The 144,179-nt window shown below is 37.5% G+C and overlaps 2 protein-coding genes across 4 annotated transcripts; one reads left to right on the top strand and one right to left on the bottom strand.

Annotated features, from left to right (window-relative positions):
• The first annotated feature begins 3,907 nt into the window (after positions 1–3,907).
• LTN1 (listerin E3 ubiquitin protein ligase 1) lies at positions 3,908–71,801 on the top strand. Of its 2 annotated transcripts, none has more exons than XM_004757452.3 (30): positions 3,908–4,098; positions 9,156–9,359; positions 9,864–9,962; positions 10,481–10,711; positions 12,590–12,642; positions 13,344–13,524; positions 21,755–21,928; positions 22,501–22,691; positions 23,649–23,784; positions 24,856–25,665; positions 26,247–26,288; positions 28,888–29,077; positions 29,546–29,785; positions 30,589–30,742; positions 31,797–31,941; positions 32,397–32,583; positions 34,148–34,307; positions 36,043–36,147; positions 38,882–39,024; positions 52,545–52,680; positions 52,879–53,023; positions 54,351–54,564; positions 55,019–55,256; positions 55,571–55,645; positions 57,505–57,691; positions 64,619–64,790; positions 65,856–66,076; positions 67,596–67,790; positions 68,663–68,830; positions 69,421–71,801. In XM_004757452.3, exons 1-30 carry the CDS (start codon positions 4,057–4,059, stop codon positions 69,481–69,483), a joined length of 5,301 nt encoding a protein of 1,766 aa, XP_004757509.2. In that variant the 5' UTR covers positions 3,908–4,056; the 3' UTR covers positions 69,484–71,801. The 2 variants fall into 2 exon arrangements, with proteins under 2 accessions (XP_004757509.2, XP_012914277.1); XM_013058823.2 differs by having other exon boundaries at positions 3,965–4,098; positions 55,022–55,256.
• Positions 71,802–105,442: 33,641 nt separating this feature from the next.
• Positions 105,443–119,825, bottom strand: N6AMT1 (N-6 adenine-specific DNA methyltransferase 1). 2 transcript variants are annotated; one of them, XM_004757450.3, is made up of 6 exons: positions 119,651–119,824; positions 117,621–117,707; positions 116,803–116,893; positions 111,673–111,756; positions 107,410–107,551; positions 105,443–106,313 (listed from the first exon to the last, which is right to left on the bottom strand). In XM_004757450.3, the coding sequence occupies exons 1-6, from the start codon at positions 119,782–119,784 to the stop codon at positions 106,207–106,209; spliced, it is 645 nt and encodes a 214-aa protein (XP_004757507.1). In that variant the 5' UTR covers positions 119,785–119,824; the 3' UTR covers positions 105,443–106,206. The 2 variants fall into 2 exon arrangements, with proteins under 2 accessions (XP_004757507.1, XP_004757508.1); XM_004757451.3 differs by lacking the exon at positions 111,673–111,756 and having other exon boundaries at positions 119,651–119,825.
• Positions 119,826–144,179: the final 24,354 nt, after the last annotated feature.

Consider the following 144,179-nt stretch of genomic DNA (forward strand, 5'->3'; position numbering starts at 1 on the left):
GGGAAAATTGGACGACCACATGCAGAAAAAGGAAATTGGACCATTTCCTTACACCACACAAAAAAATAGACTCAAAATGGATAAAGGACCTCAATGTAAGAAAGGAATCTATCAAAATCCTTGAGGAGAACACAGGCAGCAACCTCTTCGACCTCAGCTGCAGCAACTTCTTCCTAGGAACATCACCAAAGGCAAGGGAAGCAAGGGCAAAAATGAACTTTTGGGACTTCATCAAGATCAAAAGCTTTTGCACAGCAAAGGAAACAGTTAACAAAACCAAAAGACAACTGACAGAATCGGAGAAGATATTTGCAAATGACATATCACATAAAGGGCTAGTGTCCAAAATCTATAAAGAACTTATCAAACTTAACACCCAAAGAACAAATAATCCAATCAAGAAATGGGCAGAAGACATGAACAGACATTTCTGCAAAGAAGACATCCATATGGCCAACAGACACATGAAAAAGTGCTCCACATCAGTCAGCATCAGGCAAATACAAATCAAAACCACAATGAGATATCACCTCACACCAGACAGAATGGCTAAAATCAACAAGTCAGGAAATGACTGATGCTGGTGAGGATGCAGAGAAAGGGGAACCCTCCTACATTGTTGGTGGGAATGCAAGATGGAGCAGTCACTCTGGAAAACAGCATGGAGGTTCCTCAAAATGTTGAAACTAGAACTACCCTATGACACAGCAATTGCACTACTGGGTATTTACCCTAAAGATACAAACGTAGTGATCCAAAGGGGCACGTGCACCCGAATGTTTATAGCAGCAATATCTACAATAGCCAAACTATGGAAAGAACCTAGATGTCCATCAACAGATGAATGGATCAAGAAGATGTGGTATATATACACAATGGAATACTATGCAGCCATCAAAAGAAATGAAATCTTGCCATTTGCGACAACGTGGTTGGAACTAGAGGGTATCATGCTTAGCGAAATAAGTCAAGCAGAGAAAGACAACTATCATATGATCTCCCTGATATGAGGAAGTGGAGATGCAACTTGGGGGGTTAAGGGGGCAGGAGAAGAATAAATGAAACAAGATGGGATGGGGAGGGAGACAAACCATAAGTGACTCTTAATCTCACAAAAAACCGAGGGTTGCTGGGGGGAGGGGGTTTGGGAGAAGGGAATGGGGTTATGGACATTGGGGAGGGTATGTGCTATGGTGAGTGCTGTGAAGTGTGTAAACCTGGCGATTCACAGACCTGTACCCCTGGGGATAAAAATATATTATATGTTTATAAAAAAAAAAAGAAAAGAAAGGTTGCTGTACTTTGTCAAATGCTTTTTCAACATCTACTGAGAGTATCATATGGATCTTGTTCCTTTTTTTATTAATGTATTGTATCACATTGATTGATTTGCAGATGTTGAACCAACCTTGCAGCCCAGGAATAAATCCCACTTGGTAGTGGTGAATAATCCTTTTAATGTACTGTTGGATCCTATTGGCTTATGGTTTCATTTTTAATGCTCAGTCATCAGCAATTCATTTTAGAGTGCATGAGATAGGTATTTAAATTATTTTCTCAAAAAGTAACCAGTTGTTCCAATGATATTTGTTGGACAATCCATGTTCTTCAAATGTTTGAAATGCTACTCTTGCCAGAGCCTGAAGGTGGGCTTCTGGATGTGCCTTTCTGTTTCACTATTTATTCCTGAACAATGCGTTCTGGATGGTTATGGCAATATCTCACATTTTAAAGTTTAAGATGAATCATTTTTTTCTGTTTGCTTTTCAAAATATATTTGTAGCTATTCTTCATGTGTATCCTTTCAAGTGAGCTTTTGAGATCGTTTTGTGATACTTAAAAACAAACTCTTGGGTCATGTGTGTGGCACAGCCAGTTAAGCCTCTGTCTTTGGCTCAGAGCATGATCCTGGAGTCCCCAGACGGAGCCCCACATCCAGGGTCAGCTGGCTTCTCCTTCTTCCTCTGCCCCTCCCTACTTATGCTCTCTCACTTTCTCTCAGATAAATAAATAAAATCTTTTAAAAAATCTTACTAGGATTTCGACTGGGAATACATTTAGGTTTACATGCATAGTTTTCGAGATTGACACCTTTTAAATGTTGTCATTTTCATCATCTATTCATGACTCTGATTAAAGTTTTGTAGTTTTTTATCTCTTGGCATGCACTTATATACTATTAATTTTTTAAAGTATTTTGGATTTAATAATTATCTTCAATTAGATCTTTTATTTTTTTTTAAAGGTTTTATTTATTTATTTGACAAAGAGACATCAAGAGAGGGAACACAAGTGGGGAATGGAGAGGGAGAAGCAGGTTTCCCTCAGAATGGGAAGCCAGCTGCAGGAAATGATCCCAGGACCCCAGGATCATGACCTGAGCCAAAGGCAGACACTTAACGACTGAGCCATCCAAGGGCCCCTGAAATAATCCCTTTTCATGTTGCAAAGCCATCAACTTTATAGATTACAGGCGTATTTGTTTCATTTTGCTTTTCTTTTTTGAGGAGAGTCTTAAAATTTTTGATTTATTTTTATGGGTAGAATCTTGTGAAATATTAACATGTTTCTGAATTCCAGTCTACAGAATAAACTATATTCAGAGAAGTCTAGAGCTCAAAGGAGGTGTCCCATGGAGCTAGGAATTAAACCTTTGAGGGGACTGTTCCTACCTGGGTGCTCAGTTACTGGTAACCCTGAGGTGCACAATAAGGATAGTTGATTATTGGAAAAGAGATGCAAAGTGAAACCAGCTGCCAAGTAAACGAATTGATGCTGCCTGGGCAAAGCGCCACTGCTGGGATGACGCTAAGGGAATGGAGCCAGTCGCTTCTCCTTCTTGTCTCAGTCTCCTTCTAGTCCCCACTATGGATGGAACCTAACAGGGCCAGTTGAATAAAGCAGAAATAGTTGGCAGAGTCTCAGTATCATGGAATTGAGTATAAAGGGGTGAGTATGTGGACATGAGAGGCAATAAGTAGCAATATGTGCTTATGTTTCTCTAGTGTCATTGAGAATCAAAATCACTTAGTACAAAATCACTTAGATCTTTACATTTCAAATATTATTAGACTTTTCTAAAAATCACACTTAACAATTTTGATATGAAAGGGGGGCGGGGATTTAGAGAATATCACTACTTCTCAAATTTTACCACCACCTGGGAATCTTGTTAAAAATGCCGAATCTGGGGTGCCTGGGTGGCTCAGTCCATTAAGTTTCTGATTCTTGGTGTCAGCTAAACCCCCCCCCCCAAGCTAGGAGCCCCTCCCCCATTTTTTAAGGGAACCCACTTTTTAAAAATGCAGAATCTGATTCAATAGTCCTAAGGTGGACTTGACGGTCTGCATTTTTTTTTTTTGACAGTCTGCATTTTTTTAAAAAAAGATTTGTCTTTTTGAGAGAGGGAGAGCGCGCACAAGGAGGAGGGGTTAAGGGGAAGGGTGAGAGAACATGAAGCCCACTGTTGCTGTGTGCACAGAGCACAGAGCCAGAGACGGGCTTCAATTCCAAGATGCCCAGATCAGAACCTGAGCTGAAATCAAGAGTGGTAGCTTAACCAAGTGCGCCATCTGGGGCCCCTCTGCACGTCTAATACACGCCCAGGTGATTAGAATGATTGCATTTTGCGTCAACCATTTCCCTGTTTCCACAGCCACTACCGCGTCCTTCTTCCACTACCTTTACGTGAAAATGGCCATAGTACGGATCTTCCTAATTTCCTACCGGCTAAGAGAGGAACAAATGCGGTGCCTTGAAAGCGGGAAAAGACAGGATTTGAAGCTTCAGGGCTCATGCTTGGCCTCTTATTGGGCACGGATGACGTCACTCATAAAGGCGGGGCTCTAGTTGTGACGTTTCCGGCGGCGGATGGTGAAGGACGCGGCGGGAGGCGGGAGCGGAAGTGGGGCGGTGGGAGGGCGGGGTGGGTGGCGGAAGGGGAGGGCCGGGGAAGTCGCTCTAGTCGGCCCTTTTCCGGCGATAGGGGCCGGAAGTTGTGGCCCGGCCGTGTCAACCAGGGGGCTGCGGGCTGAGAGTGCGGGTGAGACTGCGACCATGGGCGGGAAGAACAAGCAGCGGACCAAGGGAAACCTGAGGGTGAGTGCGGAGGGGTTGGGCGGACCGGGGAGTCCTCATGTCGCAGCCGCTGTCTGCACCACGCGCGCGTCCAGAGGGCGTGTGGAGCGCGGCTGTCGGGAGGCGTGTGTTTGCGTGTCGAGTGTGACCTCTCTGTTGTGTGTTCGTCCCCACGAACGGGGTGAGTTGTCTGTGAGCAGATGGGGGATTTGTGAGAGAAAAAATGTCCCATGCCAGAGCTGTCTCCACCCGAGCAACACATCCTACAATTTCCATTAAGGAATGGTTCAGAATCCGTTTCAGTGGGAAGGTTACCTGGCCAGGCTGGCGGGGGTGGGGTGGCTGGCACTGGGAACAAGGGAGTTGGGTAGAAAGCATTGAAAGTGAGCCTCGTGTGCAGGGCATTTCGGATCATGTCGCTCCGTTGCTCAGAAACCTGCTGGGGCTCCCCAGATTCCTCGGGGTAAAGGCCAGATCCCTAAACGATGGTAAACAGGGTATGTGGTCACCCTCTGGCCCCTTCCTTTCTCTGGCACCATCTTCAGCTTCCTCCTCGCTGGCTCGATCCAGCCACACTGACTTCCTCGCCGAGCCTTGACCTTGCCTGGCAGGCTCCCTAACGCTCTTTATTAGACGGCTACAAATTTTGCCTGAGACACCCCAGGGAGGTCTGTCATGATCCTCCTATTTTAAATGATAGCCCCCATCGCACTCCCTGTGCTCTTTTCCTGCTTTATTTTACTCTTTTGCACTTAGGACTTCTTACAGACTGTGTAACTTACTAAGTCTGTCTTCATTTACTGCCTTGCTTCACTGATGTATTAAGAAGGCAGGTGTTTTATGAAGGCTATTGTCCTAGGAGCCTAGAACAAGGATTAGTGTATAGTAGAAGCTCACCAAATACTCTGTTTTTTAAAAGATTTTATTTGTTTGTTTATTTGAGAGAGAGAGAGAAGCCATATGTAGGGGGAGCAGCAGAGGGAGAGGGAAATGCAGGCTCCCCACTAAGCAGGGAGCCCATCGCAGGGCGGGGTGGGGGGGCACTCTGTCCCAGGACCCTGGTATCATGACCAGAGCTGAAGGTAGAGGCTTATGACTGAGCCACCCAGGTGCCCCTAAATACTTGTTTAAAGAAGACCCAAAAGTAGATTATATTTATGATTAGGGACATTATCATAATGTATTTTTACAGTATTTAGCTTGTTTTGGCACAGTTCAATGTTATGAGAAAGCATTTTTCCTGTTTCTGATCAAATTCTAGTGATATCAGTACAACATTTTGTTAGATCTGTTACTTAATCTGTTTTTGGCCTATAGTACCAACTGTAATAATAGTAACTTGCCTTGTGCTGGTACTGCATTAAGCACTTTACTTGCATTCTCAGTTAAGTTTAATTTTCTTATTTAAACAATTAAAAAAAATTTTTAATATTCCAAATATAAGGATAAGTTGCAAAAATATTAGACTGACAAGCCATATTTTTTTTTAAAGATTTTATTTATTTATTTGACAGAGATCACAAGTAGGCAGAGAGGCAGGCAGAGAGAGAGAGAGAGGGAAGCAGGCTCCCTGCTGAGCAGAGAGCCCGATGCAGGGCTCAATCCCAGGACCCTGAGATCATGACCTGAGCCGAAGGCAGAGGCTTTAACCCACTGAGTCACCCAGGCGCCCCAGCCATATGTTTTTTTACCTAGATCCATCAATTGTTAATATTTGGTCACATTTGTTTTCTTTCTCTAAATATACGTATTTTGCTGAACCATATGAGAATTGATGCATCTATCATGACATTTAACTGTTGAGTCCTTCAACACATATATTTGAAACAAAGGCAATTCTTTTTCATAACCATGAACAATTACAACATGCATAAAATTTAACCTCAGTGTACTATTGTCTAATAATATGTAACATTGTATTCAGATTTCTGTAGTCATCTCAATAATGTTCTGTATAACTTGTTTTTAGATACAGCGTTTTTAAAAACACCTAGGATACAATGAAGGATTGAGTGATTCCATTCATTTAACCATTTAGCTGTAGGTAGTTTTCCTTTTTTTTTCCTTTTCTTCTTCTTTTGGGGGCAGTTTTTTTATGACGGACAATTTGGGAAAGTCTAGGGCACTTTTGCTTAATTTAGAATTGTCTGATTGTTCCTTATGCGGAGATTCAAGGTAAACAGTTTTTGATAGGAATGCTTCATAGATGATATATCATCATCAGTGCATCAGGGTGCACATGCTGCTTGTTTGTTCCATTTTTGGTGTTGTTTAATCAATTGGTTACCGTGATGTCCATTATAAAGGTATCTTTTTCTGTCGGCTATTAACAAATAACATGGGGAGTGGTATTTTGAGACTGGGAGCAATCTTTTTTCTCACAAACTTTCACCTAATGGTTTTAGCATCCTTTGGTGATCCTTGCTGGAATCAGTTTTAATGGTTTAAACATTTACATTTAATTTTGACAATCCAAGTAATGACTTAGTTACTATTTCCTCATTTTAAAGTTGATGGTACTGGGGCACCTGGGTGGCTCAGTTGGTAGGCATCTGCCTTCGGCTCAGATCATGATTCCAGGATTTTGGGATCCGAGCCCCACTTCGGGCTCCCTGCTCCACAGGAAACCCTTCTCCCTCTTCTGACTCCCCCTGCCTATATTCCCTCGCTGTGTCTCTCTCTGTCAAAAAATAAATAAATAAAATTAAAAAAAAAAAAAAAGATGGTGGTACTAAGGCTTAGAGAAAGGGCAAGTTGCTTAGTTGAGATTTGAATTTAAGAATGGCATTCTTGGGTGGTTCAGTGGGTTAAGCCTCTGCCTTCAGCTCAGGTCATGGTCTCAGGGTCCTGGGATCAAGGCCAACATCAGGCTCTCTGCTCAGCAGGGAGCCTGCTTCCCCCGCTCTCTCTCCCCCACTGCCTCTCTGTCTACTTGTGACCTCTCTCTCTCTCTTTGTCAAATGAATAAATAAAATCTTAAAAAAATAAAAAAAATAGCATTCTTTCATTCAGCAGAAGACTTTGAGTACTGAATGCCATGTACTCAAAGATCATAGATGTTTTTTATTTTTGAATTATTAATTTGTTGATAGACATATAAGTAAGCAAATGATTATAATGTATTAAAGAATTATGATATAGGTATGAGTAGAAAGAAGATGGGAGAACAGAAAAAGAATGGTAATTGACCTGAAGGAGGCAAGCAGTGAAAACAAGAGTGTGTTTTAAAGGATGAGTAGGAGTTTGTCAGGCAGTGAAAAGGAGGAAAAGGTTTTCAGGTGCAGAGAAAAGATTACACAAAGATCAGATTGTGAAAGGCATAGCATATTCAGAAAACTGAATTGGGACTGGAGCATAAGTGGTGATAGCAAAATTGGGAGAAGAGAGGGGGACCTGTGACAAGGGAAGAAGAGTGTCAGAAGATAGGCCTGGGGAAAGCTAAGGCCAGATGGGGAAAGACCTTGTAAGTCTTCCTGAATTTGGCCTTTGAACTGTAGACTTAGGATTGCTACCTCTACTACTTTGAGAGGACAAGCACATAAGAATGTAGGTGTAGTATTAGAAAATTAACTTCCAGAAATAGAATCAAGGTTCTTATTCTTGAACTGTGGGTATAAGCATTGAACATGCAGTAGAGGAAGTAACAAGAAACAGTAACTATATTTTATCTATCTATTTATTTATTTTTAAAAGATTTTATTTATTTATTTGACAGACAGAGATCATAAGTAGGCAGAGAAGCAGGCAGAGAGAGAGGGGGAAGCAGGCTCCCTGCTGAGCAGAGAGCCCCACGTGGGACTCAATTCCAGGACCCTGAGACCACGACCTGAGCCGGAGGCAGAGGTTTAACCCACTGAGCCACCCAGGCGCCCCCTCCCCCCCATTTTAAGGTTTTATTTTAAATCTTAGAGAGAATGCATGTGAGCAGGGGTAGGGCTAGAGAGACTCTCAAGCTGACTCCATGCTGAGCATAGAGTCCAATGCAGTGCTCAGTCTCACAACACCTGAGATCATGACCTGAGCTGAAACCAAATACTCAGAGGCTTAACCAACTGAGCGACCCAGGCGTCCCAGAGGTATTTTTCTATTAGATGACAATGAATATGCTACATTCTTTCAGCAGTTTAAATTTTTTTTGTTGTTAAAACCAGCTCCTTAACTTTTTATACAAGAAAGCTACTATATTGAGTATCCATCTAACAAAGTACTGATTGTGGTTCAAAGGATTGTGTCTTATATGCTGACCATTGAATTGATTTTATGTCCATAGTAATGTAATTTGTATCCATTATAGCTCAAAGAAGTTAGGGTAACTCTGTGTATGTGGAGCTGAGTGTACCTACCTTCAAGGAGCTCCTAATCTTAGAAACAGCCGTCATTAGACTTGTCCCATGGTGGTGGTTTAATAAATATTTGTTGAATGGATGAATGAAAAGATGTAAGTCACGTGTGAATTAATTTTATATCATTACATAGTATACATATGTGTGTGAGTATATTTAATTTGGAAATTAAAAATTTTATAAAATAGTACTTATTCTTACCAAATGTGATACATTCTGTGTTTTAAAGTTTTATTCTATTTTTTGGGAAATGCTGTCATGACCTATTAAGTTGATACCGTGAGCCACTAATGGATTGTATCTAATTTAACCAACATTGTTCTGATGTTTAGCAGACCAGGAAATAGCACTAGGGTTATTATTGATAGGTTCTTGGTAATGGGAACATTGCAGTAGATGAAATCTTAGGCTAGGAAATAAGAAGTTCTCAAGTAAGGGTGCCTATGTGGTTCAGTTGGTTAAGCATCTGCCTTTGGCTCAGGTCGTGATTGATTCCAGGGTCCTGGGATCCAGTCCCATGTCAGGCTCATTTGCTTTTCCCTCTCCCTCTCCCCCCACTTGTGTTCTCACTCTTTCACTCTCTGAAATAAATAAATAAATAAAATCTTTTTTTAAAAAAGTTATCAAATAAAAGCTTGTTCCTCTCTGAGAATTGTCAAGAACAAGAACACAAAGTTAAATTTTGAATGCTTCCTGTACTCTGATTTTTTTTTTTTTCCCCAACTTTCTTATCAGCCTTCAAACAGTGGCCGAGCTGCAGAACTGCTTGCCAAAGAACAGGGAACGGTGCCTGGATTTATTGGTTTTGGAACATCTCAGAGTGACCTAGGCTATGTTCCTGCTATTCAAGGAGCTGAAGAAATTGACAGTCTTGTAGATTCTGATTTCCGAATGGTGCTGCGGAAACTTTCTAAGAAAGATGTCACGACAAAATTAAAAGCAAGTTTTGTGTTTTTCATAAAAATGATCAAGAAAAATCCTTTTGTTAAAACAAAATGTCATTGGTATACTTTATGTAAAGAAAAATGAGCAATGATTTATCACTAAAAAGTTCTTTTACAGTTGTATTTTTTTCTGACACACAGACGTAAGCTTAGTTTTTACCTTTTATCTTCTGGGTTATAAATTAGTTTGTTGTTCTGTACGTATTTGAACCACTTTGGAATTCTGGGTGTATGGTTTTCCCATCACAGAACATAATTTTGACCATATAGTATTAAATGGAGTTTTGAATTTGTATACATTTTATTAAAAAAAAAAAAAAAGAAAAGTTAAGTTTCCGTGCTGTGAAGGAACTCTTCAGATTAGTCCCATATGGCATAAACAGAAGCAGTGTATTCTCCTCTTGTATAAAATAGACTAAGCTTCTGGAACAGAATAAATGTAATCAATAGCCAATATTGTGGCTGTTGGTCCTTAGTAATGTTGCTAATTTATTTTTAGGCTATGCAGGAATTTGGAACCATGTGTACAGAGAGAGACACAGAAATTGTGAAAGGAGTCCTTCCATACTGGCCAAGAATTTTCTGTAAAATTTCACTCGTAAGTATTCAAAAATGTATGCTAGGTTTGTTTGTTTGTTTTGTTATAGTTTTTGATTGAAGTCATGGGGACTGTTAAATTTATATGATTCATTTTTGGTGAAAATTATAAAATGTTATGCCAGTATTATGCAGATTAGATCATGTTAGTTGTATAAAGTATATTGGGAGTCTGATTTCAGAAATTAGGTAATTAACTAGAGAATTACCTAGATACTTTCTAGTCATAGTAAAATTTGACAGTTTAATTTCTTTGCATCTTTGCTGCAAAAGAGTGAGTGTGACTTGCTCAGTATTCAGTGCCTAATCTTGAGTCTATCTTGAATAGTTTTTATCTCATGCAAGAAGGGGAAAAGGAAAAATTAATTAAATTCTTATAATTTTTAAACTTAATAATTTTAGTTTAGCACTGCCCATAGGTGAATTCTTATTAATGGGTCATCATAACATATCCAGAAATGTCTGTATTTGTATTTTTATGGACTAGAGCTATTTTAAACTATGTTGTATTTTCAATAGGACCATGATCGCCGGGTTCGAGAAGCCACACAGCAGGCTTTTGAAAAACTTATTCTTAAAGTGAAGAAACACTTGGCTCCTTACTTAAAAAGTTTAATGGGCTATTGGCTAATGGCTCAGTGTGATACTTACACACCAGCTGCATCTGCAGCAAAAGATGCCTTTGAAGCAGCTTTCCCTCCAAGCAAGCAACCTGAAGCCATAGCATTTTGTAAGGATGAAATTACTAGTGTAAGTTCTTAGAACTGTTCTCTATTTTTTTCCTCAAATATTTAAGGGATATAAGGCATATTATAATGATAACTCCTTTATGTGGCCTTGTGAAAGAATAAGTAAGTGAAATATTTCTAATGGAAGAGGACCTTTTAAAAATGGTGTTTAACAAAATTGACCATTTTTGATTTTTAACATAAGTAACATTTTGGATTGAATCTTTATAAGTTTTATTTAAATATTTCATCTTTAATTTATAAATCTTAGTCATAGTACTTAAAAGGTTTATGCTTTATGTTACAAAATCTGAAGAAAGAATACATTCTAAAAAATAAATCTAAGTATTTTTCCTCACATTTCTGTATCAGTACATGTGTATAGATCTACGTCATTCTTTTTTTTTTGGCTTTCTGATATGGATGTACAATGGTTTATTTAATTCCTTTTATATTAATAAACATTGGAGGTTTTCCCTCAGTTTTTTATTATAACAAATACTGCTTCAGTGAACAATCCTTGAATAGATCTCTTCATACCCTGTGGGAGTGATGGAATTTATAGTAACTGTATGTTGGGTCAAAGGATAATAACATGTAAAATTTTTGTAGATAGTGATAAATTGCCCTTCAGAAGACCATAAAAATAGCCTTACATATCTTTCCACCTAACACCTCTCCTACATACACATGTGTGTTCTGTTTCCGTTTTTAAGTTCTTGGTTCTTCCATTCTTTATTTTTCAGGTTTACCAAGTTTGTTTTTCTAGGGACAGGGTTTGTAGCTTTAATCATATTCTCAAAGGGAGTTCTCTAACCCAAGAATCATTGTTTTATTTAAAATATCAAAGTGATAAGTGTTGTGAGAGTGAAGTGTGATGAGTTGGAACACTAAGGGTTTTAGAAAGTGGATTTTGAGACAACTGATTTGGCTGTTCATAGTTTTTCATTTGGTTGATTTTTTGTTCTTGGTTTTATTATGGATGGATAACTGTTCACTGAATATGTGGATTGTTTCCTGCATTATTCTCCCTTTACTTGGTTATGTATACAGATACTGAGTGTGAACTTCCCCAAGTTCAAAATCAATTTTGTAGAGAAGAGTTAGGCAAATGAAGACCAAAATGTCAGATTTATAGGTATTACATTATACTGTCCATAAGAACATAGATTCTGAGTCATACCATTGGGTATGCACCATTAGTTTTGCATGTGACCTTGGGCAAGTTTCTGTGCCTTCATTTCTTCATCTATTAAAGTGGAAATTTTACCTTATTGTGTAGTTTTGAGGATTAATTTAATTAATGGATGAAATTGTTCAAAGCAATACTGAACATGTGGAAAAGCTAACTAAATGTTACCTGTTGTTATTGCTGATAAAAGGGGTACTAGAACAGTGGATTGCCTAGTCTGCACCCTGGAAGTAGGCAGACTTACCCACTTTGAATGGAGCCTTAGACTTTCCTCCATGATGAAGCAGAGCACAACATGGGTCTCCTCTGTGAGCTGGGGGGCACTACTATGGGTAGTTCTATTGAAAGAGGGGGAGAAGAAAACAACCCAATTGCTCTCCCAGACTTGCTCATCGGGAATTCAGCTGCTGTGTAGAAGAGGAATGGAGGAGCAAGAGACCAGGAATATTTAAGGGAAAATTCCTCTTGACAGGACTGGAGATGTTCAGAAGAAGTACCCTCTCCTTTTTATCCCCAAAGCAGTCAAGCTTGGGGATTGATAGGGAAAGAAAATTAGGTAAAGTTCAAATATTTTAGTTTGCTCCTTAATTTGCTACTTTTTTAGGATAGGGGTAAACACTTTAAGGTCAGATAAGGTTTATGCTTGGACTGTTCACCATTGACAGTTCAATAAAATCTCAAGGCTATGTAATTTTCACCCCACTATAGGTGCTGCAGGATCATCTTATAAAAGAAACACCTGATACACTCAGTGACCCGCAGTAAGTTACGTTCTATCTATGTAACTCATGTTAAGGATTTCTTTCGCTCATAAATAATAAGATGACCATTTCAAGGTCACATTTTTTAAAAAAGGGTTTGTAAAAGTAGAGCTGGAAATACTTAATATAATGCTATATGTCAGGTGCTGTTTTAAGTGTTTTTACTTGCAAGTTGTCCTGTTATTTAATTGGAATTATCTGGAAGTTATGTGTCTTATTCTTTTACAAAGAGATATTTTTTATTTTTTTCCCACATTTACCTTTTGATAGTTCTAGCAGGAATCATTTTAAGGTCTGGTTAAAATAGTGAAGAACTATGGGTAGTTCTATTGAAAGAGTAGTAAAATGTCCCATTTACTTTTATGTACTAATAACTATTAGAAGTTCATAATGGGAAGTAATCTTAGATGCACTGATACCCGCTTCCTAGAATCATTTTGCTACTGAGAGCAGCATATTTGCAGTTTTTTTCAAGCCACAGCTTTTAATCTACTTTGACCTCGTAATAGTTGAAAATATGTGATTAAAATTCTGTTTATGTTTGTATTTTAAGGGAGGAAGGTTGGCACAGGGAGATAGAATGTAGAAATAAAGCAACTTCAGTAGCTCTTTAATGATAAAACATTTAAAATAGAAGTGCCAAATGTGTAGTTTGGCTTATTCTCAATCCTTATGTATATTTATTTTCTTTTCACATCAAGAACGGTTCCAGAGGAAGAAAGAGAAGCTAAATTCTATCGGGTTGTAACTTGTTCCTTATTGGCATTAAAAAAACTGCTTTGCCTGTTACCTGATAATGAGCTTGATTCTCTGGAGGAGAAATTTAAGTCTCTTTTATCACAGAATAAGTTTTGGAAGTATGGAAAACACAGTATACCTCAGGTATCTTAATCTTTTATTGTAAGCATTTCTGGGATTCCTTTTTTCCACTTTGATATTGTTTATATTTTTGCTTTATACATATTATTTGCGTTTAAAACTCTGTGAACACATCTTCGTGGTTGGACGGAATTCCTCTTTTACTGCAATATTATTGTATTTTCACTTTTTTATTTAGTTATTTAGACCTCAGATTCTGAGCCATATTATCCTATTCCTCTGTTCATGGTGCTTCAAAATTGTTTTGTGTGAGGCTCTTCTAACTTAATGCATTTTTTTCTCTTTAGTTTCTCCTTCCCTCTCCATCCTCCTCTTCTACCAGCTAACCATTCTATCTGTGCATAGTGTATGTCCTTTTGTATAGAAAGTTGGTGCTTGTTATTCATGGTAATTAGGTTATATGAAGAACCCAGGAACATTGAATTAGTGAATACTGAAGCATTGCTCTTAGGGGAAATACAAGATTAGATGCCTGCGAGTCTTTGGTCTCATCGTTTTTCTCAATTGGTCAATATATAACCTTGTTTAATGTATGTTTAAAAACATCTTTATATATATTGCTTATTCATTAACATTAAACTCATGGACAATAGCACTTGAAGTCCCACCTGAATGAAGCTTATCTAACACGAATTTTATCTGTTTAGGCGCATGCAGCCTTTTTGCTTGTATTTTTAATTCACATAAATGGTATTATATTTCATTCTATTTATTTTTTATTTAGTAGTTCTTTTTTTTAAAGATTTTATTCATTTATTTGACAGAGAAGACAGCGAGAGAGGGAATACAAGCAGGGGGAGTGGGAGAGGGAGAAATAGTCAGGAACCCCAATGTGGGTCTCCATCCCAGTTCCCTGGGATCATGACCTGAGCCGAAGGCAGACACTTAACGACGGGACCACCCAGGCACCCCTTACTTAGTACTTCTTAAGTATTGGGTGGCTCAGTTGGGTAAGTGTCTTAACTGTTGATTTTGGCTCAGGTCATGGTCTTAGGGTCATGAGATTGAACCTTTTGTTGGGCTCAACTTTAAACATGGAGCCTGCTTAAGATTCTGTCTCTCCAAAAAAAAAAAAAAGAAAAATAAAGAGTACTAAAATACTTTATTTTTTTTTTTTTAAAGATTTTTATTTATTTATTTATTTGACAGACAGAGATCACAAGTAGGCAGAGAGGCAGGTAGAGAGAGAGGAGGAAGCAGGCTCCCTGCTGAACAGAGAGCCTGATGTGGGGCTTGATCCCAGGGTCCTGGCGCCCCACTAAAATACTTTAAGTCTATCATGTTCTTATATGTGTATTTGGTCCGTGCCTTCTAACTACTGGGTAGTATTCAGAAATTTGCATCCCTTCCATTTTACACGCACTGCCTTCTCTCAGTGGTGGAGACCCTGATTGCCTCCAACGCCCTGCCTTCACAAACAGTGCGGCAGTGAACATCTTCATACACCTTCAGATCTGCAAGGATTTCTTTTTCTGAAATTCTCTTAACTTCTGAATTGCTGAATCAAAGAGTATATGCATACTTTCTTTTTTAAGTGATGCCAGATTGTTCACCTGAATATTAGTCTCAACTGTCATTGCATGATGAGTCTTATATATGTCCTTATATTCCAGCCAGAACCGAGCAGCATTCAGCCCCCCCCCCCAAAATTTTTCTAACAGGAGTTCAAATGATAGTTGTAATTATAATTACTCTGCTGACTGGTGACTTTTAGCATCTCTATGTAAGCTTTTAAAATGTTTGTGTTTCTTCTGTAAACTACTTGTGTATATCTTTCTCCTCTTTCTTTTGAAGTTTTCTTATTTTATAAGAGCTCTTTGTATATCCTAAATACTTCTGTCGTTTTCAGGTGTTGCAAGTAATCTACCATTCTGTCACCTTTCCTAGGCCGTCTTTATTTATTATTTATAAATTTTAAAATATTTATTTTTTTATTAGAGAGAGAGACAACAAGCACAAGAAGGCGGAGAGGCTGAGGGAGAGGGAAAAGCAGACCCTTCACTGAACAGGGAGCCTGATACAGAGCTTGATCCCAGGGTCCTGGGATCATGATCTGAGCTGAAGGCAGCCAATTAACTGACTGAACCACCCAGGTTCCCTCCTATGTTCTCTTTAGATAGAAATTGTGATTTTCTTGTAATCAAAGTCACTGATTTTGGCATATAAAGGCCTTTTCCACTTTAAGCCATAAAAACTATTTTTAATAGTTATATCTTTTATAGATATAATTTTTACTTCTCATATGAAGTCTTTAATCCATTAATAATCTACCTTTTTATACAGCGTTAGGTAGAGATCTAGTTAGTTACCTTTCTCTTCATGTATAATGAGCCAGTTTTCCCAACATTACCTAGTAAACTGTTCACTCTTTTCCAATAAATTTATGGTCCTGCCATTGTGTTCATAGGTTTATCTCTAAACCTTATCTTCTGGTCCATTAGGTTTTTTTTTTCTTTTTTTATGCCAGTACCAGAAGTTTGCATCCATTCCCTTTTAATATGATATGTTAACATGACATTATGATATATCCTAATACTACGTGGTCAGGTGAGTCACTTTTTTTTAATCCTTGTCTTCAGGATTGACCAAGTTGTTTTAGAACTTTATTCTTCCAGGGCACCTGGCTGGCTCAATCAGTACAGCTTATGACTCTTGGTCTCAGGGTCACGAGTTCAAGTCCCATGTTGAGGTTAGAGGTTGCTTAAAAAAGACAAAACAAAACAAAACCACTTCATTCTTCTATATAAATTTCAGTAAACTTATTGAATTCCTCACTGGGATATTGAGGAAGAGTAATTTGGAACAAGTTTTACATCCCATTTAGAACAAATCACTAGTATTCCCTTAAATAACAGGTTACAATAGAAAGATACTGCCTGGAACGTATCTTTTTCACTTTGGTTCATTTTTAGTTTTTTTTGTGATGTACATAGTCTGTTCATAGTACAATCCTGCCACAAAGTATTAAAGCACAAGATACCTACTATTCCTTCAACATCTGCATTTTTCAAGTTTTATACTCAACTACATCCCTAGTATGTCAGCAGTTCTTGAATAATAGTAAAAAATAATAAATGGGTAAAATCCTTCTAAAAATGCAGATGACTGTAACTAATGAATGTAATTCATTAGTTGTAATGAATGATTTGGAGAGGCTTGCTCTCTGTTGCTCTCTTTATGATGAATCTGGTGCATCTCTCAAATTATTCATGGATTTAAAAAACATTCTAGAATATATTTATTTAGGATTTTATTTATGTATTTTAGAGAAAGAGCAAGCAAGGGGAGTTGGGGAGGAACAAAGGGAGAGGGAGACAGAGAATCTGAAGCTGAGCATGAAGCCCACACCGGGGCTCGATCTCATGACCCTTAAGTCATGACCGAAGCCGAATGCCACCCAGGCGCCTCTCCTAGAATAATTTTTAAACCAACTTTATTGTGATATAGTTTACTCATAGTAAAATGGGGCCATTTTAGGCAGAGAGTTTGGTAAGTTTTGACAAATGTATATACCCATCTACATGTACATATCCATATAAACACTATAATCAAGATATAAAACATTAAAAAAAAGATAAAATGATGTGTCATCCTCCCCGTAACTCTAGGCAACCAATGATCTGCTTTCTGTTACGACAGATTATTAGTCTTTGTGGGTTTTCATATAAATGGAGACAAACATTACTCTTTGGCTTCTTTTGCTCAGTATAATGTTTTAAGATTCATTCATTGTTGTTGCATGTATCAGTAGTCCATTCCTTTTTATTGCTTAGTTTCATGTAGTCTTTGTGTGGACATGGGTTTTCATTTTTCTTGGGCAAGGAAAGAAATCAGTGGTTAATAAGGTACATATATGTTAAATTTGTAGGAAGTTTTCAAACTGGTGACTGAAGTGATTGTATACACTTTCATCAGCAGTGTATCCTTATTGCAATATTGTCAGTTGTTTTAATTTAAGCCATCCTCATGGATGTGGGATCAGGGATTAGTAAACTATATATATAGCTCATGTGTCAAAATCCTGCACATCTATTTTTTGTAAATAGTACTCTGTATTGTCTTTGGCTGCTTTCATACAAGTAAAGCAGAGTTAAGTAGCTGGGAGAGAGACTAGATGGCTTACAAAGCCTAACCTGTTTCCTGGCTCTTTTTTTTTTTTTTTTTTTTTTTGGATTTTTTATTTATTTGACAGAGAGAGGGAACACAAGCAGGGGGAGTGGGAGAGAGAAAAGTAGGCCTCCCGCCCGGCAGGGAGCACATGTGGGCCTTGGTCCCAGGACTCTGGGATCATGACCTGAGCTGAAGGCTGACACTCAACAACTGAGCCAAAACTGATGCCCTTACTGTCTGGCTCTTTAAAGAAAATGTTTACTGAGTCTGGGATAGAGATTTTTCATTGTGATTTTAATTTGAGTTTTACTGATGGCTGATGATGTTGACCATCTTTTAATGTGTTTCTTGGCTATTTGTGTATCTTTTTTGAGGTGTTTGTTCCAACTTTTCTCTCACTTTTTAATTTTTTATTTCTAAAGTTTCTACTGACTTTTTTTTTTTTTTTTTTTTTTTTTAAGAGAGTGCACACACAAGCAAGCAGTGGGGGGAAGGGCAGAAAGAGAGGGGGAGAGAGGGAATCCCAGTCTCTATGCCCAGCATGGAGCTGACATGGGGCTCCATCTTATGACGCTGAGATCATGACCTGAGCCAAAATCAAGAGTCAGACACTTAACTGACTGAGCCTCCCAGGCACCCCATTTTTTTAAAAAAAAATTTTATTTAAAAATTTTAAAGTAAGCTTCACACCCAACATGGGGCTTGAACTCAAACCTGAGATCAAGAGTGCATGCTCTACCGACTGAGCCAGCCAGGCACCCCTCTTTTACCCGTGTTAAAACTTGAGTTTTTGGTTTTTATTTTTGAGTTGTGAATGTGCTCTATGTATTGTGGATGCAAAACATTTTTGTCAGATAAAGAATCATGAATGTTTTCTTCTAGTCTGTGGCTTAACTTCTCATTTTCTTAATGTTTTTAGAGAGTAGGTTTTTAATTTTGGTGAAGTCCACTTTATCATTTTTTTCTTTTATGATTCTTGCTTTTGATTTCTTATCTAAAATCTTTGCCTACCCCAAGGTTGCAAAGATTTCTCTATTTTATTCTAGAAATTTTATAGTTTAGGTTCATTTAGAATTAATTTTTGTGTGTCACATAGTGGGGAGAATCAAATTAATTTTTTAAAAGATTTTATTTATTTGAGCAAGAGAGAGGGAGAGGGAGAAACAGATTCCCCACTGAGTAGGGAGCCTGATGTAGGGCTCAATCCCACGGCCCTGCGATCGTGACCGGAGCTGAAGGCAGAGTCACCAACTGAACCTTCCACATCCTCATGTTAACTTTTTACATAGAATTATCCTGAAAGTTGAAAGACTTTTTTTTTTTTTTTAAAGATTTTATTTATTTATTTGACAGAGATCAAGAGTAGGCAGCGAGGCCGGCAGAGAGAAAGAGAAAGGAGGAAGCAGGCTCCCCATGGAGCAGAGAGCCTGATGTGGGGCCTGATCCCAGGACCCTGGGATCATGACCTGAGCCAAAGGCAGAGGCTTTAACCCACTGAGCCACCCAGGTGCCCCTGAAAGACTGTCTTATCCTTATTCTGGCACCTTTGTAAAAATTCAGTTGACCATATATCTTGGATCTTAATTTTAGACTCTATTCTGTTCCATTTATTTATATGTTTATCCTTACACCAATACCACACTCTCTCGATTATTGTTATTTTGTAATAAGTTTAGAAACCCTCCAACTTTATTTATTTATTTATTTATTTTCAAAAACTTTTAGGCTATGTTAGGCCCTTTTCATCCTAAAGTAATATATATATTTTTTAAGATTTTATTTATTTATTTGTCAGAGAAAGAGCGAGCGAGAGTGAGCACAGGCAGACAGAGTAGAAGGCAGAATCAGAGGGTGAAGTAGGCTCCCTGCGGAGCAAGGATCCCAATGTGGGACTCGATCCCAGGACGCTGGGATCATGACCTGAGCCGAAGGCAGCTGCTTAACCAACTGAGCCACCCAGGCGTCCCCTAAAATAATATTTTATAGTGTGTTCTATCCTGAACAAGTTTATAGTTTTTGGTGCTATTGTGAAATATGGGATGTTTTTTATTACATTTTTATTGCATTTTTGTATTTTGTTTGTACTGATGTAGGTATTTTATACTTTTGTATGTTAATTTTATATTCAGCAACTCTCTCAAACTCTTATTAGTTTTAATAGCCAGTGTTTAGATCTTTTTGAATATTTTTCATAGCCTGTTATTTTGCTGTGACTATAGTTACTTATTTGGGTTACTTTCCAATTCTTTTTTTCCCCTTGTCTCTTTGTATTAATTAGGTCCTCTAGTTGAATAGAAGTGATAGCTGGCATGCTTTTCTTGTTTCTAACTTTAAAGAAATAGTTGTAGACTCTTAATATTTTGAGTATGATGCTTTCTAGATTTTATAAGGTTTAAAATTTCCTTTTTATTCTTAATTTGCTGAGTAGTTCTGTCATAAATTAATGATCAAATTTCCTTGATTGCTTTTTCTGATATGTTTAAATGATCATATAATTTTCTAGCCTAGCATTTAAGAGAAAAACTTAGTCATGCTATATATTTATCTTTTTAAGTACATTGCTAACATTGATTTGGTAGTATTTTATATAAAATATACAGAAATAAAGTGCTTTATGGGGTTAAGTATGTATGTATGTGTATTTTTCTAATCCTGGAAAATATTATTAGTATACTTTGAATCTTCATTTAGATTTACCTACATATTTGTTGCTTTGTTTGCTCTTTATTCCTTTTTTCATCTCTTACCTTCCATCTGGGATCATCTGCCTTATATGTAGAACATGTATGTAGAACACAAGAACATGTCTTGATTTTATACGACAAAGATGAAATCATTTTCTTTCCTCTATCAGATATTTTTGTTTCATTTTCATTCTTTTTTTTTTTTTAAGGTTTTATTTTTTCAAGTAATCTCCACGAAATGTGGGGCTGAAACCTACAACCCTGAGATCAAGAGTCTCGTGCTTTACCAACTGAACCAGCTAGGCACCCCTTTACTCTCATTGACATAAATTTTTATTGGGTACAGGATTAAATACAGGCAGTTGTTTTTTGTTGACGACATTCCACTGTATTCTGACTTAATATTGTTGCTATTGAAGTTAGATGTCAGTCTTACAGTCCTTCCTTTGAAGGTAGTTTGTCTTTTTCCTCTGGCCACTTTTAAGGTTTATTCTTTGTTTTGGCTTTTGTTTTTTTGTAGTTGCACCATTATGTGTCTTGTTGTGGTTTTTTTTTCTATGTATGCTGCTTGGGATTTTTTGGATTTCTTGAGCTGTAGATTGGTGTATTTCATTGGCTCTACAGAATGCTCAGCTATTAACCTCTTCAGATCTTTCGGTTGCTTCATTCTTTCCTCTCGCTTTGGGATTCTGATTTAATATATATTAAACCTTCTTTATCCTCTGTGTCTTATGTTGTCCTTGCTGTTTTTCATCTTTTTTCTCTTTCTGTGCTACTTGGTGGATAATTTCTTTTGCTCTTTATTTCTCATTATCTGTTCTTAAACTGTGAATTGAGTTCTAATCTTTCTATCATGTATCTGTATTTCTTTCTGCCTGTTTATTTCTAGTTTAGAAATTGTGCTTCATTTTTTTCACATTTGCTGTGCTTTTTCTGAGATCCTTTTTCCTTCAGATTTCTTTAAACCTTTATTTCTTTGAATATAATAAAAATTGTTGATAAGGAATTTATAACTGATAATTCTAAGATTTAAAGTCTCAGATCTCTGTGTCATCTTTTGTTTCTGTTGATAGTGGCTCATGGTTTCTTAGTTTTTGTTTGTTTGGATGTGTTTAACTTTGTGCAGCCTCGTAGCCTTGTGCATCAATAGGAATAATATGAGGCCCCAGCTGAAGGCCTCAGCTACTGGAGAGGATCTGTGTTTGCTTCAGCCAAAGAAATAGAAGGTTGAATTCTTTCTGCCTTCCCTTTTATGTGGTAATTTCTAATGTCTTTTCAGCCCCCATACTCTATGGAAGACTTTAAAATGTTTTTTGTAGTCTTTTTAGTTTTATTAATGAGAGGGCTAGTATGAATAAACTATCAGCTATTAAGTAAAAAATTTCGTTTTAGGTCTGTTAGGCTTTGATTTAATCCAGCTTTTCGTTTTTTTGTTTTAGATCCGCTCAGCTTATTTTGAGTTAGTTTCTGCTTTGTGCCAGCGTATTCCACAGTTGATGAAAGAGGAAGCATCTAAAGTGAGCCCATCTGTTCTACTTAGCATTGATGACAGTGATCCCATTGTGTGCCCAGCTCTCTGGGAAGCTGTACTTTATACACTCACAACTATTGAGGTGTGTAACAGAGGTACATTTAATACATGGGGAGTATTTGTTGTCTTAGAAGTTTATATTTTAGAAGCCTTAGGTATGTGTGAGAGAGAGCCTATCGAATTATACTATCTAAAACTTACTGGGAAAAAAATGCTTTCTTAGAAATAAAATACTTAATCCGAAACTTGGTATAAATCTTTAAACTGATTATAAAATGGCATTGAGTTTTTATTGTACTTTTTTGTTTAGCCAGTATCAATTATTCTTTAAACCTTATGTCGTCCAGTCAAGTCAGTATATCTGAATCTTATATTTAAGATTCAATACTGCTGCCCGTTTTATAGAACGGCTTTTATAGAAGTCTTTTAAGTTAATTATTTCTGATCAGTTATGTCCTAAGCATGTGGGGTATATGATTTCTATATGTAATAAATTTATTAAAGTTTCTGAGTTTTAAATTGTTTTAGTTTTAGTGTTGAGAGATTTTAGCCTAAGTAGAATACATGATTAATACTTCTGAGAGCCTGTATGTCTCCTAATTGGGAAAAGTATTCTATGATCTCTAATTATTAATATAATCTTTCCTTTGTTAGGACTGTTGGCTTCATGTAAATGCAAAAAAAAGTGTGTTTCCGAAGCTGTCAGCTGTGGTTCGTGAGGGTGGTCGGGGTCTGGCTACTGTCATATATCCTTATCTTTTGCCATTTATCAGCAAACTTCCTCAGACCATTACAGATCCAAAGTTGGATTTCTTCAAAAATTTCCTCACCTCTGTTGTTGCAGGGTAAGAAGTTTAAATTTCTTGATTGTTAAAACAAGAGATTTTTCTTGTTTGCATACATGGATAGGATGACATACTCATTATTGTCTTACTTAAATTTTCTCCATATTGTTTTGCTCTTCATTAAACACTTTTATTAAAGTTTTCAGAGAATTACAATTGGAATGCTTTTCTTGGGTACTTTTAAGGCTTCGGTGGTAATACACAGTAGAAAGTGCAATGAATATTGTAAGACCTTAGATGGACATAGACCATTTTTAAAATGTCATTTTTTGGTATGTTGTGATACATAAAAATGCCCAAATGGAAAAAAATGAACCTCTGAAGAGTTTGTAACTTCCATAAACTTAAATATGATAGCTATTTAAAGTCATAATTAAAACAAAAATTTCACTGTACTTGTTGAACTTAATAAAAGATACTCAGTTTTATCTAGTAAAATATACTCAGTTTTTTTAAATGATTACAAAATTATTTTTTACGGGGTGCCTGGGTGGCTCAGTGGGTTAAGCCTCTGCCTTCGGCTCAGGTCATGGTCCCAGAGTCCTGGGATCGAGCCCCACATCGGGCTCTCTGCTCAGCGGGGAGCCTGCTTCCTCCTCTCTCTCTCTGCCTGCCTCTCTGCCTACTTGTGATCTCTCTCTCTCTGTCAAATAAATAAAATTTTTTAAAAAAATTATTTTTTACTACATTATTATCTTTATTTAAGTCCTGTCTTTAAAATTTGGAGGTGGATTTGTTTCTGAATAGAAAATAGTTGTGTATTCTCTTTTGTTGACATATTTGAAATTGTGCTTTTTTCACACTTCAAGTTCTTATTGTTCTTAGTTTTCATTTTAAGAATTATACTGTAAAAAATTCTCTTCTTTTGGTATGATCTATGTCTTTATTTTGGTGTTTCTGAGTTGCATATTTTCTTTTTTGTGAAAGAATAAGCTATAGTTATTTATTATTTCTTAGGCTATCAACAGAAAGAATAAAAACCAGCTTTTCAGAATGTTCAGCAGTAATATCAGCTTTTTTTGAATGCTTACGTTTCATCATGCAACAAAACTTAGGTGAAGAAGAAATTGAAGAGATGCTCGTCAATGACCAGGTACTTACAAATGTAAAAATCATCAGTGCCTTTTGCACATTGACTTATAATATTAAGCTCATTGTATCTTGTCATTATTAATTAGTCTTCATATAGATTTCATTTTTAAGTAATGTGTATTTCTGACCAGCTAAATAAAAATTCTGTGTTATTGGTTGCCAGAATAATACCATAATTTCTGAGTACTAGTTAGTCTCTGGATGTGCAAACCCTGTTTTGTAGAGTTGTAACACAAAACATAATTACAAAGTTGTTATTTGTGGCCTTTTATATTATATGTAAATTATACAATAATTTGTTACTTCTAAAATATTTAACTCCTTTTGTGAAATATTGTGCTTGGCTTTTAGAACCAGTGATGAAAGCAAGTTCTGGAATATGGTTCCTTATGTTAGGAAATTAATGAAGTTACATAAGCATAGATCCTGGTTGATATCTCACTTAATTACTCTTCATAATTTAAGAAAAAGGGTTCTGAATTCTGTTGGTCCTATATGTCTTTCATATTGATTTAGAAAAAAGTAAAAAACTTGAATAAGTTCAGGGTATGCGAAGAAAACTGTATTATTTGTTAATGACCAATAATTTTGGTTAATTATATCATAAAAAGAATAATTTAGGGGGAATGCAGTAAAATCTTTAACCTCTTTGTATATTATGAAAATGACCTTCAAGTTGACTCTTTAGAATTTTGAGGGGGAAAAATTCAACATTTTTCAGTTATTAAATACGGAATTTTATAGTGTTTTACAAATACCTTGTTTTTTTTTTCTTTTTTTTTTTTTTAATTTTGAGAGAGAGAGAGCAAGCAAGCAAGCAAGCAAACGAGAAGAGGGGCAGAGGGAGAGGTATAGAGAGAATATTAAGCAGGCTTCATGCCCAGCTCAGAGCCTGACTCAGGACTTGATCTCAAGACCCTGAGATCATGACCTGCGCCAAAATCCAGAGTTGGCAGCTTAAGGACCTCCCCGCCCTTGTTTATTTCATTTAATTTATTTTTTTATAAATACCTTGTTTAAAACTTTATTTCTCCTGAAAATGGAACTTTTCCATTTCTACCTTCTCTTTTAGTTGATTCCTTTTATTGATGCAGTTCTCAAAGACGCAAGATTGCAAGATGGGCAGTTGTTTAACCATTTAGCCGAAACTTTAAGTTCCTGGGAAGCCAAAGCAGATGTGGAAAAAGATGATAAAAAAGCTCACAGTTTGGACAAAGTGCTGCTAAATTTTTGGGAAAGACTGTCAGAGATCTGTGTGGAGAAAATCAATGAGCCAGAAGCTGATGTGAAATCCGTGTCAGGTGTATCTAACCTGCTACAGGTCCTTCAGAAGCCAAAGAGCTCGCTGAAGTCGAATAAAAAAAAAGTTGGTAAGGTTAGATTTGCCGATGAGCTGCCTGAAAGTAATAAGGAGAATGAAAAATGTGTTTCCTCAGAAGGTGAGAACAGTGAAAGCTCTGAATTAATGACTGAACCTTCTCTCACTCATAATTGTTCAGAGCTTATATCGCCGCTAAGGAAGAAACCTTTGGAAGACTTGGTCTGTAAACTAGCAATGATGAGTTTTAACTATGTCAATGAGCAAAAGTCAGAGCAACATCTGAGGTTCCTTTCTACTCTGCTCAGCTCTTTCTCTTCAACCCAAGTATTTAAAATGCTGTTAGGTGATGAAAAACAGAGTACTGTCAAAGCCAAACCTCTTGAAATAGCCAGACTTACACAAAAAAATCCTGCAGTGCAGTTTTTATACCAGAAACTGATTGGTTGGCTAAATGAAGATCCAAGGAAGGATGCTGGTTTCTTGGTGGACATTTTATACAGTGCCCTCCGTTGCTGTGACAATAATATGGAGAGAAAATATATCTTGGATGATCTCATTGAGGTATTGTTGTTGTCTATCTCTTTATTTATTTATTTAAAGATTTTATTATTTGACAGACAGATCACAAGTAGGCAGAGAGGCAGGCAGAGAGAGAGGAGGAAGTAGGCTCTCTGCTGAGCAGAGAGGCCGATGCGGGGCTGGATCCCAGGATCCTAAAACCATGACCTGAGCCAAAGGCAGAGGCTTCAACCCACTGAGCCACCCAGGTGCCTCTGTCTCTCTCTTTAAACTGTAATGGTTTATATTGCCACAATAATTATAGATAAAAGTAGAATGAGACCCACATGGAGATTATTCTTGGGTGTGAATATCTATTTAAAGAAGAGCAATATATTCTTTCCAATTTTAGTATATGTGCTGCCAAAGCAAGCACAAGCAATGTATTCTTGATTGTGATGGGGAAGTGTGTGAGACCAGTATGTGTTCAGTAAGTATGGTAAGTTGATGAATGCTTGGTAATAAAAGGCAGAGGTTTTTAGTCTACTTTTTAATGTTGAAGTTGCTAAAAAAGTTTTTAATTTTGTAGTGATTACATGGTGACTTCATTCCTTCTAGCATATTATTTCTCTCTCCTCTTTCAGGGGGATCTGAAGTGGAATTCTATTCTTCAGGTCATCGAAAAGGTATCTTAGGGATTTTTTTTCTCCTTTTTTTGTATTTGTGGGTATAGGAAAATTAAAACCAGTCATATTCACATGCTGTTAGAGAACTTCCTTCTTATTGTACCTTTCTTCCCACTATTGGGAAAGCTTTTGCTGTTTGCTTTTCTGAGGTATTATTTTTCTGGATAGGAGTATCCACAAAGAGGGACTAGACTCTGGAAAATCCAGTGTTTCTCCCCTAACAGATAACAAAGGGAGAGTTAAACATTTGATTACCTTTAAATTAAGACTATAAATTTTACCCTTAATCTAGTTACGCTTTCTTCTATAGACATGGATTGAGTGGTTTTAGGTTTGGCTAGAACACCTCAGGAAATTGAGTTTGTCCCACTTTGGAATACTGTACGGTAAATTAAGATCTTGCAGGCTTTGTCTGATTGCCACTTGACTAAATAAGAAAATTAGTGATAAAAATAATGAAAAGAAATCAAGGAACCTAAGCCATTTAGAAGTTTTAGAAATGGCTTAAGTGTTTTATCCTAATGAAGATGTAATGACACAATACTTCCAACCATAGAAATGTTTAGACTAGTTACCTAAAATTTTTTTATTTTAGCCTTTTTTTATTATTTTTAAATTTTATACAGATAACTTTTTTTTTTTTTAAGATTTTATTTATTTATCAGAGAGGGCGGGGAGAGAGCGAGCACAGGCAGACAGAATGGCAGGCAGAGGCAGAGGGAGAAGCAGGCTCCCTGCTGAGCAAGGAGCCCCATGTGGGACTCGATCCCAGGACGCTGGGATCATGACCTGAGCCGAAGGCAGCTGCTTAACCAACTGAGCCACCCAGGCGTCCCCAGATAACTTTTTAATTTACAGTTTTTTTTTCCTCTATCTTTATTTCAATTATGGTAAAAGAGCCATAATAAAACTTGCCATCTTAACTATTTCTGAGTTTACAGTTCAGTGGTGTCAACTGTCATAGTATTGTGAACCAGTCTCCAGAATTTATCTTGGAAAACTGAAACTCTATGCCCACTAAATAGTGACTTTCTATTTCCCCCAGTAGTTTTTTTTACAAAATAAATACAGAATATTAATTTACTGCTTTTCAGTCAGAGATATAACGTATCAGAGAGCAGTTGCATTAGTTTATCCAGTACCTTCTCTCTCAAAAGGCAGGGTATATGAAAAGCCAAATTATCAGAAAACTACTTGGTAAGTCTAGAATCAGAGCAAAAATGGTTGGTAATTTGATAAGAGAAGACCATTTCCAATCTAGGAATGCACTTGGCAGGTAGTTCAAATATTCATATCTGTTTGGAAGACTATCCCTTCCTGACTACCTGGTCTCTTCAACCCCTTAAAGCTGGTCAGTTTCTGTGGATTTGTTAAAACATTAGTATTGTGCTTCATGTCTTGCTAACTTGAGAGACATTTAGAAGTTTACTTCCTGGATTCTATAAAATAGATCAGTTTTATTTAGTAAACTGTATTAGCAAAGCCAATGTTAGAGCTATCCAGACTCTAGTTTTTCTTTTTTGTGCAACTTGATTAGAGTTATAAAGTCAGCTTCTTTGAACACAAACCTGAATTTTGTAACCGGAAAAGGACTTTAGAGATTTTCTAGGTTAATCTTCATTTCTAAAATGAAGAAAGAGGCCCAGGTTGGTTAAGAGATTTGTTCAAGGTGGTAAAGCTTAGGCTAAAATAAAAGTTCTGGTTACCTAAGTTTCTTAAATAAGAGGATTAACAGTTTTTTAGGCATTACCCAATCCGCACTTGGATTTTTTTTTTTCCAGATTGCTTTGAAATGAATCAAGTTGCAAATTCCTTTCTTGTCAGCCCTAAAGCAAAAGAAGCTCTGGAAACATGGATCAGCATGCTTTTGGGGGTGGATTTACAGTTTTTTTTTTTTCTCTTGCTTTCCCACTCCATGAAAATAAACCAGTTGCTGTTAGGTATCTGGCCTCAGTTACTATTGCAGAGAATAAGAGGAAATAAGAAGGCCCTTGTTCATATTGAAGTAGCTTACCACCATTAAATAATAGTTCTTTAATTTTAGTAAAATTAATGAACAAAAATTTAAAATATAGAGCATTTTAAAATCTGTCTTTTCAAGTTCATCCATTCATTATTCATTGAACATATCTGCAGTGTTGATAGCAGGTATCAAAGAAGTTTAAGACAGTCTCTACTCTCAAGGAACTTACAATCCCATTGGAAACAAGACATACACAGATGAAACATTATAAATAATAATACAACCCAGTAAGTGCTTTAGAAATTCAGAGAAAAGCAGTGCAGAGTATGGACTAGAGTGGATGGGGGAGATTTCGTAAAGCAGGTGGGCTTTGTAATAATTCCGAGAGGATGGATGGGATTTTGATAAGTAAAGAAGAGGGGAAATATTTGTGGTTGGGAAGATAGCATGAGTAAAGCATGAAAGTGTATGTAAGCAAGGCCTAGTGGGGAACAGAGACAATACCAGCTTTCTTAGAACTTGAGGAAGAGTGGGGGGCCATGATGATGAAGGGAGGTAATATAGTACAAGTAATATTTTAGGCAGATACATTTTTTGATCTTCCTTCTAATCTTTGCTTTGATTTTATGGTTTTAGGCATGTTCTAGTTCAGATAAACATGCTTTAGTAACTCCTTGGCTAAAAGGAGAAATCCTTGGAGAGAAGTTGACAGCCTTGGCAGATCACCTTTGTAGTAAGGACTTGGAATCCTCAGGATCTTCTGAATCTTACTTCTCAGAAAGATGGGCTCTTCTAAGCTTGGTATTATCCCAACATGTTAAAAATGGTAGGCAAATATATGGCTTTTGTTTTTTAGTAGGCAATACATTTTCACTTTTGGGGAGGGGTTCCATGTTTGCTTGTAATTGATTAAAAATAACAAGACTTCATTCAGATATTTTAATCTTATTAGCACCCTAAATGTTTATTAATCTTTCTAGCATGACTTGGAAGACATTGTAATACTTTCAGTTTTATATTCTAAAGGGTTTTAAATAACAAAACTGTTCAGTAATTTTGTAAAGCACTGCTTTTTTTCTTTTTACTTAATTAAAATTTTTTTTTTTTTACATGAGGGCTTTTATGTGTGAGAGATCAGATTGATTTTTTGGTATAAGTTCTTTTGTCTACTACATTTTTTAATACACAGATTTAATATTTTTTAAATTTTTAAAATATTTAAAAATATTTTTATATTAATATTATAATTTATTTTTTAAAGTTTTTTTGTCTGTGTGAACTTTTTTCCCTCTAGATTACTTGATTGAAGAAGTATATGTGGAGAGAATTATTGTTAAACTTCATGAAACTTTATCCAAAGGAAAGGAATTGTCAGAAGCTGAAAATAATGACTTGTCAGTGTCTTTTATCTGTGATGTGGCCTATAACTATTTCAGCTCAGCAAAAGGATGCTTGCTAATGCCATCATCTGAAGACTTATTATTAACTCTCTTTCAGTTATGTGCTCAGAGCAAAGAAAAAACACATTTGCCAGGTAATAGCCTACTGCTCAAATGTTTTGTTGGGAATCTCCGGCTCTGACCTTCATAGTGTAAGTGCCCAGGCTTTATTAATTGAATCATAATGTACTTGAAAGTTGAAAGCATTTTGAGTAAAGGGGTGCAAATCTTAAACACTTTCAGCTTCAGAAACCAAGTTAAAGATGGATATGACATTATGTCTAAGTTCTTTCTTGATACCAAAGATAACAGTTTAAGAAGGGGCCATGATAGATGAGTTAGAATCTTAGCCTCTTTACTGAGTGGCTGTGGTTTGGCAAGTTGCTTAATTTCTTAATGTCTCAAACTCCACACTCATTAAGGGGCAGGTATTAATATGTCTTTCTCTTCTTCACTGTTGGTAGATATCAAAAAGAAATTGAAATTGCCTTTTTAAGGACTATATTGCCTTATATATTAATTGAGACTTACTTATGAAAGGAATGTTAAAAAATACTACTATTGTTACCCCTCCTCCCACACCCTTTTATACTAACTTCTCTATTTGGAAAAGGTGTAATAAATTTTCACATCTCCAAAAAGAAGAGTGCTCTTGTAAATAAGTTCAGAGAGGAAGAAAGCTAACTTTAAAAATCTTAACTTTTATTTACATGGCATGAGCTACCTTGTATCGTTACAAATTTATGATATAATTATTTTGTTTTGGAACAATTTTCTATTTTCCTTTTTTAGCAGTATCTTAAAAATCTCAAGTCTGCACTGAGTTATTTCAGACATTTTGTACTGATGATAGTTGCTTCACAGGGATTACAAATTACTGTTGACATCTTGATTTTAGACTTTCTTGTCTGTAAACTGAAAAATACTTGGCTCTCTGGTGTGAATTTATTGATCCACCAAACTGGCAATACGTATAAACAGAGTACCTTCCTACGTTTGTCTGCTCTGTGGCTGAAGAACCAAGTTCAGTCTTCATCTTTGGATATCAAAAGGTAATTAATGTCTTTTGTGCTCATTTGCTCATTTGCTCTCTCTTTAATGCCTGATCACGGTCTTGAAATAAGATCCCATGATTAATATGAATGAATATGAAAAACAATTTGCTATATAAGAAATCTATATAGGATATAAGAAATCTATATAGGATATAAGAAATCTATAGGACTTGGGGCACCTGGATGGCTCAGTTGGTTGAGCATCTGCCTTCAACTCAGGTCATGATCCCAGGGTCCTGGGATCGAGCCCCTGCATCGGGCTCTGTACTCAGCAGGAAGCCTGCTTCTCCCTCTCACACTCCCTTTGCTTGTGTTCCCTCTCTTGCTGTGTCTCTGTCAAATAAATAAATAAAATCTTAAAAAAAAAAAATCTATAGGACTCTAAGAGAAGATCCAGACAAAAAGATTTTTCCAAAAGGAATTTGTTTTAATGATCATTCAATTAAACTCCCTTAGTTGAAGAGTGATTTGTTTTAGAATATCTGCTGGACTCCAGATTTATGCTCAGTGATGTGATGGTGGTGCCATCCTGTTTCTTGTGGGCTGGTGTGGATTATAGCAATGACCTCTCATGGCCACCACACACAGTGATTATTCTTCATTATTTTGGGGGGCCTGGTAGCCACTGTTTTAAGGTGTTGAATTGCAAATATATTTCACAACTCATGCCTAAATCCGTATGTAAAAGTGAAAAACCAAGAGAATGCTTCCAGAGGCTGTTAGGGTTAGGTCATATATTTTTCTGAACATAATGGTTTTGTTCATACAGTAAGGTATCTGTATTTCCGAAATATCTGATCTGAAATAAGTCAAGGCCCCTTCATTCTGAGGTAGAAGCAGCACTCAATTCCAAATCATAAATAATGGATTAAATCCACAATTTTGCTGTGCGTACATTGAATTTAGGGTAGAGGAGTTGCTTAGCTTCATTTTTTACTAGGCTTTCATTCAGTTAAGTTGTTAACCTGCCACAGGGTATTTAATGTGTACCAGGGTGTTCAAGTTAGTCATAGCGTAACCATAATAGCTATGTTGTTTGCATTATTTTCAGTCTTCAAGTCCTCTTGTCTGCTGTTGATGACTTGCTAAATGCACTTTTAGAAAGTGAGGATACTAATCTTTTGGGAGTATATATTGGAAGTGTAATGCCAAGTAACAGTGAATGGGAGAAGATGAGACAGTCTCTTCCTATGCAGGTATGTTTAAGATTGAACTGTGCTTGTGTTATTCTGAAGTTTGGACTTTGTGCAGCCTTGGACATTTTTATTTTGTTCTGGGGGAAAGAAAAAGTAAACAAACTGTCTTCTTTTGGGGGGAGGAGAAAAAAAGGTGAAATGAATATTTGCTTTGCCTTTACATCTCTGAATGCTCATATATTGGATGTTTGTTTGTAAGACAGTGGCAGTTGCTGTGGTGAATTGAAGGAGTCTTAAATACACATGTTGATAATTTCCTAAAGTAAAACCCAAACTTGTAGACTTCTGTGATTTTGCTAATAAACTAGTAATAACTTCACTTTTGAAGTTATTCTAATAACATTTTGAAGATACTCTAATAATTTCATTTTTGTTCCCTGTCTTAATTGTATAGGTAGTAGATAATTTAGAATATCTAATGATTTTGTATATAATTTAATGTATTCTTTTTACAGTGGTTGCATAGACCTCTTTTAGAAGGAAGATTGAGTTTGAATTATGAGTGTTTCAAAACAGATTTTAAAGAACAAGATACAAAGAAACTTCCCAGCCATTTGTGTACTTCAGCATTATTGAGCAAAATGGTATTAGTTGCACTGAAAAAGGAAATAGTCCTAGAAAATAATGAGCTTGAGAAAATAAGTAAGTATATATGAGCATTCAGATATAATAGAAATGTTTTGAAGTAATTACAATTTTGGAAGAATTTTTATTAACCTGCAATTTAGTTAAGAATCTTCCATTCCTATTAGCTGTTTTAGTGATTAAAAACCTGAGGTTACTTGAGTGATGAGTGGTAAATTGCAGATTGGGTGGAAGCATACTGAAATCTTTCTATAATCTTGTTAGCTGTAGAGCAGAATTTGGTATAATATCAGTTACTGAAGCTGGTAAGACAGGTAGATCCTATGGCATATATCCTTAAAGAAAGTGGTTAAGTGAGTCTAGTATTTCATCAAGGATTCTGAATTTTCAGTTCTTGAACCACTATATCTTTGTGTTCATAGGGATATGTGTATATCTATATACACACACACCACACACACACACATACATTTTTTTTTCCTGGCAAATAGAGGTTCATATGTTGAATTCCAAGGGGATTTTGGACTTCAGAAAATTCCCTCATTCCAGGAAATGGTGTAGAATTGTAGGAAGCAATGTGACCTATACAAAATGGTATTAAAGGTACAGAGGATTTGCATAATTTCTCTGTCTTGTTTGTAAGCCTTCAGCTATAGCGTAGTTACTAGTAGAAGAGAACATATGTCCTGGGGAAGAAAGCTTCTCCACAGGCAGTTAAGGGCGAGGAGTTTAGTACAGTTTCCATTGCCCACAGAGGGAATCTATACAAAATAGAACTGGAAATCAGAGTGATGATCTTTGTAAGACTTGTTCTTGTCAACTGTGTTACTAATGACAAACTGACAACATTATGTATTTAATCTCCTTATCAATCCTATCAGAAATTATTGCTGTTGTTTTTCTCACCTTGTTGTGTTTTCTTATCTTGAGTTGATTAAAGTTACTTAGCTTGTAAGGGAGAGGATTAGATTTTGAATCAGGTCTCAAGTCTTCTGACTCCAAAATCTATATGTGGCTTTACAAGACAGAGTTGTGACTAATTATGTAGTCTACTATGATATGCTAGGTTTTGTGATAGATACTGGTCATTGAATTCTCACAGCACTCCCTGTGGCAGATTTTCATACTCTAATTAATAACTATACATACAGCTCATTTGAATCCAGACCAGTCAGTCTGTTGTGGAGATCCCCACCCTATTTACTATATCATGGTATTTCCCATTTCTTAACATTGGCTTTACTATATCATGGTATTTCCCATTTCTTAACATTGGCTTGACCTTCTCATTTCAGGTGTTGGGTTCCTTAGTTGTTTTTTCCTGTAAGTATCTTGTTAACACTTGTGACAAAAATAGTAGGAAGATTCTTCCAGTGTTTCTGGTAACTTAGGCTTGTCGCATTCTTAACTAATCAGAAAAGGAACCAAGTAAGATTTGGAAGGAGACTCATATTTTGTATCGAATATTCTCACAATTCATTATCATAAAACATCTCAAAGCAGATTTGAAAATCAGTTTATAGACTGATGGACCATAGCAGTATTAGAAAATAGGACAGAGAAGTGAAAATGATCAAAGGCCTCTTCACAGAACACTCTTGATGTGTTGTCCATTCTATAGTTGCAGAACTGCTCTATTCACTGCAGTGGTATGAGGAATTAGATAATCCACCTGTTTTTCTAACTGGATTTTGTGAAATGCTTCAAAAGATGAATATTACATATGATAACTTATGTGGACTTGGTAATACTTCTGGCCTTTTACAGCTGTTATTTAACAGGTAAGAATTCCTTTCAACTTCCATTTTTATATGATAATTTTACTCATTTTTGGCTTTGTTTCTGTAAAATGTAAGCTCACTTCATGCTAATCCTTCAGTCAGAGGATTGATCTAAATTAAACCCAATTCTTTTTTTTTTTTTAAAGATTTTTTAAAAAGATTATTTATTTATTTATTTGATAGACAAAGATCACAAGTAGGCAGAGAGGCAGGCAGAGAGAGAGAGGAGGAAGCAGGCTCCCTGCAGAGGAGAGAGCCCGACGCAGGGCTCGATCCCAGGACCCTGGGATCATGACCCGAGCCAAAGGCAGAGGCTTTAACCCACTGAGCCACCCAGGTGCCCCTAAAGATTTTATTTATATATTTGAGACACAGAGAAAGCGCAAGCAGGGGGAGGGATATAGGGAGAGGGAGAAGCAGACTCCCCGCTGAGCAGAGAGCCTGACTCCGGGCTAGATGGGGGGGGGGGGGTCCCAGGATCATGACCTGAGCAAAACAAAGGCAGGCACTTTACCAACTAAAACACCTAGGTGCCCTACATTAAACCCAATTCTTAATGATAAGTACTTTGTGGATTCAAGTTCTCGATTTACTCATCAAGATATTTGAACTTTGCCTGTGTTCTTAAATCCATAAATACATTCAAGAATGGGACAGATGACAATGAAGGAAACAGAAACTTTGTAGAAGTTGTTTTGATCTGTGATCCGTCCTTCCACTATTCTCAGATCTAACCTTTTACTTTGCATGTTGATACAGATATGTCTTTTTTTTTTTTTTTTAAGATTTTATTTATTTATTTGACAGATCACAAGTAGGCAGAGAGGCAGACAGAGAGAGGAGGGGAAGCAGGCTCCCTGCTGAACAGAGAGCCCATGCGGGGCTTGATCCCAGGATCCTAGAATCGTGGCCCGAGCTGCCCACAGAGGCTTCAACCCACTGAGCCACCCAGGTTCCCCCCAGATGTGTCTTAAGGTTATAACCACGGGGGCATCTGGGTGGCTTAGTGGGTTAAGCATCTGCCTTCAGCTCGGGTCATTACCCCAGGGTCCTGGGATCGAGCTTCGTATCAGGCTCCCTGCTCAGCAGCGAGTCTGCTTCTCCCCTCCTTCCCACTCATGCTCTCACTATCTGTGTCTCTCTTAAATAAAAAAATAAAATATTTTAAAAAGTTATAGCCACAAAACCTTCTTACCTGGTTGAGGAAATAGGTATTACAGTAATCATATTGGTTTTAGTAGTTAGTATTTAGCCTGTTGAAATTACTGTGTTGAACTGCTTCCCTTTGTTTTTCACCAGCCAATAGTGTTTTGAGTATGCTCTATAGTTTCAGGGGTCCCAGGCTGAGCACATCTTTCTCTGCAATCTCAGTCCATGTACTTGACACTTAGAACTTTTGCCGGTTGATATTAATACCTTGGTTCTTCAGCATTAACCAGCCTTGGTGTCCTGTGGAATATGTCCTTTTCCCAGCTGCAGACTCTGGTGCTCAAGCCTAATCTCCTCTGTGGGATTCGAAGGGCTTTGGGATGAGAGTTCAGTACCAGTTGTAAAGGAGTGTTGAAAGCCCAAGTCTCCCAGTCCATTCAGTAATGACCATTGTTTTGGGGCAAAAGCCCTATGTGAATTGATACCTTCACGAGATAATTTACTTAATTCTGTAAAGGAATCAGGCAAACAGTCTTTAAAAATCTTAAACACTATGAAAATGGATTTTTTCCTTTTTTTTTTTTAGATCCATGGAAAATGGCACCCTTTGGTCTCTCATTATTGCTAAGTTGATCCTTTCCCGAAGTGTTTCATCGGATGAAGTAAAACGGCATTACAGGAGAAAAGAAGGGTATTCTTACTTAAAATGTTTGTACTTTGTAGTTTGTACTTTGTATTTGGTTACTTTGGCAACCCCAACTAATGAATAATCTCTAATCAATCAAGGAAACCAGGTTTAAGAAATGCAATTAAATGAAAGGAAATGAGAATTGAAAGATTTTATTTGTTTATTTGTTGGGGGGGGGGAGTGAGGGAGCATACACAGAGGGAGAGGGAGAAGCAGACTCCTGTGCTCAGCAGGAGACCTGGTGTGGAGCTTGATTCCAGGACCCTGGGATCATGACCTGAGCAGAAGGCAGAGGATTAACCAACTGAGCCACTCAGGTGGCCACCCCGCCACCTGATTCTGATTATAAAAGTAATAGGGAATTAACTAGAGAAGTATTAGAACTAATTACTAATGATGGATTTATACTTGACAGAAAAATCAAAAACTATTCTATTCAGTAGTAATTAAAAATGACATAGGAAAAACGAGAGTCTATTCACAATGACAACAAAACTGTACCTAGAAACAAATTTACAAAAAAAATACAATATAAAACTGTAGTAAAGATTACAAAAGAAGGTGGGAAGATAAATTATAAAAATGGTTGTATCAATCTCTAATTGCAGTGCAATCTCAATAAAAATTCCAGCAATATTTTTTGAAAAACTTGACAAACTGCCTTTGAAGAAAAAATGCTCAAGAATTGATAGGGGGGAAAAATGGTAGGAAATTTCTGAAAAAGTGAAAAGGACTTGCCCTACCAATAAAATAAGTAATATTAAGTTGATGAATAGATAAGTCATTGGATCAAGATACAGAGTCCAGAAACTAATCCACACAGATACGAGGATTTAGTTTTTGATGCAGGTGGCCTTTCAAATTAGAGGTGTGAGTCAATAATAAATGATGTTAGAAAAACTGGATTGTTTGAAAAAAATAGCGAGGTACCTCTCTCTTAACATTAAACACAAAGATGAAGTCCAGATGAGAGCTAAATGTAAAAACAGATCTATATAAAAGTATCAAGGGAAAATAAGAGACTCTGTATAATCTTATGGGGAAGATCTTAAAGCACAAAAACCCAGAATCTGTAAAACAAGTGATAGATATTTTTGGAAAAATGAAAACTTCTAGCAACATAAGTACCCATCAACAGATGAATGGATAAACAAAAAATGTGGTACACACAAACAACGGAATATTACTCAGCCTTTAAAAGGAAGGAAATTCTGACACATCTTATAACGTGGATAAACTGTGAGGACATTTATGCTAAGTGGAGGAAACCAGGCCTAAATGACAAATATTATATGATTCCTTTTATGTGAGATATCTAGAGTAGTCAAATCCATAGAGACAGCAGATCAAATTGTGGTTGCTAGGAGCCAAGGAGAGGGGAAGTAGGGAGTTCTTGTTTAGTGAAAATTTAGTAGAAAATTTAGCAGATACCAATTTTGTGAACTGAAAAGACTTCCAGAGATTGGTTGCACAGCATTGTGAATGTACTTAACACTACTGGGCTTACACTTTAAATAGTTAATTTGGTAAAAATTTGGTAAATTAATGTGTATTTTACCCATAAGTAAAATTTTTTAGAAAAAGAAAACTTCTGTATGACAAAAGTGGAGGTTAAAGGACAAGTGACAAAATGGGAAAGAACATTTATAAATTAACAAAAACTTAATGTCCATGATATATAAATAGCTTCTATTAATCAGTAAAACCATCCAAATTAAAAAACGTATCAAGGACTTTAACAGGTAATTCATATATTAGTCAGATAATCAATGGTCATTTCATTTGTGAAATGTGAAATATGAAAGGATTTGCCATAGTAATAACGATAGAAATACAAATTAAAAGAAGCACATTTTATCTGTCATCTTGCTAGAAATTAAGAAGATCCATTAAGTGTGCAGTCACACTTGTTTTGGTGACAGTATAAACTGATTATGCTTTTTAGGAAAGCAATTTGAAATTAACAAAATGTAAGACATACATATCCTTTGCTCTTGTAATTTCTACTTCTAGGAATCTAGACTAGTATTTTGTTTGCGCATATGCAGAATAATACCTTGCTCACAGACATTTATTGCAACTTTATTTGTAAGGGCAAAATTTGGGAGAAAAATCAATGTCCACTACTGGGGCAATAGTTAAATTACGATAGTATGGGATATTTTTCTTTTTGTTCTTAATTTAGTTATGTAGCTTTAAAATAGAAAGTGATTTATACTATATATTTCTATATTCTGATATAGAAAATTCTGATACTCTATATTCTGATATAGATATATATTCTGATATAAGTGGCGAGTATATTTAGAGTTTACAGTATATTTAGAGTGATCTCATTATATGAATAAAATTCAAGTATATATATGCACTTAAATCAACTATCAACTCATAGAAAGGACACAACTGGTACTGTTTAAATGAGTCTTTTGACTTTTAAGGAGAACATAATCACCATATATTATATAATTTAAAAAATTCTACATGGGGGTGAAGTTATATATGCTTATGTTAAAAATTAGAAGCCTGTAAAAAGGAGAAAAAAGCAGCAGAAAATATCCACAATTCCATCATCCAGAACCAACAGCTGTCAGTCTCGTCATTGTTTCCTTTTTTACCCCATACACTTAATATAGTGGCATTATTAGTCTTTTTGAATATTCTGAAGGAGAAAGAATTTTCTGAAACCACTGCATGTTTTGGATAAATATAATTCATATTTTTCCTTTTCTTTGAACAGTTTTTTCCCACTAACAGAAGGTAATATGCATACCATTCAAAGTCTCTGTCCATTTTTGTCAAAAGAAGACAAGAAAGAATTCATTGCTCAATGTATACCTCCCCTTTTGGCCTGGACTAAGGAAGATCTTTGCAGTACTAATGGTTAGTGCTTGATAATAAATATTTCTTTAATTATTGCTTGAGATAAAAGAAGTATTTCTTAACATCTAAATTCAAATCTAGCAGAGACTAATTGAATTGCAGCTGATTTATTCCTAGTTCATACTTTTGCTACTTAACAAGTTGGCAGTCAATAGGATGAGTGTCATTGTAGACTGTTAACCATTTTGTAGTGCAGAAATGCTACAGACTTAAGGGAAGATTAAAACAGATATCCTTTCATTGTTTATTTGTCCATAACATTTTTAGCTATGCTTAATTTCTCCCTTGTCAACCAATGATTAACATCTAAAGGTAACAGAGAAATAGCTTTTTTTTAAATTTTTAACTTTTTGGGGCCCTCTGTACTCTTATTAGTTCATTTGTTTATTAATTTAATAAACACTTACTGAATATGGCTCTTTGGCAGTTCCTTTTGTAAAGAGGACAGATATAAAGTTATATCGTGATACCCAATGTATCAGAAACACATCCTGCTTTGTGTGTCAAAGCAGCAGACCAGGAGTTCCCCACTCTGCATTGAGGCATCAGTAGTGATTTCATAAAAAAAAATTTACCTGGGCAGATGAAGGATGGTTTTTCATATGGATGTAGTTGGGAACAGGCATTTGAGGTACACAGAAACATGAGTGTATAGAGTTCAGTTTGGCTGGCATCTGAGGTAGAAAAGGCTGGGGACAAAGGGTGTAAGATGCACAAGGATCTGGATTTTGGACTTTAAGAGGTAGGCAGTAAGGAGCTATTGGCTCAAATTAAGAGCCTACTAGGAGAGCAGTGGTACGGTCTCATTAGAAAGATTATTTTGATAACTGTGACAGGTGGATGTGAGGGAAGAGAGATTGCGGTAGAAGACAGACAGGAAGCTATTGGAATGTCTTTATTTTTTTAATGTTTATTTTATTTATTTTTTAGAGCGGGGAGGGGCAGGGGGAGAGAGAGAATCTTAAGCAGGCTTCATGCCCTGCGTGGCAGTACTCATCTCCAAACCCTGAGATCATGACCTGAGCTGAAATCAAAGAATTAGAACTCTTAATTGACTGAGCCACCAGGTGCCCCTGGGATAATCTTTTTTTTTTTTTTTTTAAGATTTTATGTATTTATTTGACAGAGAGAGAGATCACAAGTAGGCAGAGAGAGAAGGAGGGGAAGCAGGCTCCCTGCTGAGCAGAGAGCCCGATGCGGGGCTCAATCCCAGGACCCTGAGATCATGACCCGAGCTGAAGGTAGAGGCTTTAACCCACTGAGCCACCCAGGCGCCCCGACCCTGGGATAATCTTAATGAGAGATAAACAGAGCTTAAATCAAGGCATACATGAAAGAGAGGGGCTGGAAATGAAAGAGATTAAGGAAATGGAATTGATGGGGGTCTGTGATTCTATTTCTGAATTGGGTAGAAGGAGGTAGGGAAGGGGTAAACAGGGAGCCAGTGTTAAATTAAGCTGGCTGCGGAGTATTACTCAAAATGGAGATTGTCTGTCGACTAGAAGGAAATACTGCTTTCAAAGCCCAGGTCATATAGGTGGTAGCATAATCTGTAAATGAGGATGAGCTTGTCCAGGGAGAGTGAAGAGTGAGAAGAATATCAAGGGAACACCAGTACATAGATAGATGGGTTGTGTGGGTGGGGGGAGACAGGAGAATAAGGACTAAAGATAAAAGCAGAGGAGGAAGTTTTAGGTAGTATTCACCAGTGTTAAATGCCGCAGAAGGTCAAATAAAATTCAGGACTGGAAAGTGTCCATTAACTTTGGGATTATTGGAATGAAGAGTAGTGAGAAAGGGGAGGCAGATAGTTTGTTCTAAGTGTTCAGTGAAAATGGGTGTAGAAAGACGGCGAGAGCTGGAAATGAATTGAAGGTCAGAGGGAAAATCGGTGTTGCAGGGAAGGAGTAGAAGATAGAGAGACTGATGATCGCTCCCACTAAGAGGAGAGGGGTTGGATCTACTGAGAAGATACCAGCCTTTTGTAGGGGGAGTGACTTTCTTCTAGGAGAAGTTAGGAGAAATGTAGGATGGATGCAGATGTGAATAGAGGGTAGGGACCTCGATGTATTCCTTACAAATAAGCTTTGTGTCTCTTTGGGCTACATCATTTCATGAGTGAAAACTGGATTGCAGATTTTAAGAAGGATAGTGAAAGTTTGAACGTAGGGGAAGAAGAACACACCTATCAATAAACATTTGTCAAAAAGAATTACCCTATGGCGCCCAAAGCCAGCCGATGTAAAAAAAAAAAAAAATTATTGTGGCATTAAGCCGTGTAGTTGTGTTCATTGACAGGGTAAGATTGTAGGATCAGGCAGGGACTTGCAGTTCTGGAATGGGGATGCAGTTGAACTGGTTGTGCATAGAGGACAGGGGGACCTAATGGGAGTGCAGGTGGTTTCTCCAGCACACATTATAACTGATGGATGGCCAAGGGGAATAAGGGGCAGAAGACAAGGCTGCACTGTCACACAGCTGTTTGCAGTCACACAAACAGTTGTGTGGAGGCCCTCTAGGAGGAGGAATGTCTTTGAGATTTGACAACTAATTTTGCTCTTTCAACCAAAACAATGCAGTAGAATTAGCTAACAAATAGTTTTAAACATATAGTTGTTAGAAAATCTGTTGTTTCTGATTACACTTGAGCTCAGCCTATTCAGTTTTGCTCTGTTTCATTTTGTTTTAAGAGGACTTAAAAAATCGCTCTGCCTTTAAAGGAAGATTAAATATATCATGCATTTTTTTTTTTTTCTTTATTCCTCGGTTCCTTTTTACCTACAGGATAAAAACCCAAGTCCTTGGTTTGGCCTGTTGGATATTTTACAATCTTATTGCAACTGATTTCCCCAGTTTTACTTCTTTTTGCTTCCATCCTGGATCCTGACCATGTTAAATCTTCATGATTTTTGAACATTATATACTTTTTTTCAGTTTTATTGAAAAATTATTAACATACATCACTATATAAGTTTCAGGTATACAGCATGATAGTTTGATTTACACATATTGTGAGGTGATTACCACAGTAGGTTCAGCTCACATCCCTCTTCTCATATAGATATAATAAGACAGGAAAAAAAATTTCCTCCTGATGTCAACTCAAGATTAACTTTTAGCAGCTTTCCTATATATTATATAGTAGTGTTAGCTGTAGTCATCATGTACTTTATATCCCTAGTAATTATTTATCATATAACTGGAAGCTTGTGGCTATAATTCTTCCTCCAAGCCCTGCCCTTCCCCATCCTCTCCCCCTGGTAACCACAGTCTAATCTCTTTTCTATGAGTTTGGATTTGATTTGGTATGGTTTGATTCCACGTACAAGTTAGATTATACAGTATTTGTCTTTGACTTATTTCACTTTAGCATAATGTCTTCAAGGTCCATCCATGTTGTCACAAATGGTAAGATATCCTTTCTTTTCTGGCTGTGAACAGTACTCCATTCTATATATATATATATACCACAACTACTTTTCCATTTCATTCATTGATGGAGCCTTCGGTTGTTTCCATGTCTTGGCTATTATAAATAATATTGCTATGAACATGGGGGTGCAGATACCTTTTGGAGTCAGTGTTCTGTTTCCTTTGGATATACATTGACCTTTGGACAACATGGGTTTGACTTGTGTGGGTCCACTTCTATGTAAATGTTTATTCAATAAATACAGTATAGAATTATAAAAGTATTTTCTCTTACGATTTTCTTTTTTCTAGCTTACTTTATTAGAAGAATATAGTTAATATATATGTGTTAATGTCAGTGTAATTGTTAAGGCTTCCAGTCAACAGTGAAGTTTTTGGGGAGTTAGAAGTTATGTACAGATTTTCAAGTACATGGATGGGGGCTTGGCGCCCCACCCCCCACATTATATGAGCTTTAACTGTATTCTCAGAAATGGAATTACTGGATCATATGGTAGTTCTATTTTTAATTTTTTTTTTTTTTAAAGATTTTATTTATTCATTTGACAGAGAGAAATCACAAGTAGACGGAGAGGCAGGCAGAGAGAGAGAGGGAAGCAGGCTCCCCGCTGAGCAGAGAGCCCGATGCGGGACTCGATCCCAGGACCCCGAGATCATGACCTGAGCCAAAGGCAGCAGCCTAACCCACTGAGCCACCCAGGCGCCCCTATTTTTAATTTTTTGAGGACGTCCATACTGTTTTCTATAGTGGCTGTGCCATTTTACAGTCTCATCAACAGGGCATAAGGGGTGCATTTTATTCACAGCCATGTCAGCATTTGACATCTCTAATCTTTTTTATGATGTCTCTTCTGAAAAGTGTGAGATAATATCTCATTGTGGTTTTAATTTGCATTTCCCTAATGACTAGTGATGTTGAGCATCACTTTATATATCATTTGGCCTTAAGAATTTTTTTTTGGAAAAATGTGTATTCGGGCCCCTTACCCTTTTTAAAATTGGGCTAATTGTTTTTTTGCTGTTAAGTTCTGTGTGAATTCTTTATATATTTTGAATATTATTCTCTTACTGGATATATGGTTTGCAAATAATTTTTCCCATTCTGTATATTGTCTTTTTACTTTGTTGATGATTTATTTTGCTGTGCAGAAACTTTTTAGTCTGATGTAGTCCCACTTGTTTATTTTTTATTTTGCTTGTGCTTTTGGAGTCGTATCCAAAAATTAATTACCAAGGTGCATGTCAAGAGCTTTATCCCTGTTTTCTTCTGGGAATTTCAAAGTTTTTATATTTAAATCTTTAATTGATTTTAGTTAATTTTTGTAAGTGATAAAAGATATGGGGCCAGTTTTATTATTTTACATGTGAATAACCAGTTATCACAGCACCATTTATTGAAGGGACTATCTTTCTCTATTTAGTATTTTTGGATCTCTTGTCAAATATTGATTGATCATATTTTGGGCTCTCAGTTCTGTTTCATTTGTCATTTGTCTGGTTTTTGCCCTATAGTATACTGTCTTGATGACTGTAATAGCTTTAGAGTATAGCATGACATCAGGAAGTGTGATACTTCCTGCTTTGTTCTTTCACAGGATTTCTTTGGCTATTCAGGGTCTTTCATGGTTCTTTATACATTTTAAGAGTGTTTTCTCTGCTTCTGTAAAAAATGCCAGTGGAATTTCACATAGGGATTTCATTGAATCTATGGATGGCTTTTGGTAGTATCAATATTTTTAACAATATTCTTCCAATCCATGACATAGAATACCTTTTTACTTATTTGTGTCTTATTTGTGTCTTTGATGTCTTTCATTAATGTCTTGTAGCTTTCAATGTAGAGAGATCTTTCATTTTCTTACATTTATTCCTAAGGGGTTTTTTATGCCATTGTAAATGGGATTTCTTTCTTTCCTTTTTTTTTCAGAATATTTGTTGCTGTTGTATAGAAATGTTACTGATTTTATTTATTTATTTGACAGAGAGAGAGATCACAAGTAGGCAGAGAGGCAGGCAGAGAGGAGGAAGCAGGCTCCCCACGGAGCAGAAAGCCCAATGCGGAGCTCGATCCCGGGACGCCGAGATCATGACCTGAGCCAAAGGCAGAGGCTTAACCCACTGAGCCATCCAGGCACCCCGAAATGTTACTGATTTTTGTATGTTCATTTTGTATCCTGCAACTTGACTGAATTCCCTGATCTAATACTTTTTTGCTTGAGTCTTTAGGATTTTTCTTTATATTATATCAGGTCATCTGAAAAGAGACAATTTTCTTTCCTCCTTTCCATTTCTGGTACATTTTATTTCTATTTATTGCCTGGTTGTTTTAGGTAGGACTTCTAGTACTATGTTGAACAGGAATGATAAGAGCAGGCATTGTTGTCTTGTTCCTAATCTTAGAGGAAAAGCTTTCAGCCTCTCAGCGTTGAGTATGATGTTAGCTGTAGGCTTGTGATTTATGGACTTTGTTATAGTGTGATATGTTATTTCTATACCTAATCTGTTAAAATTTTTCATTATGAATGAATGTTGAATTTTGTCAGATGCTTTTCTCTGTGTGTACTGAGATGATCGTATGATTCCTTTCTTTCATTTTATTAATGTGATGCATCACATTGATTTGCATTTATTGAACCATCTTTGCATTCCAGGGATAAATCCCCATTGGTCATGGTGAATGATCTTTTCAATGTGCTGCTGTATTCAGTTTGTTAGTATCTTATTGAGTTTTTCATCTATATTCGTTAGGGCATTTACCTGTAGTTTTCTTTTCTAGTAGTCTCTTTTTCTAGTTTCAGTATCAGGATAATGCTGGCCTTGTAAAAGCAGTTTGGGAGTATTCCCTCCCCTTCAAGTGTTTGGAAGAGTTTAAGAAAGATTAATGTTGATTCTTCTTTAAATATTTGGTGAAATTTACCAGTCAAGCCATCTGGCTCTGGGTTTTTCTTCATTAGATTTTTCATTGGTGATTCAGTTTCCTTATTAGTCATTAGTCTATTCAGATTTTGTTACTTCCTGAGTCAATCTTGGCAAATTGTATGTTTCCGAGAGTTTTTCTGCTTCTCCGAGGTTGTCCAGTTTGTTGGCATATTGTTGTTCAACAGTAGCCTCTTGCGATCTTTTGAATTAACCAGGTGATACCAGTTGTAATTTCTCCTTTTTCATTTTTAGTTTAGTTGATAGTCCTTTCTCTTTTTTTATTCCCCTGGTTAGTCTAGATAAGGATTTGTCATTTTTGTTCAAAAACCATCTCTTTGTTTAATCTTTTTTTAATAATGTTTCTATTCTCTGTTTCATTTGTTTCTGCTCTAATCTTTATTTTTTTCTTTCTTTTGCTGACTTTAGGCTCACTTTATTCTTTTGCTAGTTCCTTAAGGCATAGAGTTAGGTAGTTTATATGGGGATCTTTTTTGCTTCTTAGTGTAGGCATTTATTACTGTGAACTTCCCTGTTAGAACTGCATTTGCTGCATCCCGCAAGTTCTAGTATATTGTGTTTCCATTTTTGTTTATCTCAAAAATGTTTAAGTTCCCCTTTATTTTCTTCTTTGATCCATTGGTTGCTTAGGGGAGTGTAGTTTAATTTCCTTGTGAATTTTTAATTTGTCACTTGTTACTGATTTCTAGTTTCTTGCCATTATGGTCAGAGAAAGTACTTGATACGATTTCAGGTTTTTTGAATTTGCTGATTGTTTTGTTGTCTAGTCTATGGTTTATCTTAGGAAGTGGTCCTTGTGTGTTTGAGAGGAATCCGCATTCTGCTGTTGGATAGAATGGAAGCAAAAATGTTCTAAATATTATCAACATAGAAATATAAGATGTAATTTTGTTTTAGTAAGTACATATATATTAGTTAGGATATAGGAGTCTTTTCTTCTGTTTATATCTGTTAGGTCCATTTGATCGATAGTATGTTTAAGTCCACTGTTTACTTATGGATTTTTTGGATAATCTATCTTCATTGTTGAAAATGCAGTATAAAATTTCCAACTATTACTGTATCACTATTTCTCCTTTTAACTCTGTTCGTTTTTGCTTTACATATTTAGGTGCTTCAATGTTGAATGTATAAATATTTACAATTATAATATCTTTTCGATATACTGATTTTCATCATATTATAACCATCTTTGTTGCTTTTTACCATTTTTAAAGTCTGTTTTGTCTAAGTAAAGACACATCACATTTTATTGCCTTTTGCTTTATTATACTTTGCAGATACAATGTTTTTTTCCTTTTTATAAATTGGAAGTTTATGGTAACCCTGCATCAAGCAAGTTTGTCACCTCCATTTTTCCAACAGCACTTGTTTACTTCAGGTTTTTATATTTTGGTAATTAAAATATTTCAAACTTTTTCATTATTACTGTATTTTTGCTGGTGATGTGTGAGCAGTGATCTTTGATATTACTGTTGTAATTGTTTTGGGGTGCCATAGGCTATGCCCATGTAAGATAGCTAACTTAATAAGTTGTGGTGTGTTCTGACTATTCTTTCTACTGGCCATTCCCCTGTCTCCCTCCCTCTCCTTGGTCTTGCATAGTCCAGGCCAATTAATAATCCTATAGTGGCCTCTGTGTGTTCAAGTGAAAGGAACAGTCACATGTCTCACATTTTAAATCAAAGGCTAGAAATGATTAAGCTTGGTGAGAAAGTCATGTTGAAAGTGAAGATAGTTTTGAAAGGTAGACCCGTCAAGCCAAACAGCTAAGTTGTGAGTGCAAAGGAAAAGTTCTTGAAGGAAATGAAAATTGTTCTCCATTGAATACATAAAGGATAGGGAAGCAAAACAGCCATACTGCTGATGTGGACGTTTTAGTGGTTTCGATAGAAGGTTAAGCCAGCTACAACATTCCCTGTAGGTCCTAACTTTCTTCAGTTCTAAGAAGGCTAAATGAGGTGAAGAAGCTTCAGAAAAGAAGTTTGAAGCTAGGAGAGGTGGATTCATGAGGTTTAAGGAAAGACTCCATCTCTGTAACATAACAGTGCAAGGTGAAGCAGTAAATCCTGACACATAAGCTATCCAGTTATCCAGAAGAGCTAGCTAAGGTAATTAATGAAAGTGGCTACACTAATGACAGGTTTTCAATGTAAATGAAACAGCCTTTTACTGAAGGATACCATTTAAGACTTTCATAGAAGAAAAAGTCAATGGCTGGCTTCAAAGAATAAGCTGATTCTCTTGTTAGAGACTGATGCAGCTTATGACTTTAAATTGGAGTCATTCCTCATTTACCATTGTTGTTGCAGTTCACTTTAAAAATATTGTATAATTAGTAGCAAACTTTTTAGTTATGGTTATTTTTACTAATTTTTAAAAAGATTTTAAAATTTTATTTTAGAGTAAGATTACAAGTGGGGGGAAGAGCAAAGGGAGAGAATCCTGAGCAGACTCTTCACTAAGCTTAGAGCTTGATGCAGGGCTCAGTCCCACTACCCATGAAACCATGACCCAAGTTGAAACCAATAGTCAGATGCCCAACCAACAGAGTCACCCAGGAACCTCTATTTTTACTATATTAAGACAATATATAGTTTCTTTATTTATTTTTGAAGAGAGAGAAAGTGCATGCACACATGCCCATGAGTGGCAGGGTATGGGCAGAGGGAAGGCAGGAGAGAGAATCTTAAAGCAAGTTCCATGCTCAAGACAGAGCCTGATGTGGGGCTCATGACCCTGAGATCATGACCTGAGCCAAAATCAGTAATCGGAGGCCTAACTGACTGAGCCTCCCAGGCACACCTAATTTTACTATATTTTTTTAAAACTTTGAACTAGAGTTGTGAGTTATATACCATAGTTACCGTATTGCAGAATCCAACCACAACTATATATTTACCATTACCAATGAGATTTATACCTTTTTATATTTTTATGTATTCTTTTATTTCCATTCAAAAAACTCCCTTTAGCATTTTTTGTAAAGTAAGTCTGGTGGTAATGAACTGCCTTAGCTTTATTTTGCCCAGGAAAGTTTTTATCCCTCCTGCATTTCTTTTCTTTTTTTTTTTTTAAGATTTTATTTATTTATTTGACGGAGAGAGATCACAGGTAGGTAGAGAGGCTGGCAGAGAGAGAGAGGGGCGGGGAAGCAGGCTCTCCGCCGAGCAGAGAGCCCGATGTGGGACTCGATCCCAGGACCCTGAGATCATGACCTGAGCCGAAGGCAGAGGTTTAACCCACTGAGCCACCGAGGCACCCCATCCCTCCTGCATTTCTGAAGGACAGCTTTGCCAGGTATAGAATTCTTTCATTATTTTATTTTTATTTTAATTTATTTTTTATTTTTCTTAAGATTTTATTTATTTATTTGACAGACAGAGATCACAAGTAGGCAGAGAGGTAGGCAGAGAGAGAGGAGGAAGCAGTTTCCCTGCTGAGCAGAGAGCCGGATGTGGGGCTCGATCCCAGGACCCTGGGATCATGACCCGAGCTGAAGGCAGAGGCTTTAACCCACTGAGCCACCCAGGCACCCCTTTTTCATTATTTTAAATATGTCATCCCATTCTCTCCTGGTCTGAAAAGTTTCTGTTGAGAAAGTCGCTGATACTCTTATGGGGGTTCCCATGTGTGTAAATTTTCCCTTGTGCTGCTCTTAAAATTCTTCTTTTGTCTTTGACTTTTGACAGTTTAATTATGACTCAGTGTAGCCCTGTTCACGTTCAGTTTATTCCTATGTAATTATCCTTATGGATCTAGACGTCCATTTCTCTACAGGATCAGAAAGTTTTCAACCATGATTGTTTTAAATATACTTTCTGTCCCTTTTTCTTCTCCTGGAATTACCATAATGTGAATTTTTTTTTTCATTGCATCCCAAAATTCCCATAGGCTTGCTTTTTTTTTTTCCTTTTACCCCAATGTCCTATCCGCAAAGTCTCTGATTCTTCTGCATGGTTGAGTCTACTTTTGAAATGTTTGAATTCAGTTCAGTTACTATATTTTTCAACTCCCACGATTTCCATTTTTTTTTTTGATAGCTGCAGTTTCCTTATCAAACTTCTCAATTTGTTCATGCATTGTTCCTAATTTTGCTTAGTTTCTTTTCTTGTAGTTTGCCAAACTTCTTTAAGAGAATTATTCTGAATTCTTTGTCTGACAATTTATACATTTTCATGTCTTTAGGATCAATTATTAGAGTTTTACTATCCTTTGATGATGTCATATTTATCTGATTATTTGTGATCCTTTATTCCTTACTTTAGTATCTGCACGTTTGATTGTCCTTCTCTTCCGAATGTTAATAATTTATGGGTTTGTTTTGCAGAGAGAGTTCTTTACTGGTCAGCTCAGTTTGGGTTTTTAGGTGTGTCTGCTGGTAATATTCTTTTGCAAGTAGGGCCTGTTACAGTCTGTTTCTGGGCTAATGAGTTCTGAGGAAGTGGGGTGGAGTGGCAGGGGAAGGCTAACATTGGATAAGGCTGCTAGCTTGGTTCTGCAGTTGCCTGGGTTCTCTGGTTGGACTCAGTAGATAGTTAGGACTGGGTACTATATTCATGGGTGGATTGGTCTACGAATTAGCTTCCCTGCCCTGGCAGGGAAGCAGGATGGATTCCAGAATCTGTACAGCTCATTGTTTAGGGACTAGAATTGGCACGAGTGTGCACAATTCCCTTGTCAGGTGATGCTCTGCAAATGGGGGAAGCCATGGGTTGTGCTCACTATTCAAGAGCCACTGGACACAGGGCTGTTGGTTGGCTGTGGAGCTTCCTGTGTGCTCTGGTTAGGTGCTCTGGTCAGACTAAAGGTTGTATTTGGTGATGAGTGGAGCTACAAATTAGATTTCCTGACTGGGCACAGTGGCAGAAGGAGGTCTAACACCAGTAAAGCTCTTTGTTGTCTAAACTCAAGTAGAACTGCATCCCAAGTTCCTTGACTGAAGAGGGCCGCTAGCTTTGGTCTGCAGTCTATCAGCTCTGCCCGCCCGCCTCTTGGTTGTAGTGCCGTTGTGCTGCAGAGCTTTCAGGAATTTTTGCTAGCCCTTCTGGTCAGATGGCCTGGAAGACTCTCCACAATGTGTGGGCCTATGTCTCAGCTTCCCTGCCTGGGTGGGAGGGCAGGGGCTGGGAGTGATCCTCAGCTTTGTCTGTGAATTAATCACTCTGCCCATGTGAAGCAGGGGAAGCCCCAATGTGTGGTACTGACTTTGCTCTGGAGTGATTATACCTGCTCAGCTGCCTCTTGGCTTGAGTGCTATGGGGTCACACAGCTTTCAGGAATTTTCTCCAGCCCTTCTGGTCTCATGGGGCAGGAAGATGCTCCACAGTGTGTGTGGATGGGGGTGTGGCTCAACTCCTTACCTGGGAGTGGGTAAACTGGGCTTTAGGGCTGTCACAACTCCTCTTCTAAGGATCAGAATCAGGAAGGTCTGCACCGTGCTGTGTTCACTGGTCAGTAGTGTGCCCCAGTCTCGGTTCTCCAGATAAGCAAAGCCACTGGTTGAGATTATTACTGGGCACTGCAAGTATGAACTTGCTCTTCCAAGATCCGTGTGCTGATTGTAAAAGCACTTCATCCATTCTTTGACAAAGTCAGATGCCCAGTGGCTGAGCCCTGCAAATTTCCCAGAAATCACAGTGTGCTGTAAGATCAAAATAGGAGCTCCCACAAAGTGACTCACAATAATGGGGGTGTATGCTGGTTTCCCATCTGGGTTCTCTTTTCCTATTGAAGGAACCAGAGTCTCAGAGGGGACTTCTCCACATGGTGCTGCCCTGTCCAGGGGAGGGACAGTGCAGTCAGTGTATAGCTGCTTCTCTTACCTTCCTATTGCATTCTGTCTTGGTCTCAATGATGATAAGGGGGTGTTCAGCTTCACCCCTATAGGAGTCCCAGTGATATCTTGTTCTTGAATAGTTGTTAGTTGTTTTTCTTGGGAGGGGGAGCAAAGTTAAGAACAACTTATATTGCCATCTTAGTGATGTCTCTCCTCTTCTATACTTTTTTACCACTTTGTGCCTTAGCTAGAGTACCTCTTTGCTACTCTTTCAGACTTGTTTATCTTTTGGTAAATCCTGGTTCAGACAACAGCTTTGGGAAGCCCACCCTCCTTCCTTCCTTTGATAAGTCCCAGTTCAGACAGCAGGTTTGGGAAGCGCCTCCCACTCTCCCTCCCTCCCTTCCTTTTGTAAGATTTATTCATTTATTCGAGTGAGTGAGCAAGTAGGGGAAGGGGCAGAGGTAGAGAATAGCCAAGCAGACTCCCACCGAACGAACGTGGAGCCCAGCTCGGGGCTTGATCCTACAAGTGCTCTTCTGACTCAACCTAGATGAAGATAGTTGTTTTCTTTTCTGGGCTCCCATTCTATATTCTAGCTATGTTTTTTGTATGTTATGTTTGTTTTTATTTGAGAGTTGGGTATACTGAATGAATCCTGTACTAAAGAAGCCAAGAATAAAAAACAAAACAAAAATAACCCAGCAGGGTTAGTTTAAAGCACAATTTCATTTACTCACCCTACCTGCACCTCCACCCCCACCCCCAGCCCCACCGCCACTCCCTTTTCTGTGTTAAGTGCTTGGTACAGAGACAAGGTCTCTGCCCAGTGAGCTTACACACTTATTTATTGACTCTTTCATGTAAGTCCTTTTTAGAATTCTTAACCAGGACATTTTTGGAGAAGGTTTTTGACTTATTTCAAAATAGACTTTTTTTATAGTAGCAATACAATTTTTTTTCTGTTTTTTTTTTTATTATCTTTCTTTCCTTCTTTCTTTTCTTTTTTTTTAGTCTGTTGCACACAATTTAACAATATGATACAAGAAATGAGTTGGTAGCTTACCATTCTATATAGTGATTGATTTTTCTTGAATTTTCCCATTTATAGTAATTATAATGCTAAATGATTTGCCCTAGAATTGCTTTTCCTCATTCAAATTTCATATTGAAAGAAAAGAATCCTTTTTAACATTAGCGTGGTTTAAGAGAGCGATCATCCCTATTTTTTTGTCAAAAACCTGTTTTATCAGAAACAAAGCAATAATTTCTGCATCTAGAAGACGAGACTTTGGTTTAAAGTCAGTGTGTATAGGTAGGTGTGGGTGTGTATGTGTGTGCATTTTAATTTTCATTTTGAATTTTACTTTAGGAGGTTTTGGACATCTTGCCATTTTCAATTCTTGCCTGCAAACCAGAAGCATAGATGATGGGGAGCTACTACATGGTATATTAAAAATTCTGATATCCTGGAAGAAAGATCATGAAGATGTTTTTCTTTTCAGTTGGTAGGTGATATTTTATACTGGGTCTTACACATTACAATGTGTATCCGGATTGTGTACCTTATAGTCACAGTTTTGTACAGTAATAGTATAATAAACATTTAAGTCTGCCTTTTATAAGTGTATAAGATTTAAAATAAAATCATTTCTAATTGAATGTCCATATGATTCTTCCATGTTTTGTTTTTGTCCTTATCACAGTAATCTGTCAGAAGTAAGTCCAGAGATACTAGGTGTAAATATAGAAATAATCCGGTTCCTTTCCCTGTTTCTGAAATACTGCTCATCTCCTTTGGCAGAGAGTGAATGGGACTTCATCATGTGCTCCATGTTGGCTTGGTTGGAGGTAAATTAACCCGATATATCATCACCTCTCTTAGGTCTTCATGCATATCTGCATACTAGAACCAATTACTGATCTTACTTTTTAAGAAATTATTGTAATTAGCTCTTTGGCGAACATCGAAACACTTTATATATTATTTATATTATATTTATATTCCTCACCAGTTACTATTTGATAGAATACTGAAGTGATAGAGGTTTGATGTCTGCCAGTATCATTCAGTGACCGAATCTTCTGCTGTTAAAGTGTTCTCTCCATTAGCTCATTTTATTTATTTATTTATTTTATTTATTTTATTTTTTTATTTTTTTTAAAGATTTTATTTATTTATTTATTTGATAGAGATGACAAGTAGGCAGAGAGACAGGAGGAAGCAGGCTCTCCACGGAGCAGAGAGCCCGATGCGGGGCTCGATCCCAGGACCCTGGGATCCTGACCTGAGCCGAAGGCAGAGGCTTTAACTCACTGAGCCACCCAGGCGCCCCCCATTAGCTCATTTTAATATAATATTTTAGCACAGCCATCGGAGGGCTTATCTTTCGTGATCAGTTTTTTAAATATTTTTGGCTCTTAATTAAATTATTAAAATGTACTGTGTCAGGAATACATTGAAGACTAAACAAATTCAGAGGGAATCAATGTTCTTTTTATGACACAAAGCAAGTATAATATTTGTGGGCTCTAATGGCAGCAGACCATTGGGATTGAATTGGTCTGAATTTCTATTGTTTTTATTAGCTGTGTGGCTTAGGGTGTTCAGAATTGATCTACTTGAACCTCAGTGTCCTTATTTTATTTTTAATTTTTTAAAAGATTTTATTTATCTTAGATAGAGAGAGTGTGAGCAGTGAAGAGGGGCAAAGGGAGAAGAGGAGAGAATCTCAAGCAGGCTCCCTGCCAAGCACAGAGCCTGACTCAAGGCTTAGTCTCATTACCCGAACCTAAGTTAAGAGTTGAACATTGAACTGACTAAGCCATCCAAACACCACCAGTGTCCTTATTTTAAAATAACTTAATAATGCCCAATTAGTAGGGCTTCTGAGAAGATTATAAATATGTTCTTCTATATTTCACTTGGTAAATGGTAATTGATATTTTCTTTCATAGTTTTAGAAATAGAATTTCAGAATAAATGGATTGATTCTAATTCTTAGTGTTTAATTTTTTAAAAGTTATTTTAATGTAAAATGTATAAATGTCTCCTGAGATTCTACACTTCAGCTGCTTTTTATTTTAAAATTTAGAGAACTGAGAGTGTTTTCTTTATTGCCTTGATTTGTGTGTTCTGGCAGATGTCTCCTTACGTGTTTCATTTTTGTTTCTTCAGACAACAAATGAAAATCAGGCATTGTATTCTGTTCCACTTGTACAACTGTTTGCCTGTGTCAGCTGTGATTTGGCCTGTGAGCTCAGTGCTTTTTTTGATTCTGCAACTCCGGATACCATTGGCAATCTCCCTGTAAATCTAATCAGTGAATGGAAAGATTTTTTTTCCCAAGGCATCCACAGTTTGCTTTTACCTCTTTTGGTGACTGCTACAGGCAAGTGAAGGGGGAATCGAAGTGGAATTCATTGCAAATGACTAGTTGAAAAATTCAAAACAAAAACTTCGGCTGCTTAAGTCAAACAGGACAGAATAGTAAAGTAAAAACCTGAGAGGAAGCTTGGCATCTGAGAAGCATCATATATGCTTCTGACAAAAATTGAAAACTAGCAAAGTATCCAAAGACTTGCAAGTTAAAATAGTAGTAATTCAGATAACCTGAAGAGGTTATTTATAACTCAGACTCCTCTTCTTTTTAAGGATGAGGTAATAGAAGTTATGACTACTGTTTAAGATTACATTAAACGGTTTCTAGCTAGGACTATTAAATTAAAATACTAATTTGTCAGTTTTTTATTTCATTTTCTTAAATGACATTTGACCGTGAATCAGTCAAGTTCTATTATTCACTTTGTTTTGGGATGTGCATGTTTCTTTCCTTTTTTTATCAGAAGAAAGTGAAGATAAATCTGAAACATCCTTTCAGAATGCAATGCTGAAGCCCATGTGTGAAACATTAACATATATCCCAAAGGACCAGCTGTTGAGTCAAAAACTCCCTTCAAGATTGGTTGCTGGCCAAAAAACAAACTTACCGGAATATCTCCAGACTTTGTTAAATACATTGGCCCCATTACTCCTCAACAGAGCTCGGCCTGTGCAAATTGCTGTTTACCATATGCTATACAAGTAAGAATTCTTCCAATTGAATCAATGTTGTGATGGTTCAAAAAAAAAATATATAGAATATATATTTAACTTGGTCATTTAATAAAAAAAGTAAACTTAACCATACATTTTAGTAACAGGGATGCCAAATTTTGGATCATTTAGGTCACTGTTCTCTATACACAGTTTACATTTAGATAGTCCTGGACACAGGTGATTATTTCAGGAAACAATCATTTAAAAATATACTCATTACAAAGTGAGTATTGGTCTTTCTGCTCTTAAACATGTGAACAGTTTAATGTAATATAATATGACATTTATTCTGACTGCAGATTGATGCCTGAATTACCACAATATGATCAGGATAATCTAAAGTCATATGGAGATGAAGAAGAAGAACCAGCCTTGTAAGTTTTTTAAATAATTTGTTTTATTAAATTCTTATAATTTAGATAAACACAAAAGCTCTAAATTTAGAGTATATATTCATTTAACAGGTCATTTAAAGTCATCTGTAAGATAAAAATGAAAGTTAGAGTCCAGCCAAAAAGAAAGTTTCTCTCAGTAATTGTTCCTAAATCATATTTTCAGTTTGCTACTATTTAGCAGAACTTTCATTGACCACACGGTAGCTGTGGAAAGAGTATGTCAATTCAGATATCTGTTTGGCGCCTACTTTGTGCAAAGTATTAAATGCTGAGGGGAGAATATGGTGTTTAGTAATTATTCTTACTCATAAGGAGCTTATCATCTACTATAGACAACATTACTTTGTAATAGAGGACAGTGTGTGGCAAGTGCTATGGAAAAGGATAGATAGCCTGCTCGGGGAACACAACTCCGTGCACCGGAAGAGAAGACTTTTTTTTGAGGAAGAGACATTTATGCTGCATCTGTCAAGTTAGGTAGCAGTTCAGTAGGGCAGGGAAGACTATAAATTAGGGGAATACCATGTGTGAAGGCATGAATGTTGAGGATGTGACAGGAAGTGTTAAGTAGTTGTCACTTAACACATTTTTTATTGTCTATATGTTCCTCCACGGGAATAGAAGCTCTGTAAAGTCAGGAATTTTTGTCTTTTGTTCCGGACTGTATTCATAGCATTCAGAATGGTCCCTGGCCTAACGCAGACTCATGAATACTGCTCATTTGTTTAATGAAAGGATGAATGAATGAATACGTATGGAGTAGGTGGGGAAGGTATAGTGAAAAATAAAGCTGGATGGGTACCTAAGGTAATGAAGGGCCTTAAAAATTACATTTTCTGGGATTTGGGGCATTATTTGGTAGAAGATGGGAAAAGTACCAGCTGATTCTGGCTATAGTATGAATCATAAATTATGGAAGAATCACACAGAGGTGGAGCCTATTCTAGAAACAGTAACAGTGCATGAAGGGCAGCATGGAGATAGAGAGATACCTTAACTGGTATTTGTAAAATTCAGTGACTGTTGGTATTTAATAGAGAAGGTGTGGTACTGGGATAGTGGTGTTGAAGGTAAAAATCCAAGGGCAGAAGCTTGAAGACCTGTGTTTATGGGCTGGAAAAAGGAAGCCACAAGAGAAGCGTTGCAGAGGTGAAAGGAAAGGACTGAGCTACAATGTCAGAGTTTGACAGGATATACACAAGTAGTTCACTTTTGGAGAATCTCTTAAGTTCATCTGAATGATAATGTTAATGAGTAGAGTAGTTCAGTAAAGAAGAAGATTTATTTACATTGTCATAAGTTAATATGAATATTGAATTTACTTTCCTGAAAAGACATACAGTCTTATTATTATTATTATTATTATTTTTTTTTTTACCTTTTATAGGGATCTGGTAGGACCCCATATCATTTGTCATTCCCCTGACTAGCTGAGAGTCTTGAGATTAATCATTAAGCTTCTCTGGGTGTGTGATTATTTTTCCATCCATAAAACAGGTTGAAATACATGTTTTCTAAAAGTGTCTTTTCTTCAAGTGCTAACAGCTAGAGCTTAGGTTTTGTAGTATTTTTCATATATATTTTAAATGTATAACTGAAAAATATTTTACATATTTATGAATATAGAATGTTTTGTTTACATATGTTAATGTATTTGTAATCAAATATATTTAATTTAGCAGAGTTAGCGTTAAAACTGAATCTATAAGGGGGGAGTTTTTAAATGATTTTTGGAAAATAGAAAGATTTTTCTAAAATGCTTAAAGTTTATACATGCTTTTAGTTTTTTAAGGAATAAGTTATGAAGAAAATTGTGGTGTTTAATCATTGATTCATAGGTCACCACCGGCAGTGTTGATGTCTCTTCTTAGCACTCAAGAGGACTTGCTAGAAAATGTTTTGGGGTGTATTCCTGTTGGACAGATAGTTACTATTAAGCCACTGAGTGAAGACTTCTGCTATGTTCTGGGATACCTCCTCACCTGGAAATTAATACTTACTTTCTTCAAAGCTGCTTCATCTCAGGTAAATAAATATGTGATAACTTTTGATAGTTCTGTCCTCTGTGTGTTTCTGTTACTATTCTAAATCCTTTGTTTCCCCTCTTTTTGAAAAAAAGGGAAATGCCTCTCATTTTAATCTAATCTTTTCTGCTAACTTCAGACATTCTGCTCTTTTTGTCCCTTAACTTCCTTATCCTCCCCTCCTTCCCCACACGTACGTGCACAGACACAGGTTTTTGCAAAAGTAATCTCTGGAATGTGCTGGAGTTAATTTTTTTCTAACTGAATGTAGCTACCAAGTCTTTTTATTGCAGGAAACAAGATTTATATAATTTAATTTTATATTATCATAATAATAATTCCAAAGAAATTGGCTTTTGCTGGGTTTTTTTTTTTCCCCCCCACTGTGGTCAACTTCTGACCCTATGGAGATTTCAGTTAATACATCATTGCGGGGGTTCCTAGGTGGCTCAGTGGGTTAAAGCCTCTGCCTTAAGCTCAGGTCATGATCCCAGGGTCCTGGGATCCAGGCCCCCCCCCCCCCATTGGGCTCTCTGCTTGGCAGGGAGCCTGTTTCCTCCTCTCTCTGCCTACTTGTGATCTCTCTCTGTCAAATAAATAAATAAAATCTTTTAAAAAAATACATCATGGGGAATTTATCTTATTTCAGAATCAGTGTTTAGAGCCAGATTTGTGAAATGCTACCTATGTAATTCAAACAGTTAATCTCCCAAGTGGTTAAGAAAAAAAAAAAATCCTAAAATAATTATTTGCCCAAATTATTCTAGCAGCCACTAGATGTCTCTGTTGTCTCATGTTTAGGAAGAAAGATCTCAATGTCTAGGAAGAAAGCTGGAACGCTGGAAAAATTTCCAGGTTTTTTCTTTTCTTTTCTTTTTCTTTAGGCAGATCCCCACTTAGAAAGTTCCAATTAAATGTTGATTGAATCAGTTAAATAAACTGATGGCTTTTTTAATATAAACAATGGCTTTCTTTGATAGCTTAATGCAATAAAGGTTTATTACCTTACATTTAAGGTGTGATTAAATATGGCAATCATTTCCAATGTGCTTTTTCAGAATTCCTAAGTTATAACTTATGTTGTTGCTAATAACTCATACCTTGGTACAAATAAATGAACATGAATGCATCTTTGCATTCGTTTATCTAAAGGGAAGATGAAATTACAGAGGCAGCGATGATCTAGGCCAGCCACTTATGTTTGTGACTTGGGCTCGTTTTATTTGTTGGTGATGTATTTCAAGTAATCCTTTTGGGGCTTTCATATTTGTTTCTTAAAATATTGTTGATCTCTAAAAAATTGCAGCAAAGTGAGGCTTCCATGTGTAAGAGTTTTCTTTTTATCATCTTATATTCAGAGATTTAGAGAATGTCCATGCGTCACTTTTTCCAGAATTGGGGTAAGGGGACAGTACAGCAGCATTTAGTGAGCCTGGAACTTGAACTGCACTATGACAGTTAAACCAGAATAACTCAGTTAATAGCCTAATTAGATAAATCCTAAAGCAAACAGAATTTTTTTTTTAAGATTTTATTTTTTTATATCTCAGAGAGAGAAAGAGCACAAGCAGAAGGAGAGGCAGGCATGCACTGAGCAGGGAGCCCAACACAGGACTCGATCCAAGGACCCTGGGATCATGTCCTGAGCTGAAGGCAGATGCTCAACTGATCGAGGTGTCCAGGCGTCCTGCAAATGGAAATTTTTAAAAAGCACTGTAATTGGTCCTAAATTTGGGCCTTTTAAAAACCTTTTTCTTAGGAAAATCAACAACTACTAGTGAATCAGATTGAATTGGAACAAAGCCATGAGCTTCGTGTTTCATAGCTTTACTAATAATATGCTTTTCACATACTATCAAATTTACTTATTTAAAGTCTACTGTTTGGTGTTTGTGCCATATTCACAAAATTGTGCAAATATCACTACTTTCTAATTTTAGAACATTTTCAACATCTGAAAAAAAAGAAACCTCTACCCATTTGCAGTCAGTTCCCATTTCCTTTCAGACCCTCCAGCCCCTGGCAGCCACTATTCTGTGTTCTGACTCTATGGATTTGCCTCTTGTGAACATTTCATATATATGGTCTTTTGTGTCTGGCATATTTCACTTAGCATAATGTTTTCAAATTCATGCATGTTATGGCATATATCCATACTACGTTCCTTTTTATGGCTGAATAATATTCCACCATATGATGAGTATACCACATTTTGTTTGTTTGTTTTTTTAAATATTTTATTTATTTACTTGACAGAGAGAGATCACAAGTAGGCAGAGAGGCAGGCAGAGAGAGAGAGAGGGAAGCAGGCTCCCCACTGAGCAGAGAGCCTGATGCGGGGCTTGATCCCAGGACCCTGAGATCATGACCTGAGCCGAAGGCAGCGGCTTAACCCACTGAGCCACCCAGGTGCCCCCCCCCTTTTTAAGATTTTATTTATTTATTTGAGAGCATGAGTGAGGGGAAGGGCAGAGAGAGAAGCAGACTCCCTGTGGAGCTGGGAGCCCGATGCGGGACTCGATCCGGGGACTCTGGGATCATGACTTGAGCCGAAGGCAGTTGTCCAACCAACTGAGCCACGCAGGCATCCCTGTAGTTTCCCATTTAAAAAAAAAATTTCAGGGCGCCTGGGTGGCTCAGTGGGTTAAAGCCTCTGCCTTCAGCTCAGGTCATGATCTCAGGGTCCTGGGATCGAGCCCCGCATCGGGCTCTCTGCTCAGCAGGAAGCCTGCTTCCCCCCCATCCCACCCCGCCTGCCTTTCTGCCTACTTGTGATCTCTGTCTGTCAAATAAATAAAATCTTTAAAAAAAAAAATTTCTTGGGGCACCTGGGTGGCTCAGTGGGTTAAGCCACTGCCTTCAGCTCAGGTCATGATCTCAGGGTCCTGGGATCGAGTCCCGTATCGGGCTCTCTGCTCAGCAGGGAGCCTGCTTCCCTCTCTCTCTCTCTGCCTGCCTCTCCGTCTACTTGTGATTTCTCTCTGTCAAATAAATAAATAAAATCTTAAAAAATAATAGTTTAAAAAAAAATAAAAAATAAAATTTCTTGGGGCGCCTGGGTGGCTCAGTCAGTTAAGCGTCTGCCTTCAGCTAAGGTCATGATGGTGGGATCCTAGGATTGAGCCCCGCATTCTCCCTTTCCCCTTGTTCCTCCCCACTGCTCATGCTCTCTCTCTCTGTCAAAGAAAAAAAAATCTTCTAATGGTTTGTCTGTCTTTCTTTTCCCCCTATGTTCATCAGTTTTATTTCTTAAATTCCACATTTGAGTGAGATCATATGGTATTCGTCTTTCTCTAACTTACTTTGCTTAGCATTATACTCTCTAGCTTCATCTATGTTGCTGCAAATGGCAAGTTTCATTCTTCTTGATGACTGAGTAATATCCCATTGTATATATATGCCACATCTTCTTTATCCATTCATCAGTTGATGGACATTTGGGCTCCTTCCATAATTTGGCTATTGTTGATAGTATTGCTGTAAGCATCAGGGTACATGTACCCCTTCAAATCTGTATATTTGTATTTTTGGGTAAATACCAGTAGTGCTGGATTGTAGGGTAGTTTTACTTATTTATTTATTTTAATGGAATGCAACAGTACTTTAGTTATTTCAGTGCTGCAGGTCAGTTGATCTGTGCCACCCACAACAGACCTATTTTTCTTTGAAGATTACCTGACATTTTTTTGTTAATGTTACTGTTTTTTGGTAGGCTCTACGCTCAACATGGGGCTTGAACTCAACCCTTAGGTCAGGGATTGTGTGTTCTACTGACGGAACCAGCTAGTCATCCCAGGGTAGTTCTATATTATCTCTTTTGAGGAACCGCCATACTGTTTTCCAGAATGGCTTTACAGTTTGCATTACCCACCAGCAGTATAAGAGGGTTCCTTTTTTTTGCACGTCTTTGCCAACTTGTTTCTTGTGTTTTTGATTTTTGCCATTCAGACAGGTGTGAGATGATATGTCATTGTAGTTTTGATTTGCATTTCCCTGATGATGAGTGATATTGATAATCTTTTTGTGTGTCTGTTGGCCATCTGTATGTCTTCTTTGGAAGAATGTCTATTTATGTCTTCTGCCCATTTTTTCAACTGGATTATTTTTGTATTTTCGTTGTTGAGTTTTATAAGTTCTTTGTATATTTTGGATACTAACCTTTATCAAAAAAATCCATTGATATGTATCATTAGTTTTGGTTTTTTTTCCTTTTTTCTTTTCTTTTTTTTTAAATTTATTTTTTATTTATTTTCAGCATAACAGTATTCATTATTTTTTCACCACACCCAGTGCTCCATGCAATCCGTGCCCTCTCTAATAACCACCACCTGGTTCCCCCAACCTCCCACCCCCCACCCCTTCAAAACCCTCAGATTGTTTTCAGAGTCCATAGTCTCTCATGGTTCACCTCCCCTTCTAATTTCCCCCAACTCCCTTCTCCTCTCTAACTCCCCATGTCCTCCATGCTGTTTGTTATGCTCCACAAATAAGTGAAACCATATGATAATTGACTCTCTCTGCTTGACCGATTAGTTTTTTAAAATTCTACTTCCAACTTTTTTTTTTTAATTCAGACTTAGGAGGTGGGAGAATAATTCAATGAAAAGTCATGTACCTTTTTCCTAGAGTCACAGATTCTTAATGTTACTACCTTTGAAGATTTACTTATTTATTTTTGGAGAGAGAGAGTGCATAATAGGGAGAGGGAGGAGAAAGAGAATTTCATGCATGCTGAGCAGGGAGCCTAACACGGGGCTTGATCTCATGACTCTTGAGATCATGACTTGAGCTGAAACCAAGTTGGACGCCCAACCCACTGAACAACCCAGGCATCCTAATGTTGGTACCTTTGTACATGTTTTCTCTGTATTTACTTTTCTCTGCTGATCTATTTGAAAGTTGCAGACTCATGATGCATTACAGAAAGTATTTAAACATGTGTCTCCTAAGAACAAAGACATGTTTCTTTAAAATTTGTTGGTATAGTTATTATACACAAATTTAATTTTAATGCAATATCTAATTTGTATTCAGATATTGTTGGTTGTACCTATAATGTCCTTTATGGTTTTGTTCTGTCTCTGTTGAGGATTTATCAAGGATCATGTTTGTCATTTTTCTTTAACCCATAATTTCCCTTTCTTTTCTTTATTGTCATTGAGGTTAGTTATTTTGTAGACTCTCTTAGGATGTGGATTTGTCTGATTGTTTCCTCATGATCAGTTTCTGGTTAATTTTCAGCAAGAGTACTTACTGCATGGTGGTGACGTGTCCTCAGTGTGTCACCTCAGGAAGCATAGAATATGTGTCCTTTATTGGTAATAGTAAGTTTGGTTACTCAGAAAGGTGGTGCCCTCCAGATTTCTCCATTGCTAGGTACTTTGATCAACATATTTTATTTTATTTTTTTAAAGATTTTTATTTATTTATTTGACAGAGATCATAAGTAGACAGAGAGGCAGGCACAGAGAGAGAGAGGGAAGCAGGCTCCCCGCTGAGTGTAGAGCCCGATGTGGGGCTCTGTCCTAGGACCCTGGGATCATGACCTGAGCTGAAGGCAGAGGCTTAACCCAGTGAGCCACCCAGGCGCCCTGATCAACATATTTTAAAAATAAATTCTGTATCCTGTGACTTGATACTTGTATTTGAGCATTTGTAGTGTTTAGAAAATGGTGTCTTACACCAAGAGAGGAAATATATGCTTTAGTGGGAAGAATGATTTTAAAACCTGTAGATATACTAAAAAGTTGCAAAGTAAATGTGAACATATAAAAAGTGGGTTATTTAGGAATGAGTTCTAAGGCACACAGATGCCTTTAGTGCGCCTAGTGGTACCAGACTTTCCTATGTCTTAAAATTGTATTTTAATCCCTGTACAGTTAATGTATAGTATTGTATTCGTTGTAGGTGTACAATATAGTGATCATTAAGTCTGTACATCACCCAGTGCTCGTCACAACAGGTGCCCTCCCTAATCCCCATCACCTATTTCACCCACCCCTCACCCACCTCCCCTCTGGTAACCATCAGTGTTTGTCTCTGTAGTTGAGAATCTGTTTTTTGGTTTGTTCCTTTTTTTTTTTTCCCTTTGTTTCTTAAATTCCACATATGACCGAAATCATATGGTATTTGTCTTTCTCTGACTTATTTTACAAGCTTTTCCTATTTTTTACAAAAAGAACCAGAAATCCGTATACTTTTTTAAAGATTTATTTATTTTGAGAGAGAGAGTGTATGTTTGCGCTTGTGGGAATGAGTGGAGGGCAAAGGGAGAGATTTTTCGGACTCCCTACTGAGTGGGAGCCTGACGCAGGACTCAATCCCATGACTCATGAGATCATGACTTGAGCAAAAGCCAAGAATTTGTCACTTACCTGACTGAGCTGCCTAGGCGCCCCAGAAATCCATATTTTTGAGTGAAATCCTGCTTTACAAAACGACCCTAAGACATTTTGGACTACTAGTTTGTGCTCTCTTTTCTAAAGGGATGCTGGAGTGTTTGATACAGGGTGAGGTCAGCCATAAAAGGATTAGTTTTAAGCCGGACTACTGTAAGATTAAGGACTATGGTGCAGAAGGGGTATGTGGAAAACTTGGGAAGAGAGGGAGAAAATCATCTGTGGGAGTAGATTATCTTAGAGAAAGCAGAGGTGAACTTTTTAACAAGGAGATAGTTTGAGAACGATGTTAGAATATGTCTGATAGTGAGAAGATGGTGAAAACTGCTGTTTATGAAGAAAGGGAGCAGTGCCATCAGCTGACTTGTTTGGAAAGTCAGAATGTGGCATATATTTTGTAGTACTCTTCCATGTAATTCTAAGTCTTCAAATTAATACCTTTTTCATTGTGTTCTTGTACTATCTATTGTGCTTTGATTTGTTCTTCTCACTGACTTGGTTTATAACAAAAATTCTTTACTCTCCACCAGCTTCGGGCACTGTACTCAATGTACCTCCGAAAAACAAAAAGTTTGAATAAATTGCTCTATCACCTGTTCAGGCTTATGCCAGAAAATCCAACTTATGCAGAGACCGCTGTTGAGCTCTCAAATAAGGATCCTAAAACATTCTTTACCGAAGAGCTCCAGTTGAGTATTAGAGGTCAGTATGATGTGTGTTTGTGTTCTTTCTGGTAGACTAGGTCCAGATTAGGTTGTATTTATTATGCTGTACTCTCCAGAGTTTGGAGAATAACCCAAACATGTGTCCTGGCTATGAGAAGATTGAACTGCACGATTTTCCATATTTGTCTAAATATCACATGCAGTTAAATCTTGTGTTAAGGGTAAGAAATGTACACATTTTTGAAGCTTTGTTTGTTGAGACTGTTACCATTTGTTCTGTAAGCAAATATTTGTTAGGTGATAATGTTTTGTAGTCCTGTAAATAAGTAGTCTTCAGTTGGGGAAACGAAGATGAGTAAAATTTATTTCCTTCACTCCAGGAGCTCAGATTTTAGCTCAGGGGATAAACATGCATGCATCTAGTTGTACTTCAGAGTTTTAAGTGGCTTCCTTAGAATTGAAATTTTTTAAATGTCTTGGAGACGTGAGGAGGGCACTATGTCTTGCGAGTACTGAGACGGATATTCTAGGATTTTTGTATAACACATCAGTGAGGTCTGGGGAAAGTATAGGGACCAAACTCTTTTCATAATTTATAAGAAGACAGTCTTTAAATTTTTCCTTTTTTTGTTTAAAGTTAATTTATTTATAATCTCTATACCCAATGTGGGACTCAGACTCATGACCTGGAGATTGTGATTTGCAATGCTTCATCGAGTGAGCCAGACAGGCACCCCTAAATTTTTCTTGGTTTCTATTTAACTTCTTTTCCTACTCCCTGTGTGTAGGGGGTTGGGGTTGTCCTTTTTAAGATATGTATGTTCCCCTTTTTTGTGATCTAGCTTGTGAGATAGAGAGTGCTATGTCTAAGGCAGATTTTTCAGTGTCATTTGGGATCTTCTTTCTTTTCACTTCTTTTTGCCATTCCAGTGATTCATTTTGAATGTGTGAGAGAAAGTGAATATTCTAGAGTTGTGGATTCTTCAGTATATTTGTTTTTTGATCTCTAGCTCCTAGTGTTAAGGAATTAAAAATGATTTTCTGGTCTGTTATTCTGTGTAAAAAATACATATTACTAATTAAGAATTTGTTTTTTCCTCAGAAACATCAACTCTTCCCTACCATATCCCACACTTGGCTTGTTCAGTCTATCATATGACATTAAAAGACTTGCCTGCCATGGTTAGGCTGTGGTGGAATAGTAGTGAGAAGCGTGTTTTCAATATCGTAGATAGATTTACAAGCAAGTATGTCAGCAATGTTCTTTCCTTTCAAGAAATTTCTTCTGTGCAAACAAGTACACAACTATTTAATGGCATGACGGTTAGTATTGAATTTTTTCCAGAAAAGTTGTTTGAATACTGGTTATGTCTATCATTTGTAGTGAGTATCATCACAATATTAACCATTGGTTCAGAATTTACAGAAGTTGTCTATTTTCTGATTCTTGGGTATCAAGTCTTAGTGTATAGATTGAAACAATGTTATAATTTCATTTATTCCCATCAAAGTTTTTGGACATTCATTAATTCGTTCAAAATATATATTGGAATACCTGTAGATTCCAGGCAGTGTGTGTCAGTCACTTGGGAAATGGACAGTTTAGGGGTCAAATTCCTATTGTGTAATAAATATACCATCTAATAAAGGGAAAAGTGTTACCGATATGTTTTTTTGCATTGGAAACTGGAAAGGTGGCTCATTAAGAGGAAGAGTGCTCTGCAGTCAGCATGGGAAAGATTCATCTGACTGAGGGCGTTAGATGCACCTTTATGGAGGATGATTACTTTGAAGTGGGCAGGGTTGTGTTTTAGGGGCAGTGAGGAGAAAGATGTTGTATATAGAGAGAACAGTATGGCAAAAGCAAAAAGCGTGGAGATGAGAGTTTAATTTCTGCGATTGCCCTAAGAAATGTTGAATAAGCCAGCATTCATACAGAGCAGGATTCCTGAAGGTAAATAGACAATCAGTTGCTTCCATGATGAATTGGGGCCATGTTGGGAAAGGCCTCAAATGATTATCTAAAATATTTGGTCCTATTTGGCCACTGGTAATTTTCCTTTGAGGCAAGTGACACTGTCAGTGTAATAATTGGTAAAATTGCTCTGACTGCAATATATAGTATAGGCTGTTGACATGGAGCTTGGGTTCAAATACACAGTCAGGGGAGACACACTGGTGTAGACATTGTGAATAACAAGGAGGGCCTGAGTGAGGGAGTATCAGTGAGAATGTTCCATAAAAGGAGAGGTATGTTAAAAATTTTGTGATGATTTATCCAAACTTGTAGCTAGTTAATATCTGGGAGGAGGTAGAAGGAAAAATTTAAGATGATGCTATGGCTTTTAGCTTGGAAATAGGACAGTCAGAAGAGTGCATAGGTCAAGCATGATAATTTGTGTTTTATGTTGTTTGCAATGCTAGTATGAAAACTATAAATCTAACAGTTGATGGTTGACTTTAGAGCTCAAGGGAATTCTGTGGCAGAGAAAGACTTAGGAGACTTCCAGATACAAATGATATTTGATACCCTGGGTATGGAAGAAAAGCAGGAATTAATTCATTCTGTCCTGGGCTGTTTCAAACTATGCGCCAAGCCTAATTTCATAAAACATACTTTTTTATGAGCAGGATTTATTTTGAAACTAACTTTCAATTTCATAAGAATCACTATAAAATGTCAGGTATATAATCCTGTGTAATAAATATCTCTTGTCCAGTAAACCAACGTGTTTACCTCGGACTTTGAGTGAAGACTGCCTGTTAATAGTCAAGCTATCAAGATGTGTTTTGTATGAAAGGAAAGAAATGTACAAAAAGTATTACCTTTCCTATGTTGCAGGTTAAAGCTCGAGCTACTACTAGAGAAGTGATGGCTACTTACACTATTGAGGACATAGTTATTGAACTTATAATACAGCTGCCTTCCAATTACCCCTTGGGTTCAATAACTGTGGAGAGTGGGAAAAGAGTAGGTGTGGCTGTTCAGCAGTGGCGGAACTGGATGCTGCAGTTAAGCACTTACCTCACCCATCAGGTAAGTTTCTGTGTGTACATTCGGCTTTCCAGTTAGTCCTTCCGACCTCCTCTTTGAAAGGGCAGTAAGACAAAATATATCATTTCTGATTGAGGTTGGAAGAGATACCGTATTTCCTTGGGTCAACACAGATGTATGACTGAGTGACCTGACCCTCCCTACTGAGCTGTTTTCCTTTTTAAAGTTCTGCATTTCTTTTCTTTTTTTTTTGGTTTTTGAGAGGAGTTGACTTTACTCCACTCACATTGTGGATGACACAAAACTATACATGGTGTTAAAGAAATTGTTTGAGAGGGAATCTTTTTGTAAGATACTGGATCGATGAATAACTTTGGAGCTACTTTTAGTCTAACATGCCAACTCTCCTTTTGTGATTAGAGAAATCCCAGTACTCTCAAAGATCTTTGACTTTTAAACATACTGTAGCTGTTTGCACGTTGAAGCTATAAAACTTGATGTATTGGTGCAAAACCTTTCTTTCAGGTCTTTCTTTAGTGGAGAAAAATTCTATCTGGTTTCTAAAACTTGGCAGGTCATTTTAAAAGCCAACATTCAGAAAACTTAGGAGATGTGAATATAGCCAGGCAGATTCTCTCTTTCTAAATTAAAATTTAGGGGCACCTGAGTGGCTCAGTTGGTTAAGCGTCTGCCTTCAGCTCAAGTCATGATCTCAGGATCCTGGGATCGAGCCCCATGTCATTGGGCTCACTCTCTCTCTTGTGCTCACTCTCCCTCTCTCTATCTCAAATAAATAAAATCTCTTAAAAATTAATTAGTTAATTAAAATTCAACTTTAGAGTTTATGAAATTGAATAAAAATAACTTTGGTATTCAGAGTATATTTACTCTATTTTTTTCCTTTTTGTTAACAGAATGGAAGTATTATGGAAGGCCTAGCTTTATGGAAAAATAATGTAGACAAACGTTTTGAGGGTGTTGAAGATTGCATGATATGTTTCTCAGTCATTCATGGCTTTAACTATTCTCTTCCCAAAAAAGCCTGTAGAACATGCAAGAAAAAGTTCCATTCAGCCTGCTTGGTAAGCCCAAAGAGAAATTAACTTATTTATATTTTATGTCTATTTATATGTATGATATCTAGAAAAGAAAATGATGTTAAACTCGTAATTGCAGTTAATAAGAGGCATATTAAAATGATTTTTCAAAATCTGTAAAAAATAATTATTAATTTACGGAGACTGGTAGCATCAAAGCACTTTAATAAATGGGTGTTTTTATTATAGCTCTCTCACACAGTAGATGGTCCTGTCAGATCTAGACCATAAAGGAGACTGAAAAAACTAGGGGCCATCTGGGTCTTAGAGCTCTTTACTCTTTTTAAACATCATATTGAAAAGAAAGCTGCCCAGTGTACAGTCGCTTCATAAGGAGGTCTTCCTGACATGTCTTAGTGGTTGGGTGGTGTGGGAGCCGAGGGAGAAAGAGTTATACTGTAGCCTTTGGAAGTAATACTGAGTTGTGTTGATTTTGGAGAGGAATGGGGGAAGCTAAAATGTTGGTATCTTCCCTTTTCCACTTAATCATAGTTAAGCTTACCTTGGATGTATATGTAAAATGACAGCTTTAAAAGGTTCTTTTAACATTTAAAAAAACATTTTTTTTTTCCCAGTACAAATGGTTTACGTCTAGCAACAAATCCACTTGTCCACTCTGTCGTGAGACCTTTTTCTGAAATTTTTTCCTTCCACTGGAATTGATCCCTGAAGAAAATCAAACAAGGACTGTGGATCTGGATCCATCTTAAAGTGTTGATGGGAGGAGACCAGTGAGCGTTACTTTTAAATAGGACCTTCTCTGGAAAATTATTTTGGTTAATGTAATGATCCTAAAATCAGGTTTACTTATCTTTAGATTGCTTTGTAAATGTTTGAAAACCTTTTCTTTTACATAAGAATATTACATATTTGAGAGAAAATATTTATATTAATAGTTTAATCTTTTTGTATATTTAAAAATAAATATGGAAATACCCTAAATTACAGAATTGGAATTTGTGAAAGCACTGTACAACTATATTATACTAAAAAGCCCACTAGGTTTGTTGACCTATGTTCTAGAAGAGTCCAAGTGAGGCAAATGAATTGAGAGGGTTGATTTATATCTACAGATATTTTAAGATTTATTTATTAGTTATCAGAACAAAATTAATTAGTATTCTGATATTTGTAGATTATTTTAATGATAAAAATGAGGCCAAGCTATTAATATAGCTTATCATAAGCTATTTGAAGCATGCTCTGAAATCCTATATAAAAGAGTGTAAACTGAAATTTAAGGTGTCTCCATTAATCAAGGGTTATGAAATTCAGAAAATTAAATTCACGGCACTGACTTTTTGCTGTGGAAGAATTTCCGTTTGTTAGTGAAATATGAATTGCATTCTTGTCAGTGAGCTTATTACTCCGTTTGAGTGAGTCTCTAGAGGGTATGAAGTTGAGAGAAACAGAATTAGATTATTTCATTCATGAAGCAGAGTGGTAGTTATCCCTCTATTGAGAGGGAAGAAATAAGTATTTCTGGAACTTAAGACTGATGGAAAAAACAAACATTTTAAAATGTTGTAGAAGGCTTTCAATTTTGTAAGCAAATTTTGCTATTCTTACTGGCCAAAGTTACACTAAATTAGAGATTTGGGGGAGCTTATTTTTTCCAGCCTTTAGAAGTACAAGTTAATAATTTTAGTACTAAGTAAAATTCAGTAAAATGGGCTGAAGTGGAATAGGTGAATACGTTCCGTTTGCCACAACACTGTTACCCTTAAAAAATTGTGCCCACGTTATAAAGGTATGGAAGTTTGGAACTTGGAATAATTTTATTGCAGTCTTCCATTACATGGGAAATATTAACATATCTGATAGCAAGTTTACTTGAAAGATCAGCTGATCATCTCTGTTGCAAATGTTTAATTGGCAAAAAGAAGTCATGTTAAATAAAATCACTGCTTACCATCACCTGGGTAAAATGGTTATTATTGAAATAGGATGAATGTGGTCAGAATATCATAGTCGAGAGAGAAGTATTATGCGTGAATTATAGATCTCTTGAGTTGAATATGTAGATGCAGTGTCCTGCCCAGTTTTGTCGGTCTCTTGGATTTTTCTCCCTAGTGTTTATTATCTTATAGCCTTGAGACTCAAGGAGTCAGTGAGAACAGATAGCAAAATTCTACTACCTCTTCTTAATCCCTTTCTTAAAATATTCTCTATGTGTCTCTCTGACCTAGTAATCCCAAAGGATTGTGTTACTCCTCTGTGAAAGTTGCACACTTTTCCTTTAAAAATGGTTTTATAATAAGACCTTGTTTATAACTTTTCCAATATTGGTACTTCTTGGCTTCTGACCCAGACCTCAAGTAGAACAGAAAAGGGAATAATGGAGCATTGTTTTTCCGTTGTTAGCATCTAGGGCGTCAAGTTCTTGGTGAAACACTATAATTCAGTGGAATACCTACTCTTCATACTTAGGACTCTTAACACATTTCTTTGAGACTTGTAAATATAAGTGTAAAGCTTGTTACTGTTTATATGCTTAAGAAAAAGCTTTCCAGAATAATACTGAAATTCAGAATATCATTGATTAAAGTTTTATTTATACAGCTTTAACAACTGCAGAGCATCCCTTAAAATTTTAGCATAAGGACATTAAAAATTGCATGATTCAAAGCCCATTAGCAAAATTATTAATTTAAAATCCTAATGTAAATCGCAAATTCTAGAATTTATTTTTAACTCTTATTTATCACATGTTCTAATGTATGTACATAAGTTTCTGTGGCTTAATATTATTTGATAAGTTTTTGTGGTGTGGACGATTGTTATTATTTGATTGTTATACCATATGTGCCCATTAAAATTCTTTTTAATTATAAAATATTTCAAATATACAGAGTAATAATAACAATAATATAAATGCCCTTGTATTCCTCACAAACTATTTTGCCATATTTGCTTCTGATTTTTAAAGAAATAAAATCTTCCTCTTTTGTACTTCTCCCCGATGCCATCTCCTCTTTCCCTCCCTGAGCCAACCTGCTGTTCTGAAGTCGGTGTAACTCTTCCCTATTTAAGAGTTTATATTTTATCATGTGTTTCTATCCATAAATAATATATAGCAGTTAAAAAAAATTTATTTGCAATAGCCTATTGTATGTAATCTTTTGTGACTTACTTTTTCACTCAACATAACTGCTGTTTACTTGCCCGTTCATTTCAATTATTATTTTTTTGTTGTTGTTATTTTGAGCAGTGCGGCAAGTGTACATCCTTGATAACACTTTCTCCTGCACATGTCCTAGATGTTTTGGACATTTGCCCCCAAATGGATTTTTCGGTAGTTGATATGTATAGTCTGTGATTTTAGACCTTGTCAAGTTGCTCTCCAAAGTGGTGTGCAAGTCTGAGCTGCCAACAGTAAGGTAAGAGAGTTCTGGTTTTCTTGCCTCATCACCAGTATTTAGTCTTCTCGGATTTTTAAGTCTTTCTAGTAAGAGCTATGAGAGCATGGCTTTTTGTTTTAATTCATATATCCTTGGCTAAAAAGAACATTAGCTTTATTTCATATACTTACTGGTCATTGTGAATTTATTATCTGTATGCCTACTTTACTCTGTTACGTGGCTGCTTTTTGTTTGTGGGTTGACTTTAACGTGGTTTGTGGCTGTCTTTAATTATATAGAATTTTGCAGTTAAATTTAGTCAAATTTATCATCATTTTCCTTTATGATTGAGCCCTTTTTGTGTTAGGTTTTAAAAATTCATTACTTTCCTGGAGTCTGAAAAACTCTCGAAAAAATTTTTTTTCTAAAACCATTTTCCTTCAGAAGGTATAAATTTCAAAATATGCCTAATTCACCCCAAATCAAATTTTGTGATTGTTTTTAGAAATCCTACCTCATGTTGATAGCCAGTTCTCATAACATCTTTTATTAAACAATACTGCCCATTCCTCATTAACTTTATAGTGACTCCTCTCTTATATTAACCAAATCTTACATGGGCAATTTGGTTTCTGGACTCTGTATTCTGTTCCACTGGCTTACTTACCAGTGTCCATTCTACATAAATTTTTTTTTTAATTTAAAAAATAGCTTTATAATTAATTTGAAGAGGAGTTAAGTAGTCCTCTACTCTTACTGTTCCAAAAATTTCCTTGGATAGCCATATGCTCTGCTATCCAAGTACTCTCCTTCCCTGGCTTGTTTATTATTATGGCTGGTTTGTCCTCAACTGTACTAAGTTGTTTTATGAAAGAAATTTGGTAAGTGCCCATGTTAAGTTTTATCTGGTGCAATAGGGTGGCTCTTTTGGCTTTGCCAGATCTCATCCTTAAGGCCTTCCAGTCCAATTATTCTGTTTGTTTCAAAATTGGAAACAAAAATTTTGTATAGTTGTGATGGAATGCTTGAACTTCTCCATGAATTTGTCTTTTTGTTTTATAAAATTCCTTGCAAAAAAGACTTTGGGCTCAACAATGTATTTAGCATGGGGGTCTGCTAATCTAAGAAATTTCATGTCTTTTTTTTTTTTTTTTTAAACTCTGGATTTCTTTTTAAGGATAGCAGCTTCTGGCACCAAAGCATCAAGTAACTTGTATATTTCGTATCCAGATTTTATTACAAGGTTAAGGAACCTCTGTTTCTGTGGCATTCCAAATTGATATGTTATTTCAAAAATATACTGGCTATTTACTCTTTTTAGCAATGTGATGTGTGTTATAGAATACTCTTAAGGAGAAACCTGTAAAAGACTGCAAGTTTATCCACTTGAGCCTGTTTGGTTTGTTAGGTATGGTACTGGATTCTGAAAGACTCCGGTGTGTTTTATGTCCAGGTAATAGTCTTCCTTTTCATTTTTTAAAGATAAAATCTAGGGGCGCCTTGGTGGTTCAGTGGGTTAAAGCCTCTGCCTTCGGCTCAGGTCATAATCTCAGGGTCCAGGGATTGAGCCCCCTGCATCGGGCTTTCTGCTCAGCGGGGAGCCTGCTTCCTCCTCTGTCTGCCTGCCTCTCTACCTACTTGTGATCTCTGTCTGTCAAATAAATAAAATGTTTAAGAAAAAAAAAACAAAGATAAAATCCATTAATAAGCAGTATTTGTAAGAATTTAGTAGTGCAGTGTTCAAAAAATGTCTGTTCTGGGCATAGGCACTTCTTGACCTGCAGAACCATAATCATGGGATTCTTCATCAGCTACAGATAATAGAATTAATGAATTTGAGAAGGCTATATCAGTGGATGGTAAAAGGAGAAAGAGAAAGTGATAATATACTTTATGTGTTACCTCAGATTTAATATGCGTATTGATCTCGTACCTTCCAACCTTGCTGAACTAATTTATTCTGAGAGTGTGTGTGTGTGTAAATTCCTTAAGATTTTCTATTATATACAAGAGCATGTCATTGGCAGACCAGGAGTTTTACTTCTTTCCCAGTCTGGATTTATTTTGTTTCTTTTTCTTTCCTATGTTCTTTGCCTAGAACCTCCAGTGTTGAGTAGAAGTCTTGAGAGTAGAGATCCTTGTCCTGTTCTTGATCTTAAGGGGTAAGCTTTCAGTCTTTCAGCATTGTGGTATTAGCTGGAGTTGATAATATTCAGACTTAAAGGTGAACTTAGTACAAATGAGAAGATGCTTCAACTAAGTATAATTAGTCTAGCTTGAAGTTTCTCTGATGCAAGGGAAAATAAGCTATTGGAACAAAGGATAACCTAATAAGAGACAATGGATTTTTAATGTGTGCCATGCTGTTGAAAACAATTAGAACTGAGTTTCTCAACCTCAGTACTTTTGGCATTTTAAGGTGCATAATTCGTTGTTTAGGGAACTGCTCTATGTATTACAAGGATGTTTAGCAATATTCCTGATCTCCGTCTATCAGATGCCAGTGCAGCATCCCATTTATGACAACCAGAAATTTCCAGACATTGCTAGATGTTGGCAAAATTGGCCCTAGAGAACCATTGCCTTAGAGCATGGACTAATTAAGCCCTACTGAATAAAAATATAATGTGAGCCACACGTTATTTTAAATTTTGCTAAGTAGCCACATTAAAAAAATGTAGGAAGGAATAGGTAAAATTAATTTTAGTAACATTATAACTTGGTATCCAAAATACTATTTCAATATGTAATCAATATAAAAATTAGATATTTTAGGGGCGCCTGGGTGGCTCAGTAGGTTAAGCCGCTGCCTTCGGCTCAGGTCATGATCTCAGGGTCCTGGGATCGAGTCCCACATCGGGCTCTCTGCTCAGCGGGGAGCCTGCTTCTCTCTCTCTCTCTCTTGCTCGCTCTCTCTGCCAGCCTCTCTGCCTACCTGTGATCTCTCTCTGTCAAATAAATAAATAAAAAATCTTAAAAAAAAAAATTAGATATTTTACATTTTCTATATTCTCTTTGAGATCCAGTGTGTTATTTTAAATTTATAACACACTGCAAATCAGATAGGAGATTTTTATCAGAAATACTTGATCTGTATTTAGATTTCAGAAAATTTACATTTAAGAAAGTAAATTCACATACCTAAGTTTTCCAAACATACTGAGAAGTTTTCCAGTAACTGGATTGCATGTCCATTCTTTTTTTTTTTTTTTAATTTTTTTTTTTTAAGATAATATTTATTTGACAGATATCACAAGTAGGCAGAGGCAGGCAGAGAGAGAGGGAGGCAAGCTCCCCGCTGAGCAGAGAGCCTGATTTGGGGCTCAATCCCAGGACCCTGGGATCATGACCTGAGCCGAAGGTAGAGGCTTTAACATACCTGAGCCACCCAGGCGCCCCTGCATGTCCATTCTTTACAGAAGAGCTCCAGTTGAGTATTAGAGGTCAGTAAGATGAGTGTTTGTGTTCTTTCTGGGAGACTAGGTCCAGATTAGGTTGTATTTATTATGCTGTGCTCTCCAGAGTTTGGAGAATAACCCAAACATGTGTCCTGGCCATGAGAAAGTTGAACTGCACAATTATGTCCAAAAATAGGACATACACCTAAATCTTGTGGTAAGGGTAAGAAATCTATACATTTTGAAGCTTTGTTTGTTGAGACTGTTACCATTTGTTCTGTAAGCAAATATTTGTTAGATCGTAGTGTTTTGTGGGCCTGTAAATAAGTAGTCTTCAGTTGGGGAAACAAAGATGAGTAAAATTTATTTCCTTCACTCCAGGAGCTCAGTCACACTTGGTGTATTTCAAATGCTTATTAGCTCCCTGTGCCTTGTGACTGTTGCATTGGACAGTTAGAGTTCAGATCTAACTTTACATATATAAACAAAAAGAAAGGTTTATGATAATCTAGGAAGACAGTCTGGACTGTTAAATTCAGCTCTAAATATGTCTTGAGAGTCTTTTACCTGTAAGAATTCTGGGATCATAGCTTATCATTTGATTATTTTTGTAATTGCATACACAGTATAGTTATACGTCCAAATCAGCTATACTTTAATCATATATAGAATTTTCCAGAGCTTTGAAAAAAAAATTCCTGTAGTGTTATCTGGCAGTTTCATTTATTAAGTAGGACATTACCTATTAAATATTTGTGTCATAAAGAAAGTAATATATCCTGATTGGTCCCAGAATAACAGTTAAAAGATTTAGACATTTCCATTATTTGAGTGGTTTTAGTATTCTGAGGGATCTGATATTCTGTGGTAGTGGAATTATCAGTGGATAAAGTAACCCATATCTGTTTTATTGCCCATCACTATTTATAAACTCTGTTTCCCTAGTTTAGAAGGTGGTCAGGGAATTTTTAAGTGTGCTAATGTCTCCTGGAGTGGTATTGGTAGAGAGACTTTACATAGTTGTCCTGTTTTTAGTCATTACAGGACATTAATTTTTCCAAAGGCCCCTTCTGCTTTTGGTATCCTTGTCCAGAGCTGCCTAATTCTTAGAACACAGAACCTTTGGTCATATTTTTGATACCACCTGTTTTATCTTGAGGGTCAGAATTTGTTTTGATTTCTAGCTTTTTGAAATGTTAAGCAACATCTTCTAAATTGGCATTTTTTTCAGTGATTTTTTTTTTTTAATCAGCATTTTTGAGTCCTATTTTCATTTAAAAAAAAATTTAAAAAGGCAAGCCCATCTCCCTTTACAAATTAGCTCTTGAGGATACTCCAGAATATTGTTTGAAATTTTTCTTGGGTCAGGTTTCCTGGGTTTTCAGCATCTGCTACTTATTCCTCTTATTTTGTTTATAATTTTTAATTTTTGTCCAATCTATCCATGAGGGAAAAGCTTCTGGAATGGCCTTATATAGAACATTTCCTATTTGCTTCCCCTTTCAGGGTCATATATTGAATTATGAAGAACTGGGTATTTAAACCATCTCCTAAGTTTTGGATCTTTGTTGTTATTGATTTTGCTGCTTTTAACTATTTTGTTCCCATTTGAAGGGGTAAAAATTAAGTGAACTTGTTGGTACAGACTCCAGGACAATATCTTAACAACATTCTGAATTCTTCAGCAAATTTGTTTTCTGAAGGTTAAGAAAACCCTTGATTATAGCTCTCTACTTGACTCCAGACCAAGGTTAAAATACCAGGTTTCTTTAGACCTGCATTTTTCCGTAATAGTTTAAAAGGTATGTGATATATTATTATTTTGTTCTAAGAAAACTTTGAGCAAAAAAAATCACCCTTTTGGAGGTAAAAGAAGGTGCAGAAAGATAGAAGGAGTTTGATACAGATAAAGCTGGGTAGAGGGAAAGGTGTGATAAGGTGGATTTCAGAAAGTTTGAATGGCAGTGAGTTTTCAGTGTTTCAGTTTGCGGTCTCAGCATACCAATCAAAAGTTGACTGTTGGGGCACCTGGTGACTCAGTGAGTTAAGCCTCTGCCTTTGGCTCAGGTCATGATCTCAGGGTCCTGAGATCGAGCCCCACGTAGGGCTCTCTGCTTGGTGGGGAACCTGCTTCCCCCTCTCTCTCTGCCTGCTTCTCTGCCTAGTTTTGTGATCTCTCTCTCTCTGTCAAATAAATAAAATCTTAATAAAGAAAAGTTGACTGTTGAATACTTTAGACTTTTCCCCCATGATTTTTCTAGAGCTCCGTTGAATGTATTAATTTTGGTATATCAGAAGTTCCTTAAAATGGCTATAAGTAATTCTGAGTCATTTTTAAGTAAAATTTTGCCACTTACCAAGTTAAACACAAGAGTTAGGATTGTAGTGAGAACTGTCAGGAGGAGGTTGTGTCTTTGACATAAACAATGACAAGGAAAAGGCACTGCATTTGTCCAAAGTGTGTTTGTTAATGGTAGACGAGGGTCCCAAACCAAGCAGAGGAGAGAAAGGAGCTTCTGATCACTGACCGCAACCACTGATGATCCTGAAATAAGCATTAAACCAAGTGAGCTTCTACAAATTGCCAGGCCTTCAGGAATACTCACGAAGATTTCATAGAGGACCCAAAGCAAAATTTGACCAATCATTCTAGCAGCCAGTTGTCATCACTCTAACGGGACATTAGTCTTTAGGGCCAGTTTATACTGATTTGGAGCCTTAGCCCGTTTCCTCTGTCTATTTCCTATGAAGTACTTCCTTCTACATTTGATACATGCAAGACAATGAGGGACAAAACAGGGATACCTAAAATGAGATTTTGTATAAATAGATGAAAAAAAAATGTGAAAACAAACCAAGCAATGGGAAAATAGGATAATGGCAAAAATTTTTACCAAATGGTTCACTTCTAAATCAGAAGGTAGTGTTATCATATAGACAAGACAAAGTATAAAAAATACACTTATATGACTATCTGTTTGTTTGGAAGTCTCAGATAAAGTAGATTCAGCAATAAAGCACTCAGTGAGACTGGTCAAAGTTAAGATTGTTTTCGAGAGACTCATCTGGCAATGGGTCCGACACCTCCTGCAGTGTGGGGCTCAAGAAGCCACTGATCTTTCCTGTTGGTACAAGGATCTGCTGGAATACTGTCAAGTGATGTATTCTAAATCTTGTGAGGATCATCCAAGAAAGAGATAAAGATTGCCACTTGATAACTGAAGCAAGAGCTGGGGAAGGGGAATTATGCTGGTTAGGCCCATCATTTTGAGTAAATCCAACTGCTAATTTTATATAAGGTTTTTGAGTCGAGGGAGGGAATTGATGTCAGACTTAAAATCGTGGTTATTCTGGTAAGACCTAGGGCCAGCTGCTTTCAGCAGATTTACTGCTAAGTTTTTGTTGAATGGTTGGCCTTTGAAGAATGAGACTATCACTGAATGATTGGCTTCCAGAGGCAAGTTGTCATTGATCAGTTAAGATTAAACTGAGGTGGGGCACCTGGGGCACCTCAGTGGATTAAAGCCCCTGCCTTCAGCTCAGGTCACAGTACCAGGGTTCTGGGATTGAGCCCCACATCAGGTTCTCTCCGCTCAGCAGGGAGCCTGCTTCCTCCTCTCTCTGCCTACCTCTCTGCCTGCTTGTGTTTTCTGTCAAATAAACAAATTAAAAAAAAAAAAAAGATTAAACTGAGGCAAGTTGTGATTGATCAAATAGTTTTAAAATAGATTTAATCAAGTAGGTTTAAAACAGTTTCAGATTCACTTGTTACTGGCTATAGAACAATCTTTTATTAGGACTTTTACTTGACTCTTTTATTCCTAATAAAACCGTTCCTAATAGGTTTCCTGGTTCATAGGTTTTGCTAGATTTACTTTTTAAAAAATGAAGTGAAATTCACATAGCCATTTTTAAATCGAGAGCTGAGTGGCATTTAGTACATTTAATAGTTACTCCTTAATCTCCCACTCAACCCCTGGTAATCACCAATCTACTTTCTATCTCTGTGAATTTACCTATACAATATTCTGCTTTCTTTTACTGGGAGTGTTTTCAAGGCTTATCCACATTGTGGCATGTATCAGTACATCATTCCTTTTTATGGCTGAGTAGTATTCCATGCATCTGTATACCATAGTTCATTTAATCATTTCTTGATGGGCATTTGAATTGTTTCTTTTTGCTGCTGTGAACAATGCATCTATGAACATTCATGTACAAGTATTTTTATGAGTACATGTTTTTAGTTCTTTGGGGTATATACATAGGAGCAGAATTGCTCCAGTTCTGTTTTTAACTTTTTGAGGAAACCAAACTTTTTCCATAGCAGGTGCCACATTCTATACTCAGCAATGCACGAGGGTTCCACAACCTTTCCATCCTCACCAACACTTGCTATTTTGTTTTCTCCCAACTGTAGCCACCCTAGTGGATGTGATATGGTTATCTCATTGTGGTTTGGTTTTGTTTTGTTTTTAAAGATTTTATTTATTCACTTGACATAGAGAGAGATCACAAGTAGGCAGAGAGGCAGGCAGAGAGCGGGGGGAGGGGAAGCGGGCTCCCCTCTGAGCAGAGAGCCCAATGTGGGGCCTGATCCCAGGGCCCTGAGATCATGACCTGAGCTGAAGGCAAAGGCTTAACCCATTGAGCCACATAGGCACCCCTCATTATGTTTTTGATTTGAATTTCTCTATTGATGTGCATCTTTTCATGTGTTCATTGACCATTTGTTTATCTTCTTTGGAGAAACAGCTATATAAATCCTTTGCTCATTTTAAAATTTGTTGTTGAGTTGTAAGACTTTAAAAAAAAAATATATATATATATATATGTATGTATATATGTATGTGTGTGTGTGTGTAAAATATGAATATATTTTAGGTTCTTTACCAAGATCTGCATTTTAAAGGGATGTTAATGCTCTTTAATTTGGGGAAGAATTTCTTGAGAATTCAGTATTAGTTAGATCTGGCTCTGAATGACAGAAAATCCAAAGCAAATTTCATAAACAAGGAATGGCTCTCCTTCCTAAATGAAGTCCAGATGTAAGCAGTTCAGGGCTGTTAAAAAGCTCCATAATCACGACAGACCTAGGTTTCTTCCGCATGTCCACGGACCTAGGTTTCTGAGTGGTTGCTTCATTAGGCTCAAATTGTGAGTTCACTTCGTGGTCCAAGTTGATGGCTCAAGCAAGCTCCAACTGTTCTGTGCACTTCGCAGTCAGCACCAAGGAGGAAAGAGCAACATGCTCGCTTGCTGTAAGGATGCTCTTACAAGTCACATACATCACGCACTTCCATCCTTCATGAAGGATTTTTCCTCATGTCAATTCCTAGCTTCAAGAGTAGCTGGAAAATATCTTTATTCCTAGTAGCTGTATATCCAGCTCAAAGTCAGGAGTTCTGTTGCTGAGGAAGGTGAGGAGAACAAATCCGGAAGGACAGCCAACAGTAGCTCTTACAACTGTTCTGATACTTGTGCGCGCGCTCTTGTCTTTCCTGGTATTAGTCAATATTTGCAAACCTGGAGGACCATAATTTCCTAGAGTTGTGTATGCCTTTAAAATGTCAGTGCTCTCTATCCAGTCTAACAATCTTTGTTTTTTTAATAGTAATATTTCACTCATTTACATAATATAATCTTAGATAAGTTTTATAGTTTTTTAAATGTCTCATCGCTTTTGTATTCCTTTTTTGTCTTCTTTTGTACTCATGAGGTTGTTTGTTTGTTTTCCAGGCACATGTAGTGTCCATGAGTGTTTTTTTATCCTCATATCCTTCTATTACCTTAACTTTACTTTATAAATAAAATGTGTACAGCTTATTATTCAAGGTTATCGTATAGTTTATAACAATTCATACTTGACTTAATATCTCTTATAAATTAATACTTTAACCACTTCCTGGACAATTCAAGTCCCTTAGAATAACTTCAGTCCTATTTCTTTGTACTATTGTTTTCAGGTATTTCTTTATATTCTAAAACCCACAAGACATTACTGCTTTATTAGTCTGTGTATTAGTCTGTATTTGTCATATGTACTCTTTGTATTGATTTTTACTGATCTTCACTCTTCTCTGCATCTTTGGCAGTTCTTGTCTTTCATCACAGGACAGTGTCTTGCATCTTCTGGTATTCCACTGTGGCTGTTGCAAAGAATTGGAGTTTTATTACCCTTCTATGGAATGTATTCCCCTCTCCCCCTTCCCCAGCTGCTTCGATTTTCTCTTTGTTTTTGGTTTTAAATAGTTTTACTGTGGTGTCTCTAAGTGTAGATTATTTTGTTTGTTTGGGATTGTAAAACTGCTTTAATCTGTAATTTGATGTCTTTAGTCATTTTTTGGAAAATCCTGAGGCATGAACTCTACAAATAGCACTTTGCTCCATTCCTTCTCTCCTGTTATATTCAGTTCTCACCATAAACCATATGTGTCTTAGATTTTCTGTGTTGTTCTTGTTTTATTCTTTTTTTTCTCTTCATGTTTTTATCATTTGTGTTCTATATGTAATTTAATAACTAGAAAAATGATTTTTTTTAAAGATTTTATTTATTTATTTGACAGAGATCACAAGCAGGCAGAGAGGCAGGCAGAGAGAGAGGAGGAAGCAGGCCCCCTGCTGAGCAGAGAGCCCGATGCGGGGCTCGATCCCAGGACTCTGAGATCATGACCTGAGCCGAAGGCAGCGGCTTACCCCACTGAGCCACCCAGGCGCCCCTAGAAAAATGATTTTTAATATCTATAGTCTGGTCACAGGAAATTGTTTTTAAAATTTCAACTTACATTCATATTTTGTTACAGAACAGTATTATGGGGGTAAATTATGTTATTTTAAGCATTAAAATATGCTATAATTCTGTGAGGAAAGTGAAATAAAAGTACTGACCCAATGAATGATGTTAAATGTCTGACTATTGAAGAATTTGTTCTCATATTATTATATTGATGATGGTATCAGGAGATCAGTTACCTGGGGGTGGTATGACTACAGAGGGTACGATGGTGGTGGTGGGAATCAAATTGCTATTGTATTTAGATCCTATTAGATACATTTAGAAGAAGGATATAACAGATTTTAAAAATGTAAGTATAATATGCCACTGGTAAGTATAATATGATCTTGAACTTATTTATATTTATGATGGTAAATGTTAGTTATCAATTTAAAAATAATGTGAATATGTATTTTCCCAAAATGTGTTCAGAGGTATGCAAGCAATAAAGTTTGGAGATACTGTTCTGGCAGATGCTAAGTATATGGTGGTCTGTCAGGTTCCCATATCAGACCCACACAGATCTTTATTGATAGTTTTATAGAGATTTAAACATATTTCTTGAGATTTGGTGCTCGAGTATCTGACATGAATAGCATGAAATGCTCTCTCTCTTCTAGGTGAGTTAGTCAAGTTATGGTGCTAGAATTGAAACTACCTTACCTCTTGAGTCTAATCTTCCAAAGACTCTGTGGTTAGGAGTCTAGCCATTGCTGGAAAAGAGAGAAATCAAACAGAAATCTGTGTTGTCAGAGCTTCATTCTTCCCTAGTAACAAAACTGACAGCCTTTGGGAAGTGAAAGTTTACATTTTCTATCAACAAAAGAATATAGATTTTGACATGTCCTACTAGAAATGGTTTTGTAGTTAGTTGTCATGAGATTACAATTAAACATTTTGGGGAAAGCACTTTCCTTAATTCAGCACCTCTTCATGCCTACATAACATGGGGCTTTATCACGTTCGACTTGCCAGTAGTTCTGAGGACAGTCCTGTAGAATGTCACATCTTTTTTTCTCATCTTACTGTGCTGGTAAGACCTCTTACTAAACAGTCTTCCTTGTTTCTTGATTGGCTTTAAGATGGAATGTTTTAAGTACTAAATGTGATACACACGTATAGTTTTGGGGTACATAATACTCTGTATTAGGAAGTATCTTTCTATTCTTTGCTTATATTTTAATGTCCTGAATCGATGATAATTTTTATCAAATGCTTTTTCTAGCTCTCTTTAAATGACAAGTTGTTTTTCCTTCCTCTGTCCTTTAGTTGGATTACATAAATAGATTTTCTAATGTTGAACCATTCTTGCATTCTTGGGATAAGCCCTACTTGGTCATGACAGTGCTATTATTACTAGTAATATATTTGTGAGTTTAAAAATTATTTTTTCAAATTTTACATTTTTGTTTACAAATAAAATCAACCAGTGATCTTTCTTATATTTATTTAAATTCATAAATGAGTTTAACCTGAATTTTATTCTGTTATTTCCATTTGGTTTTGCTATTAATGATGTACTAGTATCATAAAATGAGTTAGGATTCTTAATTGTTTGGTAAAACTCACCTATAAAATCACCTGGTGCTTTTATTTTATGGGGTGAGGGTAGAATGGGCAGATACTCAACTAATTCAGTGGATTTAAATGTCATAGACTTTTTAAAGTGTTCTACTTTTCACAAGTTAGTTTTATTTTTTTAATTTTTTATTATTTTTATAAACATATAATATATTTTTATCCCCAGGAGTACAGGTCTGTGAATCGCCAGGATAACACACTTCACAGCACTCACCGTAACACATACCCTCCCAATGTCCATAACCCCACCCCCCTTCTCCCAACTCCCCTCCCCCCAGCAACCCTCAGTTTGTTTTGTGAGATTAAGAGTCACTTATGGTTTGTCTCCCTCCCAATCCCATCTCATTTCATTTATTCTTCTCCTACCCCCATAACCCCCCACATTGCCTCTCCACTTCCTCATATCAGAGAGATCATATGATAGTTGTCTTTCTCTGCTTGACTTATTTCGCTAAGCATAATACCCTTTAGTTCCATCCACATCGTGGAAAACAGACATATAGATCAATGGAACAGAATAGAGAGCCCAGAAATAGACCCTCAACTCTATGGACAACTAATCTTTGACAAAGCAGGAAAGAATGTCCAATGGAAAAAAGACAGCCTCTTCAGTAAATGGTGTTGGGAAAATTGGACAGCCACATGCAGAAAAATGAAATCGGACCATTTCCTTACAACCACACATGAAAATAGACTCAAAATGGATGGGGCTCTTTTATTTATTTATTTATTTTAAAAGATTTTATTTATTTATTTGACAGACAGAGATCACAAGTAGGCAGAGAGAGAGAGAGAGAGAGGGAAGCAGGCTTCCTGCGGAGCAGGGAGCCCAATGCGGGGCTCTATCCCAGGACCCTGAGATCATGACCCCAGCCGAAGGCAGCAGCCCATACCAGTGAGCCACCCAGGCGCCCCAGAATTTGTAGACATAATTTTAAAATCCCTACAATGGAAATACTGCATATACAGATTTTGATGGGGCAGTTTTATGCCAAAAACAACATTCTTTTTAATTTAGGAGAGCTATAAAAGAGAAATGAATTTCAAATTGGTTGAGGCAACTATATAATTTCGGTTATATCCAAACTTTGATATGCTATCAAAGAGCCTATGGTTAATTTATAGACACACACAGTCTTTATACTAATGCTTTAAAAAAACACACAAGCTGATATTCAACAATATACTTCAGCAGGACAATGCATTCTCTTTCTCTTTGCTGCCTGTCATAAATTAGGATTTAGATACATTGGAGACTGCATGCTGTAATTCACTCTAAGTGTCCTAAAACGGCATCAAAGCTTTTCAAAGTCCTTTAAATTTTGATGACATTTGTTTAAACTCAGAAAACTAATGAAAGAAAATGGCATTTACTCTACACCATAGGAGCCAGGGAGACACCCCCCATTTCGCAAATCCACTAAGTAAGAGGCCCATCTACTTCAAAAATGCCTAATTGTTTTAGTAGGACTGTGCAAAGACCATTGTTTCAGCACATGCTACTGCGGAGAGCATGTTTATTTATCACTTTGTGAAACATGACTTTTCATTTAAGTAATTCGAGTGATTATTCTAAAATAATTTCATTTTCCATTCCAGTTTTTCTTATTTTGCATGTGAGAAGCAAAGCTACAATTATTGCTGTGTTTCATTAGCAGAACTTTGGAGTTAATTGATGCCAGTTTTATATTAATGTAGTCAGATACATCAAAAGAAATTAAGTCAATGCCAAAATTGGCTCAAAACTTCAAAAATTCAGTACTAGGAACTGAATAAAGGTTTTGGAAATTCATTCTGTTGAAGATTCAACGTCTGACAATATTGCGCATGTTATAAATGAAGTTGAAAAGCTCCACACTGAATATAAACCTGGTTGTATTGACTGTTTTATGAGTTATTTATTACTGTGTAACAAACCACCCCTCACACAGAAGCTTGAAACAACAAACATTACCTAACGTAGTTTCCGTAGGTCAAGAATTCGAGGATGGCGTATCTGGGTAGTTCTATCATGAAATTGAGGTCAGGAACTTTGACTGTATCAGCAGTCATGATGTGAAGGCCTGACTTCATTGGAGGATCTTCTTCCCAATGATTCAGTCACGTGGCTGTGGGCAGGAGACTGCTCCCTCACCACGATTGTCTTCATGGGACCACTTGAGTGTCCTCACAGACATGGTGTCTGGATTCCTCCAGAGTGCGTGATCCAAGACAGTAAGACAGACACTGCAATGCTTTTTATGACCATCTGTCAAAGTCTGTGTCATCACTTTTGGATTCTTTATGACCAGCCCCCCTAGCTGTGGCACACTTGATTAATGATTACTTTCACCTGAAATAGAAGAGGTCTGCCAGGTGCTTAGAGACTGACTTAGCCTATCAACACAGGTTATGCCTCCCTTCTGGGAATAGAGACTGGCACCAACTGTCAGTTCTCTGGCTTTTGTGCGAAATATTATGGTGAGATGCTTAGCTAGCACCAAAGCAAGGGATTTAAAGGCCATTGGTTCAGGCTCTCATCTTTGGTCTAATGTAGGTATCCATGGGGCCAGTTCAGGGCTAGACCAATCCTCAACATAGTGTCCCCCTTTCCTTTACTCAGAGACAGGGGAGTTGCCCAGACTTCTACCTTCGTCACTGCACCTGTGAAAGATATGTGCATCCCTTCTCAAAGCCTGTATTCCTGAGGTTATCCGTTCTGGCTGCATATTAGAGTCCCAGAGGGAGTTTTGAAAGCATACCAGTTGTCAGTTCTCTTTCCCCAAGATACTTATTCAGTGGTCTGTGATGGAGCCCCAGCATCACTGTAGTGTGAAATAGATGCAGGTATTGACAGTGTGCAGCAAGAGTTGAGAAGCACTGCTCTATTTTCTTCCCGAGTACCAAAAACAGAGGTTGGCAAACTTCCTGTAAAAGGTGAAACAGTAAATATTTTAGGCTTTCAGTCAACTATTCAACTTTGCCAGCATATCAAAAAAGCAAATGAGTGAGTGTGGCTGTGGTCCAGTAAAATCTCTTTTATGAAAACGGGGTGGGCCAGATTTGGCTTGTGAGCTGTGATGTGCCAGCCCTTGAGCTAGATCAACAGAACATGAGCACCCTGAAGCTACAACCGAAGGCTCTGGTAGGGCCATGAAGCTACAGGAGTTTCAGTGGTGTGTCCCAAGTTCTGGCAATGGTAGAAAGTTTAATTTCCCTAATCTCTACCCATTTGAACTAGCTGCTTGGTGGAGGCCCACTGGTAGTGTCATTTGTCTTGAAGAATAGGACTAGACGTAGCCTTCTACGAGAATCCCTACCATTACAGTATTTTGGCAGGGTCATGCAGGGGAGATAGCCTCTGAGCCAGAAAGACCGTATCTCCAGGACAGCTGTGATACTCATTGCTCAGTCTCACCAGGCACGCACCGCCACTGCTCTGGGTCCTTGGCCTCCTTCCCCCCACTTGGCTGAAGATCCATGTTGGAAGACAAACCTTCATAGGTCTCTTGTAAATGTTTCTTCATGTCTAGCAAGCAAGGCACAAACTGCCCTTTGCTCTAGGTTATATGTTCAAGATTATGTGTCTGGTGAACATCCTTGGAAGATAGGGATAGTGTCTCCAAAGAGAAGACACTTGCAGAGCAGAAAGCAGGCATTCTTACTCTTCAGTCTCATAAACATAGTGTCTCTCCACAGCAGTGGGAAGGCACACTTAATGCCAATAATAAAAAAAAAATTAGGATTCCCTGAGTTCAGGGTTTCTCTCCAAGGATGCAACCCCGATGTGTGCAGGGTTTTGTCGGGGTCCATCCATAAGACTCAGTATCCTATTGGACTCAGGGTCCTATTGCTCCCATAGGACTCAGGGTCCAGGAGAAACAGATGAATGTATGCTGATACTCATATAAATCACTATGCTGAGTAATAAAGTTCTTTGTCTCTGACCCAGAAGCTTTCTTTTGCCAAGCATGAAACTGTCAGACTGACCAGTTAGCTTCAAGTAGGGTAAAAACTCAGATCCTTTCCATTCTGCACGGTGCAGTGTCCTGCAGTTTTCCCTCCCTGGTGCTGGCTGGCCAGAGCCAGTGGGCCTTCATATGATAGTTCAGTCCCAGAACATTGTTCTGGCATGTTTTCACATGCACTCCCATAGCACCCACAGCAGCTGAGAAACAAGCAAGCCTCCTTGGTGACCACAGAGAGCTCTCACCTCTATCTCACTCCTACTCCAATCTTCATGCATGAGGTTTTTTTGCCAATCCCACCGCCTCTGCCAGGGAGCTACGCCAGTGTGGTTGGAGATTTCTGAAGAAGATGGTGAGGCTCAGTCCAGGTTGTTTTCTCTGTGCCATCTCGAAGAAAAATCAAATTCAGGGCATGTTCAGAAAGCCATGGCCAGAAGATGAAGCTAAAGGTATGACCATGAAATCCTTCTCTATGTCCTCAGAAGCATGAGGACATAGAGAAGGATTGGCTCCTTCCTATGCCCTGAGCCATAGGAAGCATGGCTCAGGGCATGTTCTGTCAGAATAAAGACCCTCTGAATATTTTATGGATGCACCTCACAAACTCAAATAATCGGGCCTCCAGGAAGCTTAAGGGCATCCCCCCTAAGGCATCTCAGCACAAGACAAAGTAATGAAGAAGTTCTTGAGACATGTGTGTCACATACTAATGGAATCAACTCCAAAAGATTGTTAGGAGACTATAACATTTTAAAGATGCTTCTATCAGTATGAATAGTTTGGACTCTAAAAGACAGAACATACAAAATGAAAAAGAGGTTTTGGACCTCTACACATCTATGAAGTGGGATCCAGCCAGAGAAAACTACCCAGATGCAATCACTTGCTACTTCAGTGATGAAAAAAAATCAGAGGACAAACAAAGGGCTTAGATGAGGGATCAGGAGACATGATGAGTGAGTTCTGGGCTTTAGTAGGACCAAGTCCAATATTTGCTTGGCTGAATTTCAGAATAGCTATGGACCAGTAACCCCTTTGCATCTCTCATTTTCTGTCCCTTTGAACAGTAATACCCATAGCATTTATTGTATACTTGGTCCAACATTGTACGCTGGGTGTGGGGGAAGGGACAACGTATCTCTCTAGCACATGGGTCAACTGATAGAGTTGCTGCATTTGCTGCAGTTAAGAAACAACACCTGAGGGGTCTCTTCCACTCCTAGACCTGAGCTTTTTTTTTTTTTTTTTTTTTAACTAAAATATAATGCATTATTTGTTTCAGGGGGACAGGTCTGTGATTCATCAGTCTTACACAATTCATAGCACTCATCATAGCACATACCCTCCCCAGTGTCCATCACCCAGCCACCCCATCGCTCACTTTGTTTCCTGAGATTGAGTCTCTTACAGTTTTTCTCCCTCTCTGGATTCATCTTGTTTCGTTTTTTTCCTCTCTTCCCCTATGATCCTCTGTCTTGTTTCTCAAATTCCACATATCATTGAGATAACATGATAATTGTCTTTCTCTGATTGACATTTCTTTTAACATAATACCCTCTAGTTCCATCCATGTTGTTGCAAATGGCAAGATTTCAGTTTTTGATGGCTACATAATGTTCCATTGTGTGTGAGTAATATATATATATATATGTCTGTGTATATATATACACACACATATACATATATATGTGTATACATATGTATGCACATATACATATTATATATATGCATATACACATAACATGTGTGTGTGTGTATGACATCTTTATCTGTTCATCTGTTGATGGACATCTTGGCTCTTTCCATAGTTTGTTACTATGAACATTGCTGCTATAAGCATTGAGGTGCAGGTATCCCTTTGGATCACTACATTTGTATCTTTGGGGTAAATACCCAGTAGTGCAATTGCTGGGTCATAGTGTAGCTCTATTTTCAGCTTTTTGAGAAGCCTCCATACTGTTTTCCAGAGTGGCTGCACCAGGTTGCATTCCCACCAACTGTGTAGGAGGGTTAGCTTTTCTTTGCATCCTTGCCAACACCTGTCATTTTCTGACTTGTTAATTTTAGCCATTCTGACGAGTGTGAGGTGGTATCTCTTTGAGATTTTGATTTGTATTTCCCTGATGAGTGATGTTGAGCACTTTTTCATGTATCTGTTGGCTATTTGGATGCCTTCTTTGCAGAAATGTCTGTTCATGTCTTCTGCCCATTTCTTGTTTGGATTGTTTGTTCTTTGGATGTTGAGTTTGAGAAGTTCTTTATACATTTGGATACTAGCCCTTTATCTGATATGTCATTTGCGAATATCTTCTCCAATTCTGTCTGTTGTCTTTTGGTTTTGTTGACTGTTTCCTTTGCTGTGCAAAAGCTTTTGATGTTGATGGAGTCCCAATAGTTCATTTTTGCCCTTACTTCCCTTGCCTTTGGTGATGTTTCTAGGAAGAAGTTGCTGCAGCTGAGGTAAAAGAGGTTGCTGACTGTGTTCTTCTCAAGGATTTTGTTGGATTCCTGTTTCACATTAAGGTCTTTCATCCATTTGAAGTCTATTTTTGTGTGTGGTGTAAGGAAATGGTCCAGTTTCATTTTTCTGCATGTGGCTGTCCCATTTTCCCAACACCATTTGTTGAAGAGGTTTTCTTTTTTCCATTGGACATTCTTCCCTGCTTTGTCGAAGATTAGTTGACCATAGAGTTGAGGGTCTATTTCTGGGTTCTCTATTCTCTTCCATTGATCTTTGTGTCTGTTTTTGTGGCAGTACCATACTTAGAAGCTGAGTTTTTAGCCCCACTCTACACTGGTGCCTTATTAATGTCCAGTCACTACATCTTGGGTTCTCCACTTGAGCATATTTATGATGATTTGCACATCAGCTGTCTGCTACCTTACATAGACTAGGGCCATTTAGTAGGGCGTCTGGCTGGCTCAGACCATGTAGCTTGTGACTCTTGATCTTGGAGCCATGAGTTCAAGCTTCATGTTGGGTGTGGAGGGTGCTTAAGAATAAAATCTTGGGGAAAAAAAAAAAAAGCAGAACCATTAGGTGCTGTAGGTTAGAAACAAGAAGATGAGTTCCAGATACTGAGCTGATGTTGTAATGGGGTGAAAATTTGGGTGGCTTCACATGGCCCACAGAATGCAACAGAGATGATATGTTACTTCTGAGATCAAATTACAGGAGATACCAGCTTCCATCTTGGTCTGGCTCTCAGATCCCGTCTCTGGGAGAATACAGGCTATGAGCAGCCTTATGGAGAGGCCCAAATGCCAAAGAACTAAATTCTCCTAACAGCCATATGAGTGATCTTAGAAGTGGATCATTAATCCCCATTTGAGTCTTGAGATAACTATGACCTTAGCTGACCACTTTATTGTAACCTCAGAGACCCTGAGCTTGAACCACCCAGATAACCTCCCAAATTCCTAACCCTCCAAAATAAAGGTTTGTTGTTTTATGTTGCCATTTGGGAGAGGTGGTGGTGCTACTTTGTTATGAAGGAATAGATAACTATAATGAAAACATGGACACTAATGTAGCTGTCAATCAGCTTAAAAAAATTAGCAATGTTTGAAGCCTCATACACTGCGTGTGCATCTCTCTAATTCAATCCACTGGATCAAGTTCTCTGCTCAAGGACTCATGTGATTAGATTGGGTCCATCAAGATAACCTAAGACAGTCTCCCTATGTTAAGGTCCATATGTTCAATTACAGCTGTAATGTCCGCATGTAATGTAACACATCCACAATCTGTAGGGAGTAGTGCATGGACATCATTCTGCCTACTGTAATGTGTGTGTACATCTCTAAGCAATATATGAATTTTTAACTATTAAATATCTTTTTTTTAAAATTTTTTATTTTTTATAAACATATATTTTTATCCCCAGGGGTACAGGTCTGTGAATCACCAGGTTTACACACTTCACAGCACTCACCAAATCACATACCCTCCCCAATGTCCATAATCCCACCCCCTTCTCCCCAACCCCCTCCCCCCGGCAACCCTCAGTTTGTTTTGTGAGATTAAGAGTCACTTATGGTTTGTCTCCCTCCCAATCCCATCTTGTTTCATTTATTCTTCTACCCACTTAAGCCTCCATGTTGCATCACCACTTCCTCATATCAGGGAGATCATATGATAGTTGTCTTTCTCTGCTTGACTTATTTCGCTAAGCATGATACGCTCTAGTTCCATCCACGTTGTTGCAAATGGCAAGATTTCATTTCTTTTGATGGCTGCATAGTATTCCATTGTGTATATATACCACATCTTCTTATAAATATTCCAATTTGAGTTTTCTGTTTAATATTTTGAGAAATTTATGTTGATGAATAATTCACTCATATTCACTGATACATTAGCACTACAAATTTATCCATTGAATGGTCAATGAACATTAGGTTGCTTCCAGCTTTTCCTATTATGGATAATGTTGCTGTAAAGCATTTTTGTATATCCCTGTTGGTGCTCTAGTATCAGTATCTAGAAGTGGAGTTTCTAGATTATACAGTATAATTATCTTTCACTTTATTTGATAATGTCAAATTGCTTTTCAGAAAGGTTAGGCCAGTTTGCTTAATTATTATTGTTGAATAATCCTTGACCACTGGGTAGTTGAAGCTCCCCATGCTCTTATTTGAGAGTATATTGGTCGTTCTTGTCATTTGTTCTAGATCTATGAAAAAACCCTCCTGGGATTCTTTTTCTTAAGATTTTATTTATTTGAGAGAGCGTGAGGGAAAGAGAAGAAGCAGAGGGAGAGGGAGAAGCAGACTCCATGCCAAGCAAGGAGCCCAATGTGGGGCTCTATCCTGGAACTCTGTGTTCATGACTGAGATGAAGGCAGATGCTTAACTGAGCCATCCTGGCACCCCACCCTCTTGGGATTTTGACTGGAATAATACTATATCTTCAGGAAGAATTGGTATCTTTAAAATACTGAGTCTTCCTATTCTTGGACATTCTTGAGTAATTCTCAGTTTGTTTAGGTCTTTAAAATGTCTTTTAATCAAATTTTTAGAATGTATGCATGCTAGTCTTGTGCAGATGTTAGATTCACTTCACAGTGACTAATTGTGTCTTCATTGTAAATGGTTTTATTAAAGCACAATTTTCTTCTTTTGGGGGCCAAGTGCATAGAAATACAAATGATTTTTGAATATTGGTCTTATAGACAACCGTTTTCTTAAGCTCTTTATTCTTGCTAATATTATCTCTGTAGCTTCTTTGGAGTTTTCTTGGTAAATGATCTTATCATCTGCTAATAATTGCAATTTTGTTCAACCTTTCGTATCCTTTTTCATTTATTTTTCTTTTTTTGCTGGCTAGAAACTCCAGTGGAAATATTGAATAGGAGTGGTGATAGGTGGCATCTTTGCCTTGTTGATTTTTAAAGGAGAAGGTAGATGTTTCCAGAGTTTTTCCTTAAGAATATTTGTCATAGTTTTTGGTATACAGGTCATAGAAGGTCAAGGAAGTTCTTACTCATCCTAGTTTTCTGAGTTTATTAAATCTTAAAAATGTTTTTCCACATCTGCTGAGGTGATAATGTGGGTTTCCCCCCCATTTAATCTATGAGAATGATAAATGGAATTTATAGATTTTTCTATTAAACCATGCTTACACTCCTGGGATAAGCTCAATTTGGTCATGGGGTATCATCTGTTTTATATATACTGCTACACTTAGTCTGTTGAAGTTTCATTCTTTTTCCTCTACATTGATGTGACTGGTGATAATTTTCCTTTTTTATACAATCCTTACCTGGTTTTGTTATTAAGGTTAAACTTGCCTCATAGAATTAGTTGGGGAAAGAATCATCTCTTCTTCTTGGGCATACAGTTCAACTATATTGGTAACATCTGACTGAAAATTGGCCAATGGAATGTGAAGTGACTTAAGCTATTTCCAGGACTGGTTCATAAAAATCTCCCATGCATAATCCACCATTCTTCTTTTCCCTAACCATGTTCACTTAAAAGCTGAACGTAACGGTGGTACAAAAATAGACGAACCCCAGGTCTCTGAATAATTGAAGGAACAGAGAACACACTCCACCCTCTAGACAAACACATAAAGTGAACAGGCAACCAAAACTTCTATTGTGTGTCACTAATAAGGAACTTGGCACATTGAAGTGAACTGCAATTTTGATAAAATCCCAAGATATGTCATATTAGTTTAGTCATTTGAAGGCTAGGGAAAGGTGAAGGAACTGATAACAGAAACTGATTAGATGGTAGCCTATGTTCTATATTGGCAAAACAATTGGTAGAACTGTGACTGGCAATATTTAAGAACTCGCTGAGCTTTAGGAGGAGAGGTTGCAAAACTGTGACTCTTATATGTTGATTGTTACTAACTACATTTGGCAAAGTGTAATTGGGAAAAACAGACCTGTTTATAGGAAACAATGGAAGGTCACAGAGAGTCTAGAAATGCAAGGTACTGAATGAATGAAAACATGACAGTGTCTAGATCCCAGATAGTAAGAATAATAAGTTTTATTAAGAACAGATCAAGAATGCTATCTTCTCACCCAGTTCTGTCATTTAATTGAGATGAAGGCACAGGTGCAAAGTAAAGCTATAAAGCAGGTTTAAGAAGCATAGCCCTAGGAACAACTAAGTTGGCTGTAGTGATTGGCAAATGAGACTCTCAGCAAATGTATCGGAAACAGTACTACTAAGTTTTTGAAGAAATCTATTGTGAAAGAAACCCAGTGTTTACCCTCCCCCCACCAAAAAAAAAAGGACCAAAAAATGAACAAACAATGCACCTTGAATGTGCCTTACTTAGAGCAGCCCTCGGTTGGGCAGGAAGCTGATGGCAAAATTTCTCACCCTCAAGATGTTGTAACTATTGGAATGTGAACAGAAGTCAAAGGTGCTACTTCCAAAACTGGCCCATAAAAATCCCCATGGGTGACCATCCATTCTCTTTTCTTTCTTCATGGTGACTTAGAGGTTGTGTGCCATATGAAGCAGTGCAGATAACACCTATGTCAAATGTGGCCTCAGGGAAGAACAGACAGGCAGAACTGAGTCACAGAAAACGATGACGGACATCTCTCCCCAGAGCGCAAGAGCTGCTCGTGCTCTGCCTCATCCTGTCATCTTCTCTCTCTCCCAGATGGCTAATTTGGCAGACCTTGGAAATTAGGTTGGGGTCGTATGTCAGCATTCTGGCCAATGTAATTAGGAGGAAATGAAGAGGTCACTTATAAAACCAGCCCATTAAAACCTTCCATGGGTCATCCAACTTTGGAAGTTTGTGTTGGAGATGGTGGTGCCACAGACTGGGGAATTCTGGGTTTCTGCTTTATCTGCCTGCAGTAGAGCTCTGCTGTCTTCTCCTCCCACAACAATTCTGGCCTCTGACCTGAGCAAGCAATTTTGTCTTGCTTATTTTCTTAAGCCATAGATTTGGAGATTGCTACAGCAGTCAGCTTACCCTCACTACTCCAGGAAGTAGGCTCTCTTTCTTGATTCTCTGGAAGAACTTGTATAAACCTGAAAAATCTGATCTTTGAAAATTTTGTATAGCTCACATTTGTAGAACCATCTGGACCTGAACTTTCAAACTTTTTCGAGGGAGAGTTCATAATAAGCATATAATTATTCAGGCTTATTATTTCTCATTAGTTTTTTTTCTTTTAAAAAAATTATTTTATTTAAATTCAACTAATTAACATAAGTTTCAGAGGTAGAGTTCAGTGATTCAGCAGTTGCATATAACACTCAGTGCTCATTACATCCCATCATCCAGTTACCCCTTCCCTCCACCCACCCCCCTTCTAACATCCCTGTTTGTTTCCTATAGGTAAGAGTCTCTTATGGTTTGTCTCCTTCTCTGATTTTGTCTTATTTTATGTTTCCTTTCCTTCCCCTATGGTCCTCTGTTTTGTTTCTTAAATTCCACATATGAGTGAAATCGTATGATAATTGTCTTTCTCTTATTTTGCTTAGCATAATACCATCTAGTTCCATCCATGTCATTGCAAATGGTAAGATTTCTTTTTTGATGGTTGAGTAATATTCCATTGTGTATATATAGTACATCATCTTTATCCATTCATCTGTGAATAGACATCTGGGCTCTCCATAGTTTGGCTATTGTGGACATTGGGATGTAGGTTCCCCTTCAGATCACTGTTTGTATCCTTTGGGTAAACACTAGTGCAATTTCTGGCTCATAGGGTAGCTCTATTTTTAATGTCTTAAGGAAACTCCACCAGCTGCACCTGGTGCAGCTGGGAAGCTGCACCAGCTTGCACTCCCACCAGCAATGTAAGAAGGTGCCCCTTTCTCTGCATCTTTGCCAACATCTATCATTTCCTGACTTGTTAATTTTAGCCATTTTGACTGGTATGAGGTGGTATCTCATTGTGGTTTTGATTCATATTTCCCTGATGCTGAGTGATGTTGAGCACTTTCTTCATGTGTCTATTGGCCATGTGTATGTCTCCTTTGGAGAAATATCTGTTCATGTCTTCTGCCCATTTACTGACTGGATTATTTGTTTTTTTGGGTGTTGAGTTTTATGAGTTCTTTATAGATTTTGGATACTAGCCCTTTATTTGACCACTGTTGTTCAACACAGTACTAGAAATCCTAGCTTCAGCAATTAGATAACAAAAATAAATAAAAGGCATCCAAATAGGCAAAGAAGAAGTCAAACTCCCACTCTTCACAGATGACATGATACTCTATGTAGAAAACCCAAAAGACCCCACCCCAAAATTGCTAGAACTCATACAGTAATTCAGCAAAGTGGCAGGATATAAAATCAATGCACAGAAATCAGTTGCATTTCTATACACTGAGACAGAAGAAAGAGAAATTAAGGAACTGATCCTACTTACAATTGCACCAAAACACATAAAATACCTAGGAATAAGCCTAACCAAAGAGGTAAAGGATCTATACTCAGAAAACTATAGAACACTTATGAATAAATTGAGGAAGACACAAAGAAATGGAAAAATATTCCAGGTTCATGGATTGGAAGATCACACATTGTTAAAATGTCTATGCTACCAAGAGCAATCTACACATTCAATGTAATCCCTATCAAAATACCATCAACATTTTGCACAGAGCTGGACCAAACAATCCCAAATTTTGTATGGAACCAGGAAAGATCCTGAATAGCCAGAGGAATATTGCAAAAGAAAACCAAAGCTGGTGGCATCACAATTCTGGACTTCAGGCTCTATTACAAAACTGTAATCATCAAGACAGTATGGTACTGGCACAAAAATTAAGACACATAGATCAATGGAACAGAATAGAGAACTCAGAAATGGACCCTCAACTCTATGGTCAACCAATCTTCAACAAAGCAGGAAAAAATATCCAATGGAGAAAAGACAATGTCTTCAACAAATGGTGTTGGGAAAATGGGACAGCCATATGTAGAAGAATGAAACTGGACCCTTTCTTTACACCATACCCAAAAATAGACTCAAAATGGATGAAAGACCTAAATGTGAGACAGGAATCCATCAAAATTCTTGAGGAGAACACAGGGAGCAACCTCTGTGACCTTGGCTATGGCAACTTCTTACTAGATATGTCTAGATATGTCTCCAAAGGCAAGGCAAACACATGAACTGTTGGGATTTCATCAAGATAAAAGCTTCTGCACAGCAAAGGAAAGAGTCAACAAAACCAAAAGACAATGTGCAGAATGGGAGAAGATATTGGCAAATATCTTATCATTAGTTTTTGTAAGCTTTTTTTTCTCTGACACCAGCAGCATCAGTATCATTCGGTACGTTAGTTTCTTATGGCTCCTGTAACAAATTACGGCAAATGTGGTGGCCTCCCAACAGTTCTGGAGCCTAGGAATCTGAAATCAGTTTTACTGAGCCAAAGTCAAGGTGACAACATGGCTCTGTTTCCTCCAGACACTTTAGGGGAGAATCTGTTCTCATCTCTTCCAGAGAAGGTGGCTGTTGGTATTCCCTCGCTACAGCACTACTACCTCTGCCTCCATGGTCATGTCACCTTCTCCTCCTCTATGAAGGCATTTTCCTCTTCCTCTTGTCCATATAAATGGATATACTTGTGATTGCATTTAGGACCCACATAGATCATCCAGGATAGTTTTCCCCTCTGAAGATCCTTAACTACATCTTTTGTCTTAAAAAGTAATAATCATCCTTTGCTGTATAGGTAGTATTTACAGGTTCCAGAGATTAGGATTCGATACCTTTAGGGAAAATTATTTAAACCTATCACTCCTGGGAACCTGTTAGAATGTAAATTCTCAAGTCCTACTGAATAAGGAACACTAGGGGTGTCTTAACAGCAATCTTGTGGTTTAACAAGTCCCTCAGAGGATTCCAGGAGAATCCTGAAGCTTTAGTACCACTGCTTTAGGACATTATCCATTTCATCTCCGTTTAAAAATTACTGGCATCAAAGTGTTCATACTATCATCTTCCAATTTGTGCCTTTTCTTTTTATTAAACATTTTTTTTTCAAATTTCACCCTTTAACATTATCTCTTAAAATTGATTTTTGCTCTTATGTTTATTATAGTCCCTATTTTCTATTTGAACATATTCTAAACTTCTCAAGTTGGACACTTAATATACTAATCCTGAGCTCTTTTTTTTTCAATAAACACTTAAGACTGTAAATTTCATTCTCAGTTTTACTTCCACTGCATTCCCTAAATTCTGATATTGAAATTTCCTTGTCACTAAGTAATTTTAAAAATGCCAATTATTATTCTTTTTGAACTATGAATTATTCAGAAGCATGTTTTGAATTTTGCAAATGTATGAAGTCTTAAAATTTATCTTTTTCTTAGTGGCTTATAACCCAATTGCATTATAGTCAGAGAATCCAGGCTTTATGATAGTGATTCTTTGAATTTTATAAGGACTTACTCTTGGGCTAACATGTAATTAGGTTTGTAAGCATCTCATGTATACTTAAGTATTCCCTGTTGGTTCTAGAATTCCGTATTGTAAATCCCCCTTATATCTATTGTTCACATCTTCTTCCTCTATGGTTTTCATATATCCCCTTGATGCAGTAATAACTGAAAGGTGATGTGAAAGCTTCCTGTATGAAAGATTTGTCCATTTATACTTGTATCTCTATTTTCATTTTATGGAGTATGAGGCTAGTTTACAGGTGGCACTCAAGTTTAGAACTGGGAATATCTGCCTGGGGACATGTAAATCTTTTCTCTCTCTTTAGTGCTTATTCTAACCATGTTTGCAGACTAATGTCAGTGTATGAGCTTCTCAGAGGTGCTGTAACAAAGTGTCACAGAGTAGGTAGCTTAAAGCAACAGAAATATGTTCTCTCAGGGTCCTGGCAGCCAGAAGTCTGAAGTTAAGGTGTCTGCAGGGCCACGCTCTCTATGAAGGTTCTAGGGAATAATTTTTTTTTTGCTTCTGCTAGTTGCTGGAAATCCTCGGCATTGCTTAGCCAGTGGACTCATCATTCTAATTTCTGCCTCATCTTCATGTGGCATTTTCTGTCTCTCTCTCTCTCTACATCCAAATTTCCCTCTTCTTACAAGGACACCAGTCATACTGGACTTAGGGCCCGCTCTAACCCAGTAGGAGGTCATCTTTAACTTGATTTCATCTGCAGAGACCCTCTTTCCAAATAAGGTCACAATGACAGGTTCTGGTTGGACACGAATCCAGAAGAGGCACTATTCAGCCCAGTACAGTGAGCTATTAAGGGAGCTATCTCACCATGTTGATTCGTCTAACATATTTTCCTTCATCACTTTATTTCCAGTCTTTTTCTTTTTTAAAGATTTATTTGAGAGAGAGAGAGTAAGTGAGCATGAGCAGGAGGGGCAGAGGGAGAGGGAGAGAGAATCTCAAGGAGACTGTTCACTGAGCACAAAGCTGGATGCAGCCTCCACCCCACGACCCGAGATCATGACCTGAGTGGAAACCAAGATAATGCTGCTTAACCAACTCTACCACCCAGGCACCCTAAGGCCTTTGGTTTTCTAATTTGCTGTTTCCCTCTCCTTGTTTCTACCATTTCCTAGTTACTCTTGAACTCTCACTACACTTTGTTACTTTCATAGGGCTCCTGGAACAAATTACAACTTTAGAACAAGAGAAACGTATCCCCTCACAGTTCTGGAGGCCAAAAGTCTGAAATGGGTTTCTTGGACCTGGGTCCAAGGTGTCAGCAGAGCCTGAACTCTCTCAGGAGGCTCTAGGGGAGAATCATTTCCTTACCTTCTATAGCTTTCAGAGCTCATTCCTTGGCTCATGGTCCCTTGCTCCATCTTCAAAATCATAATTCCTTCTCCTCTTTTAATTTAAAATCTCCCTTTTTCTTATAAAACCCATGTGATCCTACTCACCTGGAGAATCTAAAATAATATCCCCATCTCAAAATCCTTAATCACATCTGTGAAGTTCCTTTGTCACACAGAGTAACATTTGTAGGTTCTAGGGATTAGAACATGGATATCTTGGGGGGTTTATGATTTAGCCTACCACACACACATATTAAAATTAAGTCATTCCTTTGCCTCCTGAACAATACAAAGAATTAGTAGAACACTTTTACCCTATTGGTTAAAATGCCCTACTTAATTTATATGCAACTCTTCAGGATTTTAGCTATGATTTTCAAGCCAGATAAATCACACTCCAATTATTAGTAGTATTTTTTGTGTTTGTTTGCATTTATGTACGTACTTTCCACTTTGCCATTTATCAGTATTTCTTTCATTTGAGACTTATTATATATATTTTTTAAGATTTTATTATTTGAGAGTGAGAGAAAGATATAGAAAATGAGCTGGGTGAGAGGCAGTGGGAGAGGGAGAAGCACCCTGCTGAGCAGGGAGCCCGATGTGGGGCTCAACCCCAGCACTTTGGGCTCATGACCTGAGTTGAAGGCAGACTGAGCCACTGAAGCGCTCCCCATTTGAGACTTCTGGGATGTTTTTCCTTTTCCCTGAAATACACCTTTTATTTTATTTATTTGTTTGTTTGTTTGGTTATTTAAAGATTTTATTTATTTATTTGATGAGATAGAGTGCAAAAGCACAGGCAGGGGGAGGGACAGAGGAGAGAGAGAACCAGACTCCCTGCTGAGCAGAGAGCCCAATGCGGGGCTCAATTGCAGAACCCTGAGATCCTGACCTGAGCCAAAGGCAGAAGCTTAACTTACTGAGCCACAGAGACTCCCCTGAAATACACCTTTTAGAACTTCATTTATTGTTGATCTCTGGTTGGTAAACTCCCTCATTTTTATCTATTCTGAAAACCTTACTTGTCAAGAGTTCTGTTGGAACACAGCACAGTGACCATTACTCCCAACACTTCGAGGATGTTCCTCCACTAGCTTCTGGCTTCCTTTGTCGTGAGGGTATTGTTCCAAGAGCTTTTGGCTTCCTCTGTTGCTGTTTAAGAAATCTGTTGTTACTTTAATTATAGTTCCTTTATAGCAGTGTTGGCAAACATATTAAAGGGACAAATGGGAAATATTTTGTGTTTTGTGGGCCACGTGGTTTCTGTGGTCTAAGCTCAACTACTCAACTCTGCCTCTGTAGGCCAAAGCAGCCACACACAATACATGAATGAACGGCCAGGGCCATGCTCCAATATTTCAGTTTGCCAACCCCTGCTTAACAGTGAGTTGTTCCTTCCCTTTATCTTTTTAGATCTCTTTGCCTTTGATGTTTTGCAATGTCACTACTATATCTAGGCGTGGATTCCCCTTTATTTTGTTTGTGCTTCCAGAATCTATCTTCTGTTTTAAAAGTCGATTCTGGAAAAATATTAGCCTTTATCTCTCCAAGTACTGCCTTTCTTACATTCTTTTTGGGACTTTTGTTAGTTTTAACCTTCATAATCCTTACTGTTCCTTCCTATTTTCCTTTTATCCCTTTGGGCAACACTCAATGATTTTTTTCAGTCATTAATTCTCCTTCCATCTGTTTACCCTGTCCATTGTGGGTTTTGATTTTAAGAATTCTGTTTCTCATTTTTTTAAGGGACTTTTGGGAAACCTGTTTTTATTAAAGCTGAAGATTACTGGTAGGTATGTATTTATCACAAATGCATATGTTTGCTGAAAGATACAAATGTGGTCACAGTGATACAAAATTAGAAGCAATCCAAATGTTCAACAGTCGAATGAATACATTTTGATATATTCATACAATGGAAATGAGAATATACAAAAGTGAAAATGAGTAAGTCATTGCTGTACACAAGTCCATGGAAGAACCTCATAAAAACACTATTGAATGAAAGAATCTAGACACCAGAGTATATATCATATGATTCATTAATACAGGTTCAAAGTAGGAAGACCAGAGCTGTAGTATAAGGAATGTGGCAGAATCCTAAGACAGCCGGCAAGGCTCACTCCTACTGCTGTACATGCACTGTGTCACCCCTATCCTTTGACTATGGGTAGGACTTTGAATAACTTGATTTCTCTGTAATTAGGTTACATTAAATGGCAATGGTAAAGAAACTTTGCAGTTGTAATTAAGGTTCCTAATCAGTTGAGTTTGGATTAATTAGTTAAAAGGAAGATTATACTGGGTGAACTTGACCTAATCAGATGAGCCCTTTCAAAAAGATTCTAGGCCCTCACTGTCAATTTGAAGGTAGAGAAATCCTCCTGCTGGCCACAGAGAAGCAAGGGACCATTTTCTGAACTGTGGAGGTGATCATGGCACAACAACCCAAGAAAGGCCTGAAGAAGGTGAGAATTACCCCCAGCCAACAGCTAGAAAACAGTGACTTTAGTCCCATGACCACATGAAAAAGGATCCTGAGCCCCAGACGAGATCACAGTCATGACCAACACCTTTATTACAGTCTGGTGCGATTCTAGGCAGAGAATCCAGCTTACTATACCCACACTCCTGACCCAGAGACTGTGAGACCACAAATTTGTGCTAATACCAATAAAGTTAGAGCCGTTAGCTACCCAGGAATAAAAAACTAATATGAACAGCCAGGCAGTGGTTTCCCTTGGTGAGTGAGAGGTGATGATTAGGAAGGGAATCTGAAGGAGCTTCTGGAATGCTGGTAATGTTGTACTTCTTGATTTGGTGTAGCCTAAATGGATGTTGACTTCATAAAAATCCATCAAGCTAGACACCTATGATATATACAGTCTATCAGGTATGTTCCACCTCAATACAAAGTTTACATAAAAAGAAAAATGAAAACAATGGATATAGGCATTGGTATGTATTGTTATTTTATACACAAAGTCATTTTGGTGTATGAATCACATACTACATCTACACATAGAATGATTTGCATGTTATCATAAGGGATCTTGGCATGGTTGTATTTCTCTCACTCTTTTCCTGAGTTTTTTCAGTGCTGTCAGAATTTTTCTCTTTTTTTCCAGTCCTATTTTAATTTGTATTTCTTATTCTTCCCAGTATGAGGGAAAAGGGAAAAAAAAAAAGAACTACAACTAAATTTTGGAATGGAATATTATCACTCCTATGTTTTAAAATACACTGTAGTTTTTTTGCTTGCTTCTTTTTTTTCTTTTTGGTAAGCACAAATTAACACTAATGCATTTCCATATCTCTATTTCTCATTTTTAAAAGTCCACTTCAATTTGTTCTTTCCAAACAGTATCTTTTTGTGAGCTTTATGTTAATTCTTTAAACATATCAAACATTCTACAATCTGAATATAACAATTCCACTCTTTATATCCCTTAGGTATCTTTTTTTTTTTCTGCACTCATTGATTGTAGCTTCTCGGTGATCAATAGTTTAGATAATTTTAATGTTAATTTTTTCATGTTAATGTTGCTACCTCACACAGATAGGCTGAATTAAAATCCTACAACAGAGGGTAGCACAATTTATAATAGTAACAGATTATTACTATTTTTCTTTTCATTCAAGTTATAATAAAGTTAGTTTTGCTGTTTCCCTCAGGCCAAATGATCAAATGATGTGGTTTTACAGGTCCTCTTTCTTCGTGAATTTAATAGTTCTTTCCTACCACAAAGAGAGCTGGATCTGCACCTCTCGCCCTGCAGGCTCCAGGCCACCGTTACCGCTCACCAGCACACCTCATCCACTTTTCACCTAGTACTGCTTTCTCATTTGCAGAACGCAGGTATTTCCCTGTCTTTAATTACTGTTATTAGTCTGCTGGGGCCACTATGACAAATACCACAGGCTGGGTGGCTTCAACAGCGTGAATTTATTTTCTCACAATTTTGGAGGCTGAAGTCCAAGTGCAAAGCGTCAGCAGGCTGGGTTTCTTCTGCAGTCTCTCCCCTTGGCTTGTAGAGCTGCCTTCCCATAGCTGAAGGTGCACTTGGCCCTCCTCTTCCTCCTCCCCACCTCATCCCCACGGCCTCTCCCTCCTCCTCCCCTACTTATCCTTTGTTTAGCACTTACTCCCTGTGAAGCCCTGTGCCCAGCACTTTGTGAGGCTTCTCTCACTTACTGGTCTTAAGGCTCTTCCAGGTGAGTATTGTGAGGGGCTCCTTTTTATAGGTAAGGAAACCTGGCCAGAGAGTCTGGGTCGCTTTCTGACATCAGCCAATACAGGGTGCAGCTGGTATTTTAGCACTGGAGACGCATGGGCAGGCACAGCACATACCCACATGCCCACTGGCAGAAGGTAATGTAACATACAGCGGATACGTACATCAAGGAAGGCTCCGATGCTAACTCCAAAATCACATCACAGAGGGAAGTAGGCCATGCAGAAACGCGTCTCATGTGGTTTCCTTCTGTGTGCAGACATCCCTGGTGTCTCCGTATGCTCTCATCTCTTCTTGTAAGGAGGCTGGTCAGACTGGGTCAGGGCCCACCCTGATGACCTCCTTGAACCTTAATTATCTTCTCGAGGCTCTGAGGCCTCTGCTTTCAGCTCAGGTCATGATGCCAGGGTCCTGGGATAGAGCCCCACGTCGGGCTCTCTGCTCCGCAAGGAGCCTGCTTCCTCCCCTCTTTCTCTCTGCCTGCCTCTCTGCCTACTTGTGATTTCTCTCTCTGTGTCAAATAAATAAAATCTTTAAAAATAAACAAATAAATAAAAGATGCCATTTTTTGGTCTGTTCAGCAGAGGAGTTCATGGGTCTACGGTCAGGCTTAGGAACTTATAATTTTCAAAAGCTTCTCCAATCGATTCTGTGGCCCAGTTATTATTGTTATTTTTGTTTTCTTCTTCTTCTTTTTTTTAGATTTTATTTATTTATTTGACAGAAAGAGAGACAGCAAGAGAGGGGAGTGGGAGAAGGAGAAGCAGGCTGCCCACCCAGCAGAGAGCTTGATATGGGGGATCTGGGGCTCGATCCCAGAATCCTGGGATCATGAACTGAGCCCAAAGCAGACACTCAACAACTGAGCCACCCAGGCACTCCTAGCCCAGTTAAAAATAAATTCTAGATTCTGCTCACTTTGACCCTACACATATAGGCAAGAAGAAAACAGAAATATATGATAAAGGATAAAAGCCAGGAAAAAACTCTGACCAGGGAGAAACATGGAGGCAGAAGGCATTCTAAATAACAGCGATAGAATGGAGACAACGAGCAACTGAAAGTAAATTAAAAATAATTTTTAAATGAAAACATTTTACAAATAAACAAGTCCTATGTTATCATTGTGCAAATGGTACCATAAAGAGCAAATCCCCTGTTCCCTCCTGCCATGTATCGTCTGAGAAGACCCTATGTTCACATACACACATACCCTCTGCTGGGTTTCAAATTTATACACACATGTATACAACAGTATTAAACTGTTCCGTAATGTTTTTTTTCACTTAATGGTATATTAGGAACACCTTCAGACCTGACTCATGTTTAGTGGCTGGATATATCACTCCTGTTCAGATTTTATACATAAAATGCAAATAATATATATCATATATGCATTTACTAGCACTTACGCAACTATTTCCATAGGAGTGATTACCTACCTACCTATGCTGTGTTCTTCCCACCTCTTTCTTTCAAAAAGATTTTATTTATTTATTTGACACAGAGAGGTCACAAGGAGGCAGAGAGGCAAGCAGAGAGGCGGAAGTAGGCTCCCTGCTGAGCAGAGAGCCCATTTCGGGGCTTGATCCCGGGATCCTGAGATCATGATCTGAGCCGGCTTAATCCAGAGCCACCCAGGTGCCCCTCTTCTCACCTTTTTCTATAAAACCTGACAATTTCACTTGTTAACCAAGAAATGACTTCAGTTTCAAAATATGCCAAATACATTCAGCTTCTCCCTCTCTATATATTCATATATATATTCAATATAATAAATATTATCAATATGTACATATCCAGCATAATACACAGCACACACTGTAAGTCAGGACTTGGTGAACTTCAGGACTGAGAGGAGTTCTTGGCCTGCTTGCCTGGAAAGTGCAATAGTTCCTCGTAGACCTCTTGTTGACATTGCTTCCAAAATTTCTTCTAGAATAAAAATTAATACAAAAGGTAAAATCAAAATCATCTGGTGAAGAGTGTATGATCATTAAACAGTATGACTGTAAATGCAGACTATTTACAAATTCTACTCATCTGAGAAAATAATGTATACCAAGTAAATTTCTATTGAGACGGACTTTGGTCAAATGGAAGCACCTGCATTTTCAAGGTATCATGGAGAACTCTAATCAGACTGAACTGCCTTGCTATGCAGCGGTGGCTACTCTGGATTCAAACATTAATTACATTTGTCGTTATAGCAAATAATTAGTTTAGTTACTTCACTCTCATCCTGGCCTTCCACACTTCCTCTGGGATGAAAAAAGTCAATGAAAGTAGGGCAAATTGTACAGTGACACTAAACAGTGCAAGTAAATGAAGTAGCTTATTTCTTTCAGGGATATTGAAAAAGCAACACCTTCCCTTTTGTAAGTAAGTCAGAGTAAAAAGACTGAATTAAGAAAATGGAGTTATAAACAAAGGAAAACTTAGTAATCATGATGTGATTTGAAGGGCTAAGGATGTAAGGTATAAGATGAAAATCAAACTTCTGTAGTGAAAGAGAAGAAAGATTACAGTCAATTTAGGTATGGAGTCATCTGGAAACCGAGATCTAAAAATCCATCCCATGAGCCATATCCATGACAAAACCTCACACAAACTGAAGAGTCCGTAGCAGAATTGTTAAGGGCACGAAGACTACAATGTGGAGGGAGAAGACCGCCATGTGGAGCGAAAATCCGTAATACTCAGGGTGAGGTGTTAAATGAGGGTATTACAGATTGTGTGTTTGAATTATGAGCTTATCAACTAGGGGAAAATCTGTCCTCCCCCCCCTTAAAAAAACTGTACTTTCTAAAACAAGAAAAAACTACATCTTAAAAATCTCTCTCTTCTTTCAATATGAGTGTTATGTTTGTTGTGAGCCGTTGTCAGTGATTCTATTTATAGTATTTCAGGTTACTTTATAGTCTTTAACATTACTAAGTTTTGCTTTCAGCAAAGTGGTTAATGATAAACTGGTGGTTTATCTTTAAAGTACTTTAAAGTAAGTGGTTAAAGATAAACTGGTCTGGATTACCTGGATTGTTTTCTTTGATGGTAACTAGATAGAAGAATCCTCTTGGTGACAGGAGATCTGCAGCCAGTGGGAAGAATCGGTCCATGACTTCCCGACCATTTCTGCCACCAGCCCAAGCTGCTTCTACTCCATGACTTCCTACCTGTGACCATTTAGAAAAGACTGTTTTGTTTTGATTCAAGTTACATTTAGAATCACACACAGAATCTTTCTGACAAGTAACATTCACCAAACAAGTATATACTTTGATTTTACTGCTGTCCATGAGGCAGAAAAGTTGAATCTGAGCCCCACCATTTCCTAGCCCTGTGACCTTATGTAAGTTTGTCATTTTTGTGAATTAGTTTTCTCCCTTATCTGTAAAATCAGAAAAGCAATAGTTTCAACTGTAAAAGTAGAAAAATGATAACAAATTAATTTCTTCCATTGCTAGAATCATGGAGGAACTATATTTGAAGTTTGAAAACACTGCTCTGCCCATACCAAGTGCTTAGTAGTAGTTGTTACTATTTATGCAGTGTTTATATTGATAGACATTAAGTGATTCTTATACTTACTACAGAAGAATCAGGAAGAAACTAAAAGGGAGCTCTTACATTATAAGAGATCTACTTTGCAGGAAGTTAGTTTCAACATGTCCCGCTCAATCTGGCTTTCTTCTAGATTAGAGTATGAATTGTACAGACCTTTTTAGGGAACCCATTTAATACATAAAGGCTCACCAAAGCATTTCTTCATGTAACAATCTAATTATATCATAAAAGCAAAACCCATGAGATTTCATGAGGTCTTAAAAATTTTTAGATTTTTATCATTGTATATTGTTTTCAAAACTAGAGAATATTTTGAAGAAACCATTCAAATACTATTTTAATCCTAACAATTATTTTCTTCCTATATCTTTCACTGGTTTTGTCCATAGGTTAGTTTAAATTAATTGTATACAATCATGCTTACTGTTTTTTTTTTTTTAAAGATTTTATTTATTTGCCAGAGATAGAGAGAGAGAGCACACACAAGCAGGCAGAGAGGCAGACAGAGGCAGCGAGAGAAGCAGGCTCCCTGCCGAGCAAGGAGCCCGCTGCGGGATTCGATCCCAGGACCTTGGGATCATGACCTGAGCCAAAGGCAGCTGCTTAACCAACTGAGCCACCCAGGTGTCCCCATGCTTATTGTTTTTATTCATTTAAATGGTATACATTTCTTCATTAATTTAAATTTCTTTATACCTATACTATTTTATCAATAAGAGAAATACATTCATTATACCTGCTTTAAAAAAAAACTGCACTTTCCCTTTTTACTGTTTTGCTTGTCTGCTCCTTCCCGATCTCTCTCTCTCCCTTTCTCACACACACAAAGATACACACACACACGCACGCACACACAGAGTTTTTTCTTTTTTGTCCATGTTTTACAAAGACAGAATTATATTCTGTATTTTTACCCAATTATCTTGCTTTTCTCAATCAACAATACCTTCAGATGAGCTCTTCATATGATCAGGTATGGTTCTGATTTACTCTTTTAATGGCGGCCTAAGATTTTATAATGCAAAAGTATCCTATCTTATGTAGCTATTGATGAGCACCTGATGCATTCATTTGCTAAAATTTTTTTGCCTCTAAGTTTTTTAAAAGATTCATTTATTTGTTTTAGAGAGACAGCAATGGAGCCGAGAAGGGGCAGAGGGAGATAATATCCAAGCAGCCTCCTGCTGAGCGCTAAGTCCCATGCGGGCCTGACTGCACCACCCATGACATCAGGACCCGAGCCGAAACCAAGAGTTGGACACTTAAGCAACTGAGCCACCCACGCGCCCCTTTTCACATCTAATTTAAATTATTCCCCTATCTATCATAAATGTCCTGATACAATTTTCCACCAATTATGTTAGGAAACTTATCAGTTCTGTTTTCTGTCAAGACTTTCCTCCTAGAGACTTCTCTTTCCTGGCATTCCTAGAATTACTTCTTTTTCTGGGGCTCTTGTCTTCCTTTTCCTTGGTTTACCCTTGTATTTTGGTGCAGCCCATTCTATGGATGTTTCATCAGGTAAAATGGTCTGTGGACAGACACACTGGATGGTGATAAGCCTGTCTCTCGTTCTTCTCAACTAGGACCCCTCTGTGCTAGACCCTGTTTATATGCCTCCCCAGGGATGCTCAGCCAGGTTTATCTGCTTGAATTAGAAATGACCCTACAGGGAGATCTCTTGGCTCAAGCAGATTCTTACAGACCACAGAAGGAGTGTTTCCATCTTTCCAGGGAGGAGTCATGTTTGGTGGTCTGCTGCTTGCCTGCTACCTGAGCCTTGCTGGGCCTGCTCTTGATCCTTGGCACACACTAGAAGTGCCTCAGCTCCTGTTTCTAGATATACCAGTAAGTACAGCCACAATTGTTTAGATGCACAAACTCCCATTATTTTTATATTATGTCTCCTGGATCTAAACCCTAAGTCTCTTATCTTTTGCCTTCATAATTTCCTTCTTTTTATTTTCATGCGCTGTGCACTATAATCTTTCATCGGATTTCCAGAACACTGATTAGGTCTTGACAGAGACCAGATCCTCTTTTAATTCATTTCCTGATGTTTTATTTTGTAAAACATGTTTTTAAAGCTCAAGGAAGTCTTCATTGTCCTACACTTCGATTCTGCTGTCCAGCTAACTGCTCAGCTCATGGGAATTATGACACTCACTCTCGCTGTTGGGACTGTGAAAGAGCAGAGGTCCTGCCTCCTCTCAATCATCTCCGTGTTCCAGCAACTCAGCAGAAGCAAGTACGCAGCTTAGTAGTGGAAATGCGGGAGAAAGGAAGCCCATTCGTGTCCCCATGTTCCCAGACTCTCCTCTTCATTCACTAGTCTCGCCAGAAGTTTACAGATCTGATAGACCATGATTTACTTAACTGCATTTCCTCTGTACATATATAGGTTCATATTATTTGCCATCATAAATAAACATGCAATAAGCATATTTTTATGAACATCAACTTTTATTCTACTGTTGAATTATCTTTTCTTTCTTTCTTCTTTTTTTTTTTTAAATATATTTTTTATTTATTTGACAGAGAGAGAGAGAGAGATCACAAGTAGGCAGAGAAGCAGGCAGAGAGAGGAGGAAGCAGGCTCCCTGCTGAGCAGAAAGCTCCATGCGTGGCTCCATCCCAGGATCCTGGGATCATGACCTGAGCCAAAGGCAGAGGTTTTAACCCACTGAGCCACCCAGGTGCCCCCCCCCTTTTTTTTAAAGATTTACTTATTTATTTGTGAGAGAGAAAGACAGCAAGACAGAGTGCACAAGCAGGGGTAGCGGGAGGCAGAGGGAGAAGCCACCGAGTAAGGAGTTTGACACAAGACTCCATCCCAGAGTCCTGGGGTCACAACCCAAGCCAAAGGCAGAGGCTCAATCGACTAAGCCACTGAGGCGTCCCTTGAATGATTTTCTTCAATTATATCTCAAGGACTGAAATTATTGGACTGAAACATTTTTATCATTCTTGAGATTTATTCATACAGTCCCTTCCTAAAGAGTTGTACTAAGCTGCATTGGCCTCAATCTCTGTTAACCCTATCACAATGACTTTCCTTCTCATAGGCGTTCCTAGTCAGAGGAGCAAGAAGTTCTCAGTTGCTTAGCTGCCCTTCGTAGTAATAGCAGCTACACAGACTTTGCCATCTCGGCAGAGGACAATGTTTATCAGCCTTGCCATGATTCACTGATGAATAAAACAGGATCATGAAAAGTTCAAGGAAAGCGGCCTTAGTTCATTATTAAACTTTGTCAACCTTGACCATTCTCTCTTTAAATTCAGATATGATTTACCTCTTCATTATTGAGATTTTCCAAATCATGTATTTCAAGATGTTTCTTTTCCCTACCTGAAATAAGAATCAGCGCCCCCACACCTGTGAAAGGAGTAAATTGTTGACTTTCAGAAAGAATTCCTATAATGAATTTAAGGATGATTAAAAATATTGTTTTGCAAATTTGCCATTCATGATAAAGGGGACACATACACAAATTTAAACATATGGCTTGATTTTGATAGGAATTTTAAGGATGAATATGGGTCACTGTATTTCCATTCGTTTGAGATTCCTTTCCTGTGTCTACCAACATACCTGACTATTGACAATTATGAGTAATATCAGACCGGTCTGTATTGATCAGCAGCTGATTAATGTCATATAATGAGTTCCTTTGATTTTATAAGGAAAATACCTGAAAATATTAATAATTAAATCTTGTTACCATCTTACCTCTTCAGGTGGAGTCACTACATAGGGGGGATTAAACACCAGAAGATCAACTTTTTCCTTCAATCTTGGTAATAAGCCTTTGACCTAAATGTTTTAATAGTCAGAATTTTAAACTGGACTCAGAATTAAAATAGATAAATACATAAATCTTTAAAAATACTTTCTTCCCATGTTTTTAGAGAAAAATGCGTTAGAGGACTAAAATTATAGACAGAGATAATATTTTTATATTTTCTTCAGATATAGGTTAAATGCATTTACCTAAAAACAGGAAATTAAACTATTTATCAGGATGAACATAAAACGAATGTACAAAAAGCCTCTGCTTTTCAACAGCTCATATGTTTACTTTTGGGTTCACTTTTGAAGATTAAATAAGGAAGCAAGCTCTCCTATGTTCTATATAGATATACATATGTTTTTAACCTATTGCTCTAGCTTAAACATTTATTTTCTGTAACCAAGAGAAATGTTTTATGAGATAACAAAAAACATGAGAAAATACATACGTATAAAAATAGATATACATATATGTGCATATATATATATATGCTTTACTCATAAAATAAAGATATATAAATAAATGTATTGGCTGGAACAATTAGATATCAAAGAGAGGACTGAAAAAAGTAAAAGAAACACTGAAAATCTCAGTTGTTGGGCATTTTGTAAATCTTTAAACCATTGGGTGCAATTTTCTGTGAACCCACAACAAAAATGTCTTTTTGAACAAAGTGCTTTCAGGGCACAATGCCATTTAAAGTATTCCTTTGGTTCCTCTGATGACTGAATTACATACCTACTCACAGAACCTGGTCTCGTCATGCCACCCTGCGCTGTCACAGGCACAGTAAGGTAAAAACACCGTATGTGGATGGGACATCACCTCTAAAGCCATTTCCTTCAATTGCCACTTTGTAGAGGCTCTCATCCATTAATTCTGAGGCTGTTTCTTTTCTTTTCTTTTCTTTTTTTTTAAGATTTATTTATTTGAGAGAGAGACAGAAAGAGCGCGTGCACACATGCCTGAACAGGGCAGAGGAAGAGGAAGCAGACTCCCCACTGAGCACGGAGCCTGATGTGGAGCTCCATCCCACAGACGCTGAGATCCGGACCCGAGTTGAAATTAAGAGTGGATCAGTCGGGGCGCCTGGGTGGCTCAGTGGGTTAAGCCGCTGCCTTCGGCTCGGGTCATGATCTCAGGGTCCTGGGATTGAGTCCCGCATCGGGCTCTCTGCTCAGCGGGGAGCCTGCTTCCCTCTCTCTCTCTCTGCCTGCCTCTCTGTCTACTGTGATCTCTCTCTGTCAAATAAATAAATAAAATCTTTAAAAAAAAAAAAAAAAAGAGTGGATCAGTCGGTCACTAGCAACTGCGCTTAACCAACTGCGCGCCAACCAGGCGTCCCCTGAGGCTGTTTCTTGAGATGGAATAGCTGAAGTACTTCAAGGCAGGGTCCGAAGTCTCGGGAATTTTATTAACATTCTTAAAATTCTCCCATATAGGCACAGAGACCTGCCATTATTCACTAAATATTTTTCTTTAAATGGACCTTTTTTTTTTGTTAAATAAATTTGCTCTAAAGGGAAACCAGTATTACTTCCTGGAAACAGAAATGACTACAAGAATAAATGGGATATAAATTTAAAAAAATGTCATGGTTATAGTTACTGCTTCCAGTCTGAGAGTGATGCAGGCCTTCTGCCTCTTTGTTAAAGAGACATTTGGTGGGGCCCCTGGGTGGCTCAGTCAGTTAGGCATCTGCCTTCAGCTCAGGTCATGATCCCAGAGTCCTGGGACTGAGTCCCACATGGAGCCTCACATGAAGCACCCCCACCCCCACCCGCTCACCGTGGGGGGGGCTGCTCAGCAGGGAGCCCGCTTGTCCCTCTCCTCCTCCTGTCCTGCTTGTGCTCTCTCTCACAGTCTGTCTTTCACATAAATAATAAATACATAAATATGTAAATATGAGACTGACGTGCTACTACTGGCTAACGAGGCACCTCATAAATATTTAAAATAAATAAAATCTTTGAGAGGAAAAAAAAGAGACATTTGCAAATGTTTAAAAGGTGTTAAAACTGAGACCTTCTCCCAGATGTGATCAAAATGGCTGAAGGAGGATTAGAGAGGAAAGAGCTTTTATATCATGTGATTCAAAGTTATTTAACACTCAGTCATACCGTCTCAGTACTGGGCACATCACTGGGCGATTTACACACAGTGTGAAACACTGCCTTACTGCTTCCATTTTATCCCGGTTTCTAAAAGCATTTCTGTTTGTCATCTTAATAGGCCTGTTAACTGTAAAGTTCAAAGAGAACACACGAACAGTATCTTTGAGGAGGTGTTATGGAGGTACCTCTTCTTTCTCTATTCATTTAAAAAGTGAAAAGTAACATTTTTGAGGGAAGTGATTCAGGAATACCTTTGTCTGCAAGTAGTAAGATGACTAGTTATCTGCTGTTCCTTTTGGTAGTGATACTGCAGCATGAGGAAATATATTTGAAATCACCAATTTTCAATTACATAAAGAAATTAAGTTTCTCACATTGTAAAAAAAAAGAAAAAAAAAAGTCCAGAAGGTAATATTCCAGAAATGTTGAGAAGGGAAACTAAAAAAAAATTTGCTTTGTAATTGTTTATAATGGCTCTGAGGTGGGGGCACCTGGGTGGCTCAGTCATTAAGAGGCTGCCTTCGGCTCAGGTCATGATCCCAAGGTCCTGGGAATGAATCCCATGTCGGGCTCCCTGCTCAGCGGAGAGCCTGCTTCTCCTCCCTCTGTCTGCTGCTCTGCCTACTTGTGCTCTCTATCTCTCTGTCAAATAAATAAATAAAATCTTAAAAAAAAAAAGGTTCTGAGGTACTATATATTAATAATCATTGCAGTATGGATTTTAAATAAAGGAAAAAATTGATATTAAAATACAGAAAATTATGTAGTTTAGAAAGGAAATGGATTTAAATGAGAATATGAGATATAAGGTCTAATCCCACACCCCCCCCTCCATCCACATTCAGCTTTTGGGTGGTCTCAGAACATTAGAACAGATCTAAAAGTGGGGAAGTAAGCAAAAATAGCCTCTGACAAGAAGTTTTAAATTCAAACAGCAAAATGTACTTGATTTATAGGAGAGGCTCTTATTTAGAGCCCCTGAACTCTTAGCTTAAATACAAGTTTAACTAAATCACTTGTTTGGTATTCTAGCAAACAGCACATGGAAAGAGAGAGCAGAAATGCCACTAACAGGAAACAGTAAAATAAGACAACATAAAGCAAGGGAAAAGAGACAAAGAGGAGAGGAAATGAAAACTCAAATCACTGCAGGCTCTAGCTACTCAGTGTAAGGCAGAAAGCCCTGAGTAATCCTCATCACAGCTAGCACAGAAAAGGAACTAAGGCTCATCTTAATGACCCGGAATCAATCAAAGATCAAGTTATGTTTAGTTTGTTTTAGGAATGTAAGGAAAGCCATATGACATATCTGAAAAAAGTCTTTTTTCTAAAACTAAAAAAGAAGCAAAATAAAAGTACTGCTTGGTAAACAGGTAAGCTGAGTTATCTAAAACAATGATTTTGATCATGGCTGTGGTCATCTATGCCTACTGTTCTGAATATTAAACAAACACAGAGTTTTGTAAGTGGATCATAATCTGTGCTAATGCCTCCTTCTTCCTCCTTTCTTTGTCAGCATTCAGGGTCACCATCACCTCAAACCACCGAAAGAGTTGACTGGCACAGACTACCATGAGCCATGTCCTGAAACAGCCGGGAGACTTCTAGATTTAGAATCAATGGTCTGGGCTTAAATTCTGTAATTATCACTCTCTTAGTTACAGGACTTTAAAAAATGAACCTCACCTCAGTTTCTACCTCTGTTAAAATAAATATATTCTGAATTTCTTATTTATCTAAAGTTTTATTATTATTCCAAAACCATATATTTAACACTAATCATGGACACAATAAAGAAATAAGTTAAAATTTTAAAGGGCAAAACCTTCACGGTGATCCCCTGTAAATCACCTGAGTACCTTTCTTGATAATCTAGTTTTTAATAGCAGTAACAAGTTCTAATAGGTAAGAATTTCTTACATATTTGGCTTAATTCCGTCTAAGCTGAAAAATCACTTCTGAGTTTAAAAAAGCAGAAAAGCTAAATACTCTTAACACTAAGAATACACATCACGAAGCACGGAAAGCATTTTTATTTCTATCCCTATCTGGTACTTGGTGTTAAGATTCTTTGCTTACAAAAAAGCACTTCTAACAACAACAAATATCCAAAATTATCCAAGTCTTACTAATTAAAATATTAAAGGAAAACGGTACTGGGAAATATATGTGTCACTTAAAATGATGGTTCTGTAATTGTGGTGTGTTGTTTTTACCTTCCAGGCCTCATTGCCCTCTTCCTTCTGATTTCATCTCCTTGATCTCTAATGGGTAAATTCTCTATCCTCTCATTCTCAATGAGAATGAGAATTTAGCTTGGGTTGGGCTTATCCCAATGCAGCTGTCCGGGGTGGGACTATGACTCAGGCCTAAATCAGTCATCTGCATATTTCAATCCCCTTTGGCCACAGTGAGAGATTTTGAGATGGCATATGATCCAAGATGATCCAAGCAACACTCATTCTGGGGCTTGTAAGACTAACTAAATAGAAAGAGTTTCTTTCCATGGAAGGATAAGGGAGGTGTTTGCTGAGAAGTAAGAAACAGACATGCAAGTATCTTCTTACCAAGAAGAAAAAGACTACCTAGACATAGAGCCAACAGAGAAGTTCAGAGCTAAGAAAAAGATGCCTGTCATATCATTTGAGTTCCTGAGGCCAGCTGGCACAGCTGTGTGTGTGAAGCCACACACTTTACCTCAGCCAGTTTAAACTGGATTCTCTGTCACTTCTGACCAAAAGATGACTGATCCTTCCAAGACAGTAGGAATTTCCTTTGAATTTTGGACAAGATGAATTACATCAGTTAAGAATTTACTTTGTAAATTATGGGGTATAATATTTAGTGGTTAAAAGTTAATTAATTTATCACTCAAGCTTCTTTGACCTAATCATCTTAACCTTAACTTATTTGAAAAGGAAATTAAGTATTATTGGACAAGGATGAATAGCTCACCAAGTCTGTAATTACTGGCTGAATGTGGACTTTGTTACAGTATGCTGTCTCCAGAGTGCAAGCTGCTGCTTCAGGGTTGATATCAGTGCACCTAGAAACAGAAAAGAAAGAAAACTGTATTTTATGACCATGAGGCAACCTATTACTGAAAAATTTAAAAATGTTCCACAGCTTTTTTACAAAGCAGATTTAGAAAAAAATGAAAATGCTTTAATAATGGTGAAGGAAAAAGAAACAAGATGTTATATTAATGAAAAAGATTGTTATATTGATACAATGTGCAAGAGTAGAAACTACACATACATGCATACACATCTGAAGAAATTAAATTATGAATCTAATGAATACTATGCCACCACAAAAATGAAATTTAAAAGGAATTTTTGAAAAATAGTCATGATACAATATTAAGAACATAGGGAATGGGAAAAAAAGAAAGAAACACACTTGGACCATGTGTGGTAGAATTGGAAATGATTTTTATTTTCTTCTAAACTTTCCATATTCTCAAATTTTCTGAAAAAATTAAGTAATTTTCAATTTTTTTCTGGTAATCATTGCCTAAAAAATTTCAAATTTAGAAATATCCTAAAAATTATTTTGTTGCTTCTATAATTATGCAGTATGATGGAACAGTTTTGGACATGCAGTTAAAATGTTTAGGGAAGAATAATTTATAATCTGAGTCCTTACTACACTTAAGTAGACCCTTTCAGATATATACCATTCATTTATAAAAATGATTTCATTCCGGCAGTCATACCCCTAGTGAATTTCTTAGTGGAAGATGTGGATGAATTTGATATACTTATACTTACATGTACAAAGCTTGAGGACCTATCATAGAGGCTAGGAATGCAGATACCACTCCAGACCCTGATCCAACTTCAAGGCATATTTCCACTCTAAAAAAACAAAATAAAATAAATGAGTAGAGTAGGATAAAAATATACATCACAGAAAATGATGCTCAATCTACTTTTAATGTGTATTTCTCCAGCATCACTCATCTGCAAATACATGGAAATACAAAAGAAATTTATAAACACACTAATTTCTGACAACCACTTTGTGCTCATGTAATACTGTTTAACTCAGAATTGTTTGGGGTGTGTAATTAAAGTTCATAAAATAGACGTCTTCCAATTAATTACTACAAAACATTATATAAAACTATGGAATAAGGTTGAGGGTTGAAAATATTAATATGAAAAACATCAACCCTTCTCACAGGGGTTTAGTAGTTTAGTACTTCCCTAAAATGATAGGGTTAGTTATTATACTATTTATTTATGATGTTTTCTCTATCATTTAAAAGTACGTAACATTCACAAATCCATTAGCATATCCTAGGGGGAAAAAAATTCCCCCTTTCTCTTAATAGATTTAGAGCAGGAAGAAAATTTGTTATTTGTACAGCTGTACACGGAACTAAGAAAATCTCACAGAATCTGATCTTATAATATTAGTATAATTTTAAAATGCTTTTGAATAAATTCTTTATTACACTCTATTTTAACCTTCAATTAAATTTACTTCCCTGCCTATAATCTACATACGCATCAGAAGCACTAGTTTTCTCCAATCACAGAAATGGGTTTAATGGGATGTAGGTCTTGCTGGCTACTAACGCCTCAAACAACTATCCAAAAATAAACTCTAGCAGCTTCTAATTTTTGGAATCAATCCACATTATCTGACAAAACTTTATTAATATGTGGGAAGATCTTATCAGGAGGCTTTTATTTGAAAATAACTATCATGCTTTCATAAACAGAATCTCAAGAACAGAAATAATCTGACTTTATAACAAAATCCGCTCCTTTCACAACATACTTTACAGTGCAATTTGTGCTTGTAAATCTTTCTAGGGTATCGAGACTAAAAGACAAATTACGTTCTGCATTCCAGTAAGTCCCAAAGTTCCATCGTTTACAATGAAAAGCTGATTTAGTAAGCGTTGGGGCACTTTATAGATGGAAAAACCTGACCAGGTTGAAGAGAGAGAAACACAATACAGAAATACAGATCTATGAAGCCTGACTGCGGTTTCATCTTGAGATCATCAACTTCAAGTCTTGATCTTGAAATAAATCTAATTACTCGGATTCCTTTCATTAAAAAAATAACCATGCACGTATTCATTCTTTTAATGTCATTTAACATTTATGGGGGGGCACTTCAACAAGTCAATTTTATTATTTACAAAGTGCTAGGGAAAATTCCATAGGCTGCTAGCTCTGTAGCTAGTTTAACATTTTAAGGTAATGAAACATGACGCTCTGCAGTCGCACTAGCCACGTTTCAAGGGTTCTGCAGCCACACGTGGCGAACCGGCCGGTGGTTCGGGGCAGAATATGCCGTTCAGTGGGTTTCAAAATACTTATCCACGCCACGACCCCACAACCTCACTTCATTTTGTGCCCTTCCCTTACTATAGGGTGCTTTTTTGTACAGTGAGTAAATTAAATGACACGCAACTTTTAATACTGACGAAAACATTTTATATTAATAAGCCACGTTTTTCGGGATATTTGGTTTTTAAACGTGTTCTCACATCACTGCTCTCGGGGGCTTGTGGAAAAGACACGCGCTGGCGTAGGAAGGAGCGGTGGAGCTCCTGGGACCAAAGCAACATGATGGCAAAAGTAGAGAGCTCCCCGGCCCGCTCATTACAGGAATCTAAAGGGAAATGGTCTGTAAGGGTTCTGTGTCCATGCTCGCCACGTCTGCGGACACCGCCTCCTCTCGGGGCAGACTGCATCCCTTCTTTCCCCGGCTCTCCTCCACCGCTGCCTCTGCAGGACGCCCGAGCCCTCTCCCGCGGGGACCCTCGTCCTCCTCGCACCCGGTCAGCTCGGCCGCTGCTGCCTCGAGCGCGTCCAGCAGCAGGAACGTATCCTCGGCGGGCTCGTACACATGGGTGAAGGCGCCGCGGCCCACGTGCCCATGCAGCGGTGTGGGGAAGCTGGGAGCCGCCATGTTTCTTCCCTCTGTCCCACGCGCAGGCGCCGAAGTTCCCCGCGCGCAGGCCCAACAGCGGGGGGCGGGGCAATAGGGGGCGGAGCAGTGGGGGCGGGGCGCCAGAGGCGGAGAGACGAATCTGGGCTTGTTATTTCTGTTTGTTGGTGAATGTTCTTGGAATTTCTAAGTAAACAGTTACGTAATCTGCAACTGCTGACATTTACTTTCTTATTTAGAATATTTAAATTTATTTTATTTCATAGGTTAGCCCTTGATGCAGGGCATCCTTGATTGCTTTTGACTAAAGGGAGTATTTTTTCCTTTATATTCAAAAGTTTTCTTCTATTTCTTGTTTGCAAAGAATTGAAAAAATACATAATGGTTACTAAATTTTACTTTTTTAAACATCAATTGAACTTTAAGTTTTGAGCTTTAAGATTAAAATTTTTTTCTCACTTAATTTTTTACTGTAGTATATTATAAAAATTACCTTCCTAATGTTGAATCATGAAGGCACTTTTTATAAGTCTCACTCAAGCAAGATGATTTTTCTTTTAATATCCTGCTGAATTTGGAATGCTAATAATCTAGCTCTGTTTTGATTATGCTGTCCTCACCAGATGAGTTAGGACATTGTTTCTGGAACATTTGGTAGAACTCATCCATGAAATTGGATGGATTTAGTGGGGTTTTTTTGTTTTTGTTTTTCGTTTTTTGTTTTTAGTGGATGGTTCTCTGCTGTTTTGGGGCATCTTCTATAGATTGTTAGATTCTTCAGACATTTGTACTCCTTTTGAGTCAATTTTTGCAATTTTCCAATAAAACATTTTTACATCTAGTTTTTAAAACTTGAGTAACAAAAAATACAGGTAAATACCTAGATACCATTTTTTAAAAACCTGAGTACCTGTCACCCAGAATTGATAATTAATACTACTTTCTCATATTTCCTTAAGAGTATTTTATTTTAAAAATACATATTTTTACTATTTAATACGTGTGTTAAATGTAATATTTATTATAACGAATTAGCTTCATTATCATGGAGACTCACAAACCCAAAATCTGCAGAGCCAATTTCCTATCCTTAAAAGAGTTTTTAAATATAAGAACTAACATAATACAGACGAAGTGAATGTTTTTTCTGTATTCATCCTCAGTTCCATTTTGGAAACCTCTCTCCAACCTGACTTCTCTCATGAATTTAGCGTGTATCCCTCAAATCAATGTTTTTATGTTTTTACCTTCAGATATTCATGAGCAGTGAATGGTTAGTATGTTGTCAAATTTGTTTCGCTGGTAATAGTTTGGACAAACTGTTCTTCCCTTTTCTTTTTCACTGAAAATTCTCACTCTGTGTTTATATATGTATATATAAAGTTAGTTTACTCCTTTTCATTCTTTTTCATTGCCAGATAGTATTATATGTAAATATAAAATATCCTATCTGGAATGGATAAATATCTATTGGTAAACATGTAATCCTCTCCAGATTTTCATTATTTTAAACAACACTGTGATTAACTTTCTCAAACAAGCTTTTTTCTGATCCTGTACAAAAGTTTCCTGGGATCCAAGCCAGAATGGATTAGCAGTGTTGTATACACATTTTCAATTTTACTAAATATTTTCAAACTTCCAAATTTCTTTCCAAACTGTGTTTAGTTGGTGGGAGACTTAATATTTGATTTATTATTATTAGACTTATTTTTAAAATTTATTTTAAACTGAATTGGCCTGGTTGTGATAGAGTTTAGGCATGTGTTCATATGTTCTTCATTCGAATTTCTTCCTTTGTGAACTGTCTGTTCATTTTTGCCTATTTTTCCCTTTTGAATTTTGTTTTTTATTTCCATTAAAGTTGATACATGCATAATTTAATAGGCCAAATAGTGCTACATGAGTTATAATGAAAAGCAGTCCAGTCTAGTACACCAAGATCTAATTTCTCATTCTCCAGAAATGACAGTTTTCAACTTTTATCTGTTTCTTTGGCCATTTATCCATATTTCTATATACCAAGCTTATAATAATATTACTTCATTTCTCAATTTTCACATTATCTATTGAGTTCTTATGATAGAAGGTAAAATTCACATGATAGAAGGCAAGAATTTGATTCTCCTGCTGCCAATAAACAAATGTAATTGCCAGGCCCCCTCTCCTTCTATTCCCAATATGGTTATATTGTGATTGATTGACTGATTGATTTTTACATTATTCTGTCTGTAGAAATGGTATCTGGAACTGATTTCTGTCTTATACCTGTTACTTCCTTGCAGAACTTTTTGCTTTGCCTTTAAGTTAATAATCATCTGTTGTATTACTTTCCTAGGTCTGCCGTAACAAATTCAAACTAGATGGCTTAAAACAACAGAAATTTATCCTCTCTGTTCTGGAAGTCTGAAATACAGTATCCATGGTAGAAGGGCCATGGCTCCCTATGAAGGCTCTAGGGAAGAATCCTCCCTTGCTTCTTCTACCCTTTGATGGTTGGCAGCAATCTCTGGCCTTCCTTGCCTTCCATCAGCAGCATAACTCCCATTTCTGCCCTGGTCTTCATGTGGACTTCTTCCCAGTGTATCTTCTCTTCCTCCAAACCTCTTTCCTTATAAGGACACCAGTTATGGGGTTTGGGGCCCACCTTAATCCAGTATGACCTCATTTTAACTTGATTTCATTTGGAAAGACACTTTGCAAATAAAGACACATGTATATGTGTGTGTGCATGTATATATATATATGTGTGTGTGTGTATATATACACATATACATACACATATATGTATAAAATATATATATATATATATATATATATATATATATTTAGGATTTCAGCATATCTTTTTGGGGAATGTGATTGAACCCACAACATCTAGTAATAACTGCTCTTTCATTTGCATAGTTATCTACATATCACAGTTCAGCCTCAAAGTCTTTTCTAGTTGTTTACCCCTTGCCTGACTCTACCCCATCCCAGTACGTTTAAAGACATCGAGCATCCTGGTTATTTCTGTCTAATCTATTTAGGCACCAGTATGTCTCTGGGACTCATCCCTAGGTTCTGTTTCTTCCGCTCCATCCTCAGGCTAGCCCTCGCTCTGATGCCAGGATGGCTACGTCTTAAGGCTTCACTCCATAAATTCAGTGGCAGAGTCCTTTTCAGTTACTTGCACTCAAGTCGTGTCATTCACTCCCTCTTACTGGCCCCAAATGGGTCCTATGCTCATGCTTGAATTGATCCGGTGGCCAGATATATCGTGAATTGATTTCCTCACACCTGCCCTGGGGCCTGGGAGGAGGCTTCATTACCACAAGAAGGCTAGAATGGTACCCCAAGAGCAAAATCATAGTGTTGATATAAGTGCTGGGCAAAACCACAAAATACATACTACATTGAAGCGTCTCACAGATGGTTGGTGATTACTTTACTCTGGTTTGCTATTGCCTTTTTGTTTTGTTTATAATATCTCTTACTCTGCAGATATTTAAAAATGATTAAATCTGGTTTCTGATTTATGTGTTGTGCTAAGAAAATACTCTCTAAGAAAAGTTTATTTTCTGGTTTCAAAGTATAGACGTCGCTATATTAATTGGTTCTACCTTATTAACTAGGTTGTTAGTTTTTTTTTTTTTTAAGATTTTATTTATTCACTTGTCAGAGACACAAGCTAGGGGAGCTGTAGGCAGAGGGAGAAGCAGGCTCCCCACTGAGCAAGGAGTCTGATGCAGGACCCCATCCCAGGACCCTTGTATCATGACCTGAGCCAAAGGCAGATGCTTAACTGACTGAGCCACCAAAGCGGCCCCATGCAAGTCAACATATATTATATATAATATGTGTTATATACATAAATTAACTTTTCATCTTGTTGGTGGACTTTTTCAATATGATCAGTATCTTTCTTTCATCAATTCTGGGAAATCTATTTATAGGTTCTTTGTTTATTCCTTTCCTTCCCTTCTGTTCTTGTCTGCTGGAATTCCAATCATATAGATGGAGACGCACTCGATGTCTTCAGGTCTTTTTGTTTTTATTCTTTCTATCTGCCTTAGATTGGGCTCCCTGGGAGTGGATGCAGAGATGGAGAGCTGCAGATAGAAAGAAGGCTTATTGCTTAAGTTCTCTCGGAGACAATATCTGGGAGGGAAAGATTAGGAGGGTAAAAGGAGAAGTTGAACTGTGATGCAGTTTTAAGAAAGGCCTCACCTGACTGTTCAGGGAGCTTTGGGGCTGGGATGACCCTTCAGATTGTCCTGAATCCAAGCAAGGGGGTCTGTGTGCCTTTAGGGAAAGGACATAAACTTGGGCAAAGCAATTCTCTTTCCCAAGGGTAATTCCTGGAGAGAGACTTGGCTGTGAGCTGCCAGCGGCCAGCAGGTGGCAGAACGTGTGGGTCCCCGGCAGGGATCTGGGTGGTGGACCACAGCACCTATAACACCGTCTCTGTCATTCTGAGCACAATTGAGGCTTCCAGTGAGCATGGATATATTCTGCCTTTTGGTTTACCTATTAAGATTTTTATTTGGTAAGCATTTTCTTTTTTCTAATCTGGGGTTCTTAAAAACAGTATTTTGTTTCGTAGATACAGTATCCATTCTCATCTCTCTGTGGTTTTCAGTTGTACTATTTTCAAAGTTTCCATTTGTTTGCTGCATAAATTCTCCCTTAGTGACGTTCATTAGCTTGTTTGTTACTCTTTCATGGTGTTTGCTTACTTTAGAGTTTACTTTCTGCTTGCACGGCTGTCTTTGTAGTTCAGGTTGGGTCAGCCTGCCTGTGAAGGTATTATGTACAGAAGAGTCAGCAACAGGGATTGTAGAAGAGGGGGTGTTTAGCTGCCACACAGGGCATCCCAGTAAGCTTCTCTTAGGGAAGTAGAGCTCCCTCCTCCTCCTGAGCTTGGCCTCTGGCCCAACATTTACAGCCAATGCTCCAGCATATCTGTGTTTTCTACTCTAGATGGAAGGTGATGAAATCAGCCACTCTGGTGGTTGCTCCATGATTCTTTCCAATAAATTGTGCCCACAGCCTGGACACTTATTCTTCTGGAATTGCCCTGGCTTTCCTTGAACAATTATATGCTTTCAACTCTCTTTTCAGGATGGGTGGAACGGTGTATCACCTCACTGAGTATCCTTTCCATCTTTCTTCTAGAAGGCCTTCTTGAAATACTGAGGCTAGAATCCTCCAAACTACATTTTTTAGATTCCTTTGAAGCTCTAGTTTTGGATGTGATCCAAACTACACTTACTGATCACTTACAACACGTGAGCTTTAGAAGGCACAAGTGGAACACTCTGAAGCAGAGGCTGACTTCTGTTGTCTCTGTTATTTCAGCAGGCAAGCCGAGCGTAGGGGAGCATGATTTTCTGCAACAATTGTGGCAGGGGTCTCAGTGTTAGGGCTCTAGCTTTGTAGGTGTTCGGAGACAGGGCACATCTTTATTTTGCTGCTGTGGGTGGTGGCATAGGTGGTCTGGGTCTGGAGCCAGCAAGAGCAGCCAATTCCTTTTGGCAGGTCCAGAAGCTCAGTTCTGTAATGTGGCTTTACAATGTGTTCCCGGAAGTCCAGCCCAGAGCTGATCTTCTCAGCCCTCCCAACTGCTCTGGTACCCATTAGCTATCCTGTAATGAATCCCCTTTAGATACCCATTAGCTAGCCTGTAATGAATCCCCTTTAGCTTACCCAAACTAGAGTGAATTTTGTATGCAGTAAAACCATCACTGATATACATGGGGATTCCAGGCATTTTCTGGTATATTATAGTACTGCTTTCTTATTTCAGAAGTGTTTTAGATTTGTTATTTTAGGGGTAGTGCTAGTGGTTTTGGTGGTATGGTAGTAGGATCAAATGTTTAGACATTCTGATTTCATCTTCCTAATGAGAATTAATTTTTCTCAGAGACAACAGAGTTTAATAGCACACTGTAACAAGCAATATATTTAATCTTAAAAAGCCTTTGGTCCAAGTCTCTTGCACTATAAAAGATAATATCCTTGCGTCTTTTTTTTTTTTTTTTAAAGTTATTTTAACAGGTTCTTGTCCCATCTAAGCCTGGGTGCATTTTAACAGAAACCACAAGTTGCTGCTGGTGCTCTCCATGAATCCAAGACTGGCACCAATCTTGACTAGATTCCAATCTCTTGATATAAGAGGACTCTTTGGGAGATTTCAGTTAATTCCACCATAGTTCAGTAGTCAGTGAGAAAGCCCATAAACGTAACATAGTCCATTTTCAGTGCATCTTTAAAAACGAGTCTAAATTTTTACAACCAAAGAATTCTTTCTAAATGTTTTTTGTTTCCATAAAGCATCCATCCTTCAGGGTTGATTATTACACTTAAAATACTATGACACAAGCTGGGAGAGAGTATTTGCAAAAGACAAATCTGATAAAGGATTGTTACCCAACATATATAAAGAACTCTTAAAACTCAAAGAGAAGAAAAAAAAACAAATTTAAATATTTGACAAAAGTTCTGAACAGACATCTCATCAAAGAAATAATACAGATTGCAAATAAACATATGAAAATACGCTCAACATTATATGTCATTAGGAAATCTCAAAACAATACGATACAATGGTTTACCTATTAGAGTGGCCCAAATCCAGAACACTGACAACAACAAATGTTGGTGAGCGCGTAGACAATAGAAACCTCATAGACTGCTTTAGAAATGCAAAGTGCAATAGCCATTTTGGAAGACAGTTTGGAGGTTTCTTACAAAATTAAATATACTCTTACCATACAATGCAATAATTATGCTCCGTGTCTTTACTTAAATGAGTTGAAAAGTTATATCCATGTCAAAACCTGCACAAAGATGTTTGTAGCAGCTTTATTCATAATTGCCAAAACTTGGAAGCAACCAAGATTATTCGGTCCTTCAGTAGGTGAATGGGTAAATAAAACCGTGACACATCCAGACAATAGAAAATTGTCTTTTAAAGATTTTATTAATTTATTTGAGAGAGAGAGAAAAATGAGTGAGGGTAGGGGCAGAGGGAGAAGCAGACTCCCCACTGAGCAGGGAGCCCAATGTGGGGCTTGATCTCAGAACCCTGGGATTATGACCTGAGCCCAAGGCAGATGCTTTAACTAACTGAGCCACACAGGTGCCCCCAGACAATAGAATATTTTTAAGCCTTAAAAAGAATGAACTATTAAGCCATGAAAATATATGGAGGAAACTTACACATATATTATGAAGTGAAAGAAGCCAATCTCAGAAGGTTATGTATGTTACGATTCTAATTATATGACATTGTTGAAAATGCAAAACTATAGAGACAGGAAAAAGATCAGTAGCTGCCAGGGGTTAGTGAGGAGGAAGGGATGAATAGGTGAAGCACAGAAGATTTATAGGGCAGTGAAATTATCCCAGGTAATATTGTTATGGTGGCGAATATGATATATATATATATATATATATGTATACATATATATATATACACACACATATATATATATTTTAACAAAATCTTTAGAATGTACAACACCGAGTGTGAGCCTTATTGTAACCAATGGACTTCGGATGATAATAATGTGTCACTTGTAGGTTCACTGATAGTAACAAATGTATGTCTTTGGTGTGTGTGTAATGTTGATCGTGGAAGAAGCTTGGTGTGTATGTGTGTAGGAGGTATATGAGAACTTTTCACTTTCCACTCAGTTTTGCTGTAAATCAAAAACTGCTTCAAAAAATAAAGTCTATTTAGGGGCGCCTGGGTGGCTCAGTGGGTTAAGCCGCTGCCTTCGGCTCAGGTCATGATCTCAGGGTCCTGGGATCGAGCCCCGCCTTGGGCTCTCTGCTCAGCAAGGAGCCTGCTTCCTCCTCTCTCTCTGTGCCTGCCTCTCTGTCTACTTGTGATCTCTCGCTGTCAAATAAATAAATAAATAAAATCTTAAAAAAAATAAAGTCTATTTGAAGAAACTTTATGTGGGGCGCCTGGGTGGCTCAGTCGGTCACGTGTCTGCCTTTGGCTCAGGTCACAGTCTCTGGGTCCTGGGATCAGGCCCCATATCCGGCTTCTTGCTCAGCAGGGAGCCTTCTTCTCCCTCTGCCCCTTATGGCACATTAATAAAAAATATTTTTAGGGACACCTGGCTTATTTGGGAGTGCATGCAACTGTTGATCTTGGGGTTGTGAGCTCAAGCCCCACATTGGGTATAGAGGTTACTTAAAAATAAAATCTTTAAAAATTATATAATTTTGCTATTTGTTTAGACTTAGAAGTTAATTTTAAGTACCTTTACTAAAGTAGAGTTAAAAGATAAGCATGTTTTAGTTAACAAAATGCCTCCTGTTATTATCGTCATAATCATTATTATTTGACTTCAAAAATCCTCAATAGGCTTTAGAAATTTAGTGATCAGTGATGTTCACATTGAGAAAAAACATATCTATACAATATGGCTTTTGTACTTCTGTTGTTGCTATTGCCTTTTTTTTTTTTAAAGATGTTATTTATTTATTTGACAGAGAGAGTGAGCGAGCACAAGCAGGGCAGCAGAGGGAGAGGGAGAAACAGGCTCCCTGCTGAGCGAGGACCTCGATATGGGGCTTGATCCCAGGACTCTGAGATCATGACCTGAGCCAAAGGCAGATGCTGAACTGACTGAGCCACCCAGGCGCCCAAGATGTTGCTATTGTTAACATTCTCATGCTATAATGATCTCAGTTAAAAGCATAGGAAAGATTCCTCTAATACAGCATGATCAGGACAGTAAGCAGGATGCGTCCTAACAGGACAGCTTTGCTTGCATCAGCCAGTTGAACTGTCAGGATGGTTACTCATCCCCGGGATGATTTCACAACCCTCTTCTTAAATTTGGTTGCTTTTGGACACATTTTATCCTGGAAACAAAATCTAGGCTCCATAATACATTCAGAAATAGGAGATTCCTGTCTTTTTTCCAGCTGGTACTGGTAGGGTTTACACATTTACTCCTGCACCATAGGAACAGCTGTTTGAAAAGCCGAGGGAGGGTGCGTTCAATTCCATTACTTTGGCACAATAGAAGGTCATGTAAAAGAGGGAGACTCTCCCAGCTTGTCCATAGTTGGAAAATTAATTCTTTTAAGTGCTCTAAAAAAATCTCTACAGGTGGTCAGATCTTATGAACTTAGGACCAGCAATGACCTCATCACCTTCAGCTGGCTTAAAAGTTATCTTTGGCTGCTGAGCACTTTATGAAATCTTGTTAATTATGATTGTTTTTCCTAGTTATAAGTCCTTCTGGATAAATTTTTACAAAACATTTATTTTTATTGCTTACATAACTACATAAAATATTTTCATTGGTGTCAAAATGTCATGTTATTGCCAAACAGATTCCATTTCAATTTCTAGAAATTATTGGAAAGTTAATATTCACATTTTAATGGCACCCTTGCTGTAGTATTAAATCATGCTTTACTGAAATTTACAACAGAAGGCATAATTACATTGCATTTTATACAGAATAAAGCACAGAACAGACAACCTTTCCAGTTAATCTCTACAGTTAATAATTATATTCTCCTTTTAAGGATAAATCATGAATGAACTATAGTATCTTTTTGAAACTGAGTTTTCACAGAAATGATTTGCTTGGATACTCATCATTCACTTCTCTTTTCAACACAGTAGCGTTTTAGTTTAAAAATAATAAATTGAATCATTCTTCAGGTTTGTGAAAATTTACCCTATCCATTTCTAAGTCAAGAAAAGTAAAAATACTACAAAAAAGTAAGATTAGTTAAGAGAGTCATACTCCTACCTAGGCATTTGGTTTTTGCTTAGAGATGCCATTTCAGGAAAACTCACTGTCCATAGACATCATTTCAAGGATGTTAATTGTTTAAAAGCAAAGTTACACTTTGGTGTAGAAAACATCCTTCGGGGTTACACATGGATGCTCATTTAGTGATCCTGAGAAATGAGCTCAGCAGTTACCACATTTACTCTTTGTTCCCAGCCTGGGAGAAGCCCCAGGAGAGCTGGAGGATAAGGAAAGAGCTGACCTTAGTCAGGTCTCCCAGAACGTGTAGCATCACTCAGAGGCACTCCTTTGTCTGAAGCTTGCATTTCCCCTCCTATGGACTGAATTGTGCAACTGCCTCACCTTCTCCCCTTTCTTATGGAGGTGTGACCTTTGGGAGATTAAGTAGATCTATATTATGTCATGAGAGGGCAGGCTTTCATGATAGGATTAATGTCTGGTTAGAGGAGAAGTCAGAGAACTTGCTGTCTCTCTCTCTCTCTCTCTGCCCTATGAGCACACAGTGAGAAGCCAGTCATCTGTAAGCTGGGAAGAAAGCTCTCCACAGAATTCAACCCTGCTGGTACCCAGATCTTGGACTTCCAGCCTTCAGAACTGGGAGAAATAAATGTCTGTTGCTTAAACCACTCAGTTTCTGGTGTTTTGTTAGGGAAGCAGCTGACTAATACATCCTCTGAGAGACTGGGGGCCTGAGCACATGGTGCAGTGGGGAATTCAGATGGTGATCTAGGTGGTTCAGGAACACAGTGTCATAAAATTTCATTGATTGGCTCAATCCTCTCTTTTAGCATATAACTAGAACAGCAGCCTTCTGGTGGGTTCAGTTAAAAGTTTGTAAGTCAATTACCATTTTGCCTGGACTGATTTTTCAGTGAAGGAAAATTTAAAAAGTAGATGTTATTTTTAAGAAAGCTGAATTTATAGTTTGAGCGATTGAATATTCCACCATAATATTCTCATTAAATATTTGTTGATTTGGCTTAAATATTTGCTGATCTACTTTATAGCACAAATTTAGCAAAGCATAGGATTCCTATCAAAATGTTTATTACATTTTTTTGTAGGAAAATATACCTTTATGCTCACTCAAGCTAGATGTGACACTAATTCCTTGGGAGTGAGAGTGAAGCTTTGCCCCAGGAAATTTAGAAAAGCATCTTAAAAATAATTAATACAAACCTGGAGTTCCTTTCTCGTGAGCCCCAACTCAGGTACCTGTTTATCTTGTCTTTCCCTAAGTCATCAGAGCAGATCTTTAAATTGCTTCCATCCCCCTATCTTATTGAAATGTAATTGCCTTATAATCTTGCAGTGATTTTTTTTTAATTTAATTTTTTATTTTTTATAAACATATATTTTTATCCCCAGGGGTACAGGTCTGTGAATCGCCAGGTTTACACACTTCACAGAACTCACCAAAGCACATACCCTCCCCAATATCCATAACCCCACCCCCCCTTATCCCAACCCCCCTTCCCCCAGCAACCCTCAGTTTGTTTTGTGAGATTAAGAGTCACTTATGGTTTGTCTCCCTCCCAATCCCATCTTGTTTCATTGATTCTTCTCCTACCCACTTAAGCCCCCATGTTGCATCACCACTTCCTCATATCAGGGAGATCATATGATAGTTGTCTTTCTCTGCTTGACTTATTTCGCTAAGCATGATACGCTCTAGTTCCATCCATGTTGTCGCAAATGGCAAGATTTCATTTCTTTTGATGGCTGTATAGTATTCCATTGTGTATATATACCACATCTTCTCGATCCATTCATCTGTTGATGGACATCTAGGTTCTTTCCATAGTTTGGCTATTGTGGACATTGCTGCTATAAACATTCGGCTGCACGTGCCCCTTTGGATCACTACGTTTGTATCTTTAGGGTAAATACCCAGTAGTGCAATTGCTGGGTCATAGGGCAGTTCTATTTTCAACATTTTGAGGAACCTCCATGCTGTTTTCCAGAGTGGCTGCACCAGCTTGCAGTGATTATTGCAGTAGGTTTTTAGTGAATGTCCATCACCTCACATAGTCACAATTTTTTTCTTGTGATAAGATCTTTTAAAATCTAGTCTTCTAGCAAATTCCAAATATACACTTCAGTATTGTTAACTATACTCATTATGTTATTTGTTATATTCCCAGAACATATTTATCTTGCAAGTAAAAGTTTGCATCTTTTTGCACCTTTTGAATTGGGTGAAGGTGGTCAAAAGGTACAAACTTCCATCTTAAATTACTTTTAAAAACTGACAAATCCTACTTAATAAAAACGAATGGAGTGTGTGGGTGGCTCAGTGGGTCAAGCTTCTGTGTTCGGCTCAGGTCATGATCTCAGGGTCCTGGGATCAAGCCCCACATTGGGCTCTCTGCTCAGCAGGGAGACTGCTTCCCCCCCTCTCTCTGCCTGCCTCTCTGCCTACTTGTGATCTCTGTCAAATAAATAAATAAAATCTTAAGGGGAAAAAAATAAAGTCATGAGCCCTGATCTGTATACAGGGTTATTATTAAAAACAAACAAAAAACCCAAAACCCACAAATGCATATGTTTAATATTTATTGTACTACATTTTTATTCTTATGAAATATTGCTTGAAATAAGCAGGGATTCATCTAGGACATAGCTAGTTTTCGGTCACATGTAGACCTCTGTCTTAACTAAATGTTACTAAATGTGACAATATTCTACCTGTAGACCTGAGTAGGGCATATTCCACTGTGATAGACAGAATAATGGTCCCCAAAGATGTTCACATCCTAATCCCCAGAATCTGTGACTATGTTACCTTATCCTGCAAAAGAGACATTGCAAATGTGATTAAATTAATGATTTTGATAAAGGAAGATTATTCTGGATCCTCCACAAGGCTCCTCCTAAGAAAGAGTAGGCAGAGTAAGGGTAGAAGATGTGATGAAAACAGAAGTCAGGTTGAGAGGGAGAGACAGAGAAAGGGCTTTGGGAGAGAAACAGAGACAAAAGTATTGATGCTCTCTTGCTGGTTTTGAAACTGGAAAAAGAAGACAAGTCTAGGAATACAAGTGGCCTCTAAAAGCCAGAAAAGGCAAGGAAATGGATTCTTGCCTAGAGTCTTCAGGAGGAATACAGCCCTGCTAACCCCTTTTAGACTTTGGACTTCCTGAATTATAAGAAAATAAATGTGTGGTTTCCTTCTTCCCTTCTTTCCTACCCGCCTTCTTTCCTTCCTTCCCTCCCTCCCTCCTTCCAGTAATCTTTACACACAACGTGGGGCTTGAACTCACCACCCCAAGATCAAGAGTCACATGCTCTAGGGATGCCTGGGTGGCTCAGTTGGTTAAGAGTCACATGCTCTATCAACTAAGCCAGCCAGGCACCCCTGATTTGTTTCAAGCCATTAAGTTCATGGTGATTATAGCAGCAAAAGGGAAATAGCGCATCAATAGCCACTGATTTTATTTCCTTAACATGGTACACCTAATATCAGTTAAAAGCAATGTAAACCTTAGACTCTAGTTTTCAGATCTCTCAAGAAACAAGCATGGTGGGTATTAGACTGGCTAATTTACACTTCTGACATATACTGGAGCTTCAAAAGCTGGGAGAGCTGGTAGTGAGCGTTGTGTGCACGTCCATTACTACTCAGCACGCCGGAGACTTGCATGGTTGACCCACCTGGGACCACTGAACACTGGAAATGTGTAAAGTGTAAAACACAACGTGAATTTTATAAAGAAGAATGTAAAATAGATCATCAATAATTTTTCAGTATTGATCACATTGTCATTGAAACGTTACTATTTTGGAGAAATTGGGTTAAATAAAATTCATTACTAAATTTTAATTTCTTTTTACATTTTTAATGTGAAATGAAAAAATTTAAGTTACATTTGTGAATCGTGTTATGTTTCTGTTGGACAATGCTTCTCTAAACAGATAATTCATTTTTTTTAAGATTTTTATTTATTTACTTGACAGACAGAGATCACAGAGAGAGAGGAAGACTCCCTGCTGAGCAGAGAGCCCAATGGGGGCTCGATCCCAGGACCCTGGGATCACAACCTGAGCTGAAGGCAGAGCTTTAACCCACTGAGCCACCCAGGTGCCCCTAAACAGATAATTCTACATAATGATGTAATTAGCATACTATAGATTAAACATGTTGATTAATATATTGTTGAGTAAGGAATATAGCAATGCAGCTAAGAGAGTGGATGGATTTATTCTCATCCATTTTACACATTTTAAAACTATCTCTCCAGTTTTCATAGTCAGAGCCCCCAGAGTACCACAGTCTCCAATTAAATTATGGTGAGATCAGTCAGACTTTATTTTTTAATTTTATTTTTTAAAGATTTTATTTATTTTATTTTTTTATTTAAGAGAGAGGGACAGAGATAGCGATGGTGACAGAGAGCAGAGAGCCTGCTGAGAGAGAGAGAAACAGACTCCCCACGGAGTAGGGATCCAGACCAAGGCTGCATTCCAGGACCCTGAGGCCATGACCTGAGCGGAAGGCAGCCGGTTAACTGACAGAGGCACTGAAGGACCCCACAATCAGACTTTAAAAAAAAATCTAGAGGGAAAGCCTAAGGGAGGTGGGAAATACTACTAGCAGCTCAGAGGTAGCATTTTTGCATGAGGAAAGGTAGGGGTTTTCTGTGATGGATGAAAGTGATCTTAGCATGCATTTTATTGTTGTTGTTTTCCGAGAAAGGAAAGGTGGTCTGTGGACATGAAGATACTATTACTAGAAAAGACTTAATTTTAGGCAATGTTTCATTGTAACATTAAAAAAAATGTATTTTCCTTTTTTTATAGGAGTACTCCCAGTGAAGATTTAGAGATAGAGAGAAGACACAGCTTGTCTGGATGAAATAATCCGATTGAAGCCATTAGGAAAAATCTAAAACTTCTGGGCTCATGAACACAAGACATGTCTGGATGAAAATAGAACATACTATCAAATGAATGATTAGGTTAGAGATGCCTAGACCACTTGTGAGTTTCTGTATGGTTTATGAATATAGAGAGAGCTAGTATGACAGCTTCAACATTTGGGATACATATGCCCTTTTACCTGCAGAGAGAGTATGTTTGTCTTCTTCCAAAGACCTCATGGACATCACATCTTTCTCTTCTGGAAGAAATATAATTTCTTTTGAAGTCCAGTTAATGTTTCATAAAGGCATCCAGCCAGTATAATTTCCTGGATCAGATTAATGTTTGTAGGATCAAGAAATCTTAGGAAACTAAACAGAATCTGTAAACAATTATATTTTGGGTAATGATTACCTTAGAGTTCAGTGTGGAAAAAAACTATATATGTATACTAGGAATATATATGTATATATGGAATATACATATTTGTATATATAGAATATATGTGTGCTTTAGGATTAAATATACCTACACATCAATACAGATAGGGGTGACTGGGTGGCTCAGTCAGTGAAGCATCGGACTCTAGATTTTGGCTCAGGTCATGATCTCAGGGTTGTGAGATCGAACCGATGTCAGGCTCTGCACTCAGCAGGGAATCTGCTTGCAATTCTCTCTCCCTTTCTCCCCACCCCATGCTCTCTCTCTCTCTCTCTCTCTCTCTAAAACAAACAAACAAATAAATAAATAAGTAAATAAAATATATATGTTATGTATATATTTTATATGTGTATGTATATATGTTTATAAAATATATAAATTATATATATATTCCTAATGTACACACACATACATTTATATGAATGCCAAAGCAAAGTGATGAAAATTTGGTAAAAGACAAAGACAGATTTTGCCTCCTGGATCGTCCATGACATTTTGGGAATGCCAAATATCATATAGGACGTGAGGATCATGGTTCAACCTTCAGCATGAGCAAATCTATGTATTAAGGAAATTATTCTAACTTCAGAATTTCAGTAAGTGCATAGACACTATAAACCCTTATCTGGGGGGGGGGTGGGATTTCTCTGTAATTTTCTGGATCATCCTCCCTCAACCCCAGTTCTCCACTTTATTTTGTATGGGTGGCCACACCCAGCGTCTCTGTCTTGGTGTAAATATCAACCATCTCAATGGCCTATAATGACACGGGAACCTTTCAAAAGGTTTCTCTATTTCCTGATAATGTCCCTGTGTATATAATGTTATTGTGGCACATATACAGGGAAGTTATCACAGAATAGGGAAAGCTTTCCAAAGAGTACTTGCATTGCATGGAAGTCAGCTATCAGAAGTTAATATCCAACTGGACTTCCATTGGCAAATGTTCTCATTTTTTCCCCATGGGGTGTGGAGTGTAAATTTCTTGGCTTGCCAAGGATATGAAAACAGCCCATTCATTAAAATAACTTAGCTTTCATACTTCAAATAAATAATTATTCTGATTTCTTAGATAAGATACCATCTAGATACAAATGCCCTGAGGCAGGATCTATTGCAAATTGTTATGTCAAATTCAGAGTTGTTTTTATGTTTGCAAAGCAGGCACTTCAAATCTGAGTACTCTGGATTAAAACTGTCAAGGCATGAGGCTGAGTAAGGACATACCAGCTTTACCTGCCTTGGGGCACTACTAAGACTGGTTGGCTCTCTCTGAGCCATAAAACTTTTTATTATTTTTCTGCATATATTATGCCATGGAACCATGTAGCCTTCTGGGACTTCTGTTGCTTGTAAAATGGCTCAACATTTTTGTTGGCAGGAGTGCAGGGTGAGAATTGCTCATCACTCTTGCAGAGCACCAGGAGACCTCTTTCGGAGTTCATTGGTTAACCTGCACTGGAGACCAGTTAATAAACCAATGAAGGAAATGTTAACATTAAATTAAAATATGTGAAGGTGGATTCTTATGAGCATCAGATAAGCTACATGCAGTAGACACACTGAAAATCAGAATTCAGGGAAAAAAAAAAAACAAGTGCTTTGTTCCTTTCTGAGGCATGCAGAACTCGTTATTGTTGATGGAAAGGAAATCCACAGGGTTGAGTGCCTCAAATAAGTCAAGGGTTGGAAACCCTTTGGCTCAACTTTATTGACCAAAGAGTTTCTCTAAAGAGAAGCTTGCTTACCCTGGTGTGAGAACATTCATTATAAATCATATATAAATAAATAATAGTTTATAAATATTATTGTAAATATTTCATAAATAATCATCATACATATCTCTATATACAGTTTCTTCACATTTTTTTAGAACTTGGCTTCTTACTGGTATAGAAGTTATGGATGGATTAAAATCAAATGCTTAAAATTCACTCCAGAGACTATGGAATTGGTCTTATAAGAAAGTGATCTTTGGGCTGATAGGTAAGTCATGGTATTAGATGTCTCCTCTTGGTAGGTTCTATTGAATTCTTAAGATTCTCAATGATTATAATTGAGCCAGTTGGAGTAGCTGAAAGAGTAAGAGAAAGCATGTGTAGTCATGATAAATCAGGCCTTGGAATTTGCAGATCAGGTGCAAAATCCTTATTAATTTCAGTCTTATTGACATAGTAGAATTTAGCAGTCTATAGTATAACAAAAGGATTGTGCAGAGTTTTATTTAGCTCTTTGTGTTGTAAAGACTAGAGTCACCTATTCCAAACAATTAAAGACATGTTTAATATAGCAGTTTACATATATTGCTTGGGAAGCTAGTGTCTCAGAAGCCCAAGAACAGGGTAAGAGTAGAACAATCCCTATGGAAAATGGAACAGGAACTGGAAAATGCTCTGGGATCCAAGACGAGTCTGGGATCCTCAAAAGTAGGAGCCTATTAATTTCACTGGGTGTCCAACATTAAGGTGAAGACAATATGCATGTAGTGTCGGCTCTATGGCTACCAAGTGGCCTGCTTTTTTCTGTATTTCACTATTCAGATTCCTGGAAGATGCATTTTGGTCTCTTTAGATAAGCATTTATTGGCCAGGCCAATAAGTCTGCTAGTCCCTGGGAATTTGTTGTGGTTGGGTTTGATCTATATGCCATCTTATTTTCTGATTACATCTCTCCATAATCACTGAGGCACAGGTGGAAAGAAAACAAAGATCTTCTTTATTTGAGACCACATCTTTTGAATGTCTGCAAAAGTCAATGAAGCTCAAGATACCTTCTCTGGGTAGGGCTCAACCTATCAACTTATCTACCCTACAGTTGTAAACCATAGATTTCCTACAAGTGACAGAGTAGAACCTGTCTACAAGTAAGTGACAGAGCAGAACCCATCAAAGGACCAAGCAGGCAATGAGGTTTTGTTGTCAGGATTATCATTTCTTCTCAAACTCAGATCCATTTTATATCCTAGTAAATTAAAGGCAGCTGTAGTTTGCTAGGAAGAGGATGTGACTTAGTGTGAGGAAATACCCTTAAATCACACCTTTGCCCATATCTGGTAGCCTTGGGTAAATTAATGAGCTTCTCTAAGCTTTAGTTTCCTCTTTATAAAATGTAACTATTATACAAGGCTGTTTTAAATACTGTATGAAAGAGATGGGCATGTGGTAGATCATTATTTAATAAATACTTATTAAAAAAAAAAAAACCAGAGGGAGACCCTAAGTGTTCCATTTTCCAGATGTGGAAACTGGGTCCAGACATGTGATTTACTTGTTTAAGTCCAAGCAACTACTTGATTGTAGTCAACACTGAAAGACAAGTCTCCTGACTTCCCAGACCAATGCTTCTGCAAATTCCTTCTTGGTTTCTACACAATTCTCAAAACTTGCTCTTTAAAAAGAATGTGTGTATGTGTATAAAGTTACAGCTTCTAGTTTCTTCCAAAGTTTCTTTCAATGAACAAGACATATTTTTATAATTAGACTAAGAATTCCTGACGTTCTTTAAAAAAAAAAAGTATCTGGTTTTTATTCGCTGTGAAGAGTGAATAAAAATTAGTCTAGAGGCACCTAGGTAACTCAGCTGGTTAAGCATCTGACTCTTGATTTCAACTCAGGTAATGATCTCAGGGTTGTGGGATCGATTCCCACATTAGGCTCTGTGCTTAGTGTAGTCTGCTTGTCCCTCTCTCTCTGCTCCTCCCCTGCTTGCATGCTCTGTCTCTCAAATAAAAATAAATAAACAAATAAATAAATACATCTTAATTACTAACCGTCCTCGAGGAACATGTGTTTGAATAGTAACTCCAGTCTTATAGGAGTGAAACTCCTCAGCGTGTTCCTGGGCCTCCCGCAGTCACTCTGGCCATATTTTGGCCTCCTGTGGCTTTAAGGTCAAGAGCAAAGCCAAGACTCCAATTGGCAGCCAGATGATGCAGACTGAATGGCCATGAAACCCAAGGTGATCTGGGGCTCACCTGGCTGAACACCACAATCCACAAGTGTACTCCATGCCACACATTTCTCTGCCTCCTGAGCAAAACATGGCATGATGGAGTGGAAACTTCATGTAATCCATTATGTTTTCAAATACCAAAGGGTTGACTTTTAAGAAATGTTAAAGTACTAGATTCCAGATTTCCTCAGCAGAATACAATTGGTTTGTCCACATAATCGCTTTCTTTGCCCAGGAGCACAAGATTTTCGAAGCATGTCTTCCTCCTTCCACTCATTACGATTTCCTCATAAACACTTACTGTCTGTTTTGTGCAAAGCACCCTGGGAGATACAAAATGACATCTGGTGTACTCCTTCCTAATGAAACCCATTTTCTCATTGAGATGAGAATGGAGGCTCCTTGAGGTCTGGGATCTTGTTGATCTTATTCACTGGTAGCATTAAGAGTCTAGAACAGTATGTGGCATTGAATAGGCACCCAGAAAATACTTGTGGAATGCAGTAACAGATTTACCTAAATGGGACATTAATCATGGCTAACATTTATTTTTACTAGTTTTCTCAACACTGCCTCATTGAGCCTCAAAACTCTTGAGGTAGGAAGTATTAATATTCCCATTTTGGAGATGGGGAAACCGAGGCTTAGGGAATTAGGTAACTTTCCCATTGGTGACCCAGGGCTTTGTACCAAAGTCATCTGGCTCTGAAGTCCATGCCCTTGGCCACTCTGTTGCCCTGCATGTTATGCTGCCATCTTGCTTGGGGCAAAAGGTACTCCCCGCCTCTCTGCCTACTTGTGATCTCTATCAGCCAGATGATGCAGACTGAATGGCCATGAAACCCAAGGTGATCTGGGGCTCACCTGGCTGAACACCACAATCCACAAGTGTACTCCATGCCACACATTTCTCTGCCTCCTGAGAGGCCCGCCTCTCTGCCTACTTGTGATCTCTATCAGATAAATAAATAAGATCTTAAAAAAAAAAAAGGAAGTTTTGTAGAGTCTGAAACAGATGTGGAACCAAAACTGCCTGGGAAGGATAGGAAGGGTTTAAAAGGTGAGAAGTAGAGTTCATCTCCCTTTGACTTCTGGGAGATGACCTTGAAAATCCTCTCTGTAATATGATTATATTATAAATGTATACAACATTATAACATTATTTTTTTTCTTCAATCCCATTTCATCATGTTAAACAGTTCATGTGGGAGAGAATTCAGTACCCTCAGTACTAGCATGGCACCTTTCCACTGATTTGAAAGGAATTGAAATTTCACTAGGATGCTAAGCTTGATGGATTGGGGAAGGCTAGTTACACCAGCATACCCTAGACAAATTTGAATTCTGATAAGCTTGCCTCTTTCATGCTTTTATCCAATCCATCCTTTTCTTTTTAAGAAGTCCCAGAGAAGAAGAAGAAAAAAAAACCACCCACAATATTTCATATAAAATCGTTTTTGACATCTTTGGAGATTTCTCTGAGTTCTGGTCCAAGCCTGAGTATTGTTCGATTCTACCTACATTCTTCCTACACTTAAGGGATTTCAAAAAATGTACTTAATGATTTGGACTTGTTTTAATTTTCTCTAACTCATTTTCTCTTGAGGTTAAGAACATTTTGTAAATTTGCAAATACCAAAAGTATTTTGCACACAATGAATAGACTTAAAAAAAATAATCAGATCAGATTCAGAACATTTCCCCAAGGAAAGGAAGTGCACAAAATAGTCAAATGACTAATTGAAAAACAAAGCAAAGGAACTAAAATATCTCCCTGAACTAGTTCCTAAGGTATGCTCTTTTTCCATTATGAAACACTGACTAGTCTGCACTGTTTGTTTTTTGAAGTAAAACTTTGATGGGAAAATTAATAACTGAATCCACTGTGTATTTCACACTAACATTAACCTTCCTTTTCTTGCCAAACATTTTGCCATGAGCTTAGGCATTCATGCTCAATACATTTTCCAGCCTGTTCATCTGTCCATCTTTCTTGTTCCCATAAATATTCTATTAAATTTTCAAGTGTTACTTCTGGAAAGGTAGAACATCACCATATCATTGTAGAGATTGATAATAAAAGCAAATTTTCTTTTGTTGTCCATATGGACACAAACTCCTAGTCTGAATTTCACTCCATTGGGTAGGGTCGCCATGGGATCTCATGTTGATAAAATACTCAGTTGTGGAAATGCTTGGTATCTGAAGAAGAGTGACAAATGATGCATGACCTAATTGACAAATTGATAAACTGACTGAAATTTTTAAATTGACAAAATGATTAAAGTTGTTAAATTGATAAATAAATGTTTCTTGAGCAAAGACTATTTGCAAATTGGGACTTGTTACCTATTAGACAGAGGCAAGCATGTAGGGTCTTGGAGTACAGACCCAGTTAGGGATGTGCTTCCTGATATGTTGCCAGGAAATCATGGAGAAGATTCAGCTCTTCTTAGCTTGTTGTTCTAACTTACAGTAACTGGGCAAGAATTTGACTTTCACACCCAAATCAGTTCCTCAGTGTAACTGACACTTTCTAATGTGTTCTACTCCTTAGCAAGTCATGCCACTGTATAATATTACTCTTGGCTTACATTGAAGTTAACACAAACTTTTCTTTCTCTGGATCTCATCTTGCTAAGAAACATTCCCCATGCCTGCAAGATTTAATTATATCTGTTTGCATAAGTCAAACTCAAAAATGTTGATAGACTTATTAGAGTCCCTTATGTCAGGGACTTAGGAGACTATAAAGAGTCATGAATAATAATAGCAGAAACAGCAGTAACAATAGTAGTGAAAGTAATAAGAATGGTAAATGTTAATATTTACTGAATGCCTTCTATGGGGCACTGTGCTAAGCACTTTACATGCAATAATGTGACGACCAAACCAAAATGCAGAGAGTTGAAATAACCTGCCCTAAAACTCACACAGTCCTGTGGTTGACATAGGAAATGATTTTTCTTTAAGGTTTAGCAAAACTCACCATCTGAGAATTATTTTTTGAAGGGGAATTTTTTTTTTTACTATCATTTCAATTTCCCACTATTTCCTGGGTAGGTTTTCTTCTCTGGGTTTCATAGGGATATATTCACTTTTTATTCTTATGGTGGTTGCTCCTCACTTAAGCACATTGTATTTTTCTATCGAGTTCTGAAAATTTTTAATGTCTATGTTTTCCCTGAACCAGACAAGTAATTTAGTATGGTCTTGTGTCACTTTGCTTTCTTCCCCACATCTTATGCTGATATTTTTCTAGAATAATTCTGAGTCATTAAGTATATGTATTATGTTTTTCTTTGCTTTCATCTTACCCTTTTAATTAATTAATTTTTATTTTTTAAAGTAGGCTGCATGCCCAGCATGGAGCCCAATGGAAGGCTTAAACTCACAATCCTGAGATCTAGACCTAAACTGAGATCAAGAGTCAGATGCTTAACTGATGGAGCCACCCAGGTGCTCCACATTTTACCCTTTTAAAGATCCTTTTCATGAAGTTTAAGTCCTCTCTGCCTTGACTGATTTGCTTTTGTCTTCTTGCTCTATCAGACAGAGAGAGAGCAATCCCCCTAGGATTGCTATTTCTTTTAGCTTTTTCAACTTTTGCATTATAGATTTTGAACCTTTTTTAACAGATGATAACACTTGTGATAAATATGTATTACCAGTAATTGAGTCTTTATCATGGAAAAAATGTTTCATTTTTAGAAAAGCTACTTATCTGAAAGCATATTTTGTGTGTTACTAGGATAGCTAAACTAGGTTTTCTTTGATTCATGTCTTGACTTTGTCCATCATTTTAATTTGAATCTTTTTGTATTTTTTTTAGCTTAGGTATATATTGTGATATATATAATGTGAATTGGATGTTTCTGTTTTCCACTGAATACATATATTAAAGCCGTAACCCCTCATGTGGCTGTGTCTGGAGAAAGGTCCTCTAAGGAAGTAACTAAGGTCAAATGAGGTCATAAAGGTGGGGCCCTAATCAGATAGGGTCAGGGTCCTTATAAGAGACATCAGAGAGATTGTTCCCTCTCTCCATATGAGTACACAGCAAGAAGGCGACCGTCTATAAGCCGGGAAGAGAGCCATCACCTCCATCTTGCACTTCTCAGCCTCCAGAACTGTGAATAAATTTCTGTTGTTGAAGTCACCCAGTCTGTCATATTTTGTTACAGCAGCTGACTGATAATACAGATTTTGGTACCGAGAAGTGGGATGCTGCTGTATAATTACCTCCACCTGCAGACGTGGCTTTAAGACAGTAATGGACAGAAGCTGGAGAGTTTTGGAGAACATGCTAGAAGTTCTTGGTTGCCCTGAAGGGAGTGTGGATAGAAATATGCACATTAAAGGTAGTTCTGGTAACATCTCAGGTGGAAATGAGGAATAAGTTAACAGGAACCAGAAGCAAAGCAAACTTCATTAAAAAGTGGCAAAGATTCTTCTCCTACCCACTTAAGCCCCCATGTTGCATCACCACTTCCTCATATCAGGGAGATCATATGATAGTTGTCTTTCTCTGCTTGACTTATTTCGCTAAGCATGATACGCTCTAGTTCCATCCATGTTGTCGCAAATGGCAAGATTTCATTTCTTTTGATGGCTGCATAGTATTCCATTGTGTATATATACCACATCTTCTTGATCCATTCATCTGTTGATGGACATCTAGGTTCTTTCCATAGTTTGGCTATTGTGGACATTGCTGCTATAAACATTTGGGTGCACATGCCCCTTTGGATCACTACGTTTGTATCTTTAGGGTAAATATCCAGTAGTGCAATTGCTGGGTCATAGGGCAGTTCTATTTTCAACATGTTGAGAAACCTCCATGCTGTTTTCCAGAGTGGTTGCACCAGCTTGCATTCCCACCAACAGTGTAGGAGGGTTCCCCTTTCTCCGCATCCTCGCCAGCATCTGTCATTTCCTGACTTGTTGATTTTAGCCATTCTGACTGGTGTGAGGTGATATCTCATAAGTCAAGCAGAGAAAGACAACTATCATATGATCTCCCTGATAAGAGGAAGTGGTGATGCAACATGGGGGCTTAAGTGGGTAGGAGAAGAATCAATGAAACAAGATGGGATTGGGAGGGAGACAAACCATAAGTGACTCTTAATCTCACAAAACAAACTGAGGGTTGCTGGGGTGAGGGAGGTTGGGAGAAGGGGGGTGGGGTTATGGACATTGGGGAGGGTATGTGCTTTGGTGAGTGCTGTGAAGTGTGTAAACCTGGCGATTCACAGACCTGTACCCCTGGGGATAAAAATATATGTTTATAAAAAATAAAAAATTAAAAAAAAAAGTAAAAAAAAAAGTGGCAAAGAACACGGCTGAATGATGTTCCCTGTCTGGGGAAGGTAGAGCTTGTGAAATGGGACA

Source organism: Mustela putorius, unplaced genomic scaffold (genome assembly GCF_011764305.1).
Source record: "Mustela putorius furo isolate JIRA1106 unplaced genomic scaffold, ASM1176430v1.1 tig00000832_pilon_pilon_pilon, whole genome shotgun sequence".
In the NCBI taxonomy this organism is placed as follows: domain Eukaryota; kingdom Metazoa; phylum Chordata; class Mammalia; order Carnivora; family Mustelidae; genus Mustela; species Mustela putorius.

Coding starts and splice junctions, on each gene's coding strand:
- N6AMT1 (XM_004757450.3), bottom strand. CDS start 119,784: ATGGCGGCTCCCAGCTTCCCCACACCGCTGCATGGGCACGTGGGCCGC. Junction 117,708..119,650: donor GCAGCGGCCGAGCTGACCGG/GTGCGAGGAGGA, acceptor TTGTTTTTTTAG/AGTGGAAATATGCCTTGAAG. Junction 111,757..116,802: donor AGCCAGTAATTACAGACTTG/GTGAGCTATTCA, acceptor TAAAACATTTAG/GTCAAAGGCTTATTACCAAG.
- LTN1 (XM_004757452.3), top strand. CDS start 4,057: ATGGGCGGGAAGAACAAGCAGCGGACCAAGGGAAACCTGAGG. Junction 26,289..28,887: donor TTCTTCAGGTCATCGAAAAG/GTATCTTAGGGA, acceptor TTATGGTTTTAG/GCATGTTCTAGTTCAGATAA. Junction 32,584..34,147: donor TAATGAGCTTGAGAAAATAA/GTAAGTATATAT, acceptor TCCATTCTATAG/TTGCAGAACTGCTCTATTCA.